The sequence below is a fragment of the Andrographis paniculata genome, unplaced genomic scaffold (assembly GCF_009805555.1).
Source record: "Andrographis paniculata isolate CXL003 unplaced genomic scaffold, ASM980555v1 Contig86END, whole genome shotgun sequence".
Lineage (NCBI taxonomy): Eukaryota > Viridiplantae > Streptophyta > Magnoliopsida > Lamiales > Acanthaceae > Andrographis > Andrographis paniculata.
Genome location: NW_026137624.1, coordinates 6,239,516 through 6,361,411, shown reverse-complemented (window position 1 = coordinate 6,361,411; position 121,896 = coordinate 6,239,516). Strand labels below are relative to the sequence as shown.

The 121,896-nt window shown below is 30.0% G+C and overlaps 17 protein-coding genes across 28 annotated transcripts in view; 7 read left to right on the top strand and 10 right to left on the bottom strand.

The window, feature by feature from the left end:
- The first annotated feature begins 1,890 nt into the window (after window positions 1-1,890).
- Window positions 1,891-7,809, top strand: LOC127242393 (uncharacterized). Of its 8 annotated transcripts, none has more exons than XM_051261916.1 (12): window positions 1,891-2,220; window positions 2,326-2,386; window positions 2,965-3,013; window positions 3,241-3,511; window positions 4,273-4,297; window positions 5,089-5,705; window positions 5,784-5,832; window positions 5,903-6,028; window positions 6,508-6,600; window positions 6,728-6,819; window positions 6,982-7,135; window positions 7,242-7,809. In XM_051261916.1, exons 1-12 carry the CDS (start codon window positions 2,084-2,086, stop codon window positions 7,500-7,502), a joined length of 1,935 nt encoding a protein of 644 aa, XP_051117873.1. In that variant the 5' UTR covers window positions 1,891-2,083; the 3' UTR covers window positions 7,503-7,809. The 8 variants fall into 8 exon arrangements, with proteins under 8 accessions (XP_051117873.1, XP_051117874.1, XP_051117871.1 ...); XM_051261917.1 differs by having other exon boundaries at window positions 4,264-4,297; window positions 6,743-6,819; XM_051261914.1 differs by having other exon boundaries at window positions 2,326-2,380; window positions 4,264-4,297; window positions 7,242-7,807.
- Window positions 7,810-10,513: 2,704 nt separating this feature from the next.
- Window positions 10,514-12,405, top strand: LOC127242195 (transcription factor MYB20-like). The gene is made up of 3 exons (XM_051261639.1): window positions 10,514-10,788; window positions 10,873-11,002; window positions 11,652-12,405. Exons 1-3 carry the CDS (start codon window positions 10,653-10,655, stop codon window positions 12,205-12,207), a joined length of 822 nt encoding a protein of 273 aa, XP_051117596.1. The 5' UTR covers window positions 10,514-10,652; the 3' UTR covers window positions 12,208-12,405.
- Window positions 12,406-13,038: 633 nt separating this feature from the next.
- On the bottom strand, window positions 13,039-18,409 carry LOC127242320 (cation/H(+) antiporter 28). The gene is made up of 5 exons (XM_051261811.1): window positions 18,284-18,409; window positions 17,326-17,614; window positions 15,751-16,457; window positions 14,419-15,009; window positions 13,039-13,650 (listed from the first exon to the last, which is right to left on the bottom strand). The coding sequence occupies exons 1-5, from the start codon at window positions 18,407-18,409 to the stop codon at window positions 13,039-13,041; spliced, it is 2,325 nt and encodes a 774-aa protein (XP_051117768.1).
- Window positions 18,410-20,257: 1,848 nt separating this feature from the next.
- Window positions 20,258-22,870, top strand: LOC127242353 (mannan endo-1,4-beta-mannosidase 4-like). Its single transcript, XM_051261863.1, has 5 exons — window positions 20,258-20,584; window positions 21,137-21,331; window positions 21,562-21,684; window positions 22,202-22,398; window positions 22,516-22,870. Exons 1-5 carry the CDS (start codon window positions 20,258-20,260, stop codon window positions 22,868-22,870), a joined length of 1,197 nt encoding a protein of 398 aa, XP_051117820.1.
- An 850-nt stretch (window positions 22,871-23,720) lies between these two features.
- LOC127242411 (uncharacterized) lies at window positions 23,721-26,147 on the bottom strand. Its single transcript, XM_051261950.1, has 7 exons — window positions 25,945-26,147; window positions 25,763-25,848; window positions 25,524-25,648; window positions 25,274-25,376; window positions 24,663-24,717; window positions 24,519-24,588; window positions 23,721-24,198 (listed from the first exon to the last, which is right to left on the bottom strand). The coding sequence occupies exons 1-7, from the start codon at window positions 26,021-26,023 to the stop codon at window positions 24,048-24,050; spliced, it is 669 nt and encodes a 222-aa protein (XP_051117907.1). The 5' UTR covers window positions 26,024-26,147; the 3' UTR covers window positions 23,721-24,047.
- Window positions 26,148-36,278: 10,131 nt separating this feature from the next.
- On the bottom strand, window positions 36,279-39,658 carry LOC127241965 (probable inactive receptor kinase At1g48480). The gene is made up of 2 exons (XM_051261264.1): window positions 37,846-39,658; window positions 36,279-36,974 (listed from the first exon to the last, which is right to left on the bottom strand). Exons 1-2 carry the CDS (start codon window positions 39,107-39,109, stop codon window positions 36,406-36,408), a joined length of 1,833 nt encoding a protein of 610 aa, XP_051117221.1. The 5' UTR covers window positions 39,110-39,658; the 3' UTR covers window positions 36,279-36,405.
- A 150-nt stretch (window positions 39,659-39,808) lies between these two features.
- On the bottom strand, window positions 39,809-44,737 carry LOC127241966 (general transcription and DNA repair factor IIH subunit TFB2). The gene is made up of 15 exons (XM_051261265.1): window positions 44,169-44,737; window positions 43,125-43,292; window positions 42,866-42,934; window positions 42,670-42,763; window positions 42,291-42,391; window positions 42,156-42,204; window positions 42,030-42,089; window positions 41,576-41,644; window positions 41,401-41,484; window positions 41,242-41,325; window positions 41,032-41,117; window positions 40,541-40,631; window positions 40,310-40,390; window positions 40,157-40,231; window positions 39,809-40,067 (listed from the first exon to the last, which is right to left on the bottom strand). The coding sequence occupies exons 1-15, from the start codon at window positions 44,279-44,281 to the stop codon at window positions 39,930-39,932; spliced, it is 1,362 nt and encodes a 453-aa protein (XP_051117222.1). The 5' UTR covers window positions 44,282-44,737; the 3' UTR covers window positions 39,809-39,929.
- A 704-nt stretch (window positions 44,738-45,441) lies between these two features.
- On the bottom strand, window positions 45,442-47,836 carry LOC127241968 (uncharacterized). 2 transcript variants are annotated; one of them, XR_007836677.1, is made up of 2 exons: window positions 47,293-47,836; window positions 45,442-45,753 (listed from the first exon to the last, which is right to left on the bottom strand). XR_007836677.1 is itself a non-coding variant. In XM_051261269.1 (2 exons), the coding sequence occupies exon 1, from the start codon at window positions 47,742-47,744 to the stop codon at window positions 47,352-47,354; it is 393 nt and encodes a 130-aa protein (XP_051117226.1). In that variant the 5' UTR covers window positions 47,745-47,835; the 3' UTR covers window positions 45,442-45,753; window positions 47,324-47,351. The 2 variants fall into 2 exon arrangements, 1 of the variants encoding a protein (XP_051117226.1); XM_051261269.1 differs by having other exon boundaries at window positions 47,324-47,835.
- A 128-nt stretch (window positions 47,837-47,964) lies between these two features.
- LOC127241967 (urease accessory protein D-like) lies at window positions 47,965-51,962 on the top strand. Of its 3 annotated transcripts, none has more exons than XM_051261267.1 (10): window positions 47,965-48,067; window positions 48,507-48,749; window positions 48,836-48,892; window positions 48,983-49,057; window positions 49,166-49,210; window positions 49,474-49,518; window positions 50,389-50,465; window positions 50,558-50,693; window positions 51,195-51,343; window positions 51,523-51,962. In XM_051261267.1, the coding sequence occupies exons 2-9, from the start codon at window positions 48,651-48,653 to the stop codon at window positions 51,306-51,308; spliced, it is 648 nt and encodes a 215-aa protein (XP_051117224.1). In that variant the 5' UTR covers window positions 47,965-48,067; window positions 48,507-48,650; the 3' UTR covers window positions 51,309-51,343; window positions 51,523-51,962. The 3 variants fall into 3 exon arrangements, with proteins under 3 accessions (XP_051117224.1, XP_051117223.1, XP_051117225.1); XM_051261266.1 differs by having other exon boundaries at window positions 49,474-49,707; window positions 51,523-51,940; XM_051261268.1 differs by lacking the exon at window positions 49,474-49,518 and having other exon boundaries at window positions 51,523-51,960.
- A 1,518-nt stretch (window positions 51,963-53,480) lies between these two features.
- Window positions 53,481-55,317, bottom strand: LOC127242242 (plasmodesmata-located protein 7). Its single transcript, XM_051261707.1, has 3 exons — window positions 54,550-55,317; window positions 53,825-53,938; window positions 53,481-53,642 (listed from the first exon to the last, which is right to left on the bottom strand). Exons 1-3 carry the CDS (start codon window positions 55,298-55,300, stop codon window positions 53,635-53,637), a joined length of 873 nt encoding a protein of 290 aa, XP_051117664.1. The 5' UTR covers window positions 55,301-55,317; the 3' UTR covers window positions 53,481-53,634.
- A 2,276-nt stretch (window positions 55,318-57,593) lies between these two features.
- LOC127242073 (protein LURP-one-related 15-like) lies at window positions 57,594-58,707 on the top strand. Its single transcript, XM_051261404.1, has 3 exons — window positions 57,594-57,833; window positions 58,233-58,457; window positions 58,576-58,707. Exons 1-3 carry the CDS (start codon window positions 57,594-57,596, stop codon window positions 58,705-58,707), a joined length of 597 nt encoding a protein of 198 aa, XP_051117361.1.
- A 4,213-nt stretch (window positions 58,708-62,920) lies between these two features.
- Window positions 62,921-66,935, top strand: LOC127241907 (glutamine synthetase cytosolic isozyme 1-1-like). The gene is made up of 12 exons (XM_051261175.1): window positions 62,921-63,063; window positions 63,815-63,854; window positions 63,937-64,040; window positions 64,232-64,280; window positions 64,370-64,476; window positions 64,561-64,648; window positions 65,112-65,240; window positions 65,325-65,399; window positions 65,476-65,529; window positions 66,278-66,315; window positions 66,398-66,557; window positions 66,677-66,935. Exons 1-12 carry the CDS (start codon window positions 62,990-62,992, stop codon window positions 66,824-66,826), a joined length of 1,068 nt encoding a protein of 355 aa, XP_051117132.1. The 5' UTR covers window positions 62,921-62,989; the 3' UTR covers window positions 66,827-66,935.
- Window positions 66,936-67,774: 839 nt separating this feature from the next.
- Window positions 67,775-71,352, bottom strand: LOC127242197 (probable methyltransferase TCM_000336). Its single transcript, XM_051261641.1, has 4 exons — window positions 71,264-71,352; window positions 70,763-71,164; window positions 69,180-69,452; window positions 67,775-68,288 (listed from the first exon to the last, which is right to left on the bottom strand). The coding sequence occupies exons 1-4, from the start codon at window positions 71,336-71,338 to the stop codon at window positions 67,965-67,967; spliced, it is 1,074 nt and encodes a 357-aa protein (XP_051117598.1). The 5' UTR covers window positions 71,339-71,352; the 3' UTR covers window positions 67,775-67,964.
- Window positions 71,353-74,994: 3,642 nt separating this feature from the next.
- LOC127242072 (agamous-like MADS-box protein AGL28) lies at window positions 74,995-75,846 on the bottom strand. Its single transcript, XM_051261403.1, has one exon. The coding sequence runs from the start codon at window positions 75,844-75,846 to the stop codon at window positions 74,995-74,997; it is 852 nt and encodes a 283-aa protein (XP_051117360.1).
- Window positions 75,847-100,262: 24,416 nt separating this feature from the next.
- On the bottom strand, window positions 100,263-101,777 carry LOC127242478 (aspartic proteinase PCS1-like). Its single transcript, XM_051262036.1, has one exon. It carries the CDS (start codon window positions 101,748-101,750, stop codon window positions 100,440-100,442), a length of 1,311 nt encoding a protein of 436 aa, XP_051117993.1. The 5' UTR covers window positions 101,751-101,777; the 3' UTR covers window positions 100,263-100,439.
- An 11,038-nt stretch (window positions 101,778-112,815) lies between these two features.
- Window positions 112,816-117,869, bottom strand: LOC127242093 (NADH dehydrogenase [ubiquinone] iron-sulfur protein 1, mitochondrial). The gene is made up of 5 exons (XM_051261433.1): window positions 117,357-117,869; window positions 116,081-116,327; window positions 115,305-115,599; window positions 114,529-114,903; window positions 112,816-114,094 (listed from the first exon to the last, which is right to left on the bottom strand). The coding sequence occupies exons 1-5, from the start codon at window positions 117,772-117,774 to the stop codon at window positions 113,192-113,194; spliced, it is 2,238 nt and encodes a 745-aa protein (XP_051117390.1). The 5' UTR covers window positions 117,775-117,869; the 3' UTR covers window positions 112,816-113,191.
- Window positions 117,870-121,429: 3,560 nt separating this feature from the next.
- LOC127242491 (potassium channel SKOR-like) overlaps window positions 121,430-121,896 on the top strand; it is a 5,870-nt gene continuing 5,403 nt past the window's right edge. Inside the window, exon 1 of one of the 2 annotated variants that reach the window (XM_051262056.1) lies at window positions 121,430-121,896. This exon is cut by the window's right edge and continues 10 nt beyond it. In XM_051262056.1, the coding sequence (XP_051118013.1) occupies window positions 121,647-121,896 (250 nt within the window). In that variant the 5' untranslated portion in view covers window positions 121,430-121,646. The other variant, XM_051262055.1, reaches the window with a different exon arrangement.

Below are 121,896 nucleotides of genomic sequence, written 5' to 3'. Positions count from 1 at the left end.
AGCACGAAACAACAAATCAAATACATACTTAACTTGAGATATGTAATACTTATTACAACGTAGAAATCTCAAAACTCAAGAAATACTGAAGGTGACCAAGAATTTTCATATCAAAATACTGCCGAAGATAGTCATATAGGCCAAATACCAGACTAATCATTTCAAGTGAAAATCATATCATCGACATATAAAAACAAGATAATGATCCTAAATTTTTTTGACAAAAAGAGGCAGAGTCCTGCCATGTGAGTTGGAAGTGAAGCGAAACTGAAGAAGAGCTAAATTGAACTTGTAAAATTGAACACGTGGAATATATTTCAAACCTTAGAAAACATGCCGTAACTTACAAATTTTAGAAAAAGATAAAAAAAACCCGCGTTTCTTCTGAAGTAGATACAGTTTACTGTCACACATTTCCTTTGATACATTCAACCTAAAATGTATATGAAAATCCCAAAATTTGAAATTTTGGTTATAGTTTACAATATTTTTATCTTTGATTTTGATTCCATTTCGAACTGTTTTCTTTTCACAAAAATCAATATCATTGCAGTCATTGTTTCACTTCTGGCCATCTCTAATCAACACCACCTCTACTATCGGATTCCTTAACTTGTTGTTTTCAACTCTAGTTTAGTTAAATTATTGTTTTTGACTGTGACATGATTGATGATTGTGACTATATCATTTTTTATGTTCTTTGTAAACTTAAATGTCTCTACGACACTATTTGAATTTGAGGGAATATGAGATATTTTAGTAATTTAGTTTATAATTTTAATTAAATTTCTATTATTTAAATTATATTGTTATTATTTGTTTATATTCATTAGATTAAGTTGTTATTATTTAAATTTATCTAGTCAAATATCATACGGCATCTATTTTCATTATGAATACAATTCAATTTTTGAATCATCTATAAAATTTCTTCTTACAATAATAAAAAAAATAATATTATGATCGAATAAAATGTATATTATATATTTTTTGTGTGAGTATATACATATATTATATTAATTTATAATATAATACAAAAATATATTAATTTTTAATTAGATGAGTACATCCTATAAATTTTGCTTTTGTCTAAAAATATTTTTTTAACAATTATATAAGTTAGTATATTTAAACTAATTATTTTGTAATACAAACAGTATATATTATTTTTTAAAAATTTAAATTATAAGTATTTTTTAAAAATTACTTAATATTTTAATATTATTATTATTACTATTATTTTGATAATACTCTATCAATTTATCAAATTTATTTACATATATATATATTTTATACATATATATTTTTTAGTTTTAGCAAATAGTAATTTTTGTACACTTGTTAATTTATATAATTTATATTACATTTATTTACAAACATAATACAACTATTTATCTATTCAAGTTATCAATTTCTTTTATTTATTTATTTTCTTTTATCTCACTTCATAACGTGTTCCTGTATTTTGATTTTATATTCCAATTAATTAATATAATATTATATTAATTAAAATTGGTATCCCATCTAATGGACAGAGCAGGGAGTGTAACTGTAACTGTGTAATTCAAAAAAATTGAGCCTCTTGTTTACTTTTTTTTTACTCCTAATTCCAATTTTTTTTTTCTCAATAAAAAAATCAAATCAAACGCGAATTTTTTTTTATTACATTAAAATCTAATTAAAATTTAATTTTAAATATTAATTACATTAAATATATTTATATCATATCTAATAATTATTTTAATTCAAAATTTTATTATTTAAAATAAAAACAATCGAGCAAAAACAGCCATAGCCTGTTAATGTGGGTTTTCATAATAGCTGATTTAAGGCCCAAAAAGGTCCAAATGTTTTCAATTTTACCAAAATCAAAACCGCTGCCAACTGCATTCTGTTAGTCGGTACAGATTGCTGAAGTGCAAAATCAGAATGAGAATCACTACCCTGTTCTTGGACGTAAAAAGCCCTAGTTTCCGCCATTTCGAAGGGGTTTTCGCGCCCGCGCAAAATTGGAACGCTTTCCAGGAGAAAGCCAATGTGTAGAAGCGTAGCCAATTGACGTAGCTTTGATTTTTTTGTGAGCATGGTTGAGTTGGGTAGCGACGCGGGAACGTCGGGGTTGGAAGGGTGTGATCACGTGCCGCTGAAGCAGCGTCTCAAGCTGCTATTGGCGAGTCGAAGTGACGAGAATTTGGATGGTGAATGCCCTAGTTTGCTAAAGTGAGTGATTCTTCTACCTATTATCTGTTCGTTAGTAACTGTGGTTTTCTTTGCGTTCTTTAAGTTGCGCTGTTGAATACTGACTTTTTTTTTGTTTGTTTGCAGAAATGAGGGCGCCTCAGTGGCTGGGGAGTGGGAGGATGAACACTCTGATTCACAGGTGTCGGTAATTTCCTGGTTAATCAGATTTTTTTTTGTTTTTGTTTTTGTTATTTGGTGTGAATGGGGAGTAGGGCTGTGAGCCCTAAATTTGAAACCATACTTTGGCTTAATGAATTTGGTAATTATTATCGAATTTGAATTAGTATGTTTAGTTGGTGCTACAAGTGTTTATCCCTTTTTAAAATACTTAATTGAGTACCAAATGGATGTAGAAACTTATACCATATATCTGTTTATAACGGTAATTCAAAAATGAAATCCGTGAACATGATGGAATTACTTGAGTAACATTGGTGCACCAAATTTATATATTCGTAGACTTAGAAAACTGAATTCACATTGAATTTGCATTGTTAAATTTAAAACTATGATTTGTCAAGTTGCCAATTTTGAATTACTAAGTTTGATTCTGTAGATAAATTGATATTTTGAAAATCTATAGACCACTACTTTTCAGTAACATGTGCTTTTTTCACTTGTGAAATTTATAGAATTTGATCTTGTGGGTATGTTGTCCCTTCTGTCAAATATTTTACTTCTTCGCTCATTGCTGAGTTGCATCAATCTTCTTGCTGTGCTTAGGGACAAAGGAGTGGGTTGTTAGTAGTTTCGGAGGAAGAAGAAAGTGGAGGTAATAAGCAACCATTGGAATGCTTGGGGTAATTCGGTTTCAGAAAATTTCTATGCAATTCATAAGAAGTTGTTGAAATTTCCGTGATAATTAAAAATTTGTTAAGAAATGAAGACATTTAATAAAAAATGTCCCTATGAAACACGGGGTATTAAATCTTTTGGTTCCCAATGATTACACATTTTAAATTGTCCTGAACTTTTTGAATTTTGGCCTTTGTAATGCAGATGAGCTTGAAGAATGCGAAGAAAGTGTAAAAAAGAGCAGTACCAGTTTAAGTGATACTACAGCTGATCCACACCATGGAGCTAAGTTTCCTATCATGGAGAATGTTGAGTGTGCTGAAAATGTTGCGGAGAGTACTTCTATGAGCTATCTACATGATTCGTCCCTTGCCAGAATCCAGCCACTTACTTTTGAACCTGAGATGAGCGAGGAGTATCTTGAGGAGCTCGAAAATGTATCACTGAAAGATCGGTTGGGGATGCTCTTATCTAGGTTTTTCCTTTTCTCCCGATAACCTTATCATAGTTCTCTTCGTGGGCACTTCATATTCATTGTGTTGCAATGTGTTTAGTCAGTGGATATTTATGCTCTGTATGGGTCTAAATCCAGTAAATGAGATATAGAGGCGAAAAAAAACTAATTTTGTAACATTTTTTTTTTTTTTGGAAAGAAGAATTTAGTCTACTGGGAGATTGAGTATTATGAAAGATGTAACTAATGGAATTGCGAACAAAGCTAACACTTGTGATGCATTCTTGTTGCTACTAGCATGAATTTTTGGCATGCAATCTATTTTGACCCGACAAATGCATGGAAATATGCATAAAAAAATACCGGAAGTTTACATTGCTTTGAGAATTGTGTTCCTTTGAAAGAATCTGGACACATGGTTTTACCGATTTACTTTGGCAAAACTTCAGTATTCCAAACATACCATTTTTTGTCATGGTTCTTTTGCTACATTTTGATGTGCTTTTGTTTTTGTTTGCGTGTGTGTGTGTGTATTTGTTGATTTGAATGTTCTTTTAAGATTTGAATTTATATAACATACCATTGAATTATATGTTCTGTGAGTATGCAATCATGTAAGAAAGAAAATTTGCAAAAGTTATGTTTGACCGATTATGTGTTTTGAAATCTAAACATGGCATTGATGTCTGTATAATATGGTTATTATATTCTTCTTTGCGCCATAGTATGATTGTTAATTGATTTTTTTTATTGCTTTTGATAATATTTTGCAGTAAATGCAGGGAGTTGACACCGTCTATTCTGCAGGTAGTTTCTTTCACTCATTCTCACTCCTCCCCTCCTATTTGTCTATACCTTGAAATGGTTGTGAATGGTTCAATTTTACATTTCAACTACTGGAAAAAACTTTGTTTAATCCATAGTTGTTAATGGCACAAGGTGGAAATTTTGTAGTTAGATAGAAAAACAAGCAAAGGTGCACATTGGACATGCTATGTTCCTTGATAAAAGGCACATTGCTTGAGCCGTTTTGCCTTTCCTGAGCCTTGAAACATAAAAGTATGGTTCTAGGCTTGCACCATTGTCGTTATATGCTGCCTATAACTATGCCTTATCATTGATTTTATTCGAGCTTGGATTCCCTACACATCTTGTCATTACTGAACTTGTGTTATACAACACAATACAAATATATTTTTTTGTCTGAGATCGTAAACAGGGCCTTTGTGAATAAAACATTTGATGAGGCATAAACTTATTATTACTGAACTCAACCATGTTAGGGTGCGAAGATTGTTTAATCCTCCTTTGGGAACATTCCCGTTATCCATGTTTACAGCTTAAAGTTAGCCATGAAGATTAAATAACCATCTGTAGTAAACATGCTCTTAGTGTTTATCCTACGGCTGGATAGAATAAAGCAGTCGATTAAAGTAATTTTAACAACTTTATATCTCGTCAAGAATATATGCTATCATTATTAGTATATTATATTTGAATTGTTCTGTGCTTTTTAGTGGTTCTTAAGGCCATGCCTAATAAATCTTATAGATAGTAACTATTTTATTGTTATTTATATTTTTTTCCCTTTTACTTAGGAGGATACCACTGCATCCGTAAAAGGAGACTTAAAATTGGATGATCAGTGCCGAGCTGAGAATCAAATGTGTGAAATTGACAAGATTTTGAAATTGGACGTATCAAGGTGTTCTGAAGTTTCATCGTATAAACCTCATCAAGAATTGGGTTGTTCTCAAGGGAACGTGCCAACTTGTGTTGATGATAAGGCGCATTCATCTGAAAAACAACATTCAAGATACGAACCAGATAGTATAAATACTCTTCCCTGCAGCGATAGTAAAATAGGCCAAGGTTCGGCATCGCAGACATTTGCAAAGGTAAAGATTGAACTTCCAACTTACGATGAACCCCAAACATCCTATGCACAAATGGATCATGAAATACCCTTTGGAACCTTGATCCCCAAAACTGATGTTCAAAATGCTGAGGCTGAATATGAAGATGAGTTGGATCATATGGTGCTTCGAGAGCGGATGAAGTTGCCACTGGGAGATGGTCCTAGTTTGAATATAAATGAAATTTCCAAATATGAAAGCAGTGGGTGTTCTCCTGCCTTGGGTTATGAATCGGTTGCCTCAGAAACTGCTAGGACATTAAAAATCAACCGGTCCAGAACACGACGAAAAACTGTGACGTATGTTCTTTGTGCTTATTGTTCCAGTAGCTAAATGAAGTCTAAAAAACAGAGGTTTAATTTTGGTACTATTTGCAGGGACTCTGTGGAAACTGCAATGGAGGAAGATGCTCCGGGACTCTTAAAGGTAGTTCGGCTAGCTTAATTCATTCTTCACTGCAATTAGGTCTCCATGTTGATATAATTACTCTGTACAGATTTTGATAGAGGAAGGTGTTTCAGTTAATGACATCAAGCTTTATAGTGTGCCCGAGAGCAACGACACATTGGATGATTCGTCAACCAACGATAACGTTGAGGAGCTTGAAGAAATTAAATCAAAGGTTCTGATATCAATGACAAATTACTATCTTCCATTTCTGTTGATGTATCTATGCTCTGATTTTGATTTAGCCCCTCAACTGAGGGGTAATTTCCGATGTGTTTTGTCTGCCTTATTTGCTTCCTAGTTATGTGCATTGCCGATGAAGTTTTACATCGTGCAAGATACTTATGAATTTTAAAAAGTGAATTCAAAATTTTATTTGAAGCATTAGTTTCATGATATGCACTAAATTAAGCTTTTGCCATGTATTGATTGATAGCCATTGCATACATATATGCCCTTATTTAATTGAAAGATTAGAGTTTGTGCTGAATTTTAGGTCGAACACGCAATTGGCCCCCGATGATTTGTATGGTTTTTGCTTGTTTATGAAGACTGTTACCGTGTTGTTTTAGATTTGCACTATTCTCATTACACTCTTTACTTTTTTGTCTCAAATTTCTGAGGTTCTATGTTTTGGGTTACGTTTTCTCTCAGCGAGAATCAATAGTAAAACTCGGTTTAGGGCGATCCAATAAAGGAGAGAGAGCGGCTTACTGTTTGGAGTGTCTACTTTCGCTTGTGGAGCAGGTATTAACCATATTTATTGTAATAATCATGGGCAATATTTTATTTTTAACTCGTGCTTTAATTTTTCTTTGTGTGCGGACATATGTATATATATATTCTTGATTGTCACTTGTTTTCTGATATGTAGGCACAATTTTTTCAGTCTCACAAATGTCCCGCTGAATGGGGATGGTGTCGGGACCTCCAGTCTTTCATATTTGTCTTCGAAAAACATAACCGGTATCACTTCTTTTTCACTTGATTTTCATGGAAATTACCAGAAATTTATGTTTTAAGAAATGCTTTACTTGCCCCTTTCAGTCAAGGTCACGACACATGTAGAGTGCCTAAAAAAGTCGTGTAGATGTGTCTGAATGGGATGAAAGCAACTTTAATTTGCAGGATTGTGCTTGAACGCCCCGAATATGGCTTTGCAATGTACTTTTTTGAAATGGTGGATTCCTTGTCGAGTAGCTGGCAGATCCAACGGCTAGTTACGACCATGAAGCTCACCAGCTTGGGGCGGGCCTCCTTGATCGAGAACAAACCATTGATGGTGATTACTCGATTCGAATATCATCCGAACCAAAAATAATGTTTTTAACTTTTACCACTCGAATTATTCCTTCTCATGCTCGACTAAATCTTTTTCGATTCAATAGGTGGGCAAAGATCTGACGGAAGGTGAGGCTCGAGTGCTGACGGGATTTGGATGGGTACCCAACACCGGCCTTGGGACTATGCTCCATTACTACGACAGAGTCATTCACGACAAAAAGAAACACAGCAGATCCGAGTGGAAATCGAAAATTGTGAAGTTTCTTATGGATGGGTATCATGGCGGCAGAATAGTATACACTGGTAGTGTTCCTCCAAAGGTTGAGGACAGCGACAGCGACGCAAACCCGGGCAGATCAAAGTAGAACCTGGTTGAGGTGACACTTGGCCTCGCGGGATTTTGTTCGTACTAACCATCAAAGCATCATTTGTACAGCTTCGCTCGAACAGGTTCGAACCAGATTTTATTCCGCATTCTCGGAGCTTTATATCATACAAACTACGTAATTGATGCGAGATCGAATTCGACTCTAGCTGAATATACATAGTCGTTGATCCGCCCCTACTTTTCGAGTACGTTCTTGATTGATTGATGATAATAAGAAAAATGGATATATCCCTACTAATTTTCTTTTGTTCTAATCAGCGAATTGAAATTGAAAAGATGAACTATTTTTTATTTGTTATGTTCATTTCTCTCAAATAAAAAAACCCGTGTATATATATTTTTATGATTTTTTAAAAAAGAAAATATATTATTCCAATGTACAAAAATCACCAACTTAATATGGTAATGTTTCCTTATAGCCTATTTGTATCATTGTACTTGTGTTTGTGTCGTAAATTCAAATATGATTCGAACCTAAAATTAATATACAAAAAAAAAAAAAAAATAACTCCACAAAAAAATTTATGATTAATAAATTACAATAATGACCAACTTTTATCGAAATGATTATCAATTAAAATAATCAAGTAAAAATAACTAATCATGCAACAATTTAATTGACAAAAAATTAAATATATATCAATGATTAAGAGAAAGTCTCACAGAAAAAAATAAAAATAAAAATAAAATGAAAGTCAGAATTAATTTAGATTAAGTTAAATAGATTATTTGGTAACCTGATTTTTAAATTTAATTAAGGGTATTCGATCAACTTGAAACCCAATCGCATATAACATATTTTACATTCATTTCAAGTTTGAATTGACTTCATTATTTTTAAAATAAATTAAAAATTTAAATCAAATCCAAACATAAAGTATTGAAGTGTAGCATGCAATAATTCTAAGTTTGCATTCAAAATTGACATCTTTTGTCCTCTAATCATTTTTATACAAATTTCAACAATAAAGTATGCACTTAATAGAGTGAAACTTATTTTATTTATAATATTCATAATACTCACATATGTTTTATTTATTGTACAAAATCCTCTTATATTATAATTAAAATATGTATAAAAAACATCTTTCCATTATATTTCTATATATACTAACTAATTATGCAAATGTTATAGAAATAAATAACTTAAAATATCTTAAATATCATCCATTTAATAAATAATGAAAATTTAATCAATATTTTATTTCACACTTTATAAAAATAAAATTACTGTTCATCTTCATTTTACAAATGATGAAAAATTAAGGATTGATTAATTTTTTTTTTATTTATATACTGTATTTTATTCAATCAAAGAATGATATATAAATATCTTTTGCATCACACTTATACAAAAAAACATACTACCTCCTTTCCATAACAAAGTATTCATTTTTTCATTTTAGTTCGTCCCATAACAAAATATTTATTTCATTTTTTAATAACTGTATTATCTGCCTAATATTACAAATACCATTACAACTTACAATATATTACACAAATGTCATTACCTTTATATCACACGTACTAATAAGATTATTTTAGTCATTTTTACTTTATTCCTATTATATCCCAATATAATACTAATATTTCTAAAAGTGCAAAAAGCAAATAAATATTTAGTTCCGGAACGGAGGGAGTATAATATTTTATACATTTAAATACATGGAGATATTATCCATTTTGCCCTAATAAAAAATTGAGTACTACTATTAAATTTGAAGACCAAAATTGAGTGTGTGAAAAAATAGGTGTGAACGGAATCCATATTAAGCACATATTCTCGTCAGTCAATTGTTATGACATTTGACGGCGTCAACTAAAGCCGTAATTTTCAGAAGCGCGTTTTTAAAATTATTAATTAACCTGAATGATCAAACGCGCTTTCTGTATAAAACCAAAAACGCACCGAATATAATAAAATAATCGATACTTCACTGCATTGTACGGTATTTTGTTTTTTCTTAATTCTTCCCCTACAAATAAAAAAAAAAAAAAAAAAAAACTCAAATAAGATTTAATTTGGTTGCATTGTCTTAGCAGATATATATAATTATGAAATAATGAAAGTGAATATAATATAACATGATTATTGTAATTTCAAGAATATATAGACATATATATATATATATATATAAAATGCTTAATTATTATTATCTATCGCATATAATTTTATTAGTATAGTTTGCAAGTTATTACATTAGTCGAAAGTTAAATAATTTTATCTTGGATTCTCATGTCATAAAAAAAAGTTTGATTATTTATCATGCAACTTTTACATCAAATTACTATTCAAATTTAAACCTTAATTTAAATACATAAGTACAACCCTTAAGTAAACAAACCCGTAATTACAAAACAATTATCACATCGAATTCAATAATTAATAATATTGTAGTTTATTTGGATGTGCAATATATTTCCTCCCTAAATATATGTGTCATGCCTTAAATCTATTTCTTATAAGTCAAACCAACAAACTTAACATTTATTTTCGTTAAAAATGTTATATTTAAAATATATTTTATATCCAAATTTATATTATTTCAAAAAATAACCCAAAAAGAAAAAAAAAAAAAAACAAATTGATCCATAAAATGTAATATAATATATATATATTTGTATTTAAATAGTTTTTGAATAGAATATTGTATTAAAAAGAATAATGTATTCGTGAAACAGTTGTATTTATATTTTTATTGAAAATTAGGATCGAGTAAAGTAAAGTCCATGCACTCGTTGGGGGAAAGTTCAACAGATGGAAGTACAATCAGCTATTCTTGTCAGTCTACAAAAACATACACAAACCAATCTACATTTAATAATCATAAATTAATAAAAACCGTGTCTCAAGTCTATTTTTGCCACTGAAAACTTTAGAATATCATTAATTATTACAAACAATATAGTAGGCGGGTGGACATATATAATTATTAGCTGTTTTCAACACCATATCCACGTATATATATATATACATACATACTTACATACAGGCAAGATTCAAGAAGCTGATCATCACATTATCAGTTTCAAACCCCACTTCTTCATCTTCATCTTCATCTTCATCTTCTTCGTCTTTTCAGTACTAAACTGTAATCAGAGAGACACACAGGTATATATTGAGGAAATGGGAAAGGGATATTGTGAGGAAGAGATTAGAAGAAAGAAAGGGGCATGGAGTGCAGAAGAGGATACAAAGCTCATTAACTTCATGCTCAGTAATCCCCAATTTTCTTGCTGGAGAGATGTCCCTAAACTTGCAGGTACTTAATTAATTAATCGGGAAATTAGGGTTTATATATATGTATATAGAAATGTGAATTGATGATGAAGATGAATGATATTAGGGTTGCTGAGGTGTGGGAAGAGCTGCAGATTGAGATGGACCAATTATCTGAGGCCAGATGTCAAAAGAGGTCTTCTTTCTGATCATGAAGAGAGAATGGTTATTCTTCTCCATGCTCAGCTTGGAAACAGGCCAGTTATTATTATTATTATTATTATTATTATTACACGAGATATTGATATTATATTGGTAGTGCATAAAAAGTACGGGTAAAAGACTTTTTTGCTTTGTAAGTGTATTAGTGTAAAAAGTAGTGAAAATTGTATAATAATAATAAAAAAATAAGGATAATTTTATAATGATACGGTTATTTATGAAAATTAGACGGACAAAAATAGTAAACATGACTATTGTATTGGACAGATGGAGTATTTTGTACATAGATCAATTGTTGTATATGTTTTATAAACTACTACTGCTTTGTGTTGTCATTCATATATATATTTGTATTTTATTAACCTATACTTCGTCGTATCAGTTTAGGCATTATATACTGCCATATATATATATATATACTTGTTTGCATCGAACACTATGTTGATTAGTTTTAGTCAGCAACAACCACGGTATTCTCTTTATGTTTGTGAAAGTTATGAGTAAAATTAATTTATATGTTATGTTATATTAAAGTAAATATATGAAAATTAAGGGTACTCAATTAATTGTCTCGTATCTATATAGATTTCGAGATAATTTTTTTGAAACATTTTTATATATTTCTGATAGTATAATGAATAAAATAGCTAACATATATATTGGATATGATTTTAAAAATTTCAGATGGTCGAAGATTGCTTCTCATTTACCGGGAAGAACTGACAACGAGATCAAGAATCACTGGAACACTCGCATCAAGAAGAAGCTAAAGAAAATGGGAATCGACCCTAACACCCACAAGCCTCTTTCACCGCCAAGGCCGGTCGAGCCGGAGGTAATGGTGACGGATAATGACCAAAAATTGAATGTTGTTGGTTCAATAAATTCGATAACCGAGATTGATTCAACCTCAAAAGAATCAAAAATCTCAGAGCCCGTCATTTACAACAAAGACGATGAAAATAAAGCCCTCGATTTTGATCGAATTATGGAGTCATTCAACGGTGATATGATCTTCATTAATGATCAAATCTCTCCATCTTCCATATCTTCTTCTTCGGACAATGCTGGTTATTACAACGACATTATGGCCGCCGCCGATATTTGGTACGATGATTTCAACGGCTGGGATTATTTTCTGATGAACAGTGAGGAGATCGCAGCCGTTGATGGAGCTGTGCAGTGCCCTGTAATGTTTTCAGATCTTGAAGAACAGTCGTGGAATTTTAGTTTCTTGTGATTAGTTAATTTTCCAAAAACGAGTTTAATGTTACTAGGAAAGGGCGAAGTACAATTATTATTATTTTTTTTTATGTATATATTTATATATTCGATTATCACTTTCGTCTCTCGTCTCGTATTAATTTTATATGTTTGTATATCTGTGATGCAAGTTACTGTTTTTCACTTTATGTAATTTAAAATTAAAATATCACACATAGGTTACTGTCTTTAACTTTATGCAATTTAAAATAAAATAATCACACATATGTCATCGATCGTGTTTCTTTAAGATCTAATTTTGATTTTTCATTGTTTATCGAATTCTTTATAACCATCAAATTAAAATTTCTATTTTTTAAAATTTAAAATATTATATAAAAATATTAATTTATCAAATCAAAATATTTCATCAAATACTATTCATATTACACCATATTTCAAATTCAATTTTTATTAAAAATAATAAAAATTAAAATTGAATACTTTTGACTAGGTAAAAAGGGTACAAATAAATAGTAAATATTTGTATAATTGTGTTAGTTTATCTTCAATGTCTTCATTTGTTTTTTCACTTATTGCTGTCGCGGCAAAAAAATCGTAAAAGACAATATTAAATCGATAAAAATAACCGACATTCCACCCTCTTGGAATTCGAGAGCTAATTTTGTCACTGTACACTCGAATAATAATTTCTACCGAGTTTCAAGTAATTAAAAAATAGTGGAAAAAAAGAAAATTGAGAATCATGTATACATATATACAAGATAAAAAACCACTTGAACGTTGCAATGACTCTACACCTTCGGACAACAACAAGAATTTTCAGTACGATATCGATATTCTTACATTACATAATCGAGAATTCGTCTTGGAGGCCATCGAGTTCGCCCCTGAGGCTGTGTTGTTGTATGATCAAAACCGACGCCGTCACCGAGAAATCCGGCGCCGAAAGGATATCGCCAATGGGGCCGAGCTCCGGGCACTCCTCCCAATCGTTCATCCCTACGGTGAGTATCGAATTCACCCTCCCTCCTCGCCCGACTATGAAAAGACCGTATTGCCCTTCGAGGGATCTTAGCGTCGAAAATGTTTGCCCCGAGTTAACGAGGTACTTCTCCATGTACGACACTTGCCCTCCGGCGACGTGCTTGTCGTAGAAATCGGCAAAGCACTCGTCGTCGACCTTCATCTCTTCTAGATGCTCCGACGTGTTTGCCTTTGCGATGGTGATGATCGAGGACACGCTATCTCCGGTCGCCTCTAGGAGGAATCTTATGACGGTGAGCTTCACGCCGGGATGGCACGCCACCCGACCGGCGTAGGCCAAAGCCTCCCGGTCGTCTTTCCCGCCGATGAAGATCACGGCGGCGTGGATGGATATTGAGGCTCTCGATATCATGGCCGCGCCGAGGCCACGGTCCACGAGAATCCCGACTGAGCACGGAGCATGCCGGAATATCTACAAAACAAAAGGCCTTAATTTTCTAAGTTATTTTACTTGTTAAAGAAAAAAATTATACTTTTAAATCGCGAGAGATAGAAAAGTTACATATGACCATCGTATGTTTAGTTATCATTCTTGTATGTATATTTCATCAACTATATTTTGAAATTGTCATGTAGAGGACAAAAGAGTTACATATGACCATAATATGTTAGTTATCATCATTTCTCGTATATTTCATAAGCTATATTTTGAAAAAGCGCATTTTTTGTCATGTAGAGGACAAAAAAATTACATAACTGTCATATGTTTAGTTATCATTTTTGTCTGTATATTTCATCGGCTATATTTTAAAATTGTTTTGTAGAGGACAAAAAAGTTACATATGACTCTCATATGTTTAGTTATCATTCATGTCTATATTTCGAAAAAGTGCACTTTTTTGTCATGTAAAAGACAAAAATGTTACATATGACTGTCGTAGGTTTAGTTATCATTCTTGTCTATATATTTCATTGGCTATATTTTGAAATTGTCCTATAGATGGCAAAAGAGTTACATATGACCATCATATGTTTAGTTATCATTCATGCCTCATCGTATATTTCATCAGTTATATTTCGAAAAAGTGCATTTTTTGTCATGTAGAGGACAAAAAAGTTACATATGACTATCATATGTCTACTTATCATTCTTGTCTATATATTTCATCAGTTATATATTGAAAAAACGTGTTTTTTACTTATACGCTCAAAATATAAACCCTAAAGATCGAAGGTGTACCTTTCTATTAACATGTCGAAAGCCGGAGTGTCCCATGCCGAGCCTTCCGCTCTCGTCTCTTTGCTTATGGAACGGCAATACGATGAGCGAAACCATCAAATCCTCGGCCAAAATACACAAGTCTTGGTGCATATTGTTGAGGGTCGAAAGGGTGAGCATTTGCTTAACCGTGACCCCATCACCATGCTCACTCATGTAAATGTCCACCGCCTCGGCTATTTGCTCCCTCATTTCAATGACTTCCGGATCTGTCACAGACACACCGTCGCTGCCCTGCCCGTGGGACAATGTGGCTGCGATTTTGTCGGTCAGCTCGACCATGTCCGTGAGGTGCACCACAATCCCCGGGTCAGGGGGGCCGCGGGAGATCTCCATGAAGTTTATGGCCGAAGGAACATTTTGTGGGTCGTGGAGGCATAGGAGAATGCCGAGCTCGGTCGAGGGATTGAGCCATTGGAGCGCCATCCGTTGAGTCGGGGAGCGCTTCCTCGCCCGGCGGATGATGTTTGCGACAACCAACGGGGTGTAGATGATTGTAAGAAAGATTGAAAACAACATGCTGATGCTTGTGGATAGATTTGTAAGTCCCATCTGAAAATTTTGTCCCAAGAACATACCATGGTTAAGCTAGCATTTCTTTTAGATTATAGCTATCTACCTAAACTCTGTTTACACATATACTTTTGAAACTTTTAACATTATTATTCATCAATAAACATTTTTGTAAAATATCATATCGAATACTTATTTATTTTTTTACTATCTTCCAAAATTTTTAGAACTCTAAAATGACAATTGTTTATTTAAAAGTTTTTGATCTTGTATAATTCATCAAAATTTTCTTTTCGATGATGGAATCAAACATTTATTTTCTATATAATATACTTCATTTGTCCATCAGTAAATTTCTCATTTTATTCAAAATAAAATTTTTTATTTCATTTTTAGTAAAATTAACTTTTAACTAAATACCATAATACTCTTATTTTTATTTTTTCACAATACTTTTACTTTAATATAAAAAGTATAATAGACATTAAATTACTTTATTACACTATATATCTATAAAATACTTACTTTAATTCATGTGCAAAAGTCAAATGGAAAATTTGTCAGAAGAGAGTATAATATAAAAAAATTAATTTTTCTTTTAAAATATCAAAAGTAATTCTATTTTAATTTAAACTTTTATTATTCTGAAACTTCAAACTCTACCTTCATCTTCGAATCGAATTTTTGATTAACCGAACACGACTGAACTCAAAAAACACATTCTTAGGCGCAAACAAAACACGAAACCATAGTAAGTTTTTCGAAGAAAAAAATACTTACCATCGACGCCATCATCGCCAAGTAGACGTGAAAATGGCCCTTAATGTTCAACAACAAACCGGCAGCAATCGAATCCTTCCATTGAAACCCAAGCATGACGCCGGACAACAACGATCCGGCCACTTTTCCGACGGTGGCGATCAAGAAGATGAAGAACAAATTCCCCCAAGTCGCCAATTTCCGGCCCTCGAAATTATTGAGCTGAGCCAAAGAACCCGTCCAGAAGAAGAAGAGAGGGAAGAACACAGCTGCAAAAAAATAATTTACCTTGCTGATAATGGTCTTCGCTATCCGGCCGTCTCGCGGCATAAAAACTCCAGCCAGGAACGCGCTCATAACCTTGTTGTAATCAGCGAACAACGGCGAAAAGCTGCAGATGAGGAAGACGTACGCGACGGCGAGCACTAGATGCGACCCTTTTATCGGCTTCCCATCTGGGTTCTCGCGATTTACCCAGTTCATGATGAGAGGGGTCAGCTTCGATGCGAGGATTAGCTCGATGAACAGAAGGCAAACCATCTTCATAATCGATTTCATGCTGCGGTACATGAATCTTGAGTAAGGATCGAAGATGACGCAGCCAATACTGATGAGGAGAGTGCACATGACGTCGGTGTGGACTCCGGCCGACACCACGAATCGCCCGATGTCCGACCGGCCGATCTTTAGATCGGTTATTAGCCTCGTCAGTAAGGGACTGCCTGTGCCTGCAAGGGATGAACATATATATCAAGTTATCTTTGTACTGCTGATTGGGTCAAATTAGATTACACATTTTTATGCAATATTGTTGGATGAGCAGGATTATCATTTCACATAAAAGCTTAGGTTCTAAGGGAAAAACCATAACTAATTTATTTTATCCGCAAACGAAAATCTCCAAGACGTTCCCTCATATGCAAGTTGAGGTATGCGAAATGGAGACGGTAAGATTCAAACTTGAGACTCGGGGCTTTGATATTATATTGGATTCGCAAAATGACCGTTTCTCTAATAACTTGAGTTTTTAGGTAAGACTATCATTCTGCGTATAATAGTGTGTAAATAAAAACATCTATTGCTCCGTTTATACTTGTAAATGTATTGAATAAATATATTTGTATATTGAAATTAATAATAATATATCCTATATAAGACTATATTATGTGTTGTATTAATCTAAATGATGTGTTATCTGTAATTATACTGTGTACACAATATACTTAACTATTAATTCACAGTCAAAATTAGAGTAATTAGCGCTTTACATATGTTTTCAAATCATTTTAACATCATTAATCAATAGTGTATATTTTAAATGAAAGATCACATCAAATACTATTTTTTTCATTTATTTTTTACTACTGCCAAAACAATTCATTACTCTAAAAAACTTCCAAAACATACCTATGGTGCATTTGTTTGTGTTTTTGGAATTGTTTTTGATTTATACAATCTATGTAGTATTAATCTAAAAATAAAACAAATCTTCATTTAAACATTTCATTTAGAATCTATTTGATTGTAAACAATCTTAAAGGATTGAATTTGCTATAATTTAACCTTACATATATATATATATGTATATATATTTACCTGCAACAACAATTGAGAGACAAAGATTGAATGGCACATTGGATCCATCAGGTATGCTGAGCAATGGTGTTAGCAAAGCAGCCATGACGAATGTCGTCAGAACTCCGCTATACGCAACTTTGGCTTCGAGAAGATGGATCTCGAGGAATATGTTGGGATCAACTTCTAGCCCGACCACAAACATGTGGAGGACCATTGCCCCGTCGACAATGTATTGCAATGTGCTTCGTATTCCTGCATTGCTGATCGAAGGCTTGCGCAACAACAAGTTCCCGATTAAGAGCCCGACCTGCGTGCAACCACTGATGTAAAAGTTGAAATATTTAAATATCTTTCGAAGCAATTAGTTGAGCAAAATATGATGAACAATGAGTTGAAATATAAGACGAAATCACAAGAAAATGACTGATTAATTCGATGTAAAGATCAAATTACAATAATGTTACTTTTAAAAATATTTTGGCCATCAAAACTAATGTAAAATCCTGGCTTAAAATTCTTTGTTTAGATAGAAGTTTTCAAAATTTTGATAATAGTAAAAAATTAATGATTGATGAGATCTGTTGTATGAGAAAAAAATATATTCTATATAATCTTTTTTTGAGAAAATTACTACTAACGAATAGTACCAAAAATTCTAAAATATTTACGTAAACATAACCAAAATATTAAGTTAAAGATGTGTTTGGAAAAAAAAAAACTAAAGATTCAATGACCATAGATAAGTACACGTGATTGTCGCGCACAAAATTATGATGGCCATTGCAGCGATATATGAGTGACATAGATAACCATTTTCAGGCATAATTCATAATCGAATTACTAAAATGATGATTTTTTTTTTTTTTTCTTTCAAAAAAAGTATATTCCGATGGGCTTATGATCAAAAGTTTCTCTTGCATGATCAAGCGCGTACCATGATGCAATGAATTGCATAGGAAAGAAAGAGAGGACTCACAATGCATTCGGATACCACACGGGGTTGGGAAAGCGGGCGCAACAAAAGGTGCAAGAAGTTGCATAGGAAGATGATGAAGAAAAACATGAGCATGTACACCGCGACCGTGGCCAATTTGAAGGTCATGTTGAACCCGTTGCACAGGGCAACATTTGTCATGTTGTTCAGGTTTGCGATGTCCATTGTGTCTGAATTATTTGATGTCCAATGTGGTGATAAGAAACACCTGAAAATAAAAAAAGTCGATATGGAGTGAAGAGACAACCTTTGAGAAAATGGCTAACCATCTATCATTGATGGTTAGTTTAGGTGATATTCGATGTCTAATTTTAACCAATATCGGGAAATTAGGGAGTTTATGTGGTAAGGAAAAGGTCTAACTATTGTCTTGAGGAAAATCATTTCATAACAAGTAAACATTGACTCTAACCGCGTGTTTTGGTCTCTGTTTGTGTTTTGTGCTTAAATAATGATCGACTATCATATTTTTACAGAAAATTAATCATGGAGACTTTATAGTAACTTTTTTTTTTTCGTAAAAAACAAAGAACAAAGCCCAAATATTTTGTTAAGTTATTACTCAAGAATGTTCTCACATTAGAATCTATTGTGAGAACGATACAACTCAAACATGGCGACGAATAGCACAATAAACACGACAAGCCCCGATAAATCATAGTGAATCAAAAATGCAAAATCGAAAGATGATGAACATATTCCATAAGTCCGGAAAAGCGCGCACACACACACATATATATATATATTTATATATACCTTGGGAAATCAAAGGAAATCAAATAACTGAGAGAGAAGAATTAATCCATTGATGGAGGCAAAGAGATGTTGATGAGTAGAAAAAGAAAAATCGACGAAATGGCTGGGATTTAATTTATATATATGTTGGAAGAGACATAATACACACTTTTTGTGTGTGCAAATCAAAAACAAAATGGGAAAGAACAAATCTAGTTTATGCATAAAAACAGTTCGATTGATCCGTTGTTGTCTCTGCTCCATACATATCTCTTGCTATTCTTACATAGCATATATATATATATATAATTAATATACAACAATTCTTACAGGATTCTCCTTATTATTATATTTGGTATAAATTTAAATTTTAGTATAATATAAATAATAAAATTAAAATATATGGTTTAAAAATAATTTATAATAAAAACCTTATCCAAATCTACAAACAAATACAGTCTATATTTCCTTTAAACAAGTACTCTAATAAAAATAAACCATAAGGAATGCAAAAGGGAATAAAATATTCAAATACACAAATATTTGATAATTATTAATTTTATTTAAAAAATCCACACATATTAATTTAATACTATATTATAGTATTATTCGGACAAAAACAGAACTTTAATTTAATAATATATATATATATATATATATAGTTTCTATGTATTTAGAGTTGAAAATGGTATGAAATTAATATTGAAAATCCTTTTAATTTATTCACATATCTTTTAGAGTATACCATATATTATGCGTTGAATTTTTCAGAGTATAATAATCTCAATTCTATAAGTGAGCAAATTATTGTATTTAATTGTGTTTTCATTTTGTCATAGTATCTAGTTTCGGATATATATATATATATATATATTTTAAATAGGTGGTTCTTGTTATTCTTTCCCTATATCATACATTAAACCAATATGAACTAATACTACTCTCGATCTTAGCCAAAAAGCCAATAAAGGTATTTTCTAGATGTTATATATATATTTGAAGAAGATCAAAATAATCTGATACTAATAATGTTTGAAATTATCAAAATAAAAACACAGATAGCCTCAAAACTTTCCTTGTAATTAATCTAGAAACCTGCAGTTAATGAAATTTCCATATTTTCTTAAACATCAACTTAATCAATACATAGACTCATACACACATATATATATATACATATATTGTGTTCCTGAAATTAAGAAATTACACTTGATGAATAAAATGTGTCCAAAAAATTTGATCATCACTTGTGTTCTTGCAGCCATCTTAGTATGTTGTAATGGCGCGGCAAGGCCTGCGGTGGGTGGCTTCGTGGGAAGAAATGGCGTCGAGTTTGTTAAGGATGGAAAGCCTTTCCATTTCAATGGATTCAATGCATATTGGCTAATGTACATGGGGTCGAACCCTTCAACGAGCAACAAGGTTTCGAGTGTCTTCACTCAAGCTTCCAAGATTGGAATGAATGTTGCGAGAACATTTGCTTTCAATGATGGCGGGAGTAATCCCCTCCAAAAATCCCCCGGCTTATACGATGAAAATATGTTTAAGGTACGCATATGGATGATGCTTCTAGGTTATAATATAGATTCTTTTCGACTCATCCGATTTTTTTTATTTGAGTTTGTGTAACAGTGATTTGATGTGATATTTTATGAGAAAAAATAGGGTAAGATTAGTGAGAATGTTAAAAATTCAAACACTATTTTGTGTGTTTTTTCGTTGTCCAAATCTATATTTATTTATTTTTTTTGAATTGTCATAAAAAAGTATTTTTATTTCTTTTTTTAGAAAAATGGTATATTGCATTTGTACTTTTATTTACTAGAAGAGACAAAAGATAGTAATTATTACTTACTTTTATTAAAATTTATGCCCAAATAATCATAATATATTATATGTTATCATAACATATTTATAATACCGTATATGATATGTTATAATTCAATATATGATATTGCAAAAATATACGTTGTATGCCTTTATGTGACATGTTGACTCGATCAAATCAGCACCATGGTGATTTGATTAGATCAGCACATGATCTGCACCCATACGTTCTATATGACATATTATTCATTGGAAAATTGTTGAAATTTGTAGGGTTTGGATTTTGTGGTGTCTGAAGCAAAGAAAAATGGAATATATTTGATACTGTCGATGGTGAACAATTATAAAGATTTGGGAGGGAGGAGCCAATATGTGGAATGGGCCAAACAGAAGGGTGAAAAAGTCGACAATGAAGATCAATTCTACACCAATCCTACTATCAAAACCTTCTACAAAAATCATGTCAAGGTATGTACATAAATTTCATGTTGTGTCTAATTAGAAGAAATCACATAATCTTTTATATCATATATATACTATCACTTTTGTTTATGTTTGTTTGTAATTTTGATCCTAACTTCGTACGCCAAGTTTCAACTGTTTGTAATTTTGATCCTAACTATATCATTTTATTTATTTTTTAGTGATGTAAATAAAATTTTGTTTTAATCATCGAATTAAAATTTATACCGATGCAGACTGTGTTGACACGAGTGAACACAATTACCGGTGTAGCTTATAAAGATGAACCTGCAATATTTTCATGGGAGCTCATGAACGAACCACGATGCAATATTGATACCTCTGGAAAAACTGTTCAAGCAAGTATTCTCTTTAAACTCGCCAAAATTTGATTTTTATCTGACATATGAGTTGAATAGTTTTCAATATTCGACATTTTAGATAGAATTTGGATAAAATATTTTTTTAGTCCGTACTTGATTACTTATCGTTTTAGAATTCTAAATGGACTATGTTTGAAAATAGTTTCGTAAATGATTTTTTTTGGTGAAATAGTTTTTCCGTGCCGAATTTGCCATCATGTCTCGCCGGTGCTGACATGACGCTAATGTGGCTGAAACGTCAGCGCCACGTTAGTTAGTGCAACATCAGCAACACCCGAAAATTTTTATTTATTTATTATTCATTTAAAATTGAAATTGACTTCGGTCAAAATAGACCAAATTATTAAAAAAAGATTGTGGGCTATTGCACTCGGCTTGAGAGTGTTTATCCGTGCGTTCAGCTTGCGGATTTTCGCCATAAAAATAAAAAAGTTTGACTCGTATAGTTGTGTGTGTATGTGTAACGATGATGTCTACTTATTACAATGTACAGGATTGGGTGGAAGAAATGTCAGCTTATATAAAATCAATCGACAAGAGCCATCTTCTGGAAATTGGGCTTGAAGGGTTTTATGGGGAGTCGAAGAGACAACTAAACCCTAATTCTTTATTATTGGGGACTGATTTTATTTCCCTCAATAGACTTGCTAATGTGGATTGGGCTACAGTTCATCTCTACCCTGATCAATGGTATGTAAATTTTAGTTTTAATTTGTTCTTCATTTTCCTTAATTAATCTAATGTTATATTCATTTATATTTTTTATTTGAATTATTTTGAATTTCTTCGAAACTACTTACATTGCAGGCTACAAGGTTCCAACGATTCGACACAGCTCACATTCGCTAGGAATTGGGTTCAAGAACACGCAAACGACGCCAAGTCCATTTTAGGGAAGCCATTGGCGCTGGCCGAGTTTGGAAAAAATTCAAAATCGAGTGGCTTCACTATTGAAGCGCGCGAAAATTATTACCGGGACATGTATGATGCTGTATATAATTGTGCTAAGAATAGAGGGCCGTGTAGCGGTGCTCTGTTTTGGCAGTTGCTGGCCGAGGGGATGGACGGCTACGGCGATGGTTATGAAGTCGTGTTAGAAAAAAGTCCTTCCACCGCGGCCGTTATCAACACCCAATCTCGTAGAATGTCTACACTCGCTTGATTTTGATCGCGATCAATAATATTGCATGTAATAAAAGTTATAAACATTTTGGTAGTGAGCGGGGAGAACACTTGGCGGATTTGACACTATATTTTTTTCTATTTTCCTTGCCACATGAGTAACAAAGGAAAAAAAACATAAAATAAAGACATAAACAGATGATAACCTTACTATTTTGAAAAGAAAAATTAATATAATTATATAGAAAAATTAATTTTTACACTTAAAAATAAATAAAATTTGGGGGCTGCGGGCTATTGCTTCCCGAGCCCCTTGTTAAATCCGCTACTGGTGAAGAAAATAATTAATTCTTATCGTAATTGATTGCCAAAATGAATTTATTTTTCTATAAGTTTTTTCGAAATGTGGGAATGTACTCATCCCCCCACTTGCAACTCAACTCATTCCATGTTGGTTGTAGGGGAAAGATTTTTTGTCGAAAGCGTTACTAGGATGTATTTTTTAGGTTTGAGAGCCTACCTGAAAGAATTTGAAAGTTTGGGTACTTGTTTTAGAGCAATATCTAAATGGATTATATATTTATTGGAAAATTGTCTCGGAAGGTACGTACAAGTCAAAGACAAAACGAATTGGGCTAACTTTACGTTAGTATGATATATTGTCCACTTTACCTAAAACTTTACGGATTTTTCTTTTGAACTTTCCCGAAAAGCTTCGTACTAATGTAATTAAGTGTTTACTTAGCAATGATTCTTCCTTTATTTTCTTTTTTCCTTTTAAATATAATTTGATAGCTTAAAATCTATTTTCCATATACATCACATACCAATCTATATACATCCAAAATGTTCAATTTTAAAATAGTTCAAAATATCCAAAACATTCCAAATCACATCCAAACAAATTCTGAGTATTACCTGATAAGAAGTACATAAGTTTCCAGAAAGTTAAGGTTGACATAAAATTTACTATGGCAATCATGAGTCTTAAAGGGAAGAAGAATCTTCAACTCTACAAGTACAATGTATGTATGGAAGGCAAAATGTATAGAACTGTAAATGTAGTATGAAAAATTCGAAATCGACTCGCACTCAATAACAATTTCACTATCAATAATTAGTGTAAGAAAAACATTGTCGAAATAGTTGTAATAGAAAAAGGTTCATTTTTCAAGAAGCGTTTTGTAGGTTGTCTCAGACTTCCCACAAAATCATCTTCATCGGACAAGGCTGTTGGCCTTCCTCTTGTTGCTTCTTGTAATAGCCGTCGAAGAGCCTTGGCAATTGGTGCTGTTATTCACTTGATTCCTGATCATATGAGGCGTCGCTGCTTGTTTTAATCCTTCGGTCGAGTTCGACTTGCATAATCTATATTTATGATTTAGAGGTACAAATGAGCTTAATCAAGAATATGTTCATTTTACACCCAATTAAATTCAGTTTTTTTATTATACAACTCTCATAATTTTAAATAAATTAAAATACATGCAGTAGTATTTTATTTTTTTTTTTACATTAAAATACTATTTAAATCGTATCAACATTTAAACAAAAAATTTAAAACCAAAACATAAACCAAACAAACTTATCTCAAAAGTAATTTCTTTAGATTATATATACTTTTTAGAACTTAAGCTCGCCAAAATAAAGTAAATATTTACAAGTATATATTCGATCGCTATGTGTACCTGTGCAATCGTTTCTCCAAAAACCGAGCCAATGTTGCTTTCCGAGCCATGGCTATTGTTGGAGTATATCCTGATCCACACAACATCGATTATTGCTAAAACACCAAAAATAAAAATAAAATATTCGCGAGAAAATAAGCATACCACTATTTATGCGTCTTCTAGGATCGATGGGCATCCCAAACTTGGCTTTGTCGTTCTGTGACATCAAGAAAAAAAAATGGTCAAGTCATGGCAATCATATAAACCTTTATTTCTATAAACGGGGTTCATAGTTTAACTATTCAATTAAATGATATCAGAGCGTATTTTTCATATCTTCTTGTTAAATAAGTGAACCATCTATTTTCCAAAATTTACTCAGTTTTATTTATAGCGTTTTTTAACATCTTAAGTGTTTGATCATTAGTTTAATATATTGTATTATAAGAAAAAAGTAACATATTTTTATAAAAATCATAAAAATTATATGGTAATTTTTTAAAAAAGAAACTTTCAAAAAGAAAAGAGCCTTACTATATAGATAAGTTCAATAGAAACAAATTTTTTCCTCGGAATTTAAGTTTTACACATGATACAATTTACCATTTCTCATTTACGAATAAAAGTATCACAATTATTTATAAATCGAAAACTTGAATTACTGTTATCTTATCAAGTTTTGCGCAACTACCGTGTGTCACTTTAGACCTATTGAGTAATGCAAAATAAAGAAAGTCGAAAAAAGCAAAAAAGTATAAAAAAAGAGGACAGACCTTTTCTTGCATAGTATCACCAAATATATTAGGACAGCTTGCCGAATACATCGCGTTTAAGGAAGCAACCTCGGTTGGCCTATTCTCAGCCGAAACAATATTTCTTCAAAAAAATAAAATAAAATTATATACACATATATTAATGCCAATTTCAATATAATTTATCAAAAATTAGAAATAAGCTCTGTCTAGATATATTTTATAATATTTTTAGCATTATTCATCAACAACAGTGTTTAAAGATCGGTACCTTATGCCGGAGGGTGTGTCATTTAGGTCGAAAAGGAATATTGGTCGAAATTGAGGATGAACAGTTGGACTACTATGTTCGTTTTTCTTTGGAGTATTGTTGTAATAACTCAAACTCATGTCTTTCTATTACAATTAAAATTTGCAACTTTTTATCAGCAAATGAATAATTCCTCGAAATAAAAAGGGTATCAATTTTATACACACATATACATCTATATATATATATATGTATAAAACCTCGATTAAATTGATGATCTTGGTCTGGGAATCAAGTGAAGAAGTGCTTGTACAAAGTGACAAGGATGTCTCGATTCCTTCTCTGCCTGAAAATTAACAATCTTAATTTCATCGAACCCTTTCCTTAAAACACACAAACACACCCACATTTAAAAATTAAATCAGAAAAAAAAAAAAAAAACCTGAATCAGAAAATGGATGGATGAGTGGATTCTCCATAGTGAATTTGGGGGAGCTGAGGCCTAAAAAATCTATCTCCATAGTTGAGATTTGTAATAATTCCGACAAGAATTTATTGGGGTTAGAAGAAGATATACCAAGTCGACGATAATAAGGATACCAAGTCGAAGATAATAAGGATACCAAGCCCTATATATTAATATTCCACAATAATAATAATAATAATAATAATAATCGATGGATGATATTTATTTATTTGTGTAGGGTAGGGTAGCCAATGAAAATTGGTGGTTAAAAAACGTGGTGGGAATAATGAATTTAAAATTGATTGACATTGCCATGGAAAGCAAGGAAGAAGAACAAGAAGGTATCTACCACTACAACCACATGGTCTGCTAGTGCACGTGAACAATGCTTATTTTGGACATTCTTCGATAAATTTGTTCGAATAATTTTACATCAATCTCTTTCTTTATATGTACTCGTGTCCAAGATTCAGCCTTCCCGCATCGTGTTTATATATGGATCGCACGGAAATGCACATTTTTTCTTTATGAAATAAATAAGAACGCACTTCTGATTTGAAATTTGATGAGATTAGCACGGCTCATTTGAAATGACCCATTTTTTATTTTACTTTTTGGGTTTATATTTTTATTTTGGATTTTAGGGTTTTTTAACTTATAAAATTTAATTGTTTATATTTGATTTTAGCTTTTTTTTTTTTTTTTTTTTTAATTGATAAAATTATGTTCGATCTTAGCTTGATTTGCAAATTTTATCTTGTTTGATTTTCTCAATTCATGTAATCGCGTCAAAAGAAAGTTATATTAAAAGATGTTTGAATAGATATATATTTTACAATATTATATGAATCTATAAAGGAATCTAGATTGTATAGAGAAAATCTAATTCCATTATTACAATAATCTAATTTTCAAATTAGCACTTTTTTTTTTTTTCTCTCTCTCTCTCTCTTAGTGATCGGTAATAGTTTATGAGTTGGCGATCTCTTTTCGACATTAACACTATGGCTATAGACTATTATGATGTTAGCTCACAATTTAGGGTTTGTTTGGTTGAACTTTCTCGAATGTATGTTTTATTGTTTCAAAAAAGTTAAAAAAAAAAAAAATCACTTTATGCTTTTAATTTGGTTGGATTAATTTTTATATTAGATATGAAATATCGTATCAATAATATAAAAATAATTTTTTATGTGAGTTGATATAGTATATATTATATATATTGTAGATATGTATGATTATATATTGGACTTCTTATAATATTAACTGAAATTTGTGTAAAATATATTGAGTGAACACTAGTTATAAATAATTATTAAATATGATATACATATATGCTGGAACCCCAATTTATTTTGGCATATGGTCTTTATGCTTTCTTACTGATGTTTTTTACATTTTATTTGGAGTAACTTGTCTTATCAGACTGAACATGCTGATAACAACATTGCTTGTCTTACACTCTCTCGATTGATGAGCACACAAGACAAATGAATGAATGTTTTGGGTAGTCAAATTGCATTAGAATTATGCATGAATACATCATTCTATTTATGTGCAAAGGGTTTTTATTGGTTTTGTCTTACATGCAAAGCAAGATGACTTTATAGATAATTGTAAGGAGAGAGTGTGGTTGTTGCGGTGGTTTTTGAGAATGTGTAGTGAGAGAAAAAGTAAGTTAAATCCTCTTAACCTCAACCATTCTCTTCTCTATGTATTGAGTGAGTGCTAGACACTTATATTCGCCGAAGACCTCGTCCGAGGAAAGAGAAAATGGAGTTTCGATCAGGAGAGACGTTCAAAATCTGAGCAGCTCTGCTCCGTGGTCGTTGTCAGCATGAGTTTGTGTTGTCAGCATGAGTTTGTGACAACAAAAGGCTGTTGAGAGAATTTCTAAGGTAACCATATTAGGAGGTTGAGTTGAAAGAGTTGTGGTTGTCTTTGTTCTTAATCAGCACTGATCAGTGAACTTCTCCTAGATTGGTATCCTCGGACGTAGGATTGTTTATATCCGAACCAGGTAAACAAACCTTTGTCTCATTTACTGCTTTGTATTTTCCGCATACATTCAGTTGGCAGTACAGTGTTACAACTGTGATATAACCACGTTTCGAAAGTTGACCCTTGAATAGGTTTTCGAAAGTGATTTGGTGCAACACTTATTCTTCCCAACAATATATATTCTGAATCATGATTATATTTTTATTACGATTTTTTAAAATTAATATATATTTAATTAATAATGTAGCTGAAAAACGAGGAAGTAAAACCTTGTTTGTTTATATATATATATATAAGTGACTGTATAAAAATTAATTGCATAGCTCATTTTTAAGGCGTTGAAAATGAAAAAGAACCAATAAAATTCTACCAAGTGGAATTGTAGGTAAGAAATATCATATCTATTTATTTATTTATTTTTATATATTTGTTATGTATATAATATTTTTTGTAATAAGAACAAGTGGATGGACTTAGATGAATTTGTAATTAAATACTTTTATTGGAAAAGATTGTGATGTTTTTTATTTTGGACCACATATCAAAAGTAGCTTTCATCATTTATTATTATTATTATTTTCGAACCAAGTGCTACGATTTATTTAAATAAATAAATAATAATAATAATTTCAATATTGATAATTTTGGATCGAATTATAACTACATATTTTATTATTATTATTTTTATTATATAAATAACTTATCGAACGGTTTTAGATAGAATTAATTATTCTGTGCGCATGTAAGAATTTGAACTCATATAATTTAATAAATTAAAATCATGTATATAATATAAAATATAATGTAGGCAGGGTTACAAGAAAAAGAAAATGTTGAGGGTTAAAAGACCAAATTAACCTTAATGAAAATATTCGGAAAAAGGCTAGTCCAATAATTCTTCACATGCAAAGAGAGGGATATTTTTGTCTTTTCGTGCAAATGTCATGGGCCACGTACTGCGACATGAACAGCGACGTGATGAGTCAAAAATGTGTGTATCTAATTAAAATATTAGTTGAAAAAAAAAAGCCTAATTTAAATAGAAAATAAATGAAATGTCACTTCATTCGTCCATAAGAAACACCCAAAATAGAATGGGTTTACTTTATTTTATACTCCCGGGATATTTTGTCATTTTACTGTAGACACGAAAATTTAGGAGTATAATTAGTAAATAATTAAAAATATATTAATAAAAATAATTATTGTATAATAAAAATAATTAAATATTAAGATTAAGATAACTGATTAGTATAATTAAAATTTAAAAAAATTATAAATTAAAATTTTAAAATAAAATTAAAGTATATAATTCTTTTCCAAAAAATAAAGTGATAAAATAAGTGGGACGGACGGAAATTAAAATGTGGACATGAGAAGTGGGACGGAGAGAGTATTATAATAAGATTAAAAAATGTAGTTTAAAAAATTAATAATAATAAATTATAATATTATTTATTATTATTTTTTTTCCTTTAATATATGAGCGACAGTGTTAATATTTTAAAAATACTTAAAATTCACAATTTTTAATTTTATTTTAATCAAATACTCTCTATATCATCAAGTCTATGTCTCTTTTAATTTTTTTGTTTATCTATAAATTGTATGTATTTTTTATTTATAATAAATAATTGTTATATATTTTTTAAGTTATATAATTCAATATTTTTATATTACATTATCCCATAAAGGATGACCTGGTGGGGTAGGGATTAGATTTGTGACACGTGTGACTTTCCCGTCAGGCCTGGTTTATAGGGTATTAGGTTCGGCTAAGGTTTACCTAGTTGAGTATATCACAAGTACATATTATAGTGTGTTCTTTTTTTTTTTTTGAAATAAAAAATATATATATTTTTTAAAAATAATATATTATACACATTTATTTTTTTATACTATATTTCATATATCTCACATAAAAAATATCACTTTAAACTATTTTACAAAAGGATGAAAACAAGGGCATATTTCTTTCCAGTTTGTACATGGTCTTTTACTACTTGTATTATACATTTAAATATAATTTTTTATCCTAAAATATCATAATATTAAATGTTATTTAAATAAAAAAAATCTTCAATCCAAATTCAGACAAAAAAAAAAAAAAGAAAAAAAAAACCACCAAAAAGTACAAATTCATATTTAATTTATTAATATCGATATTACCATAGATTAAATTACAATATATATATATATTTAAAAGAACATGTCACACAATAAAGAAGTAAACATCATTTTAATTTCGACCAAGGATTTATCTAAGACACACTCGTTGAGAGCAGCTGTAGGTTGTTGACACGTTACAAAAAAAAAAAAAAAAAAAAAGTAAAAATAGTAGTCAAACTTAATGTGAATTATTTACGCTCAATTTAGATATGATTTTTGAATTTATTCTTTTATTTTTATATTATTCAAATAAATAATAAAATTAAAACTTGATAAAAAAAAAAAAACCTACAAACAAATTGGACCTTATAAATTATGTGACCACAAATATCACATATAATGTACCTATCATAGTAGTGTACCACACACTTTCTTGTACGACACTCTGTATATTACAATATTTAAATAAATAAATAGGTTATCATATGTGGATTGAATTAAACACTTATCATGCATGTGTGGATTGAATTAATTAAGGTTGTATTATATATATTTATTATTTCTACTCTGATATTTAATTGTTAGATTTTATATTTTATATATAAAAAAAGTATTGAATATTATATTAGTAAATTGGAAAATAATCTAGTTAATATGCTTTTACACACTGTATACATACTGGAAATAAATTGAATACGTCAATATATAAAACACCGTAAATTTATAATTACTATATAAGAAGGTAACAATTGTAGTATTGATTAAAGCTAATTAGTATTGAAGGGTCTAGCTTCTGAAGCGTAGTTATATCACAGTTATAACGGCGACTTGTCAATGAAATAAATGCAGAGTCCAAAGCAATAAATGACAAGTTATTTGTTTACCCGGTTCGGATATAAACCATCCTACTTTCGGGGATACTAATCCAGGAGAGGTTCATTAATTAGTGTTGATTAAGAACAAAACACTCAAACCTCCTTCAACCCAAACTACAAGCTGATTGCCTAGGAAATTCTCTCCACAGGTATATGTTGTCACAAACGCGTACTGACAACTAATAATTAGTTGGGCTGCTCAGATTCTGAATGTTCTCCTAATCGGAACTCCGATCTCCCTTCGACCGACGAACTTCTTCGGCAAGATAATAGTGTATATAATTCATTCAAAGCATGTAGATGAGAAGGGAAGAAGTTAAAGGATTGATACAATATTTCTCTCACTACACACTCTCTCAAAACCTTCTTTCCATTATTTCCACCATCTCGAGCTGTGTAAGATAACCACAACAACCATTGATTTGACATGCAATTAATTCCCTTGATACAAACAAGGTATGGTGTGTATCTAATCACTTCTGACTACAAGAGGACAAACTCAAATTGTCCATTTTGTCTTGAGTAACCACAATTCCTAGGAAAGACAAAAAGACAACTTGATTGGACTCCACAACCTGAGTAAAATGTTGTTGTTTTTTTGTAATTAACGACCACAATAACAAAAAGAAGATCTGTCAATACGCCAAAAAATAAGTGATGGAGTTTTTGATCAACTTAACAATAATAATCCCCATAATATATAAAATAATTGATCTCAATCTAATATATATTAATATAATACAAATATTTATTGTAAATCGATAAGCTCATGTATTGATTAGACTAATAAATGCGATATTAATTAATCATAATAAATACCTTAACCGCCTCTTAATAACTTTGTCAATAAGCTTTTGTAATATATATATATATCTATATATATATGTATAACCTCGTGTTAATCATGCGGCTTTTTTTTTTTTTTTTTAATAATTTTATTTTTTAAAAATTTATTTATTTATTTTAATGTGGTGACATTATTAGGAGGCTAGTGGGCAAACAAGGGGCCATCATTTATCAATATAAAATTCAATGACACCAACAACTTGTGTTGGTTGAAAAAAATGTACATATGCACCTATGCTTTTTCTAGCAAAATTAATTAAGTATAATAGTATTAAAATAAAATGTGGGCCGACAGCAGAAATCTTTTGTTATTACATAATATCATTATTTTTTTTATTATTATTTTTTTTAATGACATAGGAACCAAGCAAATACGGGCCACAGCAGGAATCTTTTGTTGTTACATAATACTATTATTATTATTTTATTTTTTTTTTTAATGACGTGGGAACCGCAGCAAATCCTTAATGAGTAAACTCTCGGCCGAACTTAATACTCAGCAATTGTCTTCTACTATTACATCTGATTTCTGCAATTGTCTTTTACTAATACATCTAATTTAAAAATAAGAATTTTTATTTTATTTTAATTAAAAAATTTAATGTGGGCTTTTCAGTTAAAATATTAATATAATGTTTTAAATAAAATATATAAATATTAAAATAATGCTTGTAAGAATGTTTTTACAAATAGTATAAACATAAAATTAATAATATAGTGGATTTCTTTTATATCTAAAATAAACAGTTATTTGTTTGATTTTAGTTTCAACTGAAATTTTATTTTTATTTTGATTTAAATAATATTTTAATGTGATATTTTTTTAAAGAAAAAATATATATATTTAAAAGTCAAACCAAACGTATCATTCACATTCTAATTTCCATTCTTACTTTCAAGATGTCATCATTCATGTTGTATATAAGTTGTTTAATATGATGATTTAAATATATATAAAAAAAATAATGTATTTTTTATTGGGAATATGTGAGCCGAATTGAATAATAGAATTTATTATTAGGTTTGACCGAAGTTTACTTCGGTGCGACATTTTTGGATAGCGACTGCAGATTTCCACGTTATCCAAAAAAAAAAAAAAATATTTATGTAAACATTACTTACTATAGGAAACATGCAATAAAGTGTATGTATTTATATAGAAATACATGCACTAGGATGGTTAATAATAAAGCAATGGGTCTTCGATTTAAATGGGCTTTAAGACTTCACCAATCCTTTAGTTTATTGGAACGGCCCATTTGATCATTTTTAATTACACTATTCCTTCCTTCCTCCACAAATTAACGTTTTCTTTTTCTATTTGAAATATTCAACAATTATTATTTTATTTCTATTTTTATACACATAATTTACTTTTTTGCCCTTATTTTATTTACTCTTTTTTTTTTCTACACACAAAATAAAGGACAAATTTGTTATTTTATAACACAAACCCTAATTACCTAAAAATACGTATAAATATTAAATAAAACATTAAAAAATAGACTGAGGGAGTATTATACTACCTTCGTCCCATTCTAAAAATCTTATTTACTTTTTGCATATTGATCTTTGAATATTAATTATTATATAAAAAACATAGTATAAATTAAGAAAAAATTGCAAAAATATTTTCATTTGTGTCTTATAATACTAATAGAAAAATATTTATACAAAAACATTATACAAATATAAAGATGTTTTTAATATTAAGTACGACGACACAAAATATAAATGTGACCCTTAGAGGCGGACGAATGAAGTATTTGATATGTATATATATTACCGATTTTAATGAATATAGACTTATATTAATTGATTATGATATAAATAAAAGAATAATGGGTAATATACGAGTCAATTAATGAGGTGAATTTTTTTTTTTTTTTTGAATAGATTACATGTGTAAAATGTAAATGTTTTGACATATATATAAATAAATATAATATCCAAGGATATAAATTAAGGATTGTACAAAGTTATTTGACATAAAAAAAAAAAAAAAAGATATAAATTTGATGGGATGAAAGAGTAATACTTATATCTATGATGGGATTACAAGATGCCGTTAGATAAAAATATGTGGAATTTTTTTTTAAATTAGTGACTAATACTAAAAAAAGTAAAAAGAATTAAATTTATTATAAAAAAATAATAATTATTCAATGTGAATTTTTTTAAAAAATAAATAAATAAAAATCATTATGACTAATAATGTCGAAACTTTTTAAAAAATATGTACTAAAGAACCTTAATAACTCAATATTGTTGAATATTAAAATTTAATATCACTTGTATAGTTGTATATTGTTCAATAGATTTCTCCTATTGTTCAATAACTTTTTTTTTTATTTTTTATCATTTAATGTATAGTTATTTAAGTTTTTTTAAAAAATTATAATATAGTTTAATATATTTGTGTTAGAGGATTATTTTTGACATATAATTCTAAAGGTATTGCAACATAGGATAGGTAATGGAAGTATTGTGCATTTAAATATTGTGTTTCATTGACATTTTTTTTTTCTTCAAATATTATTATTTGGAGTTTGAGTTCTATAAAAATAAAATATATTTCTTCAGTCCCACTATAAAATATCATTTTAGATTTTTTTTTATTAGATTTAAAAATAATAGTATTTTATTGGTTAGTAGAAAGATGTCAAATAATTTTAACATTCATGTTCTTTATATTTTATAGATAAAATTAATTAATTATATTGGTAATGATATGTTTGTAATTTATTTTAATATTAATGCGTTTGCTTTTATTATAATAGAAAAAATGCTATTTTTTAATGAGACTGATAAAAAAAAAAAATACTTTTAGTTAGAATGGAGAAAGTATTATTTCTCTTACAAAATATTATATCAAATATTATTTATATACAAAATATAAACCTAATATTCTCAACAACAAATCCAAAGAAACACGTGTATCGGTTTTAAAGTAAGTTATTTTTATAGAAGTTTTTGAAATTTTGAAAAGTTTTGAAAATGTTTTGCAATGATAAAATATTAAGTATTTAATCCGATATTTAGTAAGATTACAACAAGAACTTTGTATTGTTTTGAAAAAACTACGGTTATGCATATTGAATGCATTTCTTTTATATGGCAAATTGTGACAGACTTTTCTCTCGGTATATAACTTTGCGATGAGAATTTTTGTGTATAGACTCGCAACTCATTAGAAAAGTGCGACGACTGATTGATTTTTTTTTTTATTTTTTTATTTTTTTTCTCATTCTTTATTTTTCTTAGATATTCTTCTTTATGAAGAAACCCTTTGAATACTTTATAGTATTCTTGGTATGAAAAAGATACATTCAAGTATTTTGTTGCTAGTTTTAGGTAAACATATTAATATACATGTTTTTTTTTTTTTTTTTTTTTTTTTTTTTTTTTTTTTTCAATAGCATGTCTACTGAATATACATGAACGTAAATTCCTCTATCGAATTTGATAAACAAATTAACTAATTAAATGTGCGATTTTTATCTTCTAATTTTATGTTGTCATGTATTTTTCTTGAAAGAATGGTACAACAATCATACATCATTTTTATTTGTTAACCCGTTGTAAATATTAATATTCCGAGTACAGGACTCGGGTTTCTCATTCAAACAATTAATTATAACACAAAAAAAGAATGATCTCTTATTGGGACCAAAGCTATAAAGATACAATTGGGTCCAATTTCATATGTTAATTAACAATATAAGATATGTATATATATATGTATGTACGAATATATCTATGAGCACTTAAATGAAAGAAATTGAGGGGAAAAAAAGAAAAAAAAAATAGTGAAAAGAACAGTTGATAGATTTGAGTGTAAGAATAGAACAAACAAAAGACAACAAGATTGAAAATTACATTAGCTAAATAGAAATGGATCACATCACATGCCACTTTTAGGTTTCATCATTGTCTACACTATCAAACAACCATCATTTCTTGGCACAACACATTCATATAATAATAAATAAATAAGTAAATAAAACTTATGCTTTGTTTAGACAACAAATTTTGTAGGATTTATGATAATATAATATAATAACAGAATATTAACTACCACCATGTAATATAATTTCATATAAAGCACTGTTAGTTTCATTATAAAAAGATATATTCATATAACATACTTACAAATGTGAATTGAATAATACATTCTTTTATTTAATACAACATATCTTGTGTTAAAATCATGTATTGTCTACTTTCTTTCTTTTTATAATTTTTATTTTTACTTTTTATTTTTTATGTGTTAACTCAAACAACTCAGCACCATACTGACTTATTCCAATTAACATTATAACCATCTCGTAGATATTGTGTCTTAAATGAAAATTTAATTTAAAAATTTGTTAAATTACAGTATTTCGAAAGGATTTTGATGTTTGTTATTATTTAGGAAATAATCTAAATCCAATGTAAAATGTGTATTAAAAGTAATACCTTAAATAAAAGTTACTTATTAAATACAATATTTTGAATAAACTAAAGTTTCAATATAATATTTAAAAGTTTGTTAGCTATACAGTGCCAAATCAAAGTTGAAAACACAAGTAAACGGAGCGAATTAAAAACTTTTACAAGTTAATCACAAGCTCCAACTAAAAACCTCTTCAATCTTCTTCGTTACCTCTATCATTGTAGGCCGTTTATCAGGATCCTCCACGGCACAATCCATTGCAAGTTGCATGATTTGGATCATATCCTCCTCCACATTTTGATAGCGCAATAGTTCAACATCGAAAACTTCCACAATCCACTCGTCCCGGGCCATAGCCCGAACCCATTGGGGGAGGGTAAGCCCGTCTTCATTGATCAACGGGTGAGTTGGAGCCTTACCGGTCAGTAGCTCCAACAACACCACGCCAACGCTATAGACATCCGCCGTTTGTGAGATTTTGTAAGGGTCAAGTACCTCGGGGGCGCGATAAGAAAATGCATGTGGGGAGGTGGTAGAGGCGAGAACTAGTTGAGAAATACCAAAGTCGGAGACACAAGCCTCGTAGGATTTGGTGAGGAGAATGTTCGATGACTTGATATTGCCATGGGACACTGACGAGCCTTGTGAATGAAGGTGCAAGATTGCTCGAGCTAATCCCCGGGCAATCTTCACCCTTGTTTCCCAATTCAACGGCGTCCTCTTGGGTCCTTCGACTCCTTTTCCAATAGAGACCAACGAGCATATATTAATATATACGCAACATTGCTTAAGTAGCGAAAACAAGTTTGAAAACGACTAAATGATGCCAAGGTAATTAAATAGTTGTAATAAAAAAAAAAAAATTATAACATTTAAGGGATATTATGCATTCAATTTATATAGTTGTAGTAAAAAATTTTTTTTATAACATTTAAGGGATATTATGCATTCAATTGTTAATAGTACATGAAGTATAGATTGATCAAGTTTAATTAACACTGTGTTAATTAGCATTAATCAACAAAGTATAGATTGATAGTAGATGCATTAATATAATATAAATATAATATATAAACTGACAACATATTGTAATAGTTTACACAAATATATATTACAGATTATTAAGTTCAAAAGTTTATCCAGAATGCACTCGTCGTTATTAGAAACAAAAAAAAAAAAAAAAGTAGTATGGAACTAAAGAAATTTCAATATTGACTAGATATTTCAATTATTTGAATTTGTGACATAAAAGAACAAAGCTAGTAGGACAAATCTATACAGCCTGTTTGGGGAGATCGATACATGCACATCAATCAAAATATATATATATATATTGTCAAAAATATTTGGAAAAAAAATAAATTCAAGATCAAAAGATACACATACAAACAAGAAAAAGGAAAGACATTGAATCTTCCATTTTCATGCATTTTCAAGAAAATCTTAGAAACAAATAATCCACAAACATGAAACCCTAAAAACAAACACATAAGAAAACCAAAGATTATCATCAAAAGTTCTATAACAACAAAAGAACCATTGCAATAAATCTCCAAAAAAGTATGCAAAGTCTAAAAAAAAAACGGGACAGAACAACGTGACGCGCACCGTGTAATAATGCGGACAAGCTCCCCATGGGGAAGTACTCGTACACGAGAAGCTTCTCATCCCGACTCAAATAGTAACCCTTCAATGGCGCTAAATTCGCGTGATCCATCCTCCCGACTAATTCCATCCTCGCCCTAAACTCCTCTTCCCCGACACAAACCTCTCTCAACCTCTTCACCACAACGACGATCCCCATATCCAACGAGGCCTTATAGCTCATCCCGTACGTCCCCTTCCCCAAAACCTCGGCCGAGGCCCCCAACAAATCCTCCAAATCGAAGCCCCCCCTCGTCTCCCCGAAGAAAACCAACTCCTTCTTACCACTACCACTCACACTGTCTCCGGCCACCACTAATCTGTTGCTTGGAAAACCACTACTACTAGTCTCGGCTAACTCGTGTCCGGACCCTTTCTCCTTATTGGGCCGGTTGGGCTCATTTATCGGGCTCACTCCATTTCTTGAAACCCTTCTTCTTCTTCGACATAATCCTAACAATACAATGAATAGAAACCCTAGCGTCGAAGCTACGATGATCGCAATAATCACTCCTTTCGATAGCCTTTTGTCATCCCTACAAGAATCCAAAGGATTTCCGCAAAGGTGATTCCCGATGAACGAGCTCTTGGGCTTTCCGGAGAGCCTTAGAGGGATTTTGCCCGATAGATTGTTGTACGAAACATTAAACTTGTCTAATTTAGGAATTTTGAGATTTGGAAGCGACCCTGAAAAACGGTTGTTGTCCAAGTAGAGCATCTTCAATCGAGTCAAATTGTTGAATGCCGGAGAAAGGTCGCCGGAGAGATGGTTGTCGGCCAAATTCAAACGAACGATCGACGTGTGAGAAAATAGGGAATCGGGAACTTCTCCGGTAAAGAAATTGCCTTGCAAATAAACATTCCGGAAAGACGCGGCCGACGAAAAGAGGTCGGCCGGCAAGGGGCCGGAGAGGGCGTTGGACCGGAGGCTGAGGGTACGAAGAGTTGCGATATTTGATATAGTGTGTGGTGGAATATGGCCGGAGAGAGATTTTCCGGGGAGGCGGAGCTCAATGACGGAGGAATTTTCCGGCGAACATTTTACGCCAGGCCAAGAGCACGGAGACGTGCCGGATGCCCAAGTGAGAGTGCGGCCGTCCACCGCTGATCGGAAAGCTAGAAGGGCCGCCTCGTCGGAGATAATGTCCGGCGTAGCGGAGGGGAAAAGGCCGATAATAAGAACGGCGGCGGCGGCGGTGAAGAAGAAGAAGAAACTGAACTCAGCCATTATATTTGTGAAGGTCGGTTTGCTTCCGGCATGTCGAAAAGCTTTCACTATGTGTAAATGTGTGTGTGTATATATAGTGTGTATGTATATATTGGGGTTGAATCTTTATGGATATATTAGGAGGGAGAGTATTTGTAATAAGAACTTTTGGCAGGAAACAGACAATGTTGTTGTGCGACATGGCCCCGACTTTATAATTATTTCGTTGTGATTATTTTACTAAGTTATTTATCAATTTATATTTTATTACAATACTTCTACATATATATACATACAAAAATGTCCCTTTACATTAATAAAAACAATATTTATGATTAGAAAATATATATATATATATATTTTAGCAATTAAATTTTTGAGTTGAAAATTGGATTAAAAATAATTTATTTAATTAATATTTGATTTATAATATAATATATATAATTAAAAAAAAATTAAACTCTATAATTTTGTAAATAATAAAATTTTATATAATACAAATAAATAAAAAAAAATATAAATATTACTCCCTTATATGGGCGGGCGGAGGGAGTAATATTTAAAAAAAAATCGAGTTCAAACTTTAACAAGTCAAAATTCCGAGTAGCTCAATTCGCATCAGCTGTAATTAGGCTTATAGGTTTAGTTTTAGCTATGGTCCCTATCATATTCTTAATTTGGGTTTATTAAGGTTTAGTTTAGCTATGTTCTCTATCATCATCGCCAAGATTCTTTATTTCAGAAATGAACTTCTGCAAAAAACTCAATTTTTCAAAATGAACAAGAAGATAATATACCGTTTCGACCAAGGTTTCGCCGTGTAGCCTCGATCTACACGGCGTTATTGTCTCTGCTTCCGGAGGAATTCTTTCATCTGCGCCAAAATTTCTGCTTTCACGACAATGCGCATTTTCTTCGAGTTTTCCCATAACAGACCTCCGTATTCACGCGCAAAGTCACAAGCAGCCTCAAACACGTCCTGGAAGACGGAGGAAACAATGATCTAGTACAGGAGTAGAAAACAAAGAATGTCGACATAGTGAATAGATAGCTTAGCTTAGGACATACCCTCGATGGAAATTCATCGTACAGATGTGCAGGCGTCATCTCGATTCTGTTCAGATCAGCTTCCCACAACCTAATCTGGTTTGACACAAAGATGAGGTGAATATTAGCCACTCTTTGAATTGTATCTATCGATTATTGGCATTGAGCTAACACCTGATCCGTAACGTTTTCTGGGACACATGGCATTTTTTCGGCAACTCGAGGATGAGCATTCTGCTGAAGAAAAGATACTATCTGCATTCAACATGTCAGGGAATAGTAAATGAGGATTTATGGAAAAATCGAAAACAAATTCTGGTGTGTTGAAATTGATCTATAGCCCAAAATTTCAGTAAGAAAAGCGATCGTATACCAAGGAATAAAATAAAATTTGCTGGTGCTTACCTGCTCGGATGTAATGCCGTTTTGAAATGCTTTGTACAAGCTTTCTTTCGTAATTGCTCCAACGATGAGGTTAGGAAGCTGGTACTCAATCCTGTAATTTCAGCTTACAATGTTCTTCAGAAAGGGAAGATCAAAAGGAAAATATTTCTCGAAAGAAAGAGCAAACTCCACCAAGAAAAATAGTAAAATATAGAAGTCTATATATGTTGATGAGTACATTAATTTTCTTCTTCCAAGCAAACATTTCATTCGAATAACTTGGCAAATGAAATCCAAATAAACTAAAGCAATCTCCGAAAGAAGAGCAAAAAGTACAATTGGTCTTTCCTAGTTTCCCTTCACTTTCTTGGATTTGTACATATTCAAAATTATACCCGTCGTCACATTCAAAGTTAAGCTACTGGTTATCCTTCAAAGCGCAAATGCTTTGCCGAGTATGGGACAAAAAGCAAGATCATTCATCATTACTTTTTGAAGAAAGTACGGTATACCTTGAGAAGAGACGTAAAATCTCACAATGCAATTTAGATGTGGAATATGCATACATCCGAAAGTTTGTTTCCACAACAACAAATCCCTGATGCAGCAGAGATCCACTAACATAAGGATAGAAAACATGATGAAAGAAAAGCATCAACTTATAACATTTATTGCCAAGAGAGAACCAACGAACAAGATAAGAACAAATTCGAAGTAAAAACCTGTTTTCTTGATGACGTATCTGCCAAGCTAATGGAGAGATTGGTAGCTAATTTAGTTGGAATAAACCAACTCTCTTTCCTGCCCTGTATAAGTAAAATCATTTCTGTTAACCACAAGATGAAGGCCGAGAATCATCAGACGTAATGATAAGCAGCAACCTGTTGGAGTTTGACCAACCCCAAATCAGCCAGGTCCTTTATTATGTTCTTCTGTATATCGGACAAGGTGTTTAAGCTATATGCCTACAAAAGGATAATTGGTTAGTTGAAACTTGAAAGTCTGAAATTCAAGCAAGCTTTATCCGTGCAACTTCTGGTATGATCAATATCAAACCTGGCCGGTAACATGAAAACTGAGTTCCAGTAGAAACGATATCAGATCAGCAGTATCCACACCATGATCCTACAACAATAGGTGCAGGTTTGAAGATAATAAACATTAAAATTCTAAAAAAAAAAAAATTGGATTACATTGAATGGTTCTACCAATCCACATGCAGGAAGTCTCATTGATTGCCAAAAAAAATTGAAAAAAACAAAAGAAGGTAACACCAAAGATTCTCTGTAGGGCATCTATAGGATTTTATTAGATCGTTGGAGGAAATAGAAATGGTATTCTAAATGTACATGACATCATTTTTCACAAATGGATGATGACGGGGTTTTGATCACGGGCCTCCCTCTCTGATACTATATAATGATCACTTTGTATAAAAGCTTAAACTGCTAGTTAAATATTTCAAGTAGACAATTTTGAAAGAAAGAGGAAAAGGGTCTGAATGATATACCTCACAGTTGGTTATATATTCTCTGACTATGTACCAAAGTTGTGCATTTGTGTCCATCAGCTGTTACAACATTCGTCAGTACTCAATTTCACCCAGAAATTGACAAGTAGGGTGGGAAACTCATACCAGAAACTGGAAGCCACTCTCTGTCAATTTTAGAGAGTCCCTGTCGTCTCTGAAAGGTAATGTGAATGCATTACACCATGGTTCAACATAATACCAATTCATAAGAACAATGTGAGTTTTGGGTGCAGAAATCACTTTTGATTCAAGAGACCACGCTGAAATATTTTCATCATGGAAGAGCTTATGTTTGTTGACCTTTCCGCTTCGGCAGAATTAATGAGGTGCAGAAGAAACATCTGATTTTCCATACATTACAATTTATAAAAGGTGAAAAATAAAGCAAATACAAGCATACTCCACAATAACTAAATATGCATGATAGACATTTTTGTGTTAAGATCTATATTCCCCTGAAAGAGATTCAGATAATTTTTCTAATAGAAAATTTTAAAATACAAGAAGTGAGAAGGATATATCTTGTTGGTTACAATTTAGCAAAATTGTGGGGCAAATCGCTAGACTAGTTCATGTGACAAGAGGCAACTTTTTATGCAAAAGAGAACTAATTTCATACCTCCCATTGTTGAGCAGCATAGGCATCCAAATCATCCAAGCTAGGAAGCCTTGCTGTGACATTAGAAGGCATTGGTTCTCTTGGTAAAACTCCACTGTGGATTCCAATGTTATACCAACATGCATTATTTTTCTATAAAACGAGGCGTGCAGTTTGTATAAGCCAAAAAAAATGAGTATGGGATAGTTAACCTTACCCGTGCACTATGTGTCTCTGGAGATTTTGCTGAAAGGTTGGATTAAATAGATATGTAGCTTCCTTCTTCCTGCCAAAGCAAGACATAAGTAAAATAGATATATATTTCAAATCAGTTGTTAGCGAATCCTTAAATAACAGCAAAAACCCCTGCACCATGAAAACAAGTAGCAGATGTCGCTAGAAGCTTGATCTGGCAATGGAAACCATCGAGCCTGTATTAAGAAAATTGAAATTAAAAATGGCAATAGGGTTCGTACCGTTCAACAGTTTCAGTCAGGATTCTCAGCTGAATCAATCTATCTATTGCTACTTTGTGCTTTGAGACACCATCTGAAAGAACCCATTCTTCCAACCACTTTGCTGTCACTGGACCATCAATGTATAATAGCTGTAGCACATATTTCTTTGCCAATGGAGGCAAAGATCTGAAAATTCAGAGAAAGATAAATAAATAAAATTAACAAGATAAATATAACATCAAATTCCAGATATTCTTTTGTCTCTGCTACAAGAATTTGTCTGAGTTACAGTCACATAACATTAATGTTCTATGTAGTAGTTTTGATAATATATATATATATATATATGTGTGTGTGTATCGGTGGCATTTCTACCATCATATGAATAAGCTGAAGCTAAAGCCATTCATTATCATCATCTAGCCAATCATAAAACATGCCCCTTAACCAAGGTAATTCCAAATTGTTATAGATATTCACAAACTTTAAATGGGATGGACATATGGACACAAAGATGACATAACTTTCAATTAAATCATTCAGAATCCCTCTTGCTAAGAGCAACCAAAGAATTAGTAGATATGTTATGACCAAAACAGGAATGTGCTAGGGTCATGAATTATATAAGGCCATGTCCATTGTGTAACTGAAGAGATAACATAAAATTTCAGCTGATTAAAACAAAAGGGAGAACTGCAAAATCATATTCGAATTCAATTCAATCTAAACATAGAGAGAGGCGATTCTCCTAGTTAATCAAACAACATCAATGAAAGATCTTTCAAAAAAGAACACATTTTCCCAATAGATTCAAAACAAGAAAAACAAACCTATTAGATGAAAATAACTTAATGTCCAAGAATCAAGATCATGATACGCCATAATTTCGTACAAATCACAGAATCTTGTTCACAGAGAACAGCACAATCAGCTGGTGTAAAATAGTGAGTGCCAAGCAATCACTTTACTATATATCAAAAATTATTTCAGTAATTACCGAAGATCCACAAAAGCAAAAAGGTCGACAACTATTCAAACAGAAACTAATCGAAGTAGCACAACCTGAGTATAGCCTCGCAGATGAAAGAATTATCGTAGAGCTTGTCGAGCTTCACTGCTGGCAATGATGCCACCATGTCCATAAAGTTTTTCGCCACAATCCTCACCTGCGGCATCTTTACCTTCCCGAGAAATTTTAACTCCCAGAAATATGAGAACTTTACTAGCTAGATACAATTACCAAATCGTTCCATCCCCAATTATGACTCCTCAAAGCTGAAATGAGTATCGGCTCAACAAGTAAGGAGTGGTAGTTGCTGAAATCTAGCTACAAACAGTATCAGGAGCTCCGCCATGGCCGGATAAAGGCAGTAACAATGCTAGGTTATTTCCCTTGAGAGCCTAGGGCAGTGAAGTTCCTGCTAGTTAACCGAACCAAGGCATCTCATTTCGAGTCTTGCTCCTTTCTGCTGAAACTAAAGCACTCGCCGGAATCTCCGCCGATATTCCCTTCTCCGATAACGCCGCCGCTGCCGTCCGCCAATCGGCACCCCGTCCCACTGTCGTCGGCTTTGATCTCCATTTTATGATCTATTTATTAATTATATAAATATCATTGTTGTTATTATTATTATTATTATTCTCAATTGGGCCTATTTGGGTTTTGACTAATAAGGCATGGCCCAATTAATTCGGGCCGATAAGATAGGCCCTTTTAGTTATTTTATAAATATTTTCTTTATTATAATTGGATTATACATAATTTAGTGGACAAGAAACCTGACATAATTTTGAGAAAAAGAAAGAGCGTTATTTTAATAACAAGTTTATTAAAGTTTATTTTTTTTATAGATTTAATAATATATATTTTTGGATTAAGTTAGAATGGGTGTAATATATATACGTGTAAAATACATGATAATGATATATATAATAAAAATAATAAAACCTTTCCATTAAATAAATACATAGCATAGCATGCTTGTTTGATTCGCCTTGCCTGTGGGCCTAGTTTGCAAAAATATTAGATTAATATTCGGCTCAGTGGACATTTTCGGATTTACTCATTTTAGATTTACCTGATTCCAAAAACATATTTTTTCTAATAAAAAATATAACTATTTCTTTCTTATCAAATATCATATCAACCTACTACTACAAATACAATCAACCACATTATATTCACTTACATTATAAACATCATCAAGGTTTTATAGACCAAGATCCGATGCTGAAATCTAATTTTTAGAACCGAGCTGAAATTACTTTCAACCGTTGGATCAAGGTTTGGATCTCATGCAACTTCCAGAAAATGTTGAATTAGCAACATGGATCCTCATCAAAACAAATGTAAAACATTTATTTGTAACAACCCGAACGTGCATATATTCATTCACTACAACAGAAGAAAGCAAGAAATTCATGTATCTTCAACATCAATATACGATGAAATATGCGCAAGCTAGAACTCGGGTACAGCTCGAGATATACCTTGAGTGTAATCTCATCCAACTAGCTTCACGCCCCTACAAAGGGCTGATTATTAATGTACGCCGATTTCAATAAACTAAAGCTACCGAATCAAGTTTGCATCTTTTTCTTCTAAGCAAAAGCCAAGTGAAGTTCTCAGCAATCATCAGATCAACCCCTACAACAAGGAACAAATATTGAAATAACAAGATAAATCTACACACACACATGCATTTATAACTATATATATATATATATAGCAGGCCGGTTAAAGACATCGACAACATCAAGATATTGTAACAAAATAAATAACACATACCAGGAACCAAAACACGAGAGCTATGGCATATTGTAAGTTCCTTTTCTGATTTTAAGTTCTTGCTCTAGTTCTAATAAAGTAGACTTAAGTGTTTTTGTTTTGATTTCAAACAAAAAACACCACTATTCAACTCATACTATTTTCAATAAAAATACACTATTTCCTTTCGCAGAACATCACATATATATACTTTTTAACTAAGAACTCAAATCTGACACTTTATTTTAAATCAATTTCAAACAACAACCAAATATATATATATCAAATCAATCTCAAATCAACACTATGGTTGGATAATCTTTAATGGGTGAAGATTTGTGTCTGAAATCTTAGTAAGAATTTTAAAATAATTATCACATTACCTCAACATAAGGAGGCGGCTACTTGGCTACATCATAAAATTCAGCATAGTGCTAATAAGCACATACAACACACAATATAAAGATTAAAGACAAGTACCATATGAATTTTGTTAACATAATACAAATACAACACATGAATTAATAGCACACAATACAAAAACAAACAGACAACACATGAATTATATTAATATAATATAAATACAACATATCAACCCACAACATATTACATAGTCCTATATAGCCCATGGTACAATTGATTTTCAACACAATAGTATACTAATACAACACACTTATATTATTTAACACAATATATGCTGTATTAAATAAAAATATGTGTTGTTTGTTTGTTTTATAGATGCTGATTTGCCCGGTCAGCACCATAACCATCCCGTCAACATAAAGACTAGTTTTTCATGAAATACAGATTACACTTGTAAGTGTTAAAAAGTAGAACCGTAGAGAAGTGAAAACGTGGCTCCATAATTGGAGCCATATTTCACATCTTCATGGGATCAGAAGTACCAAAATCCCAAAATGTGACCATGTCTACAACTAGTGCCAAAAGCCAAATGTAGATACACATGGAAAATATCTAACCATGTCAGGATCATCAAGATTTACCAAATAACCAACACCCAAAGCAAACATACCATGAAACCATCAGAAAATAATGACTATAGGCAGGCTAGAAGCTGTTTTCTGGGCAGCTCAACAAGATCAGTTCTTCAATATGAACACCAATTATTCAATTCCAATCATCCAATTTCACAAGCAAAGAATCACTAATCTTAGCAGATCAAATTACCAACAGAATAAGCTATCATGAAAAACACACTGATATAAATCTATTCCGCCATGAAAAGCTAAACCATAAAGAACAGCAACAAAAATTGCTAGGCAAGCATTCGTGTAACTGACATCGAACATAAGCAGTAATCGCCATACGCGAAAGAGTAAAACGGAAAATAAATCCGACTAGTTACGACAACATAGACTCAAATTTCATCATACACTAAAAGGTAACAGAAATACGAACAACAAAAGGAGTAGAGCGTAGGTCACTTCACCCCCAAACCAACGCAATCCTCCTCCAAATCAATCCTGAGCCTTCAATTTCTCGATCCTCTTGTTCAATTGATCGATCCGGACAACGAGACCGGTGACGGAGTAGAGAAGCCAGTAGAAAATCAACGCGGACGCGATCAGGAGCGCGTTGCGCTGAGACTTCATTATCGATTTCTGGTGACGCAGATGCTCCGACGGGGAACACGAATCGGACTCACAAGAAGGCCGAGTCTCGTATTTCCAGTAGATATCCATTAACAGGAAGAGGCAGAAAGGTACCACCGACAGGAACGGCTTGAGAAGGCTCCGAGTGACGGTGATTAGGCCCTTCCTGAGAGCATCCAGGCCAGGAACCGTCAGGAGAAGGAGCATGATCGCCTCCGCTCCGGCGGCGTACCCGAGAACAACCCACTCCAAGGCCATCGGAAATTTGATCGGAGATTGAGAGAAAAATGCGATCGGAGATTGCTATGAAAATTGGGGTCGGTGGGAACGATATGCAATCGGTGGGTAGGTGTGGATTAAGCCTTAAGAAAAGAATATTTACGTGGGCCTATTGGGCTTTTATAGAATAATTGTATTGGGCCTACGTAATGGCCCATTTAATGTTCTAGAAACTTCCCAACAAAACGGCCCAATAAAAATAAAACAGCACATTAGAAAGGTTAGGCCCAAATGAGTTCGACCTTCGTCTTCCTCCTCGTCGGCCGGTTTCGTCACCGACGGCGAAAATGTGTGTGAACATTGTAAGTTCGAATTCGCGGTACTATTATGGTTAATTAGAGCTGCAAGTGTGAAAATATTTCGAGTATTTGCAGAAATTTTAATGTGTTTGATGTTTTGTTATTGTTCGCCGTTTTTTGTTTTTTTTAAACGTTTCTGCGAGTTTCTGTGTAAATTGTTTAAGATTGGCCTGCTTGCACGATTCATACTCGAAATAGTGATTAAGCTGATTTGCGTATCATGAATTAATCGCTCGTTGAGATTTGTTGTGAATTGGCCGAATTCACTGACGTATTTTAGATATTTGACGCTTTCATGATTTTTATGCTGTCAGTGTATATGTTCAGGTAATGGAATTTCATTTTGTAGGTATTTTGAAGGTGATCTATCTGTAGTGCAATTTGAAAGATGAATATAAGAAGTAATGTGTAATTTGATCACTCTATCATCTGTTATATGCAGTTTCAAGTTTCAAATATAATGCAATATGCTGCCACTTCTGGAGATACTACCTCTGAACATGTCTTTCATCTTTTGGATGTGTGATATACAATCTCAAACTAAAAATTAGCTCTTGAGTCTTGAGTGACAGAGAGATTGAGAGGAATGGATAGAGGAAAATTGGTTGTGGAGAGGGTACAGGGGAAGTCAACTCTAACCCGATGTTTCTCAAAGTATCCCTTTAAATTCATCAACCCCAACAAGGTGCACATTGAAGCTTCATCTTACCATCTTGATTATTTCGCGTGGAAATCATAAATTCAACGTGGTTTTAAAATGATCATTGTCAGGTTGGTGGTGATGCTGTGTGGGTTTACACCATCACCTATGGTGGAGGCATTGTCTCTGTACGTGCACTTTTTTTTTGGATCTCTTTGTTGTCAGGACTCAGATTGATTTTCTGTGTAATTACTGGTTTTTATGTTGCATTTGGTTAGGGTGACTCCATTGATTATGATATTGAGGTGGGGGATGATTGTATGGCAGTGTTGACCACCCAATCTTCTACCAAGGTTCTTCCACCATTTGTTCTCATGTTTTTTGGTTGTTTATTTATGTTTCAAATTGTGTTTTTCGTACATTGCAAGCAGATACTGAGATGTTTTAGTGAATTCCTGCAGGTTTATAAATCTATAGGATCAAAATGTTCTAAGCAAAGTTTGGAGGTAATTAGGTCCTATTCAATTGGCTGTCCCTCCCAACATTTTTGTTCATATAACACTACAGCGTATGAATGTGCAAAGTCTTTAATTATCATAAAATTGTCTGTTTCAGCTTAATAAAGGTCTGTCCACTCACTTTCTTTTGCCCTTGTAATTAGTTGTTTGAGTTCTAGATTTTGCAGTTTCAGCTTCTTCAGGAATTCTACATGTTTTTTTGGTACTATATTTCAATCAGATAATGGTAGCTACACTATGTTGTGCATTAGGCGATTGTTGGAAGCGGTGCACTCTTGGCTCTTATTCCAGATCCGGTAACTTGTTTTTCCACCGCAAAGTATTCCCAAATGCAAGTTTTCAAACTAAAACCTCAATCAAGTTTGCTTGTTGTTGATTGGATAACAAGTGGTCGTTATGAGACGGGAGAAAAATGGGCTTTTTCTCACTATAAGAGCACCAACTGCATTATTTTACAAGGCAATGAGCCTTTATTTCTTGACACGGTAAACTTCGTAGTACAAACTATTAGTGTACTTATTTTTGATGAATTTTACTTGTAGAAGGCATTTGGTACAACATGCAAGCAGTTGGATGGGTATCTATGCAGCTGCCCAATAAATTTACCCCAATTCTATTATGAATCTGCTTATGTGCATTAATAGAATATTACATGGTTAGCAAATAGCAATTATAAGAAAATTTATTTTTGATTATTTACTTATAGTTATTAGGTGGTTAGAAGCGAAGTAGGAATTTACAAACTTTTTTCTTTATAGTAGAAGCACACTATGTCTGAATTCAGTTGAAGACTGCAATCGTATACTTGGGTCATGTTGGTATGACCCATAAACATTTAAACTTAATGATTCATTATTTTGTTTAGCCCGTTGGACGATGACAATGTATAATAACTTATTCATTAAATGGGACTTAATGTGTTAGGTAAAATGAATCCGCCATCAAGTTATAAGCTTTTGACACTTGGATCATATTTACTTTTATGAATTACCTTTAATCCATGAAAGCAAACATACCCTTATTGTCGAAAAGAATCTACACTGTTATATATAGTTATATCTTATCTATATGGAAAAATTACCCAAAAGCTTTTCAAATACACAATTTAACAATTCATCAGGATTCTGCCTTATCTTGTTTCTCGAATTGTTTTAATTTTGAATCAGGTGTTGTTAGAGAAGGGAAGTTGTGGCTTGGATCAGCTGCAGCACTACCATGCAATAGCCATGATAATTATTTTGGGGTAGGAGCAAATATATTTTCGATTTCCTCATCCTCATCTCTATGCAAGCACAGGAGATTGAATTGATTCTACCAATTTTGCATTGGTTTCAGGCCTAAATTGAAGCTTATTCAGGATCAAATCCAGAAAGATGTCAAGAAATTAATGTCTCAGCCTTTATTTAGCAAAGGTTCTTCGAAAGAAGCCAAACCCAGTTTTCTTGCTTCTTGCAGTACCTTTGGCCAAAAGGTACATTTTCTAGTCTGCCTAATTAAATTCCTTGGAAGCATCTAGCGCACTACTTGAATAATTGGATTCTTCGTATCTATTACTTTCTTGATTATAAAAGTGTGTCCCTACATGATTTTAGTTTTTTCTAGTCGAACCACCATGCAACAAACTTTACCATTGAGAACGCAATGATTTTGTCATCTTTTTAGGCTACGATTAGACTGAGAGTTTCGGAGTTTTAAAAAACAAAATTGAGAATAGTAAAGAATTAATAGTTAATGTGATGTTTTGAGAGAGAAAAAATATATTTGACGAGATGTATTTTTTTAAAATTAGTATACATAAATAGTATCAAAAGTTCCAAATCTGCCGATGTAAATAGAGCCTTAATCTTCCCAAAAGAACCCAAAGTTACCAATACGAGGACAAAAGAAGTCATTGAACTACTTTATAGACTTCTTTCATTTTTTTTTTCATTCTCGACTTTGAATATTGTTTCGGTTGTCTTAACATGTTCAGGGGCAAGGCGTCGTTGTTAGGGTTGCATCCACAACCACTGAATCGATCTACAACTTCTTGCAGCAACAATTGGCCAGTATGGAAGTATTGCTCGGCGCTCCTCCCTATCAATAGATAAAGACCGTAAGGGAAATTCATTTAAAATTCAGGTACCTTTCAATTTCGAATACGCTTTTAAGTATCAGTCTCGCATATTTTTAAAATTATTATAGTATGATTAGGCTCGAATAGATTACTAACACTCGATTTGAATTCAACTCTTAGCTTATCTTTACTACAATATGTCACATCAACTTTCGACTAAAAAGAACTTTCTTCGAGTTGTAAGGTCTATCGAACAACTAATCATGCATGGCCTAGCTATCGAGCAAAGTTTGGAGTGTAATAGTCTGCAAATTACGCCTGCGGAAGAAGCCACCCCAAATAAGTAATACTTAGGTAACAACCTTGAATTAATTTTTTTTTTATATATATGCTACATAATACATTTGCATGGTAGAGATTAATTTAAATTTTTTTAAATATTTTTTTGTCACAATGAGAATAATATATTATTTATTAAAAAGAAAATTATGTGACTTTATAAAAGCATGCATGGGAAAGAAAAGTTGCATGGCTTCACTTTCCACGTATGTGAAGTCTTCATGTTTGTGTGTAGTTTATGTAAAAGTAGAAAAGTTGATATATAATGGTCAGAATGTTCATTTTGATTCTTTTAAATGTATCTTATTAGAAACTAAAATAAAATAAGATAAAATAAAATGATTTCACTTTAATGATCAGATTCAAATAATAATAATAATAATATTAAATAGATTAATTAATAGTTTAAATGCTTTTTATTGGATTTGAATGCACCGACAACTGAAAAAGGGAAGATTCCAACTTTTAATGTAGTAGCACCAATAATGTCACATTTATTACAATTTATTATGAATTCGATTATTTTTTTCAATTTTTTATTGTTATACTGCATTAATTATTTATAAAAAAATATGTTATTTAATATTACATAATAATATAACATACAAACCAAAAATTAAAATAAAACAGTACAATGAAACCAAAAAAGAAAAAAAAAAATAGTACTATTGAGTTGAGCAACTTTTAAAAAACATTCATTTTTTTTTTTTTTTAACAATTCACAACCGTTATTTGTCGAGTGCTTATTAGGTAGACATCTGAATGTAATCTTTGAATTAAGTTTGAGCACAAGCTCTACTTATATAAAATAAATTGAGGGTGTGTTTCTTATAATTTTTTTATATAATTTTGGATTTTTTTTTATTTTTAAATTATATTTTTATTTTTACAAAAGATTATATCAGATATTATTTAAATAAGAAACTCAAAGTTCCAATGTAATTTATTGAATGGTTATAGAGTGAATAATAGAAATTTATTGAATTGTACAAAAATTATTAAACTACCCAAACCAGACTTGAATAACTGTTTAATATTTTATAGGTCTAAGATGACATGAGCCAATTACTATTATTGTAGATATGCATAATTTAAGTAAAATATAATAAGTAAAGTAATTAAAAAATATATTAATAAAAATAATTATTATATAATAAAAGTAATTATAAATTAAGATTAAAATAATTAAATAGTTTAGTTAAAATTTAAAAATTTTAAATTTTAAATTTTAAAATATAATTAAAGTGTATAATTAATTTTCTAAAAAAAAATGACAAATTATATGAGACGGACAAAAATAAAATATAGAGATAACAAATTATAAAAAGTGACAAGATCTATATGACCGTGAGGTCGTTGGTTCAAACCCTCGACGTCTCAGGTCACCTGCCACACATGGTTTGCCTAGTGTGACTTTCTCGTCGGTCACCTGCTACACATGGTTCGTCTAGTGTGACTTTTCCGTCGGGCATAGTTTACAGGGTATTAGGTTCGGCCGGGGGTTTACCCAATGTGTACTTTTGGGTAGCGGCTGCGGATTCCACGTCATAAAAAATAAATAAAAGGGCAATAATATTTTTTGCAACTTTGTGGAAGTGTAGAAGAAAATGCTATGGAATCTCCAAAGGTTCCTTTTTGCCTTTTTTTTTTTTTTTTTTTTTTTTCTTTTAAGTATATTAATTCTAATGACAATTTAAGAATCTTCAGCTTTGTTTAGATAAAAAGATTTGCAAGTGTTGTAATATTTTAATTAAATAAAAATAAAATATTGAATATGATATAGTATTTTTTATTTTTATTTTTAAAAAAGAAATACTTAATATTTAATGAATAACAACAAAAGTTTGAAAATGATATGTAAAGAGTTATTTCTTGTTTCAAAATGAAAAGCAGATACATTTGAATTCCACTACAACAAATACAATAATGTAAAGGCAAAATGATTGCCATAAATTTAATACAAGAAAAAAAAAGGAATATATATATATATATATCATTGGCTTCATCTCACAGCTATTTATTTCCCTGCAAAAATAAAATCATAAATCGATAAATATGAAAGGCAATAACAATATTTCCATTGTTTATTTATTCAATTTTGCAATTATAATTTCGTAACATTATAATTAAGCTTATATAACTAAATTATATTAACATAATAATAATAATAATAAAAATAAGGCTAGAGAGAGAGGTGTTACTATTACCATTTTTCGAAAATAATCGACTAAGGAAAGTGAGGAAGATGATGAGTAGAGCAACTCCAGCAAGTAATCCGATTATAAGTGCAAATGTCTTCTCACTCTCATTATGTGAAAATCCTGTCAATGATATTTTACATAACAAAATAAATTTGTAATATAATATATTATAAAAATATATGCCAAAGTAAAATTAAAATTAAAATTTGAATATTCGTAAATAGAGCCTTCATACATCAAATTATAAATAAATAAATAAATCATTGAAGGGTGACTTAGGATTTATTTATTTTTATTATTTTAATCTAAATAGGCATTATTTATTATGTACGATTTTTTTTGTGAATATATATATTTTATAAAATATCACGACTATAGGCTCAGAACTTTCTACACACACAAGAAGTTTTAAAAAATAGTAATAAAAAATTTAATATAAAGAATTTTTGGTTTTTTTTTTTTTCAAAATATACTATTTAGATTTATCATTTTCTTATATGATTTTTTTCTTATAAAATATTAAATATGTTTCTGAAATATATATATATATATTAATTTCGCAAAGATCGATTTGTATTAAGTTTGAAAATTTAGAAATAATAAATACTTAATGTTTAATGTAATATTAAAAAAAAAAAAAAACAAATTACATTTTTAAATAGATATTTGTAAATAAATAATGCAAAAAATTTCAAAAATAATTACACGTAAACAAAGTCCAGGTGGCGTACCGTGATTGGATCTGGCATATGCCTGGGCCCCACTGGTAGAGTACCTCGCATAACACTTCCCCAAAAACATATCCCCAAACACAGCGCCGCCGCACTCCGCCTTCAGCCGCCGTATCGCCTCCGCCACGCAGTCCTGGCACTGACCGGAACTCAAATCTCCGACGCACTGCGCCACCCCCTGAACATCCCCCGTCCCCCCGACCCTATACCCCCCGCCGGCGCCGGCCAACCCCGCCAGCACGGCGTCGCGCCGCCCCATCCCGGCGGCGTCGTACCCCTCCGACGGGCCGCACTTCTTCATCGCCACCGCCTTGTCCGCCGCCCCGACGAACGACGCATTGTCGTACTTGACGAAACAACCCTCCAGCTGTACCACGCCGCCGCACGCCGCCGGGCACTGCGGCGGAAGGCGGCTGACGGCCTCCGCCACGCAGGCGGCGCAGTCGGGCATCCCCAGGTCGCCGCGGCACTGGTAGACCCCGAAAACGACGTCGTTTGGGGCGGATCCTAATACGGTGAACTTATTGTAGGATGAGTACGTGGCAGAATTGACGAGGGAGGTTAGTAGAGAGTTGAGATTTGATTGGTAGGGAGATTCCGGTGCATACTTGGTCTGCGAACACCCGCCGTAGAGGAACGTGTCCACCGACCCCTCCGCCATAGCCAGTAAGAACAAGAAGAACATCAACGTGAAGACGATGCTCAGAGAAAAAGATGTGATAATATTACTTGACGACGATGATTCCGCCATTGATTTGATTTGGAGTTAATGTGTTAATGTTGTTAGTGATGACAATATATATATATATATATATATTGTGTATACATGCAGCATGTGTGTATCAGTGTATGCGTGTTGGGGCAGGGGCTAAGAATCTCATTTTTCTTTTCCTTTTTTTTTTTTTTTAATTAATATCATATCAAATTTTTATTATTTTTAAAAATCTCAAAATTTTTAGGTTTGAATTTTATTTTTATTTTTCTATATCCAACCAAAAAATTGCAATTTTAGATTTATTTGAGGTTTATTTGATTTTGATTTAAAACTACAGTATTGATTTTAATTTTGATTTAAATAATCTTTTCATACTCTCTCTAGTAGTCCCTAAAAATTACTTATATTTTTTTTGTAATTTACTAATTTTTGCATATGAAAAAAGTATCATATTTTATAAAAAAATAATATTTTATTGGGATAATATAGAAATTTTAATAAATAATACATGTATTTTAATGTTTTGGACGTTGAAAATTTTAAAATAAAAATGAGTAGGTTTGTTGTTTTGGTTTAAGAGCTTTTATTTTACATTTAATTTAAATAGTATTTAGATGATAGTACATTGTAAAATGAAATAAAAAGTATATGAATTAAAATATAATATAAAAATTTCAATAAAAAGCATAATATATAATCCAATATTAAATGAAAATGAAAATGAAGATAGCAGACAAAGAAAGCCTCTAAAAGTGTGTAATCATATATGCGTACATCCATATGTATATGTATGTATATATATTTTACATATTTATTTATTTATCTTGAAAGGTATATGTTAGATTAGGCAGAGAGATGAAAATCAGATAAGTCAGAAAATATATTAGATGAAAAAAAGAAAGGATTACGACATGTACTTGTATGTACTGTACTAAATCCACCCAAATTATTATCTTTTGCTACGGATCACTCTATCACTCCTACAAGAAATTATTAATTTTGTAACGAGGTTTTTTCGTTCCTAAATTTATTTTTTCCGTTACTAATAATATTAGAGACGAAATTAGAGATGAAATTACGTTAGCTACGTAAACTTTAGGAACAGAATTCCGTTACAAAGATACTATTTTTTTTTTTTTTTTTTAGTGTATCACCATTGTGTTTCGCTACAAAATATACACCTAGTTGAAAGTTAGAAAATAAATATAATATAATATATATTTTATTCAAAATATATTATTTAAAAAATTATATTTCAATAAAATAATTATCATTCGTAAATATTTTCTCAATATATATATATTATCATTTTCGTATATCTCATGATAAAAAATGTATAATTTTGACTTACACTTCTATTATATTTAATGTATTCTGGCTGTAATTTACATATGTAATTATTAATAAAAATACTTAACTTGGCTTCTGAGACATAGATCATCCTAATTGAACTGAGTTAACAAATCCCTGTGTTCTTATTCACTTTTCGTGATTTCCTAATTTTCGCAATAGGTACGAAGAAATTCTTGATGACATGAAGGAAGATTTGAGCTCATATTACTCATGGGTTGACAACAAGAATCACTACAATAAAATATCATTTTTATAACAAAATTTTTTTGTCTTTAAATCTATTTTTTTCGTTACTAATGATATTAAAGGCGGAATTAATGATGAAATTACGTTAGCTACGTTTCCGTTGTAAATATACTATTTTTTTGTAGTGAATTGAAATCTACAATATCGAACCTTTTGATATTCCTCAGTAGTTCATTGGCAAAGCGGTTTGCTACACACATATATAGCAATCCTCGATATAACTATGTAATTATATCGGGTTTTTATTGAAGTAAACAAGTATAAAATTGAGAGTATTTATAATTTATAGTGAAATTATACTTATCAGAAAATAAAAATTTTGTGATTGAAGGGATGAAATAAATACTTTGACGGAGAAAATATATAAATATACATATTTAAAAATAACTTAATGTAAATTATACAATTTTAAAAATAAAAAGGAAAACCTAATTAAGCATTGGCTAGGAAGAAACACATTTGGGAACCCTTATCCTAAAAAAAAAATGATTAAAAAAAAAATATAAAAGATAGAAAACTTTATACCTCCCTTCGTCCCCCAAACTTTCTCAATAAAGACTTAAGCAAAATCCCTAAGGCATTAACAGAATTTTGTCATTTGTGTCATCTTAATCCATACTTAAAAAGTGTTTAAGCTTCTTTGCCTATACATATATATATATGTAAGTATGTATGCAAGTTATTACACAGTCGAGTTAAGTCGAGTCGAGTTGATCAATAGCACCTTAAGATGGAGAACTATGGATACAGCCTAGGAAAGCATATTTCCGTGGTTAGCGCAGAATTCCGTGTCCCAAAGAATGTTCATCTAAGAATTGCAAAGAGGCATTCGGGTGCCACCGATGATTTTGTGGTCACCGATGAAAAGGGCAACATAGTTTTTGAGGTGGTCGGAAAGTTCTTTAGCTTACACAATCGCCATGTCCTCGTTGATGATCGAGGCACTTCTATTCTCACCTTCAAGAAGAAGGTACAGATATGGACATCGTTAAAATATATAAATACACACGGCAGAATTATATATAGATATATATTTTTGGTTTCGTGTATATATTTTAGATTATTTATTTTTATCCCTTGACTTTTTCGTGTTTCTATTTTTTTTTATTTTATTTTATTTTGCATAGAATTATATTACAAGCTAATGAATTATGCCTTCTTATATACAAAATAATAATTCGAAAAACAAAATTCTTCCCTACACATTTATAAAAATTAAATTATGTATTTTTATAGAGAATCGTAATAATTCATAATAATCTAATTGATTTATTATTATTATTATTATTATTATTATTATTATTATTATTATTATTATTATTATTTTTAAGTAAACAAAGCTTATAATATTTACTCACATTTTCTATAGAACTTGAGTGCCCATAAAAGATGGCAAGCATACAATGGAGATGGATCGAACAATCGCGATCTACTCTTTAGTGCAAGAACGTCGTCGCTTATCCAATTCAAGACAGAAGTGGACATTTTCTTGCCCACAAACAAGGAAGAGACATCGTGGGATTTTAAGGTTATCGGGAGCTGGTTGGAGAAGTCATGCACCATATATAACAAGGATTCGACACCAATTGCCAAGGCAAGAATTTCACTAATTTCGTTTCATCTTTAAACACTTAGTTATTTTGAATAGCAACAATCCATAACAAATACATATATATATATATATATACACATATGCGCGAATGTAATTGCAGATGCATAAGAAGCACACATTTGGATGTATATTCGACAAGGACACATTCGAAGTTGCTATTTATCCTAATGTGGATCGTGCCTTTATAGTCACCCTTGTGGTCATCATTCACGAGATGAACAAGGATTATTAGTTATATACATATATATATATATATATGTGCGCACGTGAGCGCTCCTAGGAGTCGTGTATGAAAGATCTAGAGTTTCGTCAATAAATTGTCCAAAAGAAGACATATCGGCTATATATATGTATATGTATGGAGGCCTATATATGATAGTTTCGTGTGTCTTCTTCGGGTCCTTGTATATCCAAAATATGTGGACAAAAATCGCTAAATAATAATAAGGCTTTGGAGCACATGATGATATAGAAATTTAATTCAGTACATGTTGAATTATATCTAACCTTTGTTAAATCAGAATAATTATGTCAATTTATGTATTTCTTACGAATTAATGGTGAAGATTAATTTCAGCAATGCTTAATTATAAATTTCAGGATTCTATTTCAACTGTAATAACAAATATTATCCGGATCACATGTTGAACTTAATATTTAGTATATTTACATGTCGTTCGAAAAATGTAAGCTATATTAATTTGTTTTTTTCATAAAAATCAGAACGAAAGCAAATCCAAAATATTAAAAAAAAAAAGGAAATAAAATCCGAAATAAAACATTCTCCAATACCATGTGATCGAGTTAGATTGGAAAAAATATATGGCGACACTGAAAGCCCTTATCTTCTTAATCACGATCCTAAATAAATTTTCAATTTCGCTATCCTTACAAAATAGCCAAAGAAAAGCTCTTGAAACTCACTTTAGAGATTAAAGGATCATTTCACCTTAAACAAAATACATCATTAATTATATATTATAGTATAATTTTTCAATCCAAGATCTTTAAAATTGTTAAATGATCATCCAATCTAAAAATTTAAGCCAATAGAAAAATATTATATAATCTTCAGCAATTTTCTAGATCTAATGACCTTAATCAAAATGAAGGATAGTAATGAGTTTCACAGAGTTTATACTTTCTCATTCATAATTAATATTTTTCTCGTCCCAAATCAATTGACACATTTTTTTTAGTTTGTCGACCTTCATTGACATATTTTTATGTTTTAGTAAATTATACTATTTTAAAATATATTTAACAAATATAAAGTAATTTAATTAACTCAATAACATATAATATTAATACATAGTAGAACTTACTCAATTTTTTTTATTTTTATCTCTCCTTAATAAATAAATATTTTTATCTATATTTAAATTTTTCTTTTTTAAAATAAGATTAATTTATATTAATCATAAAAATACTTATATTTTAACTTATTTGTATTATATAAAATTTATTTTCTATAAAATAATATTCATATTACATTTATTTTATTGAAATATAATTTTCAAAATATTGAAACAAATATTTTAAATTTTTTTAATCATAATTTCAAAACTGCTAACAACGTTACTTATATAAAAAAATATAATAAATAATATCAAATTCCACCACCTTAAAAATTGTGTCACTAATGAAACACTTGGATTCAAACGAGATGGAGAGAGTATATGGTTACTTTGGAACATAATCCACTTAATATTATATTTTAATGATAGTTGATAATATATATTTTTGTATAAGGCAACTATTTTATGTTTGTGTCTTATTTGATATAATGTTATATAATTGAAAACAATAAAAGTAAAACCTTTGAACATATGAGGAGAGTTATAATAATATCTTTTTAATATTCAATATATATAATATACACTACAATAAAATTGTATTTTTGTAACAATTTTTTTTTTGTCTTTATATCCATTTTTTTTTATTACTAATAACATTATCCCTAAAGTTCTCGTAGTTAGGGGTGAACAAAATATTCGAAATCCAAATATTCGATCCGAATAAAATCGAAATTTAAAATTTGGTTCGGACTTTTCTGATTTTCAGATTGGTTCGGATTGAAGATTTTATAAATTTTGAATTTTTGGATCGACTTGGATCAATATACTAAAAATTCGAACCAATCCGAAATACGAAGCATAATATTTAATATATTTTTATGGTTATATATTTAATATTTTAATAGAAATGGAAAGTTAAAAATGATTAATTATATTTTACTATACTTAATTTTTATTTGTTATATATATTTAATATTATAAAAGAATGATAAAATATTGAATAAAACTTAAAATTTAAAATAATAATAAAAAATTAAAAATTTGGATTATTTCAGATATTTCTATTTGGTTTGGATTTTCTAATTCAGATTTCGAAACCGAAAATCCGAATGTTCACTTCTACTTGTAGCTAATGCTACCCGTCCTTAATTTTTGTTACATGTTGACATATTCAAAATTGACAAACCTTTTGTTTCTACTTTTAGCATATGAACAAATATGCAGGATGTTGTTGCAGCTTTTAACACCATTCTGGGAAACCTGCCAACTGCAGAGTTGACCGAGTTACAGGTTTTGGATGCATCTTGCATGTCCTACACTCGATGAAATAGAACAAACGAATATGCATTGGACAAAGGAAGTGCAGGTGAAGCTGTATGTATTATCCTCTCATACCGGATGACATTAATTGCCTTGATACACTGCCCCAAAAGTTAACACACAGTCAACTTTGTCTTCTAGTGTGCAGGATTTGTATTTTGTATGGATGGTTATTTGTTTTCGTGGATGAGCAACCAAAACTTAGAGAGTAAGTATTCTCTCCCCCTGTTAGAGTGTTGAGAGAGCTCATCCATGGAGGATTGAAGACGAAAAGAAGAATTCTTGGAGTCGAAGCCAAAGAAGATATTCATCCGGTAAACAACCTTATTCTTAGCTTGGTCACTGGCCTGCTGGAGTTGTTGCGGTAGAGTAACAACCAGTCCATGAGAGTTTGTAAAACTAAATGGAGCTTGGGTAGAAGATAAGTTGGGTAGTTCGGTTTGGTGTCTTATATGGTATAAACCAAGTGTTTGGTTTAGTTAAGATTCCTGAATTGGAATCCCCAGATGTAGGTTGGAAAACCAAATTGGATAAACAAACTTGGTGTGTTGTTTTTCTTTCTGCACTTATTCAGCCATCGATTTGTGCATAAACACGCATCTCTGTTATAACCGCGAGACAACTACGTTGTAAAACTGTGATTACGTCGAATGTTTTACAATTCAACTGTGCAAGATACTCGGAGCCGTTGACCTCTTACGCGCCCCTCTCCGCGACTTCCAACATTACAAATATGTTATTTATTTATTTTGTATGGATAGTTCAACACTTCAATTTTATGATTTAACATAAATGATAGTATATGATTATATAAATTCAATAATACGGTTTCAAGATAAAATTCAAACTCGATGATGACACAAGAAGACTCGTGACAACATTTCCAAGAAAAGAAAAGTGAAGAGGCAAACTTTGTCCTTGCCTTGGTTGTCATTATCGGAATTGCAAGCCTTTCTCAATTTTGTATTGTGTTCAATTTATATTTTTAAATAAATGTGTTTTTAACTTTAGTACAAATAAATATGTCGATAATAAAAAATAATATTTTATGTTAAATTGTTGATTTTTATAAATGAATAGAGTAAATATATTTACATATATATTGTATTAATATGTATATATTGTATTTTTTTTTATATATATAATATTACCCAAAAATAGGTTGGATGAATGTTATCATTGTTTTGAGAGATTAGTAACATAAGATTTTGTGAATTATCCCTCGTTATTTATTAAAACAAAAATTTGATGTGTTTATATATAATTGATTTATATAAAGGGTAAGTACGACTCGTCGTATTGAGTTTAAGATTTACCCGGAGCGCACTTAAAGAACAACTACGGAAGATTCTCATGTTATATTTATAAAAGAAAAAATATATACTTTTTTGTCATATACTCCATCGGTTTTTCAGGAAGACCACCGTTTACTTTTTGCAAGTAGATTTTTTAATATTAGTATTATATTAGTTTGTAGTAAAAAAAAACAAAAATGCCCCTGTTAGTATGGTGTGTTATAAAAGTGATGACATTTGTGTAATATGTTGTAAATTGTAAAAGTATTTATTATATTAGGTAACAATCACTAAATTAGAAAATGATACCCAAGACGGATAAAAATAGAAAATGGTATCCCTTTTATAAGACAGAGGGAGTATTACTTTTGTTGTTAACATAGTTCATATACTTTCTATATTATAAGTATATTACTTGTGTTTAATTAGATAAAAAATTCATAATTCACAATTATTTTAGCCAACATAATAAACAACATACTATATATATATATATATATATATATAGTATTATTAGCATAAAAGCCTAAAAGGGCACCGCTTGAAGCTGTGCTGCATTCATTTCTTGGAAAAACAGAAAATAAGAAAACTGCAGACAAATATGTCTCTTCTTACAGATCTCATCAATCTCCATCTCTCAGACACTTCAGAAAAAATCATTGCAGAATATGTTTGGTAATTTTTTTGATTTTATTTTTCCCTTCAATGGCTGATGTTCTAAATTCCTTTGTTTGCGTTGATGAATTATGATCACTCTGTGTGTGTGTGCGCGTGTTTTTTTTTTTTTTTTTTTTTTTTTCATGGGAATGGCCAATTTTTGTGATCTAAATGGAATTAAATGAAATACGAAATGAAAGGAATTCAAAGGTGTGGTTCGATCTTATAAAACAATAAGGCAGGAATGATTTGATCCAAATCGCCAAAACTGATTATTTTTATTTTGTTTTTACTATGTTGTCATAATTTGACAGACAAACTATTTGTGACACTAAGCCTATATCTGATTATTTAGCTTCAAAACACTGTTAGTAGTAACAATTTAGTATTTGATTGATGTTTTGTAAGAATAAATAAGTATTTAATACCATGTTTTTGATAAAATTATTATCAATGAATAGTACTAAAATTTTCAAAAGGTCATAGGTAAAAGTGATTATTTTAATTTTGGGATCTTTTGAAGATATAATTTATTTTGAATTTGGCTTTTTCTTTTCTAAATCTAAATTTATTGTTGAATATAATGTCTTGTATAAATTTTCCAAATTAAAAAGAATATTTTCGACCATACATATATATTTTTACTTATTCCTTGAGCAAAAATGATAGCATTGAGTTTGGAAAAATGGATATGAAGTTTATGTTGTACTTCTATTTATAATAGACTACTAATGCTTAAAATGGTTGCCACAAAAAAACTGTTCGACAGGATCGGTGGGTCGGGAATGGACATGAGGAGCAAAGCACGGGTAATTTATGCTTCTTGAACAATTATTTTTTTTAGTCATCAATTGTACTTGACGATGAAAATAATTCCTATTGGTTTCATAGACTATTTCAAGACCTGTCAAAGATGCTTCGGAGCTTCCCAAGTGGAATTACGATGGATCGAGCACTGGCCAAGCTTCGGGAGAAGATAGTGAAGTGATCTTATAGTATGTATAATCCATTGCTCGATTTTCTTCTCGCGTAAAATATTAGAATGATAAGTGTCGGAAGACTATAATATATAATATAATGATACATATCTCTATTATTTTAAACTTTTAGGTGAGATAATCGTTTAAGATATTTTCATATGGTCATTTAACAATAAGTAATAACACTTCCTTATGCAATGTGACAGCCCTCAAACAATCTACAAAGATCCATTTAGGCGGGGCGAGAATATTCTTGTGAGTTTGTATTTTTTCGGATATTTTGGCATATCATTTGTTATTACAAATTTGGTAAGAGTGGAAGTTTTTATTTCGTGGTGTATTAGGTCATATGTGATGCTTATACTCCAACGGGAGAACCTATACCGACAAATACAAGATGTAAAGCGGCTAAAATTTTTAGCCATAAAGAGGTTGCTGCTGAAGAGCCTTGGTATTAAACATCAAAAGTATGGTCGATTATGTTATCTGTACTTAAAAGATAATTTGATCCAATTTAAAATGGTTCTTATTATAGGTTTGGAATCGAACAAGAATACACTTTGTTGCAAAAGGATGTTAAGTGGCCCCTTGGTTGGCCCATCGGCGGTTATCCGAGATCTCAGGTGAGGCAATCGACGATTGTGTTCTTTTAACCATTTTATGTATTAAATATTTATTTTAAACTTTTCTTTTTTAAAAAAATATGGATTTTATTATATATTATTATGTAATAATTATTTTTCATGAGTTAAATTGGTCCGAATTGATCTGGACTCGTTTTGGGCTGAGTCGGGCTCAACTCGGGCTTGGTCCTATCATAAGATGTTAAGTTCAAAAGAGCCTGTATAATAACTTAGGATCAAGCTCGTGATCCCTTTTTTAACTTGTCCCAATCTTAGGTTGGCTTAAAACAGATGGTCGAATCGTCCCGATGGACAACTTGAGTGCCGCAAGGCTAAGTTTAATAGTGACATTTTTATTAAGGATTAAATTAAAAGTGATTAATTAATCTCCATAAACTTTTAAAAATATCATTTTGTCGAAATACAAATTATAAAGGCGGAATGGCTACTAAATTTTGAATAGGGTCCGTACTATTGTGGTGTGGGAGCGGACAAAGCTTTTGGACGGGACGTTGTGGATGCTCATTACAAGGCTTGTCTTTACGCCGGAATCAACATAACCGGTGTTAATGCAGAAGTGATGCCCGGACAGGTATGGCTTGTGCCGGGTTCCTTAATTGCTAATTTGAGGACATTTGTAAATATTGATTGTTTTAAGACATTCTATTGTTTATAGTGGGAATTCCAAATTGGACCTAGCTCGGGCATATCAGCTAGCGATGAGTTGTGGATAGCGCGATACATTTTAGAGGTAATAATCTTGCGATGATTGTTTTTCTTAATTAAATTCTTTCAAATTTTGTGAAGCATATCTTTTATTTTTCTAGAGGATCGCGGAGATTGCCGGGGTAGTTTTGTCATTCGATCCGTTGCCGGTTAATGTGAGCATCCCTTATTCCATTCAACTATAATTTTACTTCTCTAAAGTTATAGACATCTGAAAGTCTAAATTAGTGACAAAAATTTGCTCGCTGTCGAATTCAGTAGCCATCGGGTCCTAAGTGTAGTGAGCCCCTCATCGACGGATCCTGGATTGGTGAATTCATTTTATAATGTTATAACTTTTTTTTTTTTTTTTTATTAAATGATCATCTTGCATAAACGTTTAAAATTAAAAGATATATACATATCCTTTAAGTCTATCTTATGTTTCTAAGGTTCTGTTTATACAAAGGTTTTTAGAGTTTTGAAAAATTTTATAAATAGTAAAAAGTTGATATTTAATACTTTCACCGTCCCAATAGAGTTGTCTTGTTTATTCATTTTCGTCCGTACCAAAACAATTGTTTTATTTCCTTATTTAGTAATCGTGGTCTTCACTTTATAACAAAATTATTTTTACTTTTTTAAACTATCTCTAATTATTACTAAAAGTAAGAGTATTTTAATCTTTTACCTCCTATTTTATACCCAATTTCAATTAAATAATATTATTCATTAATTTACGTGCCTATTCCCAATAGGACATCTTTTTTTTAGAGGAAAGGAGTATGATATTTGTCTTAAAAAATATGTATTTAATTAATATGATATATATTTTTAAAATAACTATTAGAGGAAACGTCGTAACTTTCAAACGTGTGTATGTAAAAAGAATCTAAATTTTTAGTCTTATGATTAAATTTTTAGGGCGATTGGAATGGGGCCGGAGCTCATTGTAATTACAGGTAAAATATATTTGGACTCCAATACATTGGTAAAAGTTATATATATTATCAAGCATTCGATCTTTAAAGCTTTTATTTTCAGCACAAAATCTATGAGGAAAGAGGGAGGCTATGAAGTAATCAAGAAGGCCATCGAAAAGCTTGGACAAAGGCACAAAGAACACATTGTAGCCTATGGAGAGGGCAATGAGCGCCGTCTCACCGGAAAAAATGAAACAGCGGACATCAATAGCTTTAATTGGGTAAAAAAAAAAAAAAAAAAGGGCGTCGATCATTATTCTATAGTGTTTTCTTTTCCTCTCGAACTTGTTATGAAATGATCTTATTTTTGCTCGTGACATTTTCGATTGATTCTTTGTAGGCGGTTGCTAACCGTGGTGTGTCAATCCGAGTTGGCCGTGATACAGAAAAAGAAGGTAAGGGATATTTCGAGGATAGGAGGCCCGCTTCGAATATGGACCCATATGTTGTGACTTCGATGATAGCTGAGACAACCATTATTGCCAAGTGAACAATCTCAATGTGTTGCCAAGTTCGCCCTTTGTCTTTCGCAATTTTTGTTGTTGTGTTTGCAGTAACTTGAGTTTTATTAATATGTTAATATTTTTGATAAATAACAAGTCGTTAACAACTTCGAACTCGAAAGTTTTATTAGTAACGTCAAGATTCGTGATAAATAAAATTAAAAATAAAAAATCATCTAAGGTTGTAACTTAACTAAAATCTATCTGCTTTTGACTGATAGAAAGTATGATAGAGAACAAAGATTGTGTTCTCTTGTGTTTTCACATATCTTAATTTTTCTTCAAGAACATAACTTTTGAATATGAATTTTCATATTAAACATTACATCAAACCGCTATTTCACCTATTTCTTTTTTAAAAAATTGTAAAATAAAATAAAAATGTGCAAAAAACACATTCAAGATCTTATTAATGCTTTATATATATATATATATATACCGACAATGTTTGATGTTAGAATATTAATTATTCTAAAATTCTTTATTATACAACCACTTGAGACAAAATTTTCTTAACTATGAATTAGGTCCCATATATACAGGGATATATTTACTTTTAGTCTTTTATTTATTATGTCATATCATTCTATTCATTAAAATGAAGACTATTGAAATAATTTTATATACTATATATTCGTCTCTAAGGGTCCCATTTATTTTTTTGCTGATATTTGAATATTAATTATTATATCAAAACATAATATAAATTTAGAAAAAATTGCAAAATAGTTCAATATGTCTTATAATACTGATAGAAGGATATTTATACACGAATTATACAAATATAAAAATATTTTTAATGGTACGTACAATGACGCAAAATGTAAATATGACCTTGGAGGCGGGAAAGGGAGTATAATCTATAGTAGCTTCATTCAACATTGAAATATTGCAATGCATTAAATCTATGTTAGCTGTTGATGTTGGAAATGACCAAATGACTAGTCAATATCAACACATGTAGAGAGTATTTCAGTACTAAAAACTTTTTCAACAACTACAAATCAAAAGACGAGAATTATAAAAGGTAAAACATACGAGGCTAAAAAAAAATATTTATCCCATATAATTTAGCAAGATAAAGTAATTGTCATGTCTATGCAAGTTGGATAGTAAAAATGGATTTCATAGCTTGGTGAGAACCATCACTCTAGAAATAGACTTAATATCCTCTTTGGCAAGGTGTTCGTCGATCAATCTCCCATAATGTTCGAACAATTTGTCCAAGATTGTCTCCCCAAAGTGGTGCGCTAACATCGATTCTTGAATGGACCTAACCGTCAAGGTCACTACTTTGCCATAGTTCGCACGATCCTTCCCCATTTCGAATGCTTCCATCAGCTCCACGCGGAAGGACCCTTCCTTTCTTATCTCGTCTTCCAACTCCTCCTTCGATGGTGCATAGAAGTGGACCTCGTACCTATCGACTTTTTCCTTCTCCAATTCACCCTACCATTACACATATACAAACATTATTATGAGGAATATGAAAATAGTCATGAGAAGAAATAAAGTAGACAAACAATAAAAAAGAACACACCTATATTATTCCAATTATAATCCTATTTCTTTTTCTGGACTTGGTCTCACACTATTTATGGAAAAAGAATTTTTTCATTAATTAATATACTACCAAAAAAAAAAAAAAATTCTTTCATTCAAAATTCACATCAAAATACTTATTTATATCACATCAAATACTATTTCAATTTGATTTTTTAAAGGTTATTTGGTTTGCACTCAAAATCACTTTTTACTATTTTATCATTATAATTTGCAATAAAAATATATTATTATAATTATTATTTTTAATAAAACATCACATTCCATCGAGCCAAAATTTTCACTTTTTTGTTTTTAGTTTTGCATTGTTATTTAACTATTAATTTAGATATGATATTTTGTGAATATAGTATATATTTTTATAAAGAATAGTAAGAATTGCATAGTAAATAAAGTAAAACGATAACTCTAATTAAGTAAACAAAGTCTTATGCTTTCCCTAAACATATTATTTACATGTTCTAAGAAAATACCCGGAGGCGAGATTCATAAAATTTTCAAAACAATACTAGAGCATATACTCTTTAAAATTGGCCGCGATTTAACATTAATGATTGAGATTATCATTTCTATCTTAATCGACACATGAACAAAAGGATAAAACTCAAAAAATTTAGAATGGTATTGAGATGATCATACTTATCTTGATCGACACATGAACAAAGAACGAGAAAAAGCTCATCACATGTATATTTTAGTATCCTACGACTAATAGGAAAGCTCAAGCATAGAAACTCGGTGTTTAACAAATATATATTCGAGTGTCGAATTCTCTACCTGGTTTGCAAGATCCACAAGAGATTGATACAAAAGTTCCCAAAGGAGTGAAGTTTCGCGATCAGCGTGGCTTGAGCCTCTCCTACCCAACATTACCAACACCATTCTTCCCCCGCTCATCAATTCCTCGGATCGCGACTTTAGGAACAAAGAGAAGTCCTCTTGGAACTGTTTCAAGTATGCTTGGACTACTTGAGGTGGACTCCTCACAGAAATGTACAAGCTCCCTTTGTTCATCGTCTCACCATTTTTGTCGTAAATACCTGGAGGAACCTGCTCATAGTTTCATTTCATAAGTTATTTATAAAAATAGAATTGTAAAACATGCAAACTGTTCGTAAGATCAGCCCGGTTAAAGCTATTTTTGCTAAGTTTAACTAGTAACACACGAAAACAATTTTCCACTCACTATATTCACGAGTAAGCTCGAGGTTTGCCCCTATCATTAAAAAAATTCATATTTTTTAAAAATAATTTTTTTTATTAATAATTAATTAAATAGAGTTTTAATTTTTGTATATTAGTGCCAAATATGAAAAAAAAAAAAAATAAAAAAACCTCAAAATTTGAACAACAATTTTCAGCTTATCTTAACTATCACACAATTTTTGAAATTATTTTGTGCAACACGATGACTTCTGAGTAGAGCTGGCAATTTGTCGGGTCAGGTTTGAGTCGGGTCAAGTTTTTAAGCGGGTCAAACTACCCAACCCGCTTAAACTCGTTCAACCCAGAAAATGATTAATTAAATATTTTTTTAGAGAGGTCAGATAATCCGCACCCGACCTGACTAACACGAAATCAACCCGTTTATCCATTGATTTTTTTTTAAATTAAAATTTCACAAATCAAACTATAATCATATAATTAATCTTAAAAAAAATAAAAATTCAAAAGTGATTAAGTCAATAAAAAATAGCCTTACAAATATACATAATAAATAATAAAAATTATTAAAAATAATATTTCGTTTTAGACTATAGTGTTGCCACCGCTACTTCCAAGAGAGGTCACCGGTATGTCATAATACTACGCTAACCCAAATATGCTTAACTTAGGCCATCTAAAACAAAGAAACTTTTCAAAAATTTCTCTCAATTTTCATTTCATACTTATTTTCTTTTATTTCACAATCTCTTTCTTTCACCTCACAATATATTTTTTAATTTATATCAAAATAATTAATAATATTATTAAATTTAAATAAAATTATATCAATATATATCATTATGTAGAGAATAAAATTTTATATAATACAAAAATATAAACAAATAAAAATAAATAATATTTTAGAAAAAAAAATAAAAATTTTTGTGGGTTGCTATGCAGAGTAACCCAGAAAAAGCTTTTGATTTCTTTCAACAATGTGAGATTAGCGTAGAGGTTTCTGCAGAGAAAGAAGTCCCGATGCAGATGTCCTTAGAGTTCAAATGAAATATTAATGTCTCTGCAGGGTCAAACAATATTTTCAACTAGTCTCCCTTGAAAAAAGAATATTGAGTGGGACTCGATCTAGAGCTCAAACATGAAAAAGCTCGGTTTAGTTCGACCGTTAAAATAAGAAAATAGGAAATAAGGCTAACCTTAGATAGCCAGTGCAAGCTATTGGAAGAGTAGACAAAGTGCAAAGACTTGGTCGGAAAGAGCCTGCCGTAGAATGTGCCGGGATAAGCGCCGATGTAAACACACAGAGACCGGCCGGCGCCAATTTTAAGCTCGCGGTAGAGATCCGGGAGGGCTTGAAAAATGGTGTTGAAGTCATTTGTGGGGAGATCGTTTAGCGCAACTCGAAATTCAGGCACCGGTCGCGCCATATTCCCGGCCGCGATCTCTACCGCGCAGACAAGGTCTTTGATGTTGGACAGAGTGTTCGGGCCCGACGAGCAGCCTAAGTCGGCGATAGATACGATCTCCGGCGCCGTTTTACTGTACATTTCTTGTATGGATTCTAGTGTTATGTGCTTGACCTTATCAGCAACTCTTTTCTGTGTGTAATAAGATTGAAGAAGAAGAAGATGTTGAGATCATTGAATATATATATATATATAGAGAGAGAGAGAGAGAGGGGGGGAGGAGAGAGAGACCTGAAGGGAAGAATTCATGGAATAGCTGGTGTCTCCAAGGCCTCCTTTCATGTGGAAATTCTTTTCCATATCCATGGTAAGCGATTGATGATGGTGGTCAAGTAGTGTTATGTATTGTGCTTTTAAAAGGATATTCTTCGACTTGTTGGACACCACCATTCACACTACTACCCCTTTTGTCGATAATTTGATTTCTCTTAATTACCATAATATGTATTTTTATAAAAATTGAAATGTATATATTTTTTAAATAAGATTATAATAATAGAAAATTACCAAAATATTGAGTTATTGTGATTCTCTTCATCTACAAAATTATTATAATATATAAATATATATAATGAAAAATCGCAAATATCTCTAATTTATTATTCAATATTCACTAAATTAATATATATATCAAACTTTATTATATAATAATTTATTATTTAATATTTACTAAATCAAAATATATATCAAATTTTATTATATAATCATCAAATTTATTCGAATTTTATCACTCAATATACTTGATTATTTTTATTTGACAACGCGTCAATAACTATTTTTATATCAAATATTCAAATTCTAAATTCTAAATAGTGTAAAATAAAGGAGAAACAATAATTGAAAAATAGAATCATTGCGATTCCATTATAAAAAGCATGAAATTTAAGACAACCTTTATAAAATTTTATAAAAGTATTGTGTGTGCTCTTCTACTGAAAAATTTTCGAAATACTTTTCAATTAATATTATAAAAATATAAAAATTAATTTTCGATTATTATTATAAAAAATGGTTTAACCGTTACGAAGCAGGTTAGTCCTACTCAAACCAGTTGAATACAACGATGGAATTGCACTCATGCTTCTCCCGCATCAAGTTGACCGCCCTCGGAAAAAAAAAAAAGTATATTTAAAGAGATATTAATACCTTTATGTAAAATCATGAAATATTTTATTAATTTATGGGACATGCTAAAATTTGTGATAAATAATAGAATTAATCAATTAATAATATTTTTGGATTTATTTCATAATTATTTTATTATATATATATATATATATAGAGAGATATATATTGAAAAAATCACCCCAATAGATATTGTTGCCCTATTTTTGGAAGGGGCATAGCCAATTGAGCTTTAGTGGTCCACATATCATTATTACAAAGTAGAAAAAGTTTAATTCGAAAAATATTTGAGAAAAAGATAATACTTCCTCCATCTCGGGTCGGGTCAGATAACTCAGACATAATATTTTATGTAGTGTAGATTAATAAGTTATTAAAAGTTATGATATTATTTTTTATATGAATAGTATTGTTGGTATTTTAAATATTTTTAGCATTATATCTCAATAAATTTTATACAATATGAATACTACCATAAATTAGTTTTATAAAAAAATAGAAACTCCTATCTGCAGATTGATAAATTAATGATGTGTTCTCTTAATAGCTTGAGCTTTTAGGTGAGAGAGTTATTTTGCGACAAACTTAATTTACAAATCACTACATATAACACTAATCCTATCAGTAAGAGATAAGTGGAAAGAAAAACTCACACCTATATTCTTCTGTTTAAACCATAAAATTCGACGATCTGAAACTCTAATTATGATCTTCACCGTTCGAATTTTAGTACAAGACATTCCAAATAAAATACCCAAATTTAGCCCAATCCCACGATTAGATCTTCTGATTTAGTCTCAAAACCGATGTCGCTCCAATTGAATCTAGGAGAAACAAAGACCCTCTTCGTGGCTATAACACATTATGGTATTTTGATTTTGTAGAAAAATGAGTCACCAAACTTCTGTTATAAATTTGAGGACAATCCGATAGTCAAATATTCATAAATCATGGTTTTTATGTGCTTTATATCTCACAAATCATACCTTTCTTATCCATTCAACTTATATTTATACCTAGGGTTGGGTGTGTTTGTTTGGGGATTGGATTATATTTTTACTATTCATCAATTTCTTTCCTAAAAAAATATCAAATTAAACACCTATTTTTCATTTTTTATATTATACTAAAAATCAATTTTACATTTAAAATATCACATCAACACCTATTTATATCATATCATACAACTATTCAAATTCAAAATTTTTACTATTCAAATCCCAACTCAAAATCCAAATCCCCAAACAAACACACCCTAAATGTCCTCTACATTGGAAGAAAACTATACCAACAAAGCCTTTGTTTTTTGGATCGTGTGTATTCTGGATAATTGCACATATATATTTAATTTGCTTGCCCATAAATAGAGGTGACCATTTAATTTTTTCAGGTTAGGCTGATCTAATTTGTATTGGGTAGGCTGTTCGCGTTGGGGTACAAACCCAAGTTCCACATTGAAAGTTGTAAAGAAAATTATACAATTTATAAGTCTCAAGTGAACTCCATTAGTATAAGGTCTTTTGGAGAATATTCAAAAATAAATCCGTGCGGACTCAGCCCAAAGCGGACAATATCATAGTAGTGTTGAGTGGATTGAGTGGCATTGGGCATTGGTTGTTGTGCCTTGTGTCATAAGTACCTTTTTTTTTTTTCCAATAAGGTTATAATAATTTATTATTATTATTATTATTATTATTATTTTGGTTGGTTCATTTATACCTCCTACCATGCATTTTTATATTATAAGGAAAGTAAATTATTCTCCCTCAAGATACGATATTTAGGACTGGTATAATTAGTAGATAATTAAGAATGTATTAGTAAAAATAATTATCCTATAATATAAATAATTATAAATTAAGATTAAGATAAGTTTAATTAAAATTAAAAAGTTTAAAATGAGATTAAATTGTATAATCATTTTCCAAGAAAAAAGTGACTTAGAATGTGGGAAGGAGATAAACAACAATATGGACCTGATATGTGGAACGGAGGGAGTATTAAAAATTCTAAATGAGCAATACCACTTACCATCTAATCATTTCTCATTTAGAATTCCTAATATAGTTTAGTTTCCTTATAGTATAAAATGCATGGCAAGAAGTATAAATGAACACACCAAAATAATAATAATAATAATAATAATAATAATAATAATAATAATCATAAAGCCTTATTTCTGAAAAAAATAAAAGTACTTAAGACAAATTACCTGGTTTAATTGTGTATTGAAACTTTTTTAAAGATTCTGAATATATATATTTTATTCTGATATTCAATATAAAATATTAATATTTTTTATATTATCATGTGGATTGTTTGTTAAAAACAATATATAAACTATATAAAGATTCAATATCATATTGGACTATTGAGTATTGACACCATATTATAAACATATTAATCATATTGTAAATATTAATGTTTACATACTGAACGATTAAAGAATATTGAATCATAACATAAGTCTAAATCTGTTAAACATTACATAAAGAAAAAAAGTTATATACGTATTCCTTATAAATATTTTTTACATTCATATTATGCACTTTTACTATTGAAGACTCTCGTTTGCTGATAAATAATTAATGACTGTGTTTTCTTAAATTTCAAGCTTTTAGTTGAGACGGTCGTTCTGCATCTGACACTTAGAATTTACAAAAATACATATACATAATTTACAAAAATACATATACATAATTTTAAGACTTGTTTATGAAAATCATATGTACATGTACATATCAAAGAACCCTAGTTATATAATCGTATAATGATAAGTTTTCCAATCATTCAATTTTTATCGAGTATCGAATCAAATATTTTTTTGAGAACCACCGCTACGGCCACCACCGCTGACTCCAAGAATTGTCACCGTCAGCACCATTGCTTCCGCCACCAAGATCATTACCCATGTTTTCATCTTCCCTCCGTAAATGGTCATACGCCCCGGCAAGATAAGAAAAAGGGTCGGGATTATACCTTCTTCTTTCCCCACGAGCGTTCGAGAGGTCTTGGACTTGCGTCGAAGAGCCTGGAAGATTGTATTCCTCGGGTTGGACCTGCGCCAAGGCCTGTGTCGGAGAAGAAGACCCCAAAGGATGAGATGATACATATGTGGGTAGATTGTAGCTCGAGGGTAAGATAGCGCGGCTTGCGACAGAAATGTCGGGGAGATTTTGAATGGTCTGTACTTGCATCGGTTGCTGTTGCGTAGCAACCGATGCAGAGGAGCTTGCACCATTCTGAATCTCTTGTCGCCGTTTATTAATTTTGGCGAGGAGGTTCTCGAACCAAGTGATCCACTCTCTGACCTCCTCGCCATTAAGGCTCTCAATAGGTACTTGTTCCCACCAGTTTTTAGGGCGAATTCTATCAATCTCGTCAAGATAGTCAACCCTTTCAATTAATTTGTCTTTCGCTTCAAATACCTCGTCGAACTCTTGATTAAGTTGTGATATCCGGTCTCGGTAATGCGCCTCGAGGAGTAGATTAGGTTGATTGGTAGGCCGGTTGGGGTTTCTGTATCTTTCGAGCACGGACGCCATAGTAGGGTGGAAGAAGGAGTGCGGGATGTCTCTCGGGGAGAAAATGATGATTCCAATATCAATGCCGCAGAGAGTGCTAAGCTCGCTTGCCTGTTTGTACAGGTTAAGGCGACGCTTTGAGAACGAGGCATATAGATTTTGCATGTTTACAATACGCTCTATAGGAATTCTTTGTCGGCCCCGAGTTTGTCTGCCGGCCATTTTATAAATGAAAATTTTATGAAATTTATACAAAATAAATAATTAAAATAAGTGATACGAGAAGTGCAAGGAATTGAATGAAAATGTATGATAATTAGTAGTTTGTGAAGAGCAACTTATTTATAGTGGATTTTTTTTAAAAAAATAAAAATAAAAATAAAATTCATTCAATATGCCACAACTAATGCTATTTACTATATTTTTCTACATTCTTAATTTGTAGAAGTTACGTATATCATACATGGATCATATTAATTATGTAGTGTTTATGAAGAATGTATAATAATTTGGGTTGCATATTATTAACTAGTCAAAATATAATTTAATGTAGTAATATAAATTCTTAAATAAGGTAATAATATTTATATAGAGTTCTACATTGTATATACAGAAAATAGCATTATAAATATATTTACTATAAAAGAATTATTACTAATTTATTGTCATATTTTTAATATTTTCACTATAATTTTTTATTTAATACTGTTAATTAGTAATGATATATAAAATTATATCTAGATTTGATTTTTAGTTACTTACGATTGAAACTCATATTTTCAAAAATTCAATATAGTATAAATTTATAATAAATTATCTTAATTAAGAAAATATATTTACTTTGAAAACTATAATTAAATTATAATAATCAGTTTCCGGTCATTTGACTTTATCGAGTATAGAATACTTTGTCTTTTTTCCAAGTATTGTAGATGCCAAGATTATACACGTAAAGTAATTTAACATGTAAGCAGTGACGGATCTATATTGAAGTTTGGGGGTCAAACTCATCATCCAAGCCCTTCCCAATTTTTTTTTTTTTTTAAAGTATAATTTTTTCTAATTTTTCATTTAGTAATCAAATTTGTCCCCCCAATTGGGAATTAATACTCTACATAAACTTCTATATTATTATTATTATTATTATTATTATTATTATTATTTTAATTTATAATAATATATAATATTTTCATTTATAAATATATTATATAAAAAATAATTCATTTTGTTCTTCTTCACAACCACGTTATAGTGTTCATAAAAATTGAAAAAGTTAGGTCTGGGTTCAAACCCCCGACGCCTCAGGTCACCTGTCTCATATGGTTCGCCTAGTGTGACTTTCCCGTCATGCCTGATTTGCAGGGTATTAGGTTCGGTCGGATAGCGGCTGCGGGTTCCCGCATCATAAAAAAAAAAATGAAAAAGTTAAAATGACATCAAGTTGGTATAAATGAATCAATGAGAAAATTATTATATTATTTTTTGTACACACAGAAACAACCGTTCAAATAAAAAATAGGTTCGAAATAAATTGAAATTAACAATAAACAGTAAAAAAAATGAAACAAATAAACATAACAATTTTGGCCCCCGGAGCCGCAAAGCTGGTTCCGTCACTGCATGTAAGGGATATATGACCAAGTTAATTAAGATAATTTGATGGACAATGACAACATATTGTCATTGGTTATAACTTTACTAACATCCTATAAGTTGAAGATCTCTGAGAAGATTTCAAAAAATATTCTTCATACATACCTAAATATCACTTGGATCATTTACTTATTTTGCTGACAAAATGTATTATACACTTTTATAAAAATCATCTTTTTTGTCTAAAAAGCCTTGGGTAATGTTTACACAACGATTGTCCCACGTGCTGCTAAATGAAAAAAAATGACGACTTTTGCAACGATGTAAGGGCAAGTCCAACTAACTGCAAAAATTGGGGGGGGGGGGGGATTTTTGCAGCCCACTACAGTATTACTCTATATTTGGAGTAACTGAACACTCCACTTCATTTTTGAAGTGGAGTTTGTGTGGTGTTTTGTGGTATTTTTGTATTTTTGTTATTTTTTGGGATATATTGTATAGTTTTATTTTTTTAGAAAATGATATGTAATTTTATTTTTTTGAAAAATAATGTATAATTTTATTTTTTGGAAAGTGATATAATTTTATTTTTTAAAAATAATGTATAATTTTATTTTTTTAAAAGTGATATATAATTTTACCTTTCGAAAAGTAATATATAATTATATAGTTTTTTAAAAATAATGTGTAATTATATATATTTGGATTATATTGTAAAAATAAATTAAAGTTGAGGTGCAATTTATAAATATAAAAAGTTATATAAAATAATATAAAAGATGAATATATAGGGAATATGCTTTTTAGAGTGAAAAATTGAAGTTTATAGTTAGCGTAAAATTACTTTAGATCAACTGCATTTTTACCGTAACTACTGCAAAAATGAAGGAATGGATTGGAGATGGTCTAAGATATATATTGCCAATTAGATAAATAAAAGATAAAAAGTGATAATTGTATATACGTATAGAATATTTTCCTGTGATTTCCCTTCTTATGGATGCGGTTCAATATAGTTTTAGCGGTTGATGTGATTTGCATGCTATTTTGCTTTAACCGGAGGCTAATAGGTTTCTGGCTAACGTGATTATTCAACATATACTTGTAAATATGAAGTGATATACACCATAAAATTTTCATTGTATCCTATAAATTGAAATATAGAACACAAGAATGAGCTTTTGAATCTATGTTCTTAAGTTTATATATAAATTGGGGGCAAGTATCGCCTCATATAGATCGTGTTGCATTTATTTTGAATATAATATTTTGGATGACTTCTAGATTTTATGTATGTATATAAAATCATGAATAAAATTATTATTATTATTATTATTATTAAGCTATTTTATTTCATACAGATGCTATCAACATCAACGGGAAAATTGCAAAAATATCCTCATGTATATCTCATTATCACTTTTGTCATGTATTTATATCGCTGACAAAATATATCTCACATGTTTGCCAATGTCGCTATTTATATCTTTTGGCCGCGTGTGATCGCTCGCGGCCGTGCGTGGTGTGAATGTCACGCGCGGCTAAAAGACATAAATAATGACTTTTGCAAACATGTATGATATACTTTGCCAGTAAGATAAATACATAACAAAAGTGATAATCACGTATACATGTCGGGTGTTTTTTACAATTGTCTCTGCTATCAACAAATAATTATCATTTACAATTTATTAAGTTAAAATTTTTATGTACATTTTTATACTTTATGTCACAAAATCATCTTAATATGTTATTAAGCTATTTTAAAAAAATTGAGAAAGTTTGGGTGTGTTTGGTTTTGATTTGTGTTCGAAATTTTGATTTAATATTTTATGAAAAAAAAATGTATTTTTTCGTTTTTCATAAAAAAAAAAATCGTATGAACTGAATAATATAGATTTTGATTTGAAATCATAAACAAACACATCCAAAATATCTTATTTTCGTTTTGTATATATAACATAATAGTACATAAAAATATATAATTATAATATTGAGGTGTTATGGACGAGCTTTGTGAATACTTATCAATTTTATCGAATTTTTTAAATAAAATTAGAATATTTAATTACATTTATGTAAGAGGGAGAGATTTTAGGTTAATGAACATTCAAAAATAATTAATTGAATAATAATAATAATAACAATAACCAAAATTATAATCATAATCATATTCATATATAATAATAAACACTCTACTAAACATAAACTTAAAATTTTTGACTCTTTATATATACATTTTTAAAATTTTATTGTAAAAAAACAGGAAATAAGAAAAGTAGAGTGAACAAGGCCTTTGATATTATTGCCCATGAAACGAAATACATATTTTTATCGAGAATATCATTGACACATATCAAATTTGGTAAGAACTATTTATGTCTCGAAGAACCACTGCCGTCATTTCCGCCACCACGATCATTTCCGTTGTTTTTCATCTAACATAGTTTCTCTGATGCAGATACACTTGCGTTAGTTACCTACATACATAGGAGATAGGCCAAGTCACAATAAAACAGCCACAGACCAAAACTCGGCTGAATTTCTTAGAAGGAAGGTAGTCGAGGAAAAGCTATCAAGGGCATGTGAAAACAAAAAGAAAAAAAAAAACTTTGAGGTTGAAAAGGAGAGAAGGAAAAGAAGATAAAGTTTCGGCTTTATAATTTGGAGCATGTTGCAACCGCACACTAAACGTAGGTGTAGTGATGTCTTAGAATCACAGGGTAGTTTTTCGAACCATCTGAAGATGATTTGTTGAAAAACCCCAGAAAAATATTTTAGTGAAATGAAAAATATAAAATAAATTGATCGTCGAAGAGAAGATAATTATCCCAACATCAATACCACAAATGGTAATGAGTTTACTGGACTTTTTATATAAGCCAAGACGACCCTTTGAGAATGAAGCATATAAATTTTGCCTGTTTTCAATACATTGGATAAGAAATTTTTGGCGCCCCCTAGTTTGCGTACCCGCCATTTTACAATTGCATGTCTACCCGCCTATGTTGTGGTGATGAACAAGGGCTCATAGTGAGCACCTATTTATAGTAGATTTTTAGTTTTATTATTATTATTTTACAAGTAACAACTAATTAATATATTCGTAATTTACACAAATTATGGAAATATCTATATAATTTTATATTTGTTACATATTATATTAATAAGTCAAAAGATTAATTTATTATTGTAATCTCATGATTTATAAAATTCTAACTAAGATAATGATAATTAAGTTAAATGAATAACATGCACCATATTATTCACATGGCCAAAAGAAGAAAATTATTGACATCAAATTTTAAGAATGACTAAAATCTTCGATGTAATTGTGGCATGTCATAATATATTTTGTACAAATTCTAATATTACAAAACTATAATATTGTTGTAACAAATTTTTATTTGCAGAATTTTTGAATGATTTCATACACAATATTTTGTAAGTGAATTTTCTGATAAACTAAGTCTAATTACTTAACTTTAATTTTTTTTTTTTTTTTGAAAATTTTGCAAAATATCTATTGTATGTAATTGATACAGTTGAAGTTTAATATAAAATCATAATTAAAGGAATCAATTCTAAAAAAAATTAGGATGTATTCACAATTCTTTTAAATACTTATTAGATGTGATATTTTATCTAAAAATCACGAGTGTTCTTTACTTTTTATATATATTTAACAAAAGTAATGAGATTTTATAGTAAAAAGATCTAAAAATAATAATAAAAAAGGCATAATTTTATAAATAGTATCTAAAATAATAATAAGAAATAATAAATCGTACTCACAAGTGTGTGAACCATTCAATGTGACTGTCAAATGCACCACAATGTAGATGACGATTTCGATTGTAGTATTCTATAGGTTTGTGACCAAAATTAAAATTAATTTTTTACTAGATAATATTATCATTTGCAGTAAAAATATATTATTTTTCTAACAAAAATTATATGAAAATACCTATTAAATCAAAACTCAAATAAATAAAATTAAACTCAAACACTATAATTTGAATTAAAGATCGAATACAAGCGATGAACTTTTGTATTGTATATTTCTATGTTGATAGATGAATTATGGACGAGCACTGCCTTTATATAGGCCGTGTGACATTTATTATAAGTGTAACGCTTTATAAGATTTTTATATATTATGTATATAAACATCGTAAGTAAAATTATTATAATAATATTAAAGCCATTTATGTAATTAAATTTTATCGATAAATAATTATTATATTTATTTTCCATTTGTTTTGCAACCAGTAATTTGTCATGTTTGTTATTTACCATTTCTTAAAATATTTGAGGGAATAATGTCTTTTTGTTTGAATCGAATTGTGATTCCATCAAATTATTATTAAAGAATAAATATAATGAATAAATGAAGTAATTGACGTTATACTTATTTATTTATATTTTGTTGTGTATATAAAATATTACAAATAAAATTTTATTTTATATTAAAAAAAATAATTTATCATATTTATGGGCGACTGCTAGCCCCAACTGCCAGAAGTATAGCACAAGTCTATATAATATTATAATCCCTCCGTCCACCTTAAAGGTTTCCATTTACTTTTTGTCTCTTACTCTTTGAATATTAATTATTATATTAAAATATAGTATAAATTAAGTAAACAAGATAAAAATACTTTTATTAATGTCTTATAATACAAATATAATGATATTTGTATACAAACTTATACAAATACAATAATATTTTTAATGTTAAATACAATGACGTAAAAGATAAATGTAAACTTTCAAAGCGGACGGAAGGAGTATAATATTATGTTATATAGAAATATATGTTTTATAGCTTATATATATTGTAATGTGTTATATATTATTATTTACTTTTTTCTTATTCAAGAACAATTTTATTTTTAGAATTTATTTTATTAATTTTAAAAAAATTGGTTCAATATTTAGTAACTATCATAATGTTGATAGTATTCTATAATTATTTTGGAATTCAATTAAATCATATTAATTATAATTCGAAATAGGTTGATTGTTTATGTACAAGTCAACTCACGGAAGTGGATGGTGACTCAAGGAGGACAATCCATACGAATTTTTAATTTAGGGTCTACCTATTATAAGGCAAGTTATGTATCATAATAACATTTTTTTAGTAATTCATAAATTGTTGTTCCCATGTCATAAAAAATACTATTAATTTATTTTCTTGTTCTTATTATTTACTTTTTTTATTATTAAATACTATTAATGAGTAATAATATATAAATTTATATCTGAATTTGATCGTATTATGGAAACTCGTATTTTCATAAATTCAATATACAAATTTAAATAAATCAACTTAATCAAAAAAAGTATTTTTACCTTGAGAACCATAAGTAATTACAATCATTAGTTTTCCCGTCATTTGACTTTATCAGTATAGAATACTTGGAAAGTAATTTAGTCCGTAAGGGATGACCGAGTTAGAATAGCATTAATTTAGTCCGTAAAGGATGACCGAGTTAGAATAGCATGATGGACAATAACAACAATCACTGGTTTTGACTTTATTGACATCTTTTCAATTGAAGCTTTCTTATAGGACCGTCGAAAATAGTTTAAGTGGCTGATGTGATTTGCATGCTATTGAGCTCGAACCGGAGGTTAATAGCTTTCTGGCTAACGTGATTATTATACATATACTTACCAATGTATCGTAATGTAAACTAAAATTTTTTATTTTATTTTAATTTTTTGGTCATTGTATCTTATAATTTGAAATATAGAACACAAACAATGAGCTTTGAATATATGTTCTTATGTTTATATATGAATTGGGGGCAAGTATCGCCTCATATAGATTGTGTCGCACTTATTTTGTATTTAATATTTTGTATGATTTCTAAATATTGTATGTTGGGAACTCCCGTTTGCGGATATATGATTAATGGTTGTGTTTTTTTAATAGTTTAAACTTTTAGGTAAACTGGTCATTCAACATCCGACATGGTATCAGAATCTCGAGACCCGCCTGTCCCGCTTTGCTATTTAGCTATCTAAATTTGTTATTTAGCTATTTTTAAAAAATATTGAGAAAAGTTGGGTGTGTTTGGTTTTGATTTGTATTTGAAATTTCGATTTAATATTTTATGAAAGAAAATGTATTTTGTTAATAAACAAATCGTATGAATGGGATAATATATTTTGATTTGAAATCATAAACGAACACATCCAAAATATCTTATTTTCGTTTTTGTATATATAACATTATAGTACATAAAAATATTTAATTATAATATTAAGGTGTTATGGATGAGCTTTGTGAATACTAATCAATTTTATCGAATTTTTTAAATAGAATTAGAATATTTAATTACATTTATGTAAGAGGGAGAAATTTTAGGTTAATGAACATTCAAAAATCATTAATTGAATAATAATAATAATAATAATAATAATAATAATAATAATAATCAAAATTATAATTATAATTATAATCATAATCATATTCATATATAATAATAAACACTCAACTAAACATAAACTTAGAATTTTTGACTCTTTATATATACATTTTTTAAATTTTATTGTAAAAAAAAGAGGAAATAAAAAAAGTAATGTGAACAAGGCCTTTGATATTATTGCCCATGAAACGAAATACATATTTTTATCGAGAATATCATTGACACATATCAAATTAGGTAAGAACTATATATGTCTAGAAGAACCACTGCCGTCATTTCCGCCACCACAATCATTTCCGTTGTTTTTCATCTAACATAGTTTCTCTGATGCGGATACACTTGCGTTAGTTACCTACATACATAGGAGATAGGCCAAGTCACAATAAAACAGCCACAGACCAAAACTCGGCTGAATTTCTTAGAAGGAAGGCAGTCGAGGAAAAGCTATCAAGGGCATGCGAAAAGAAAAAAAAAAAAAAAAAAAAAAAAACTTTTGAGGTTGGAAAGAGAGGAGGAAAAGAACGATGACCGCACACCAAACGTAGGTGTAGTGGTGTTGTGTTAGAATAGCAGAGAGTTTCCCGAACCATTTGAAGATGATTTGTTGAAAAACCCCATAAAAATATTTTAATGGAATAGAAAAAGTACAATGAATTAATCGTCGGGAGAAGATAATTATCTCAACATTAATACTATAAGTGGTAATAAGTTTACTGGACATTTTATATAAGCCAAGGGGACGCTTTGAGAATGAAGCATATAAATTTTGCATGTTTTCAATATGTTGGATAGGAAGTTTTTGGCGCCCCCGAATTTGTCTACCCGCCATTTTACAATTGAATGTCTACCTTCCTATGTTGTGGTGATGAACAAGGGTTTGTAGTGAGCACCTATTTATAGTAGATTTTATATTTTTATTTTATTCATCAAGCAACAATACTAATTGATATATTCTTAATTTATACAAATTATGGCAATATCTATATAATTTTATATTTGTTGCATGTTATATTAACAAGTCAAAAGATTTATTTATTATTGTAATCTCATGATTTATAAAATTTTTAATAAGATAATGATAATTAAGATAAATGAATATCATGCACCATATTATTCACATGGCCAAAGGAAGAAAATTATTGACATCAAATTTTAAGAATGACTAAAATCTTGGATATAATTATAGCAATGTCATAATATATTCTGTAGAAATTCTAATATTACAAAACTATATTATTGTAACAAATTTTTATTTGCAGAATTTTTTTGAATGATTTCATACACAATATTTTGTAAGTGAATTTTCTGATAAAATAAGTCTAATTACATAATTTTAATCTTTATTATTATTATTATTATTATTATTATTATTATTATTATTATTATTATTATTATTATTATTATTATTTTACAAGTAACAACTAATTAATATATTCTTAGTTTATACAAATTATGGCAATATCTATATAATCTTATATTTGTTGCATATTATATTAATAAGTCAAAAGATTAATTTATTATTGTAATCTCATCATTTATAAAATTATAACTAAGATAATGATAATTAAGTTAAATGAATAACATGCACCTTATTATTCACATGGCCAAAAGAAGAAAATTATTGACATCAAATTTTAAGAATGACTAAAATCTTCTATATAATTATAGCAATGTCATAATATATTTTGTACAAATTCTAATATTACAAAACTATATTATTGTAACAAAATTTTATTTTCAAAATTTTTTAATGATTTCATACACCATATTTTGTAAGTGAATTTTCTGATAAACTAAGTCCAATTACATAATTTTACTCTTTTAGAAAATTTTGCAAAATGTCTATTGTACAGTAAAAAGATAAAAAAAAATAAAATAAAATAAAATAAAAATTATTATAGTATCTAAAATGATAATAAGAAATAATAAAATCGTACTCACCAGTGAATCAACCATTCAACATAACTGTCAATGCACCACAATGTAGATAATAGTTTCAACTGTTGTATTCTATCAGTTTGTGACCAAAATTAAAATTTATTTTTTACTAGGTAATATTATCATTTTCAATAAAAATTAATATATTATTTTTCTAATAAATATTATATTAAAATACCTATTAAACCAAAATTCAAATAAATAAAATCAAACTTACACACTATAATTTGAATTAAAGATCGAACACAAGCGATGAACTTTTTTTTGTATTGTATATTTTTATGTTGATAGATGAATTATGGGCGAGCACCGCCTTTATATAGGCCGTGTGATATTTATTATAAGTGTAACGCTTTATAAGATTTTTTGTATATTATGTATATAAACAACGTAAGTATAATTATTATAATAATATTAAAGTGATTTATGTAATTAAATTTTTTCAATAAATAATTTTATATCTATTTCAGTTTGTTTTGCAACTAGTGATTTGTCGTCTTTGTTATTTTAGCATTTTTTTAGATCATCTTCAACCCATCAACTCCATTTATGCAGTTTTAACTCCGCAGTTATTTTACTCTAACTATAATTCTATTTTTCACTATTATTCTTCAAATAATTAATTTTTCCTATTATTTTAAACAACTTTTATTTTTATAATTTAAAATAATTTTTTTTTAATTTAGAAAAATAAAAAATAAATTTAAAATTTAAAATTTTAAAAATTAAAAAAAATTAAAAAAAAAAGAAAAAGAAAGAAGCAACGCCAATTAGCAACGCCAAAAAATAGCGCATCCAACTATGGCGTTGGGTTGGAAATGCCCTTAAATATTTGAGAAAATAATGTCTTGTTTGTTTGAATCAAATTGTGATTCCATCAAATTATTATTATTATTATTATTATTATTATTATTATTATTATTATTATTATTATTATTATTATTATTATTATTATTATTAAAGAATAAAATATAATGAATAAATGAAGTAATTGATATTATATTTATTTATTTATATTTTGTTGTGTATGTAAAATATTACGAATAAATTTTCATTTTAATTAGAAATGTAATTACAATTTATCATATTTACGGGCGGCACTTAGCCCCAACTTCAAGGAGTATAGCACACGGTTCTATATAATATAATTTTGTTTTGTGAAAATATATGTTTTGCAATTTATATATGGTACAATGTTATATATTATTATTATTTACTTTTTTTCTTATTCAAGAACAATTTTATTATTAGAGTTTATTTTATTAATTTGGAAAAAAGTTTGTTCAATTTTAGTAACAATCATAATGTTGATAGGATTGGATAATAACAATTAAATCATATTAATCCTCAATATATATGAGTAAGTGTAGCTATCAAAAATAAGTTACTGGCCGGGTGGAATAACCCACAATCAATTATAATTCGCAAATATGTGGATTGTTTATGTACGTGCTAACTCATAGCGGAATTTTATTGTTTAGACTATAAATTTTTTACGAACATTTTTTTAGTTGAGGTTTTACATTTTAACTATAGGAGCCGGGTTGTCCAAAATAATATTTCAGAAAAGCGTGATTTGCATGCTATTGCGCTCAAACATAAGGTTGATATATTTATGGTTAATGTGTGCATTCAAATATATTGTTATGTGGATGATAATTTTTGTCATTGTGTTCTATAATTTGAAATATAGAACACAAGCAATGAGCTTTTTTTTTTTTTTTTAATATACATAGCCTTCATATAGATTGTGTCGCATTTATTATGAATGTACTTCTTTCGTTCCACATTTTGTGTCCGACTTATTGTAGATACAAGAATTTAGGTAAATTATAATTAGTAAGTAATGAAGAAGTATATTAGTAAAAATAATTATTATATAATAAAACTAATTATATATTAGAATTTAGATAAGTAAATAGTATAATTAAAATTAAAAAAAATTTATAAATTATGAAATTTAAAATGTGATTAAAATGTATAATCATATTTTCTAAACAAAAAATAAAAATAAGGTGAGACCTAACAAAAATAAAAGTAGTGGACGGAAAAAAGTGAAACGGAAGGAGCAATATTTTGTATGATTTCATGTGTTATGTATATAATAGCATGAATAAAATTATTATAACGATAATGAATTTTTTTATATACAAATTTTTATTAATAAATAATTATTTCTATGATTATTAAGTTAAAACTTTTAATATTTTATGTTGCAGTATCATCTTAATTTATTATTTAGCTTTTAATTTCTTTAAAAAAAATTAAGAAAAAAATATATATCTTCCTTTTCTTTTTGTATATAACATTATAATACATAATAAAATATTTAGTTATAATTTTGAGGCGTTATGTATATAATAAATAATTAGAATATTTATATAATAGGGAGAAATTTAAGTTTAATGAACATGGCAAAACAATAATTAAACAACTTTGTAGGAAACATGCTTAGAAATTTTGATTATGTTTACATGTACATTTTGAAAAAATTTGATGTAAAAATAAAGTGAACAAAGTCTTCGATTTAATGGCCCATAATATAGAATATCTTTTCGATTGAGAATTGTCATTGACACATATCAAATCCGATATATGTCTAGAATTAAGAACAACTGCCATGGCTTCCACCACCACCACGACCATTTCTAGGGTTTCCATCCCGCCGTCGTAAATGGTCATACGCCCCAGCAAGATAAGAAAAGGGATCGGGATTATAACCCCTTCTCTCATCGAGTTGGACCGGCGCCCGTGGCTGTATCGAATGCCTTGGAGGCGGCGACAATACATTTGTGGGTAGATTGTAGCTCAGGGGGACGATAGCGCGGCTTGCGACACCAATGTCGGGAAAATTTTGAATAGTATGTTGCCGCATTGGTTGATTTTGTGTAGCAACCGATGTGGAAGAGCTGGCGCCATTCTGAATTCTCTGACGCCGGTTGTTAATTTGTGCAAAAAGGTTGTCAAACCAAGGAATCCACTCCCTGACCCCATCCCCGTCGAGGCTCTCAATAGGCATGTATTCCCACCACCCTTTAGTGCGAGTCCTATCGATCTCGTCGAGGTCTTTCATTTTTTCATTTAATTGGTCTTGACTTTCCAAGACCTCATCGAGCTGTCGGTTAAGCTGCTCGATTCTCTCTCGATAGTGATCCTCGACGAGTCGGGCAGTTCCGATGATGGGCTGGTTGGGATTTTTGTGTCTTTCCAACACAGCCTCCATGGTGGGATGAAAAAATGAGTATGGATTGTTCGTCGGGGAGAAGAGAATAATCCCAACGTCAATGCCACAAGTGGTACTGAGTTCGCTGGCCTTTTTATATAAGCCAAGCCGACGTTTAGAAAATGAGGCATATAAATTTTGCCTATTCTCAATACGTTGGATTGGAATTCTTTGGCGCCCTTGAGTTTGCCTGCCAGCCATTTTATAAATGTAAAAATTATGAAAATTATTTAAAATAAAATTAAGTGATACGAGAAATGAAAAAGATCGAATTAGAAGCTAAGTTGTTGGGATGAATTGGACTTTGTAGTGAGCAACTATTTATATATATATATATAAAAAAAAAAAAAAGAGATTATTATTTTATTCAACAACAATTAATAGTAATTAATATATTTTTACATTCTTAATTTATACAAATTATGTCAATATCTATATAGTTATTTTTGTTGCATATTATTAACAAGTCAAAAGAACAATTTATTGTGGTAATGACGATTATTTATACCCTTTTATATCAGATAATGATAATTATGACAAATGAACACGTAATCTAATTATTACATGCACCATATTATTCACATGGTCAAAAGAAGAAAATTATTGACAACAAATTTTTAAAATTTGCTGAAAATCTTCGATATAATTATACCAATTCATACTACAATTTTTTACAAATTATTCTAATAACATATATATTATTGTAACAACTTTTTGTTTGCAAGATTTTTGAATGATTTCATCCACAATATTTTGTAAGTGAAAATTTTCGAATAATCTACTAATTACATTATTTTTATTTTTATTTTTTAGTAAATCTTGCAAAATGCCTATTGTATGTATTTGATCAAATTAAAGGTTAATTATCACAATTAAAGGAACCAATCTTAGAATATATGGATTTTTTATTTTTTTTTAATAATTATTTGATATGATATGTTAGGCAAAAATAAGTATATTTTACAAAGATAAATGAGATTGTATATACAAACTCAAAGAGAATAAATGTTATTTTTAATAGTATAATAACAAAAAGAAAAAAAGAAAAAAAAAAAATTCAACACATTAGGATGCAGATGATGATTTCTATTGTAGTATTCTTTGGGTTTTTTCGGTTTGCAATTAAATCACATTTTTTCTTATGTAAGATAAATATAAAATATTATATCAAAATACTATTTACATTAAAAATTTAAATAAATAAATAAATACAAACTCAAACTCAAACACTTACTATGAACTATGTATTGTATATTTTTATGTTGATGGATGAATTATGGGCGAGCATTGCCCGCCTTTATATAGGACGTATCGCATTTATTATAAATGTAACGCTTTATAAGATTTCTACGAATTTCGTATATAAACAATGTAACTAAAATTATTATAATAATATTAAAATAACTTACATATTTTATCGACAAATTAATAGAATTTTTTTAAATGTTTGTGTAATTAATGTCTTGTTGTCGTTGTTATTATTATAATTATTTTTATTATTATTTGTTTATTTATTAATTAGAGATAATTAATAATGAAAGTATTTGACATTTTATTTATTTATATATTTATTTATATTTTATTTTCTATGTAATATGTTACTAACAATTTTTCATTTTAATTTAGAAACGTAATGTATCTTATAATTTGTGGTTATTAATCAATTAGAATTAGATTTTTCAAATGTTTAAATATATTTATATAAGAGAGAGAAAACTATATATGTTTAAAAAATTTCAAATATGGTGCAAATAATATTAAATATTCCGACTATAATAATAATAATAGAAATTATTATTTTATTTTATTTTTATTTGGAACAACGATTTGTTCTTTTACCCAAAATTTCTCAACACGTTTCTAAAAAAAAGTAATATATTACATACATTTATTATTATATATTATCTATACAATTCTCACATAAAAAAATATATTACAAATTGATAGTTTATTTTGTTAATTTGAAAAAAAAAAGGTTTTGCTTAATTTTTAGTAACTATCATGGTAGGTTTCTATAATTCTTCATAGGGCAATTAATTAAATTATAGCATTCTCAATTTTATACTTGGTAACCATAATTTTATATATACAAATAGCATATTTAAGTTCTAAATTTTTTAAGTTAATTTGTCATAGTGATATTTTTTTAAATTTTAAATGTGTGTTTCATTCGAGAAGGGTTACGATGATGATTTGTTCAGAACAACACCTAAAGTATAAAAATAGTTCATGTTTTTATTAGAAACGACATACGTTAGTTATTTATACGTAATAAAGACATGTGTTATTTATTTATAATTACAGTATATATGCTAAAATCAGCTGTTACATATGTGGTATGAAACTATATCATGTATTATTAATTCATGTATCGTATTTATATTATATTAAGATAAATAGTATATTGTCAATAATGATGTCGTGTGTTGTTTGTTAGCATGTTGGATGTTGTTATAGCCGCAACCGTTTCATTCATACTTCTTACCATTTTATGCAAATTCTTTAATGGTTTTTCAAATAAATTATATATAAATGCATTAATAACATTTATGTTACATAATGAGCATCTTACTAATTGCATTCTAATAATTGTTGCTGCATAATCCAAATTAACTAGAGAAAGATATAATTAACTTTGAATTAATTTATGAAATATGTAAGTTATTCAATTTATTTATTTATTTATTTATTTTTGTAATTTTGATATATATATATATATATAGACACACACAGAAAAATAATTGTAAATCTAATAAAGAGGAAAAGAAACAAACTTATAATTATATAATCACTTTGAGGTTTATTTTTATTTCATTATCATTTATTTATTTTTGCTATGAACATCACAAGACTTTATAAAGTTACAATATACAAAATTTTCATACAAAACATTACATCTATTCATTATTGAAAAACAATGCATGATTGTATAGGGTTTAGGGTTTATCGACAAATGTTTAAAAAATAAAATAAAACAATGCTCTTTTTACACCGGAATATATAAGAAATTGTCCATTATACTTCAGTAATAACAACAGCAGAGTACTTAGGCCATTTCCAATCCATCAACTTCATTTATTTAGTTTTAATTCTAAATATGTCGTTGCTACAGTAATTTTATTCTAACCATAACTCTAATTTTCACTATTATTTTTCAAATATTCAATTTTCTATTATTTAAACAATTTTTTATTTTTATAATTTAAAATAATTTTTTTTAAAATTTATAAAAAAAAAAAATAAGAAATGGCGTTGCTTCAGTGCAACGCCATGTGCAACGCCAAATTGGCGCAGGATTTGGCATCGGTTGGAGATGCTCTTATCTAGTTGGGAATCATTTTAGATTAACTCTTTAATTTCTTCTTCTTCATATCGAATTTCATGAAGAATAAAACTCGAAAATTTGAAAGTATTTGAACAATTTTCTACTACTATGATTCTTAAACAAACTTGTCTCATTTACCAACTCTCCACACGCATTTGGTCTTTTGTCTTTAGAGATGATTTCGATTTCAGAATAATAAAAATCTTTTGCACCAAATTGATAAATGGTATTTTTATACATATCAAACAAATTGTTAACTGCTCCATTTGTCTCTTTTGTTATTTCTAGACAAACCAAAATAAAATGAGACAATCCCGTCGGCCTGATTTGCAGGGTATTAGGTTCGGCGGAGATTTACCCAATGCGCACTTTCGGGTAGCGGCTGCGGATTTTCAGTCATAAAAAAAAATAAAAAATTGACACAAAGGATATCCTGCACCATTGTACACCACTGCACACACTTCACTACCATTGTCAGAAATTTGTTAATTCGCTTCGGAAATGGTTTTGAAATCAATTCTGAAACTGTAAAAATATGTTATAATAAATATTAAATCAAGTAATTTTTTGTCCCATATCTGACTTATGTTATCATTTTAGGACTTTAAGTGGACCATGTTTAAAAATGTCTGAAAATAGTCCCGTAAGTAAAAAATTTTCGCTAAAATGGTCGTCCGGTGCCGTGCTGGGTTGCCGCTGACACGGCTGACATGTCATCGCCACGTAGATGTCACGTCAGCAACACGTGGATTTTTTTAATTATTTTTTATTTTACAAAATGTCTTGGTAAAATATTTTTTTAGTTTCGTATATAACCTCCTTTATCATTTTTAGGAGATTTATATGAACTTTGTCTCAAAATAGTCCTACAAGCAAAAAATTTTCACTAAAATTGTCCTCTGACGTGGCATTTATGTGGCGATGACATGTCAGCCATGTTAGCAACGGCTGCCAGCGTGGCAAGTCCGGCACTGGAGGACCATTTTAGCAAGAAACTTTTACTTACGTGACTATTTTCAAACAGAATTCACTTAAAGTTCTAAAATGATAAAGGGTATACGGACTTAAAAAAAATAATTTACCTTTTTATCATATTGAATGATGTTGAAATAAACAAATAATGGGATGACATTCTTTAATCCCAATAATTGGGTGGACAATAATCAATTTGTGATGGGCACATCTGTTGTTGTTGGCCATATTTTAATTTTTGACCGACATGATTATATTAATATATATATATATAAAAGTTGATTAAGATTAAGTTTGAATGTATTTTTTAGAAAATTACTTTTAATTTTTGTTTCTAAAAAAACATTTATTATTGTTTGTAGGTTTTTCATCAAAAGCGAAAATAGTTATTTGGTTCTAAAAATACTTTTTTAGAGCATGTTAGGTACTTCTGAAAAACAAAAATAAAAAAGAAAAAACAATTTTAAAAGTTAAATTACTAAATTACCCATAATATTAATAATAAATGACTAACATAATATAAGATAATATACCATAAAAATAATTCATTTATATACTATACTCAAATTAAAATATAATTTTTAATTTATATATTAAACTTAAATTAAAACCAAAAAATATAATTACATATTTTAAAATCTAAAACAAACAAATAATAATCTCCCAGTCCAATGTTTGTTTAATAAAATTTGATCTTAGCTTGGTTGATTTAGCTATATAAATATTGGGGGCAAGATGTTCAAAATTAAATTTGAAAAGATATTAACTTATAGTATAAATTTGGCATGAATGTATGACACCAAATCCTCTATTCTCAAATTCTCCTACTCCCTCTGTTTCAACAAATAAAATTATGACACATGTATATTCCGAAATTTCACATATGACGTAAATGTTATTAAACTCTTAATTAAAACCAAATACGCGCAACTTTGACGTATTATTATTTTTCTCGAATTAATTTTATCGATATTTTGAAAATAGTTACATATCAACATCACCTTAACATGTGAGAGGACATTCGAAATAATGAACTTGCCCCACAAGCCAATGTTTCGGGGTCATTCCAAGAATGTGCATATAATTATATATTACCATATTAAAAATTTATCAATTTATCTCTGAAGAAAAATTGAGACAAATTCTATCACAAAATTATTCTACAAGACAAAATATTATACCAATATTAACTTTATGATTGTCAACTCTCTGAATAATCACTAGCAAAAGGCATTGAAGGTCCTCATCTATTTGTCACATCTTCATATATATTATTCAAAAAGTTTCGGGGTAAACTCGTGACCGTGAGGTTATAATTCAAACTTCTGACGCCTTTACGACCACCTGCCACACATGATTTGCCTAGTATGACTTGTCTTGTCGGACCTAGTTTGCAGAGTATTTGGTTCGGCCGGAATTTACCTAAAGTGCACTCGGCAAGTAGCGACTGTGAATTTTCATCTTATTGAAAAAAAAAAAAAAAAAAAAAAGATTTAGTCAAAACTATAACACAAATTTCTAAATTATAAATTTTTTTGTATGTATGTATGGTCGAAATTCTCATCCCCAAATCGTAGAATCTTCAAACCACATATATTAAAACCCAAGAAGTGGACAAAACACAACCAACCAATCTCCAAAAATTATTTAATACCCCTTACCTAACTACAAGTGTTCTATGGCCCATTGGCCATGATTGTAAATGACAACACAACAAAATATATATGTTAACATCAACTTCTTATTCAAATGTATGTTATTTTTATATTTTGATTTCAATTTTTTTATTATGCAATAATTGTGATTCTCTATAAATATATATATATATATATTATTTTATCTTATAATATATCATATCAAAATTGTTATTCAAAGTCTCAACCCATTGAAAATGAAATCTACACAATCATCTAAAGCAATGTGTCGTATTTAACAACTATAAAACATCATTACTTTGCATATATACTTTGGATCTTCTATCTTCTTCCCTTGAACTAACTCTCTAAGCCATTCTCAAAACTTCCAATTATTCATGGACAAAGCGACGACAACCGTACGCTTCCTTTTGCCCCTTGAAGGATCGGGTCAAGAAAAATCCAATCGAAGGTCAATCAATGGGTTCGAGAGCCCTAATCCATCGAAGCAAAAGTTTGAAGTCTTGAGAAGAACGCCGGAAGCATTTGATGCGCCTTATGATACGGTGAAGTCTAATTTGATTCTCAATGGTAGTTATTGCGCTAACAATACTCTTCTTGATAGTTATGAGATAGAATGGATTTCAAGGTATCTCGATTATTACATAGAGTCTAACCATGGTAAGATCAATGGATGTGAATCCAAAGAGCGAATAGGAGGAAGGAAAACCAAGATTGTCCTGAAGAAGAATTTGCCAAGGTGGTTTTGGTTAAAACACGGTATGGCATGTCGTTCGTCTATAGATGATGTAGTGAAAAGTGAAAACCCTAATCGTCCTAAACAAGAAAAGAATCGACTCTTGGTGAAAATGGAAGGTTTTGGTTGCCGGCGACAACCTTCGATCTCTCGGGACTCGTCAAACTAGATAAGTTGGTAGATTTAACCGTAGTATAAACTTGTTTTAATCATGAAATTAGTTGTATCAATTTACTACAACATGAATCTTCTTGGTATTTTGTACACTATTGAATAAGTTGGGGTTAAATTTAATTTTTATATAATGCTATATGTAATTGATTTTCTTATTTTTATTAGTGTAATTGATAAGAATTAGTGTGACATAGAACGTTGATAAATCATTTTGTATTTATCATTCTACACTCAAGCTTTGTTTGTGGAAATAAATAAAAAATAAATTGAATGAAAGACGCTCAAGGTCTATTAGTTTCCTTGGGGTTTGATTTTGTGAATTAATTTTAAACTTTGGCTTTAAAAAGTCCTTTGGTAATAATATTCTCTAATATGAAATAGTATACTTTTATATAATAAAAATTGAAATAAAACTTCAAATTAATAAAATCTTAACATTTATACGTTTATTGAAGATCAAATAATAAGACTATAGCAAATTCACTAGCAAATAAAAAATTTCGATGTGAATTGGGGAAAAAAATGGTTGAAAACACATCAACTTGAACTAAAAAAAAATGGAAATTTTCTTTAAAAATATTTTTTCTGGGAAATAGTTATATTATAGTGAAAAAATCTTTTAACAAAAAAAAAAAAAGAAAAGAATGAAACTAAAAAATCCAATTTTTTGTAGGATTATTAAATTTAGGCAATGTTGAGAGACTCTAATCTATATTATTTGATATGAACCTCACCTGAGTTGAAAATAAAATAAAAGATCATAAATAAAATAAGGATTGCTTTAGTTTAAGTTTCTTTTTTTCTTTTTTTGATCGAATATTTATTATTCATGAAAAATATTTTTTTCCCCAAAAAATCTCATAGTATTAAATAACAGATAAAATTTAAAAAAAATAATAAAAATATCAAATACAAAACCAAAATAAAAGATTATCCTGAAATAAGAATTTACATTTATATAAATAACAAATTCATGAAATTACAAGATATATAAATTTAACGCAATAAATGAAAATGGATATGGTACACGTTTCATGACCATATAGGAATTCTATGGACTTTATCATTTTATATTTTTGGACATTTTTGCTTTCGAAATTGACAAAAGCCAACAATTAAAAAATTAAACTTCATTAATATCTCTTACCCTAACTACATGGTTCTTGTGGCCCAAATGACTACGACTTCCTACATATGATAACACAACAAATTGAGTACATGTCTACTTCTCCTTTTCTACCCTTTAATTCCATTGAAAATGTTGGTACCAAACTCACTGGACTGATCAGCACAACTTGAGTCGGTGGTTTGTCCGTCGATCAAACAACTAGTAAATAAATCACACAATCCACTAAAAAATAAAGTTGTAACGGATTAAGATTAATGATCGAATAATAAACAAAAACAAAATTAAAGAAGACATAGACGTATGTAGTTCATCAACAACGTTTTAGCTACGTCCACAGACAGAAACGGAGAACAAATTTATCGAGGATGGCTAAGTTACAGATGACAGAAATCTCTAAGTCTATTCAAATAAACTAAGAAAATATATCAGACGGGCTCAGCCCAATACTGCATACCGTCGGGTCGGGGGCCACTCCGCACCCTGTACCCAGAGAAGGAGGACTTCGCCCCCCTTACCCCGCGTAAAAACTCAGCGAAGTAGCAAACTAGATTTAAAGCATATTAACAAATAAAAAGAAGATAGAAGAAACAATTTGTTCACCCAATTCGAAAATAAAAAAGAAGATGGAACACACGATTTGTTCACCCAATTCAGTCTAACCGTGACTTACGTCTGATAGTACCAACTCATGATTCATCTACTATTATCAATGATTTTAATATAATTGTTTTTGCAAATCAAAAACACCAAAACAGCAATCACACAACTATATCCAACTATATCGGTAAGCACTTTGAATAATCTGTCACCAATGTTTGAACGTTATCCGCACCCGGAAGAATCAGTCAGGATGCGCATCGAATTAATACTATCTCATGGTCCTCATCCAAATAAGCTCGTTTGATTTGATTATGGTACAATTTTTTAGATAAAAACCATGCATATTCCTTTTGACCTTATGTGTTTCTAGTTGAATTATTTTTATATGATAATGAAAAATAAAATTAATAATTTAAAGTTTAAGAACAATTTATATAAGGAAAAAGAAGGAAAGGAAAAAAGATAGAGGTGGTATATTATCTTATGGTCATCAGAGATACAAGTGGTCGAATCAATATTCAATGGAGGAAGTTCTTGGCAAATTAAAGTCTTTAGACTAATATATATATATATATATATATGTGTGTGCTTATCTAGTTGGCAAAGTTCAGATTCTTTAGAGTGTTTGTCATTTGGGATTTGGATTTTAGATTTAAGTTTTAAAAAATAAAATTTTAAATTTGAATAATTATTTAATGTGATTAAAGAGATATTCATTTTACAATAGTAAATCCCTTTAAAGTTATAGAAAAATCTTGAAAATAATATTTTTGGCATAACTATTTTTAATTTATGAATAATTGAATGACCATGTATACAAGATTATTTTAATGTAAATTGTACTCAAATAACTAAATTGGTAAACTAGCTATCTAGAAAATATATATATAATAAGTTTGATGTTTAATATTTTAAATAATAATATATTTATGTACATTTATTTTTAATATAAGATTCAAGTCAAGCTATATCCAAACACACCCTAAAGTTATTGGGTCACTTTCCATGACCATTCTTATTACATAATCCATCTTATGTGTCCAAATTTGGACCATTTGTGCTTGTGATGGTTTTACAAATTTTTCTTGCATCAATCATAATTGCAAATTTAGGTCTTCTTTGGCTACTAAAATTAAAATAAATGTCGGGTTTTATTTTTCAACATTTTTTACTATTTAGTGATTTTTTTATTCTAAAAATATCAAATCAAATTTCTTTATATTTTTTATATTATATTAAAAATTAATTTTATATTTAAATATTATTTTAATACTTATTAATATCACATAAAATAATTATTCTGAGTCAAAATATATACTATTCAAAATTCAAATTCAATTTTCAAATCCAAAAAAAAAAAAGCACACTCATAAATTCAAACCCTCGACGTCTCTAAGTTTTGTCTGTACTTCACCTCCGCACATAAGTTTTTTAATTTGAGAATTTATTTTAGATTTTGACTTGAATAATTATTGTTTTATAAAAAATAATAAGTAATAGTAGTATATTTCTATGTATGTCGTGGGCCTAAAAAACATATTGGGCCTAATCATATCGTATAAAATAAATTAATAATAACCCAATTTAGATAATTTTATTTTCTTTATGATCATTCAAAAAAAAAATAATCTAAAAAAGTATTTCATCTAATACTTAATTTTTATTTAAATTATTATATAAAAATGTTTTTTCAATTTAAAATATACATGCAATACTTATTATACCATATAAAATATATATATTTTTCATTGAAATTTGTTACTAATTGTATTTATTATTTTACCATTATTTCTAAAATAAAGTTTTACAAAAAAAATATTTATATATATATATATATATATACATATAATCTTCAAGGGCGTGTATCGAGGTCCCAAGTTGTGATTGTTTATTATAGCTGGCTACAGCAACAATGGTGACAAATTTACACAAAAAAACAAAAAATAATAAAAGAAATTTAAGAAAAATAAATAAAATAAAATGAAAAAGTTGTGGTTGAAGTCAAAACTCGACAAAGATACATATTACGATGATGTGAACAGAGACACACGCAAATAATTCCTTCCTCTGTTAGGATCCCAACAACTTTGCATACATACGTACAACTTTCTCACTCTATATATATATATATATATATACATGCAGCTCTCTCTCTCTCTCTCTATATATATATATATATTTCATACTATTTCTATGGAAAAAAGAAAAATGATTTTTATTTATTGATCAATGAATTAATTTGAAATTGATGGAACCTGGTGGATTGTTCAAGACTGTCTATACTAAAGTGATTAACAGCAAGCATGAATCCGAAAAAGGGCAAAAGAGAAAATGACAAAAAGGGATACAATTACATTTTATTTATTTATATATTTTTTTCGAATTTAGCCCTAAAATCCAAAATCGAATCAAACGAGGGACCGTGAGACTCCAATTCAAGACATAATGCTCTAATACTATGCTAAATGATATAAATGATCGTCTCACCTGAAAACTTAAACTATATGTACTATAATACGCATCATTTATTTATTTATCTTACAAACAAGAATCAACCAACGTTATAATATATATATATATATGACACGATTATATATTATATTATATAAAAATATATATTGTTTATCTTAATTATATATGCAGATTGAGTCAAGTCAAATCAACATCACCTGATCAATCATCTAACCTAATTGATTTATATACTTTATATTAAACATAATTTTTATTATTTTTGAAAAGACAAAATAAAAGAAAATTGCAAATTGATAAGCACAAGTGTCATGAACCTATTGTGAATAAAGGTAAAATTATAGAGTCCATAATCCATAGCAAGAATTTCATGCCCTATGTTGTGACATCTTCCATAAAGCAACCAATTTACCCTAACCACAGGTCAATTGTTATTAAATGTAACTAATCAATAAATAAAATAAAATAAAATACATACCCTAATAACAAAATAAAATATAAATTTCAAATTTCTTTGGTACAATCAGCCACACCCAAACCCACGCGCTTATTGGCCACGTCGAATTCCACCCAATGATTCCTCTGATGAAAATTGCCAATAATATTACTGCTGACTCCGAGCGATCCTGACCGTCCGATCCCCACGCAGTGGACCCCACCTCCCATGCCAGCTGTCACCCCCTCGGCCCCCACCACAATCTCCACCCCGTTTTCAAACACAAAAACCATCTCCCGTATCAGCCGTCCGATCTCCTCCGCCTCCCCGTCGAAGCACATATCCAACGATCCTCCGTAAACGTAGCCTTTCTTCATCCTCCCGCCGGCGACACGCGCCACCGCTGCCCTCACCTTCTCGTACGCGCCGTCCACCAGAAAACTGTACTGCGTGCCGGAGTCGATTATCGTCTGCCCCGACCCGCCGGCGTCCGGCCGGAACACCGCCGGAGGTATGTCCAGCGCCGCCCCGTTGACTTTTATCGCCACCAGACCGACGGTGTAGGCGTACGGGTCGAAATTCGGCTTCCGTTGACTCCCCCGGAAGGTCAACAGGCTCGTGTATTTTAGGGTCCGGGAGTTCGGATTCTCTCCGAGGTAGAATTTCCCGCCGGCGGCGCCGCCCTGCCGCGGCGGGACGCAGTAAGAAAACTTTGGGATTTTCGCCTGAGAGACGAAGGAGAGGCGGCCGAGGTTCATTCCGAGAATGCCCTCGGCGGCGGCGGCGGCGGGGCCGGCGCAGCCGAGAATTAGAGGAGGTGTGACTTTCCGGCCGCCGGAAAAGGCGAATTTTTCTGTGACGAGATTGCCCTCGGCGAGGGTTCCGTCGGCGTAGAAGTAGGAGTAATGGCAGAGTTTGTTCTGGTCGCAGGTTGTGGGGAGGGTAAAATCGGGAATTCGGGGTTTGCAGGCGGGGTGGTTGCAGGGGAGCACGGCGAAGGACGACGACCGGGAGGGGTCGAAAGTCGCCGCCGGCGGGGATTTCCGGCGCCGGCATTGGATCCAGGACAGCTGGCTGCCGGTGTCGAGGACCATCTGCTGGGCCTGGGGCGGGGTCCCGATTGGGAGGGAAACGATCAGAGCCATTGAATATTTGAACCGCGATTGGTAGATGTAATCGGACGGCGGAGAATCCTTCTTGGAGAATTTTCCGGCGGCGACGGCGGCGGCCATGGAAGAGAGGTTTGATTGGGAGAGAGAGAAGGAGAATAGAGAGAAAGAGAGAGAAAAGTTGGCGTTATGTTGGAGGGTTAGAGCGAGAGAGGAGAGCGAAAGTAGCAGTAGTGTGTAGAGGAGGAGCATTGGAGACGACGAAGCCATTTTTGAGTGTCACTCGTCGAACTTAGTAGAGATATATATATATATATATATGTAGCATATGTGTGTGTGTAAGGAAGTGACAATGCGAAGCCAAGAAAAAAAGTGTGGACGCGGTTTCATTACGGCTTAATTAATTAATTAATTATAAAGTGCTTATTTATATTGTTTTCTTGAAATTATTTAAATTCTTTTAGTATATAATTTTTTTTTTTCCTACTATAAAAATATACTAGGCTTTGTTTGCACACATTTTTGGGGTTTTTGGAACCGTGTTTTTTAATGTCTCTATCAATTATATATATATATATATATATAAAATATTAAATTAAATATTAAATTTTTATTATTTTAAATTATTTTAAAATACTCAAAAGTCTCTATCTAAACAAAACAGAGGTAAATTCTATTGAATAATTTTTTAAATATAGTCATGTACATAAACCTAACACATCGATTGATATATATATATATAGTTTGGATGTTTTCTTTTCTACTTTCGTAAGATGAAATGGTTTTTTTATAAAAATATATATGTGATATTTGTATAATAAAAAAATTAAAATCAAATCTCAAAAAAATTACAACTTTTTTTTCTTTTTTTTTTTAGAGAGGGATTGCAATGATATTGTTGAATGCTTGGATTGGAAACAAAACTTGTGGCTTGGACATAAAATGACAGCTAGTCCTAATCCATCATGAAATTTATATATAGTAATAGTTACGTGATACTCATACTATGCTTTATGTAGCTACGTTTGGTTCAACTAATTTTCTCAATATATATATACATATTCTTATTTGAAAAAAATAAAAACATATAGTAATGCTACATATATATATATATATGTTTATTTATGTATTCACACTTGTTTTAGTTTGCACTATTTATTTTTTTAAAAAAAAAAACAACTATTTAAAAAAAAAAAAAAAGAAAATCGACATTCAAAACTTAGATCCATTAACATTTAATTACGATTAAACAAAAACTCATGGTCCCAAACAAACTCCTAATTTTCATTTAAAAAATTTACATAAAAAATATATTCTATATAATCAAAATAAATATTACATTAAATACTTATTTATAACACATCATATTCATACCTCTATTTCCTATTTAACTTTTTAATATATCTAACAAACCCTAAATTATTTATACTATATTTACAATAAAAGTCTTCTATGAGTAGATATATATTAGATCCATCAACATTTTGATTTTCATATATTTTTTTCTCCTTGTATTAAGAAAAGAATAAAAATTAAACCCCAAATATCACATTATACCTTATACTATTATATTTTTAGACAATTGTCGAGACCACATAATTTATTTCACGACATGTAATACCACCGTACATTATCCATATATAAGTTCTATACCATTCCATGTGAATCGATTTTTTCTAAGTATGACTTAGCGATTGATTATGAATCGATCTCTAATGATTGTAATTAATACATCTACGAGCTACCCGTATATATACCTAAAAATTAAGCTAAAATATGATAGTATACCTAGAAAAATAATACCTACTAGAAAAGATAAGTAAAGAAAAGATGCTCGATCGACGATTTTGTCCCGAATACCAACCCTACACTTTGCACTTATTTAGATTAAAGTTAGCATTAAAATTTGTATCGAATTGGCAATGAGAACACTCTCTTTATCTCTTTAATATTTCTTGCTTACTAAGGGAAAATAAATAAACTAAAAATAGAATACTATTACTATATACTTTATAGCAACTACTCTACCATACACTTAGTATAATAAAATCTTTTGACTAACCTTATATTATTTATAGTAAAAAAATTAAAAAATTAAAAATCCTTGCATGATTTAAATAAAAAAATATTATAACAATAATATTAATGAAAAGGGTAGTTGGCAATCAAGGGGAAAAAAAAAAAGGGACATTTCAAAGCATAATACTTTTCTATTTTTTTAATTAATTTTTTTTTTTTTCTTTAGGCTCTTAGCTTTCTTTGTTTTCTACGTGTTAAGAAATTATAAGAGCATTAAAGTAGAATTTTTATTTAAAATAATAATAATAATAATAATTGAAAGTAGTATTGCTATATCGAATTATTATACATTTCAAGATATTTTCAAACAATGAAAGGAATTATACAAAATTTAGATACATTGATGATCGAAAACCTCTAGAAATTTGGTATTTCTTCGATCTCTTCTTCCAAGAATCTCAAATATATATATATCTCAAAAGATATATTTAAGAAATTCAAATATTTATTTTTTAATTAACTCATTGATTGAATCGAGTAATTGATTTTATACACTCCTCAATTGTTTCGAGCAATTCAATAATAAATTTTTTTAGCTTCTTTTTTTTTTTTTTCTTTGAAACAATTGCACTAGTTTTGAGCTGTTTTTGCGATATCAAATAATATATTAGAGAGAAAATATTCATCAAAATAAAATAAAAATTTTAAGAATATGATATAAATTTATTGTGCTAAAATATATATATATATATATATACAAACATTGGTATCCTCTCTATTTTTTAGAGTTTAGTTTACTATATTATTTTCTAAAATGTATTAATTTCTCTTGTAAAATATAACATTCAAAGTTCAAACGGCCATTTATTTTATATTATGTTCATCTTGCTTTTTTTGGTAATGGTTTATATATATATATGGGAGTAATAAATCAGTTAATTTCATAATATTAAATTATAAATTATAATTTTTAAAAAATAAAAATAAAAATAGTAGGTACATGCAATATGTCACTAAATTACATAAAATACATATTCCTTTCTGATCAATATAAATAATAATATCACATGATCTTTTTAAAATTTTTAATGTTTTTGGATTGAATTCACATGTATCATCCTGTCCCAGAGTGGATCAATCAATCAATTTAATATATATATATATATGTATATAATTAGCATTTTATGATACTACTAAACTTGAAAATTTACATAGAATGGGAGTAAAAGAAAATATTCCTTCCGTCCCATTGAAAGGTTATTATTTTCTATTTTCATCCGTTCCAAAATAAGGTTATTATTTCTTAATTTTATAACTGTACTACCTACCTAACATAATAAATACCCTCTTAACTTACAATATATTACACAAATATTATTACTTTTATATTACACTATATTAATAGGGATATTTTTGTCTTTTTTACTACAATCCAATACAATACTAATATTAAAAAATATACGTGTAAAATACAAATGTCACCGTTCTAATAGGACGGAAGGAGTAACTAAATTTAAATATAAATATAGGAGTGAATCCAACAGTAGATTTAATTTAGAATAATATTCCAAAATTATTTAAATAATAGTTCATGTGCATGTTTTAAAAAAAAATTAATTAATTAATTTGAGCTTATATATATTGTCATAGTTTTAATACTCCTTTCGTCCTATTAAAATGTTTTTTTTTTTTTTTCATTTTCGTCCGTCTCAAAACAAGGTTGTCATTTTCTAATTTAGTAATTATACTACTTACCTAACATAATAAATACCCTTTCAACTTACAATATATTACACAAATGTCATTATTTTTATATTATACTATACTAATAGGGGTATTGAATATTTTATTATTTTTTGTGTTTTTAAACCTAATTTTGTATACATTGAATCTTTTTTTTTTATTATTTTTATTTTTTTTTCGATGTTGGAATCTCTTGTTGCTACTTGATCTTATGTGTTATATACATATGACGCTTAGTTGACTGTCTTGTTGATTTAATTTACAAACTATTAGGTTCGATCGAAACTTTATTTAGAGTATATTTTTCTCCAAAATGTACTATGCATGTTTGTGGATTTGAGATTTAGAATTTTGAATTAAAACTTTAAATTGAATTAATTGTTTGATATAACATAAATAGAAAAAATAAAATTTTGAATATAAAATCACTTTTTAATATAATATAAAAATAAAAATATGTGTTCTTTGTTTGATGTTTATAAGAAGAAAAAGAGTAATAAATAATAAAATTCGATTTTGAAAACCCACAAACAAACCAAGAAATATAACCCTTATTTTATATATTGAATAAATTTTTTTATTAAAAATATCAAAATTAAAAATAAAAATAATATACACACAAAACAACACATAAATATTCAAAATTGGTGGGACCAAAATGTTCTATATTTTAATTATTAATCTTCAATATAAGTTTATACTAAGATTAATTATTTCTTAATCAAATAACCACAATTTACTAATTGTATATTAATAGTCTCAACACATTAATAAATAATTTTTTTAACATAATGCATATTTACCGTACTATCTAATACTTCCTCTGTCCAATTTCTATTGTCCTAAAATATATTTGCACAATTTTTTAGGTGATTGTCTTTTTGTTATGAATGGACAAATTTGCCCTTAAGTTAATGGTAGAGATTAAAAGTAATAAATGAATTAAGGGTAAAAATGTAAAATTTATGTTTAAAAAAAATAAGACAATAGTTGTTGGACGTCCCAAATAGGAAAGTATGACATTAGTTGTGGAGAGGGAGTATATGAATTTATCAAATATATTGAACAACAAAGTATTCTATTTTATTTTTCCACTCATTTCATGCTTATAAACTTACTAATCCTATTTTTATTTAAAACTTAATATAATTTTTATATTATAATATTATTCTTAAAAGTAAACATAAGAGAGATTTCTGAAATAATATTTTAAAAATATATATATATTAAATTAAAAACTTCTATTATTCACAAATCCCAATTCTGATTATTCAAAATTCAAATTTTCAGACACACATTTAATTCAAATAAATATAGAAATTGCAATAAAAATCTATATTCAACTATCACAAGAATTATCGATCATATTCAACAACATGCGCTTAATAACGAACATCGACATGTATTGAAATGATACAAACATTTTTAATGATTATAATTAAGCATAGTATATAGTTAAACTTTGATCGAAAAACTTGAAATTAATTAATTGTGCATGTAAAATATTTTAACTTGTAATATTCGCAAATTAATTATCAACACGTGTGAACTTTCGTAGGTCGAAATTTAATGATTAAAGGGAAATTTTTTGGGATAAATGTCGATCAATTTATAACATGATTAAAATCAATATGTTGATGTGTCTAAAAGTGGTTGCCAAATCAATTTCACATGAACACACACATCCAAATTAAAGAAGATAATTAATTAATTTAATCACTATTTAAGAATAGACTAATTGACACTTTAAATGGACTAATGTTTCTTGTCCTCTTCTAACAACATTGTAATTAATTTAATTTTGTTAGTTTTGGTTATGACTGACTTTTTAATAGTATATAAAAAATATATATATTTTTATAGATGATTATGATGTTGTATAGTAGAAAAATTGAAACAATATATATATATATATACTACTAGTATATTTTTTATGTTGGTTTACTTTTCAAAAAAAAAAAAAAACTCTCAAAAGCATTGAATCAAAATTTTATTTTTTATTTATTATATTTAATTAAAATTTGATTTAATATTACATCAAATAATTATTTTAATTCAAAATTTTATTATTCAGAATTAAAACCTCACATGTAAACACACCCTAAAAAATATTATTCTGTCCGTCTCAACTGAAAGTATTAATTTTATAGCATAGTAGAAGTAATCACACATTAATATCAAAATACTCTTAATTTTTACATAAATTACAAACATAGTATTACACATATACATAAAATACAAAAAAGTAAAAATATTAAAAATCATCTTACACACTTTCACTAATAAAATACTATTATTTTTTAATCTACTACAAAAACTCAAACCGAATATGGTTTCATCCCGGACGGAGGAAATATAATTTAAGACTTTATTTCTCTACTATATATATACAATTTTTACAATATAAAAATATTACTTTTTTTATCTCAACAAATATTATATTCAAAATAACTATTTAAACAAAATAAAAATAAAAAATAAAACCAAACTAATAAAAAAAAAATCATCAAGTAAAAAATAATTTTATTTATTTATTTTGCTTTAATGTATAATTTTTATTTGAAATATTTTCATAAAATAATTAATAACATAAATAAACTCAAATATTTGTTTGTATTCTTCTTGTCACATATATAGGTTAATAATTAATTCATATTAAATTATTGGTGAGTTTTTTAAGAAGAATAAAATGCAGTATTCATGTTTTTATGTCTACAAAATTTGGTACATTTCATCGTGGATGATCAAAAGTTTATATATGTTGGAATTGATAATTATATATATATATATATATATTCTCTTATCTAGATTTAAATAAATAAACTAAATACTCTTGCCATTAATTTGTGTACATTTAGAGTTTATTTTGTTCATTTGGTTGGTTTTATTACTTCTTCCGTTTCACATACCATGCCGCATGAGAATTTAGAAAGAATATTATTAGTAAAAATAATTATAAATTAAAATTATTATAATTGTTTGATCTAATTAAGATTTAAAATTTTAAAATTATAAATTTAAAAATATGATTAAAGTGTTTAATTTTTTTCAAAAAGAGAATGCTACATAATTATGTGAAGCCGACAAAAACTGAAACGTAGACACAATACATGAGACGGATGAAATATTATTATTTTGTGTGTGTTTTATTTAGGTAATATAATTGTTAGATGTGATTTTTATATAAAAAAATTAATAGTATTATTTTCGTCTCAACTTAAAGTATATTTTTTTTAACCATTTCGTATATCTTACTCAAGTATTTATTTTTTATTATAATAAAAAAAATTATTAAGGTTTATATAAATTATAAATATATCACTATAAATACAATTAATTTATACGTAAAATTAAAAAAGTAAAAATATCAAATTATCTTATTATTTTCACTAATAATAAAATTGTATTGTTTGTTCTTTTTTATTTTTTTTATCTTTTATTATATAGAAAGTTTTATAATTTTCCACAAAATCATCATATACGATATAATTACAACGTAAAATATTACATTCAACGATTATTTTATATTAAAAAATATCAAACAACATACTAATAAAAAAATCTTAAATAAATAAATAACACCCTAAAAAGCACAAATATTAATTTAATAATTATATAAGCACAAATATTGATTTAATAATTATAAAAAAGATTGGCCCCTACATATTTAACTCACCTATTTTAAGCATTTGACTTAATTTCTCGAAGCTTATCCTTCTAATCATCACAATCAACCAAAACTAACCTCTACAATCTTATTTTATTTTTCAAAGAATATAAAATTACAAATAAATAATAAATAAATTAATGGTGTGTTTGGTTTGTGTCTTCTAAATTTTGATTTTTGTAGTTTTTAAATGAAATAGTAGTTGAATGTTATATATATATATATATATATATTAAATTATATGTTTTATTGGAGACGTATCAAGAAATAGTTTGTTTTGTTATTTTGTGAAAATAAAAAAAAAAATACATTTCTAAAAAAAATTCAAATCATTTCAACAAACAAACAGAAACGTTGTGCTTTTATAATAATCATTTTTTAAAAAATTAAAATAACAAACATACTTAAATATATATAAAAAAACCCTAGTTGTGTTTTTTTTTAAATAAAGAAAATTACTATTAGGTTCCTATAGTTTTTATAAAAATATATTATTATTTTTATATAAAATATCATATCATATCAAAATAATATTTAAATGAAAATTAAAAATCAAATCTAAATCAAACAAATAACAAATTTTAGGTATAACATTTAAAATAAATAAATACAACATATACTTAATTCATCATCACTCAATGTAACTATAACCAAGAAAATAAATCACATTTGGAGCCAAAAAGTAGACTTGAAAAAGTAAAGCCATTGAGTATGTTTAGTTTGTAATTTATTAAAACTAAGTAGCATCAAATAACTTCACATAATTCGTATCACTCAACATTATTATTTTATCATTTTCTTTTGTCCAATTCAAAAATATTAATTTACATAGATAAATACCAAAACACCACTCACTTTTATAAAAATATTCATTTCTTTCATATTTTTTTGGCAAAATTGCAAAAAAATCTCAATGTGGTTTGTGAAATTGGCTGAAAACCCCCTCTGGTTCTAAAATTGCAATTTACCTATATGTGGTTTCGAAAACGTTGCAAAAAGCACTCTTTCCGTTAATATTTAACAGAGATGGTAAAACACGTGCATGGGTTAAATTACAAAAGTACCAACATATTATTAATTTGACTAAAAGTCGAGATCTAAAATTTTCTTCTACTTTTTTACGCTACGCACGCCGCACCAGAAACAAGCTCTTTCGTTGGTACCTTCCTTACTAGCCTTGAGCACACCAACATGGGTCACCATTGCTGGAGAGAGGAATATAACACATGAAGTCGAACCCACATAATCAGATTGTGAAAAATCAGCACATGATTTGGTTGAATCAATTTTTAGAACACTTGGTGTGCGAGAATGAAGAGACAAGATTTAATGGTTGAGAATGCGCCATCGATTCAAACATGGCTGAATGAACAACATCAAACAACCAAAATCATACACCCAATTGTCTCAAACACCAAACAAATTAAATATTATCGATTCTATTTCAGGCCGAACAGGCTTGAAGAGTGATATGACTTATTTTAACTCAATAAATTAACTCAGACCACTTCCCTCTTTTTCCCCCTCTTCAATCATATTTGTACATTCATATATACATACGTTTTAATACATGTGTGCGTATAACTAGGAGATAATTAATTAATTAAATTAATTTATAACCATAATTAGACTGTTCATAGTTTTACGTGAAATTTATGAGAATATACTTTAAGAAGAAACAGCAGGATACTAAAATCCCTATGCAAACAATCAGTTAAACTAGTAAAGCTAGGCGAATAGAGCAGTGGAGGAGTCTCCGGTCGGCGGCCGCGACGGCGACGGTGAGGACTGAGGAAGACGAAATAGTTGTGGCGTATGGTATAGTATATATTTATGTTGTTACAGTATGTATGGATGTGTGTATAATGAAGAAAAAGTTATGGCATAACGGTCAATATTAAAAAAAATTAACGCCGTCAATCAAACTTTGTGTGTGGGAGCGAGTATGCAACGTTTTTTAAACCACAGAGAGGTAAATTGGAATTTTAAAATCAAAAGGGGTTTTCAGCAATATTCGCAAATCACAATGGGATTTTTTGCTATTTTGCCTTTTTTTTTTAAAAAAAAATATCAATATCATCTTTTGCATTTCGACTCCACTAACACGTGCTTAATAGACTAACCACTACTGTATTGATACCATCCCTTTTACTTAGAGCCGTCAAAATGGGCTGAGCCCGTCGGGTTGGCCCGTCCCGTTTTACTTTTAAGGAGGGTTGGGTTATGATTTTTTAAGTCCGTTAAAATGCGGGCCTAAATGGGCCAACTCGCATAGGTCGCGGGTTAAGAGTGGGTTAGCCCGCAGTGGAGCGAGTTAGCCCGCGAGCCAAGTAAATATAATAATTAGTACTTATCCGTCTAACTAAATGTATGTTTTTATCATTTCTTACAGTCACATTAAAAAATTAATAAAACTAATCAAATATTAATATCATAATATATTTTAATTTTATGTAAATTACAAATATACCATTATAAATACAATTAATTTATAAATAAACAAAGAGTAAAAAATATCAAAATCATCGCGTACAATTAATTTAATAAATAACATATGATTATTTTTAATCTACTGAAAAGAAATAATTTAAATTAAGACAGAATAAAATAAAATTTATATTATCATTAGCTTAAATAAATTATCAATATTGTCTGCATGTTGTTTTTCTTCTCTAACTCTGTTATTCACGTCAGCATTATTTGTTTCAATTTTTCATCATTTGTTTTTGTTTGTCTTCCATTTTATTATTTTATAATTTTACAAATTTATAAAATTAATTATAATTTATTTTTAAAATCGAGTATATCTTATTATTAATTTTTTTAAATACACTAACTAATAATATTTAGAATTGAGAATTTTTATATTTTTTATTTATTTTAAAATATTTATTATTTAAATTCTACAATAAAATTATTTTTAACTATTTTAAATATTAATTACGAAAATATTTATAATATTAATATTCTTTTAATATTTTTAAAAAGTCTGTGGGCTAACCCGCTTAGCTCGCCACCCGCCGGTGGGTTGGGTTGGGTTGATGAAATTTTGATACGTCCTGTCGTGGGTTGGCCCGCAAAGGCCCGCAAACAACCCGCTTATTTGCTAGTTATGATGGGTTGTGGGTCAATCCGTTTCACTAATCCGTTTTAATAGATCTACTTATACTCTCTCCGTCCGTCATATTTAACCCATCTGATATAAAAATTTTAAAAAATAAATAAATATTTTATTAAAAATTAAAAAAAAAGTAAAAAAGTAATGGAAGATATTTTTAAAAATTTAAAAGAAATACAATAAAATTAGTGATATTTGAGTTAAAGAAATGAATCATGTGATAAATGTATAAATATACATCAACACATGCTAAATATTATCTCAGTCATTGATTTGTATCTAATAATTTTTATCAAATAACAAAATATTTAAATCAAGTACTAATATAACATTCAGAATTCTACTGAATTTAGAATTTAAAATTTCAGCATGTTATTATTACAAATAAGTGTTGAATAAAATATTATAACTAAGTATAGATATTTTTTATTTTTTTTAAATATAATAATATAGTAAATTTAACGGACTAATGAAAAAAATAAAAATAAATGAGTCAAATAGAATAACTTTAAAAAAGAAAATGAAAAATTTGTGGTGCACAATTTCTTGGAATGGTGAGTAAAATAGAATAACTTTAAAAAAAACAGAAAAACTTTGTAGTGCACAATTTCTTGAAATGTAGATAACGAGTATCATGGATTCCATAGAAACGAGGGAATAGTGTATATTTTTCGATGGGAATTTCCTAAAAAAAATTGTCGTATATTCTTCAAATTCCTTATAAAGGATATTCAGGGGAAAATATATAGTACCAAAATAGAAATAAATACTAAAAAATAAAAGACAAAAACAAAATCAAAACCAAATTGTAATAAAATGGTGCACACTTTAGTTTCTTATTCAAGAAGGGTTACCCAAAATTCATCCCTATAAACAAACAAATACAAATTACCATTATCATCTTCATCTTCATCTTCATCTGTTGGGATCTCACAACAGACACATCAAACTTACAAGAACACATCAGCCACATTCCATAGTTCCCAAAAAATTTTTGAAAAATTTTGTTACTATGGCATCATCATCATCTTCTTCTTCATTTGCAACACAAAAGGTACATTCCCCAGTCCTCAGAAACCAAATCCTAAAGACGGCACCGGTAAAATAAAACGTCGTATAAAAACCGTACCTTGTCCGGGGGAGTCGAAGTCGAACCCCCTTTTATTACTTCTTCAACAGCGCCGCGCTGCACTGCGCCATAATCTTCGAAGCCCGCGTGATCGCATCAGTCATGTAGAAGTTGTCGACGGCACGCTCAAAAGGTGTATTTTCCAGCTTTTCCGCGACTTCCGGTCTCAACGAAGCAGTCGAGAATTCAGCCGGCTCCCTCTCGTCGAAATGAACAAGATTAGGCGCCACAGTCTTTATCCGCGATCGAACCCCACCCAGAGAATTGTACGGCAGCGGCGCGCCCGCCACCTCCGACAGCGCCCGGATGATTTTCCAGTCGTCGCGGGCGTCGCCGACAGTCGGGACTGCAGGAACCGTAGTTTGAGCGCATCCCTCGGTGTTTGCATACGTACCTTCTTTCTCCGTGAACGCGGACGCCGGCAAAATTACGTTCGCACGGTACACGCCTTTGTCGCCGTGGTGACCTTGGTAAACCACAAAGGCGTCGTCCGGGATTTTGTCCAAGTTCTCGTCATCGGCACCCATGAGATAGACAAACTTCGCGGATTCAATGCTATTTTCATTTTCGGGTACCAGGCCGAGGTCGAGAGCGGCAGCTTGGGCGGCGTTGAGCAGGAGGACATTTAGGCCGTTCCAGTCGGCACGAACGGCGTTTATTTTCTTGGAAATGGTCTCGACGATAGAGAATACTGCTTCCTTGTCCTTCCGGCTGAAGATTCCGGCCCCGACAATGATGACAGGGTTTTTAGCATTTGATAGGGTCGAATAAAATGGATGGCGCCCCTCGGCGAGTTCGGTAAGTGTTTCTGCGCCTGTGCCTAGATGGTCGTGATCGTAGTTGAAATCAGCTGTAGGGCCGACATATCCGACCTTTGCATTGTTGGCTCGAACAGTTTTCCGAATTCTTGCATTGACCATTGCAGCTTCAACCCTCGGCTGAAATTCAAAATAATCAAATACGGCGAATGAGTAGGAATGTAATAAGAACTTTACAAGCATCGACATGAAGATCTTAAGCAATAATACTTCATCAAATAGCTTGACTATATAGACAAATTCATCTCTCTATCATTTTCTAATGCGTGGGAATGAGAATCGAAAACTAGACACTAAGACATCCCTAAAAAGACGTACCAATAATACCCCTCGTGAATTTTGAAAGCATAATTCGCATTCTACAGATTTTTGTGGTTTTAGGAACCAATAATTTCGGAAATTTCATAGACGGCAGGGAGTTACTTGGGAATTTTTATAGACCGAATATCACGTCATAGAAGATCATATAATCTACGTAATCCCATTAATTAAAGCTATTGCGCTACCTTATTTCTTGAAAATACTATAATCGACAAAATTAAAAGTTGATTTACCTGTGTGCCAACCAAGAGGAAAGCATCTGCTTTCTCGAGCCCACTGATGCCTGTGTTCATTATATATCCAGACCGCAGGTCGGCATTAGGATTTGGGCCATTTCCCTCGCACCAGATGTTGTTCGAACCCATCTTGTTCAAGAAATCCTTCAGCGCCATCATAGATTCTGCATCGGACAGCTTACCGGCAACCCCAACAATTTCACTCGGTTTTACTTGCAGGATGACCTCTGCTACCGCTGTAAGTGCATCCCGCCAGTTCACAGGCTTGAAGCGACCATCCGGACTGCGAATCATTGGATCATTCAGCCTTTGCCTTTTCAGCCCATCATAGAAGAAACGCGTTTTGTCTGATATCCATTCTTCATTGATGTCCTGCACATTCAGGAAAAGGTCAAATAGAACACTCAAATGCCAAAGATTGTTTGTCACATATCAAGTCAATTTTAGATAAGAAAAGGATGAACGAATTAAAGTTTTGCGTGAATTGCAAATTACTGTGTATTGTACAAAATACTTTAAAAACAGCGATCAACGTCACCCCCCAAAAAAGTTGTTAGAACTCAAAAAGAAAAATCCCAAGAAAACTACCAACTGCCAAACCGACCAAAGTAAAGAAATGTAAGTTATACATAAGAAAATAACATGAAAAATCGACCATCTAAAGTTTTACATTTTGTGCTTGATCGAGCTAATTAATGTTTTAGGTTCCTTATGCAAGCAGTTGCACAAATAGCAGAATTTCACGATTAAGATTAGAAAGGAATTCGAGTTACCTCATTCAGCCGTGGCACTACCCTCATGACCTCGGGACCTCTGCTATCAACACGTATGTTAGAACCAACTGCATCTGTGACATCAATGGTTTCAGTTCCCTTTAGCTCCCAGTTACGAGCTTTAAAGGCAAAAGGCTTTGACGTCAGAGCACCCACAGGACAAATATCAATTACATTCCCTGATAATTCACTTGTCATAACTTTCTCGACATATGTTCCAATTTCCTCTCCACTGCCACGACCCAACATGCCAAGATCTTGAACACCAGCTACTTCGGTGGCGAATCTCACACACCTGTTTGTTTGGTGACAATATCAAAACTTAGTTCCACAAAATAATGGGACTCAGAGGCCATGATGTTATTCATCAATTATTGTGTGCAAAATAAGCCAATACTTCGTCAAATAGCTATTTATCTCGTTAAACCGAAACTACAAAGAGAATCCAAAAGCATCCCACTTATGTTGAACTCTTCTACTTTCGACTGAATTCCCTTATTACACTAAAAGCGTGTGTTTTCCTGAAGGATTTTAACAAACTTCTGATATTCATCAAATATTCTTTCCTAAAAACATCAAATCAAACACCTATTTCATTTTTTTATATTAGAGCAAGAGTGTAAAATTTTTCTTCAATTTGATGAATTCAGATAAGAAATAAGAATCCATGTGCATTTTGGAACGATATCAAATTCGCTGAATTGAAATCATATTCAAATTTAGTCAGCTTTTTCACTTCCAATTTTCCTCTGGAAACATATATAAATAGCTTGTACCTTGTGCACTGAATGCATCGAGTCATCACAGTCTTGACCAATGGGCCAAGGTTCTTATCCACTACCGATCTCTTCATTTCAGTGAAACGGCTTCGATCAGAACCAAAAGCCATAGACTGATCCTGGAGATCACACTCTCCACCCTGATCACAAATCGGGCAGTCCAATGGATGGTTCATCAACAAAAACTCCATCACTCCTTCTCTTGCTTTTTTCGCAATAGGTGTATCAGTCTTGATCTTCATTCCTAGATACAAAGATTTGTACTTAATTATAAAATTCAAGATATTTCATGGATAGATAAAAAGGACAATGCTACAAACACTTCGAATTTTGATTGAGATTAAGAAGCCAAGCACAAAGTTAAAAATAATGATCTAAAATTTTACGTAATCAAGAACGAAAGATCTTTTAAACTCCTTTTTGTCCATAAGAAACACAATCAATAAACTGTTATTTAGAATAACAGTGCCTTCACCTGTATTATGCACCTCGTGAACAAATGCACTAAAATCAAGAAATATCAATAAACTAGAGAGCACGATATAAATAGCACATGTAAACATCTTTGCCACCCGACTCATTGCATAAATCAAAGGTTGGATCAATTCAAGCACAGCTCACGTCACATGATGTTCAAGTTCTTGAATATTAATCTTTTCAATTTTGAGCCGAGACTTTAATTAAGCCAGTGGTAATTCAAGCTTTGAGCCCGATCTTTCTATTCAACATTAATATATGTATATTGAACTAATATCCTCTTAGATTCAAAATGTACACTAAACTAATTGAATAATTTCCTTCACCTAAAATCGTCAGACTTTCAAGCTACAAAATTGTGTCTCACTCCCAGACCAACCCTTTTTGCTCGATCAAAGATCTTCCAATTAGAACATCAATCAAAGTTTGATCATCTCTTCCAAGTGATTCTCAGAAGCAAACACTCAGAAACAGGGGATTTCGACAGAATTAAAGTGTGATATATTGATCTCAGCGTTTTTTTTTTTTTTTTTGTTCTTTCTTCTTCTTCGTCTTCTTCTTCTTCTTCTTGTAGATATACAGAAAAAAAGTAAATCCATACTGCAAATTATTATGTCAAACATCCTTCTGTCGATTCAAATCACTATCAATTTCATAGAATTCAAAGCTTCTTCTTCTTCCACCACAAATTAAGCAAGTAAAATTGATAGTTCAGGAAAATACTTACAAGTTCAAATTACATACACCAACTAATCTCAAACCCTAAAATGCCAAACCATGGAAATTGAGAAGATACCTGGGAGGGCGGGCATGGCGCAGGAAGCGACCGGCTTGGGAGATTTTTCCACCTCAACAAGACACATACGGCAGTTCCCGGCGATCGAAAGACGACTGTGGTAGCAGAACCTAGGGATATCAACTCCGGCGACTTCGCAGGCCTGGAGCACAGTCATTCCTTTAGGGATTTTGACCGGGTACCCATCGACAAACACCTCGATTGCGTCGTCCGGGTTGGGGAAATGAACCCTAGCGCCGGCCACAGGCTTCCTCTTGGGAAGATCTGGTTCGGGCTGGGCCTCGGCAGCCGCCGCTTCGGCGTTGCGAAGCTCCGGCGTTGAGACAACGGCGCGGCGGAGAACTAGATGATGGGGATTGACGGCGGCGAGCCTGGCGGACCGCCAAAGCGCCCTAGAAGCGATCTGACCCAATCCCATCGTTGTACGCTTGAGAGGACTGCCCAATCGAAGAAAGAGAATTCCAGAAGTAGGAAGAGTGTGGCGAAATGAGAGGGCAGTGGACTTGTGTTCTCCACGATGACGAAGAAGGGTAGGGTAGGGTAAGGATCCATTTTTAAAATCTGGGTACGGGTGGGTATTCGGATCAACCCAAATGCCCGTACTTTTTATATGAGTATGGATGTGTGTTTTGCCAAAAATACGGTCCTGTATAAATATCCGCAGTGTGTCGCACATAGTATTGATACCTCATACTCCCCTGTAGTATTTGGCTTTGAAATAGAAATTCACGTAAATAGTATTAAATAAAATAATATAATTAAAGAAAAATATAATTTTTTTCTTTTATTTTGAATAATATAAAAAGATAAAATATAATTAATTATTTTATATTTAAAAATATTACAAGGTGACGTACAAAAATATAATATATACAAATAATATATAAGAACGATCACAATTCATCCTAACTCCTAAGTTATCCTGTAATATTTTACATATATCAAATAAATCATATATATAACAGAAATAGTTTTTCTATATTACATATTTGTTGCATGGAAGATCAATTGCTTGAGTAATACAATCTTGCAAAGATTCTTTTATTTGAATATGTTTTTACATAATTTTACAGGATAAACGGAAGGGACCAGCCGCGTGACCAGACCGGTCAGGACCATCAACCAACTATCACAAAGCTAGGAAGATTTTCAACCATTTTGCACAGTTTTTTTTATCAACAAAAGGGCCTGCGATCGATTATTATAATGTCATAAAGACTTTTAACATAAGACACTACTGCAGATTTCAATCACAAGGTGAACGAGAGCTTCTCACAGTCACAATCAATGTTCAATGTCATTCAATTTACTAACGAACTCAATACTAGTACGATATTGTCTATTTTGACTAAGTCGTCTCGAATATGTTTTTTTTAACATTATTCATGTGGAATTTATAAGCATTTGGTTTCAATTTTGTTTGCATATTGATGGTTGTCTATTGTTATTTAAGTAGAATTTGTAGAGTTATAAGTTGTCCATTATTTGTTTGAATCTTAATAGATGGATTGTGTTGAAACACTCAAATTTAGGATGTATTGAAGATTGTACGAATAAGCAAACATTTATTTTTTATTTGCCTTTTAATTTTTATGTAATGCATTATGTAATTTCGTTTATCAAAATAATCATCAAACAATTATATGAGCACAACAAATCTTGAGAATTTTTTTATTACATAATCGTTCATTGTTTATATTTTCGATCTTTTTTGTTTAATATATATTTGGAAACCATTATATATATGAATATGTTTGATGCAACGTAAGTTCTCGTAGTAAGAGCTATGTAAGCAAAAATTGATTAAATTGCAATCTAATGATAAAAATTGTAAGTGTCCATTAGAGATGAATTAGATTTGCACAAAAAAATGAAAATAATACTTCTACTTGAGACTTGAACTACTATCTATATTGTGACCAAAATAATATATATATATACATTAACAACATATTATTTTAAAAATTTAAACCTCAAAAAATAATATATATTAGTGATTTAGATTTGAATTCTAGACTGAACGCACCAAAGCATCATCTTCAAAATTTAATATTAATACTTTATCATTCTTACAAGACTTTAACAAAAAATAAAAGTTATCATTTTTACTAGACTTTACTCTACCAGAAATTTAGGTTATAATTGCAGTAAAAAATGTCATGATTTTAATACAAATTGGTGATTTTTTACTAAAAAGTCACGGAAAAATATACGGAACCATTTCCTTGGAATTTTGTTGGTGACTTTTTTTAAGTGGTGACATTTCTGTGACAATAAGCTATAGAATAATACTATGACATGACCGTGACTTTATATAGCAACAAAAGCTGCAACAAAATTTCGTGAATATTTTATAATTGTGACATTTTCGTGACAATAAGTTACAAAATAATACCATTACACCTCTATGACTTTATATTAACGAAAGTTGTAACAATTCTGTGATTTTATATTTTTGAAAAAAAAAATTATATAATAATTTTTGTTCATTACAACCACACACGATTATAATTTAATTTGCAAGTCGAAGGGTTTCGAACTAGTGACCTTATAATTATTAAAGATATACACGACATGTCATGCCAACTTAGCTATCTACTCAAAAATATTAATTTTTATTTGTTATTATATTTTAACTATATAAATATTATTGATTATAAATTTATCCTTTAAAAATATATACATATTTATTTAATATATCATCATGATTTTTTAACAAAAAAATTGAATAGTTACGAACGATATTAATAAAGATATTGAAGATGATTTTATTATTTTGTTATTACTTTGAATAACTACAAACAATAATAAGAAAAATTTATAGTTGTTTTCGTTACTTATGTTGTGACATTTGATTTTAAAAAGTCACGAAAATTATACTATAACAATATCTGTAATAATTTAAAATGTTGAAAATATTTTGGTTATTTTTGCCGCAACTTAAAATAGTCAAGAAAAAATTTCGTGACAATTTTTGTGACGAAATAGTCAAAAGACACGGAATAGAAATATTTTGGACATTTTTATTACATAAGCCGTTACTTTAAATAGTCACGGAAAGTTGTTTGTAGTTTTTTCTGCAAATATTACTTACGGAATAGTCAAAGCAAAAAATTGTGACATAAATTTATCATTAAATTACTTTTCGTGACTTTTAATTGTCACGACAAATTCCCGCAATTATCAACCTTTTTTCTAATAGTTTTGACCAAAAATAAAAGTGAAACATGTGTGTATTTGTTTTTTTTCTACTCACACATTATGCTCTTCAAATTGAACCTGAGTTATAGCCTTCAAATGAAAATGGCTTGACAAGTACGGTTGTTTTGTGCTTGGAGTTTGAAGATTTTTATTTATTTATTTTTTTTTATGTTAAATACAGAAAAATATATTAATAATATAAAAAATAATATTTTGACAGTAAAGATAGAGGTAGGAGAGAAGTTGCAGCGACAATTTAACTAGACAGTGGTCTTATTCGAATAATATTGCTTTTCTATTATTTAAATTTGGCAAAATAGCATCAAATTCTTCTATGATTTGCCGATTTTGTTGAAAATCCCGTGCTCTGAAAATTTTATAAAACTTACTCGTGATTTTTAAAATATTGTAGAAGGAAAAAGATGCAGAAGGTAGGAAAAGAAAAGAAGAAGAAAAATAAATGGAGAAGAAGAAGAAAGTGCAGGAGACTGTGTACATGTGTACAGAGAGGAAGAAGGGTGATTTAGAAAGGGCATAATAGTCAATCTGTATAAATATTTAACATTGTGATTGCAGTTTAGAAGAAGGGGTTTGTTTTTTTTTTTTTTTTTTTTAATTACAAAAAATATATATATTAACATAAATTATAAAATATACAAAAAAATCTAATAAAAAAAATTCAATTACAAACTAAAACCAAACAAATTTATAATTTCGATTTACTTAAAAATCATTATATCCAATTTTCAACTAAAATAAAATAAAAAAAAAAATAATAATAATAATAAAATTACCATTTATAAAGTTGCCATTTCGATCACGACCACTTCCATCAAAGGCAACGCCATGGCTACGTGATTAATACCACGTTCAAACCCTACATCTCCACCGTTCATTCTCCGCCCCCTCGTCCATCTCCACCGTCCATTTCTCAACACCCCTCTTTCCCGTGAAACTCCTTTCACCACGTGACCTTATCTCTCCTTTTTTTTTTTCCATATCCTTTTTCCGTTCATCTCTTCACATTTCAATCCCAAAAATTCCCCAAATCTGCAAACCCTAATTTTCCTCTCAAATTAAAAAAAATCAATGCCGTCGTTCAGAAAATCATCCTTTGGGAGACGAAGCTCCGACATCGGAAACAATGGCGGCGACGGCGGCGGAGGAGGAGGAGGAGAGGAATATTTGGTGGAGAATGTGAGGGATCGAATCGCGTCCTCGCGCCGCAGCCAGCTGGAGCTGATGGAGAACGAGTTAGGGCTCGGCCCGGCCCGAAGGATCGGCCCGCAGAGGATAATCGATGGATTGAGAGACCTCTCCCATGGATTCTTCATTAATC

Bases quoted from the DNA above. Each gene is read 5' to 3' on its own strand.
- LOC127242393 (XM_051261913.1), top strand. From the start codon at position 2,084: ATGGTTGAGTTGGGTAGCGACGCGGGAACGTCGGGGTTGGAAGGGTGT. The intron at 3,512-4,263 runs GTTTTTCCTTTT...AATATTTTGCAG, and splicing joins TTGGGGATGCTCTTATCTAG to TAAATGCAGGGAGTTGACAC. The intron at 7,136-7,241 runs GTGATTACTCGA...TCGATTCAATAG, and splicing joins TCGAGAACAAACCATTGATG to GTGGGCAAAGATCTGACGGA.
- LOC127242195 (XM_051261639.1), top strand. From the start codon at position 10,653: ATGGGAAAGGGATATTGTGAGGAAGAGATTAGAAGAAAGAAAGGGGCA. The intron at 10,789-10,872 runs GTACTTAATTAA...GAATGATATTAG, and splicing joins AGATGTCCCTAAACTTGCAG to GGTTGCTGAGGTGTGGGAAG. The intron at 11,003-11,651 runs GCCAGTTATTAT...TAAAAATTTCAG, and splicing joins CATGCTCAGCTTGGAAACAG to ATGGTCGAAGATTGCTTCTC.
- LOC127242320 (XM_051261811.1), bottom strand. From the start codon at position 18,409: ATGACCTTCAAATTGGCCACGGTCGCGGTGTACATGCTCATGTTTTTC. The intron at 17,615-18,283 runs GTGAGTCCTCTC...GGTTGCACGCAG, and splicing joins GTGTGGTATCCGAATGCATT to GTCGGGCTCTTAATCGGGAA. The intron at 16,458-17,325 runs GTAAATATATAT...CATCCCTTGCAG, and splicing joins TCTCTCAATTGTTGTTGCAG to GCACAGGCAGTCCCTTACTG.
- LOC127242353 (XM_051261863.1), top strand. From the start codon at position 20,258: ATGTGTCCAAAAAATTTGATCATCACTTGTGTTCTTGCAGCCATCTTA. The intron at 20,585-21,136 runs GTACGCATATGG...TGAAATTTGTAG, and splicing joins ACGATGAAAATATGTTTAAG to GGTTTGGATTTTGTGGTGTC. The intron at 22,399-22,515 runs GTATGTAAATTT...CTTACATTGCAG, and splicing joins CATCTCTACCCTGATCAATG to GCTACAAGGTTCCAACGATT.
- LOC127242411 (XM_051261950.1), bottom strand. From the start codon at position 26,023: ATGGAGATAGATTTTTTAGGCCTCAGCTCCCCCAAATTCACTATGGAG. The intron at 25,849-25,944 runs GTTTTTTTTTTT...GTTAATTTTCAG, and splicing joins CCATCCATTTTCTGATTCAG to GCAGAGAAGGAATCGAGACA. The intron at 25,649-25,762 runs GTTTTATACATA...TAATTGTAATAG, and splicing joins AGATCATCAATTTAATCGAG to AAAGACATGAGTTTGAGTTA.
- LOC127241965 (XM_051261264.1), bottom strand. From the start codon at position 39,109: ATGGCTGAGTTCAGTTTCTTCTTCTTCTTCACCGCCGCCGCCGCCGTT. The intron at 36,975-37,845 runs GTGCGCGTCACG...CTATTGGAAAAG, and splicing joins CTTGTCCGCATTATTACACG to GAGTCGAAGGACCCAAGAGG.
- LOC127241966 (XM_051261265.1), bottom strand. From the start codon at position 44,281: ATGCCGCAGGTGAGGATTGTGGCGAAAAACTTTATGGACATGGTGGCA. The intron at 42,764-42,865 runs GTAAGGTTAACT...TGGAATCCACAG, and splicing joins CAGAGACACATAGTGCACGG to TGGAGTTTTACCAAGAGAAC. The intron at 41,118-41,241 runs GTTTTTACTTCG...CTGCTGCATCAG, and splicing joins ATACGTCATCAAGAAAACAG to GGATTTGTTGTTGTGGAAAC.
- LOC127241968 (XM_051261269.1), bottom strand. From the start codon at position 47,744: ATGGCCTTGGAGTGGGTTGTTCTCGGGTACGCCGCCGGAGCGGAGGCG.
- LOC127241967 (XM_051261266.1), top strand. From the start codon at position 48,651: ATGGATAGAGGAAAATTGGTTGTGGAGAGGGTACAGGGGAAGTCAACT. The intron at 48,893-48,982 runs GTACGTGCACTT...GCATTTGGTTAG, and splicing joins ATGGTGGAGGCATTGTCTCT to GGTGACTCCATTGATTATGA. The intron at 49,058-49,165 runs GTTCTTCCACCA...GAATTCCTGCAG, and splicing joins CCACCCAATCTTCTACCAAG to GTTTATAAATCTATAGGATC.
- LOC127242242 (XM_051261707.1), bottom strand. From the start codon at position 55,300: ATGGCGGAATCATCGTCGTCAAGTAATATTATCACATCTTTTTCTCTG. The intron at 53,939-54,549 runs GTACGCCACCTG...TATCATTGACAG, and splicing joins ATATGCCAGATCCAATCACG to GATTTTCACATAATGAGAGT.
- LOC127242073 (XM_051261404.1), top strand. From the start codon at position 57,594: ATGGAGAACTATGGATACAGCCTAGGAAAGCATATTTCCGTGGTTAGC. The intron at 57,834-58,232 runs GTACAGATATGG...CATTTTCTATAG, and splicing joins TTCTCACCTTCAAGAAGAAG to AACTTGAGTGCCCATAAAAG. The intron at 58,458-58,575 runs GCAAGAATTTCA...ATGTAATTGCAG, and splicing joins ATTCGACACCAATTGCCAAG to ATGCATAAGAAGCACACATT.
- LOC127241907 (XM_051261175.1), top strand. From the start codon at position 62,990: ATGTCTCTTCTTACAGATCTCATCAATCTCCATCTCTCAGACACTTCA. The intron at 64,649-65,111 runs GTGAGGCAATCG...AATTTTGAATAG, and splicing joins GCGGTTATCCGAGATCTCAG to GGTCCGTACTATTGTGGTGT. The intron at 65,530-66,277 runs GTGAGCATCCCT...TTAAATTTTTAG, and splicing joins TCGATCCGTTGCCGGTTAAT to GGCGATTGGAATGGGGCCGG.
- LOC127242197 (XM_051261641.1), bottom strand. From the start codon at position 71,338: ATGGATATGGAAAAGAATTTCCACATGAAAGGAGGCCTTGGAGACACC. The intron at 69,453-70,762 runs GTTAGCCTTATT...AACTATGAGCAG, and splicing joins GCTTGCACTGGCTATCTAAG to GTTCCTCCAGGTATTTACGA. The intron at 68,289-69,179 runs GTAGAGAATTCG...GTGTAATGGTAG, and splicing joins TTGTGGATCTTGCAAACCAG to GGTGAATTGGAGAAGGAAAA.
- LOC127242072 (XM_051261403.1), bottom strand. From the start codon at position 75,846: ATGCAAAATCTATATGCCTCGTTCTCAAAGCGTCGCCTTAACCTGTAC.
- LOC127242478 (XM_051262036.1), bottom strand. From the start codon at position 101,750: ATGGCTTCGTCGTCTCCAATGCTCCTCCTCTACACACTACTGCTACTT.
- LOC127242093 (XM_051261433.1), bottom strand. From the start codon at position 117,774: ATGGGATTGGGTCAGATCGCTTCTAGGGCGCTTTGGCGGTCCGCCAGG. The intron at 115,600-116,080 runs GTACAAGCTATT...CCAAACAAACAG, and splicing joins CGATGCATTCAGTGCACAAG to GTGTGTGAGATTCGCCACCG. The intron at 114,095-114,528 runs GTAAATCAACTT...TTTGAATTTCAG, and splicing joins TCCTCTTGGTTGGCACACAG to CCGAGGGTTGAAGCTGCAAT.